Source organism: Papilio machaon, chromosome 7, assembly GCF_912999745.1.
Source record: "Papilio machaon chromosome 7, ilPapMach1.1, whole genome shotgun sequence".
Classification (NCBI taxonomy): Eukaryota; Metazoa; Arthropoda; class Insecta; order Lepidoptera; family Papilionidae; genus Papilio; species Papilio machaon.
In genome coordinates this window covers 2,679,283-2,793,556 of record NC_059992.1, presented here as the reverse complement: position 1 = coordinate 2,793,556, position 114,274 = coordinate 2,679,283, and the positions used below count along the sequence as shown (strand labels likewise).

Genomic DNA, 114,274 nt, shown 5'->3' with positions numbered 1-114,274 from the left:
GAGTCACGGGTAACAGTTAGTAATTTTATAAAGGTTCGTGAAAATAACATTGCTCTTCAATCATTTCTTGGTTCAGAATTTAATCTGTGACGTCAATCAACCTAGAGGTTAAATGTTAGATGTTGCAAAAATCTGACCTAGTATTGGTCTCCGCAAAAATTAGTTTCGTAACAATATGTCTAAATTGTCACTAGCAGAGTCACTGTCATTTAATCTCTGAAAATTATGAAATAAAATTTAAATGAAATTTTTTGACATTTAATAAATAAATAAAAAATCATAACTGATTTTAATTTATACTTCAAGTTTAAGCGTTTTATAAACAACAACATATAAACAATATACATTTTCACTAATATCGTATCATCAGTTCTTCCATTAAGCGTACTTCATCTTCTTATAGTGCCATCTTCTCGCGAGGGTTGGCGATGATCAAGGCAATCTGTATTCTCGAAACCGCGGCTCTGAATAACGAACGGGTGCTTGTTTCGAACCATTGGCGTAGGTTTTTTTAGCCAGGACACCCTTCTTCCAACACATCGCCTTAAGCATACTTAATTTAATAATATAACTAATTAAATGTAATCAACTATCTTAAATATAATATAAAAGCTAAAATAAAAAAAAATCATAACTGATTTTAATTTATACTTCAAGTTTAAGTTTAATAATATTAATTAATAAACATCAAGGAAGTGATTTTACATTTCCATACAAAGGTTATGAAAAACAAAACCAACCTGTCATTACAGTTATCATTGACATATTAAGTTCTTTAGGACTCGTGACATCTAGTGATGCGTGTTTACACAACTCCTGTGTAATATTAACCGTTCCCTTTTGTAAAGTCAACTGCAAAACAATACAATCCCGAACACCAACCCAAAAATACATTGTAACCCGGGTACAATTCCAAACAATGGTACAATTTATGCTTTTTTCACAACGCTTGTACACTACGTGCAATAATGATAGAGCCGAAACGCGAGACTTTTAGCCGTGGAATTTTAGGAAAAAATTAGGAACACACAGTGAAAGAATTAATTTTGTTTCCCACTTAAGATCGCATATCGTATAGTTGGTAGTTAAATTGTCATCATAAGAGCTTTAATGTAGCATCTGTGTGTTTGTTGTTGTTCTTATTGCATAAGTTTTCCATCCTAATTACATGGTGGGCGTCAAATTACATTACAACGAAATGGGTATGAAATAAACGCCCTCAACTGTACCATTGGTACGTTAGTCGTTTGATAACTCATTGATCAGTTTCACGTAAGTCAATCTATCAATTGATGAATCGACTTACCTTTACTTACATTTTATTAATACGTGATATGACATCAAGCGAAAAATTTGTACCACATTTTAAGGAATTTGCGCGAACGAATAAAGGTAAAATTTGACACTGATAAAGTTAATGTGAACAAGAATGTATAAAGTTTTATTTGATTATGAAATGTGGTCGAATTTTAACATACGGGCGACCACTTGTTTCAATTAGCAAGCTAATTAGTATAACTATAGTGATACTTAGAGGTGAAAGGCCAGTGTTGTTTAGATATATCAATTAAAATTCAAAGCGAGATTAGCAATGCGATTGTCAATTTGCATGCGGAATAGACTGTCCATAGCCAGTTATTTACTCTGAACGCTAAATCATGCGCAACTATATTATTTATGACAATAAAACCTTCAAAATTATTTAATATTTTCTTGTTTATAATTATTATTCTAGTATAATAAATATTACAATCGATATAGCACAATTTTATACAATTTATCATATTAAATTACACACGTTACACATATTAAATAAGTGCACAAAATTTTGACAGCTGCAGTCTTTGATTTATATTCATATCAGGTGAGAAATTTGTCCGAATGATTGTTATAAAGTGGTCGACGACGGACAATAAATCGTGACCGTGGCGCCGAGGGCGGTAAATATCGACGAATGAAGTTGGCATATTTCAAAATCGGTTTTCACTTCAAAACCGGCATCAGTAACTCACCCACTACATCTACTGGCAACACTTTCAGTTCCCTACCTCAACAATAAGTTATCAAAGACTATGAGTTGTGTTTCTATACATTTTTAAAATTGAGGTAAATTTGTTACATTTTTGTAGCAATTTAACATTTTTCTATATTGAAGAATGAATGAAAAATTTTGTTTTCGAATGGAAAACAGGTTTCTTTGAGAAATGAAAAATTATTCTATATGAAAATGGATTTACTATTACTAATGGATTTATTGAAAATATTTTCATAGATATTTTCCAGACTAAACATAATGTTTGTACGTACACGTACTATTCGTTAAAAGACTTATAAACACATAAAACTTTTACATATGCACCTGAAAGCAAGATGGCGTCTAAAAAAGGTAGCAACACTAGTTAAGGTAAAAGCTAAAAAAATTACCATAACTATAATTAAAGTACTTGGCTCGTTGCCAATATATCGGTTAGTTTTATAGGGAAACGGGTAAATAACCCTTCATATCACAAGTAGAAATCTAAAAATGTATAATAGTGATTCTCCTCCAACTAGTTTCCGTCCTTCCAATGTTTCTTCTTTTTTCAATATTTCGCATTTAATCACAAATATAAAAGATAGAATAGCTGATTTTTGAAAGTGTAAGAGTTATTTTTATTATGTTTGTGGGAAATTTTATTATTTGGAACATCCAGTGGCGTACATTATAATGTCTGTTTGTTTAGTTTTTAATTTTCTGCATGGCCGCTCCCAAACAGGGAGTACAGTACTTTTCATGTTCATTTGCGTAAATTGTAATATTTTAATGTTATTTAAAATTTTAATGTTATTTAGTTTTGTAAGAGTTATAACAAATACATATTACACATCAAATTATTTACTTTTCTTGTCAATTTTAATATAATCGATTTTTTTAATTAAATGAAATATTTATTTATAAGCGTCGGTGGCTCAGGGGTTAGGCTCTTGACTTGCAATCTGCAGGTCCTGAGTTCGAATCCTGCCTTGTACCAATGTGTTTTTCGAGTTTCGATTTTTATGTACATACATATATCCGGCGTTCTTACGATGAAGGAAAACATCGTGATACAGCCTGCAACATATCTGAGAAGAAATTCAAAGATATGTGTGAAGTCAACCAACCCGCACTTGGCCAGCGTGGTTGACTATGGCCTTGTCTTCCCTAACTTGGGGTAGGCTCCGAGCCCTCCAGTGGGGACGTATAGTGAGCTGATGATGAATTATTTATAACATGAATGATTAATATTGAAATGTAAAATTATTTTTTTTTCTAATTTCTCTATTAACCTCAAAAAAATAATATGCTGCTTAGTTAAAGAGTCGATTCACATCTTGTCCTTAATTAGTCATTTCCGTGCCTGTGAAGTTAGATTTCTGTCACTAATAATACGAGTATTACATCACTTTCATTGAGATTATTTGATATATTTGTCACGGACTGCACTCAGAAACATTAAATTGTTACTTAAATTATTAAAAAACTTCGTTAGTGATTGCTACACTCGGAGTACGTTAGTAGGACTCCATTCTTGGTGGAAGACATGTTAAAGAAAAATTCACTATATCAATAAAAGTTGACAATAGCGTGATATTTATATCAAAGAAAGCAATTCTGTCTTTATATACGTTACAATAAGTGTAGCAAGTGTGTATGCAAGACGGAATAGCTTCACGCCCAAGAGATAGTGATTTTCCGACTCAGTAGTCGGTATCATAGTGATTCCAATTCGAATGAATGAATATTATGTTTGAAATTTCATTTTTATTTTTCAATTTCCTTTGTACAATTGATACTGGGATGAAAAATATTTGTAGAAATGAATAGTAATATGGTTTTGTTGTGATAAAATTGATGAATTTTGACTCTGGCGTATCGAATACCTTTTTTGCTCTACTGACGAAAATGTAGTGTTACTACTACTACTGTGTACTCGTATATGACTTTCCTTTTCATTGAGACCGTTATGGAAATGTGAGATTTTGTTCGATTCGTAATATTTCTGAGACTCATAAAGCCATATCCTATCGGTTTGTTGTTTTTTTTTAGACGATTTTCGGTAAGACATTTTGAAATAGGTTTTATTGACATAGTGTATAGATTCTTTTTACGAAATAAAATCAAATGTTACTGCCTTTATTTCCTCAGTAATGTCAATGGACTTTGCGAGAAAGTCGGCGTCACACTGTGGGATAATTTTACACATGAGTGGGCGCAAGTGCAGATTTCAATTTCACGTGGATATACGTAGATCAATGTGTTATAAATAAATTTTTGAAGATATTATGATACTATTATAACGAAATAAGTATATTTCACTTAAATTAATTCTTTACCACAGGAATACATCTGTTATTTTTTTTTCAATTTTATCTTTACCGTTTTTGCATAATTTATGCATCTGTGGTAATGGTTTAAAAAGAGAATTTGTAACACTGGAAATATAGGAATTTGAAAATAAAATAATAAAACCATTTAAAAATGAAATAATTTTAATAACACGAGGCTGAACATATTAGTAATATACCTGAGTGATGAAGTCGAAGTTTCCAATAAATATTCGTACTAGGCTATGTAAATCTTAGATAAATAACATTATAATAATTTATTTTATGAAATTAATTTGTATAAGAAAGTAATTATGACGAAAGCTTATTATTTTCATACTATTCAGATGACTTATTTAAAAAATCAGTTCGCGTCTTGTTCTTCTTAATTAGTTTACGTGTAATAATTTGGTTGCGGAGCAAATTTCCGTCACGGATTATATTACGGTGTTACTGCGGCCTCTTTGAATATTCAGATGACACGTCTCTAGTTAAAGCTAAGAAGAAATCTTAATAAAGGTTACAACTTCCTTGATATCGTTTTAATTAGATATTACAGAAAAAAAAATGATTTAAGCATACTTTAAAACATCTCCATATTAGGTTAGACAAGCGATAATTAATTATTTAGTTGAAATAACTGTTAAGAAGCATAATTAAAAAATGAATAAACCCGATTGACTGTACACGTTGGAATGATACCATATTATTTAAATTCGGAAAATTATTTAGCCTATAGGTTACATTGGCATGAACATGACCGGCATTAGAGTTGGCACGTCAGAAACAGGAGATTATAATGCCCAATGTGCCAACTTTTATGCGTTGCAATTAACATCCTTTAATATTCCTTTAATATTCAATTATATATTTTTTTTCTTTCAAAATATTTAAAGCTACATTGTAAGACAATTCTAATTTCATTCCTCGTCTTTGTCTTTCCTAAGTTAAATCCATTGTTATAAAATCAGCAACACTAACAGAACATTAATGAGTCTTCCATAGCTGTACCGAATTACAAAAGTTTTCGACGATAGCGGAAAGATTCTTGTATTTAACTTAACAGCCTAGATCTAGATTTAAACTTTACTTAATCTAAATGTTGAATACATAGATTGGAACAGATTTTATCGTGTTTGATTTTGTGTTTAAGAATACCTATTATAAATTGTTTTTTTTATAAGTATTTGAATTTTAATGCTTTGTTTTAATTTTAATTATTAATTATTTACATCATTGCTTTGGCTCCTTCTTAACTTAATTGTTTTAAAAAATTATATAGAGTTTTAATCAATAAAATAGATTGTTTTAGTTATCGCCTTTGCCGATTACAGTTGAAAAATTGAGTTCAGAAGAAATATGCACCGTCATCACAGAGAAACCAAAAAAAAATAATATTAAAAAATTTAAAAATAGTTCACGGTATTTACATGATATTCTGAAATCTGTATCAATGTACATATTTGTATATATGTATATATGTATATATATATATAATAAAAATATATACAATGTATATATTTACCTATATAATAGTATCTCTATTACGGGCATTGTATTCAATTTTTCAAAGCTCGCGTTCACGTGAAGAACTTCATTTATTGTCTGTCTTGAATGTAGAAATCAAAGTGAATCATGAGGGGCTTCAAAACGACAATATCATCTTTTTGAAACGTATACGAGGCTTTCCAAAGGCGACGTGGACCGAAGTATAGCACTATAAATCTATACTTGAATCTTATTGATGTTATGTCAAAGCAAAAAAGCAATCAAAACCTCATTGAATAGAATTTTAATTGACTTATTTAAGCACCAAAAAATTGTCTCCTCCGAGTAGTATTATCGGAGCTCTTGTCTTGTCCCAGAGCCGAATTTATTGCTTACAAATAGACAAAGAAAATTGAGTTTTAACGAAGACAAATTAAAGTGAAGTTGAATCAATTACTGGAGATTTATTTTCGTTGCGAGAAGTAAAAAAAAACGCGGATAAGTACGTGGGGGACCGAGATGTAAATTGAGTTCTTAACTTGAACTTTCTCACTGCGACTTCGGCGAAAGTAAAAAACAAATTCTATTTGCAATTTTTGTGTAAGAGTAATTTTCTTTGTATGTCAATGTACTTGTTACTGGATTGAATCAAACTTCTGCAAAGGTAAATTAGATGTAGGGATGATGGGAATTGCCGATTTGTTCAAGTATCTTTGAAAGTATACATTTTGGGTAAATATTATCTTATATTAGGAATTCAGTCCACAATTTCTTTAATATATATTTATTTTGATACTAAGCGATATATGAAAGCTGTCTATTATAGATGCACAAACGCGGTTCTTATGCATAAATTGAAGTAAGTACTTCTTAGTTATTTGATGTACTCGGTGCACCGTATTGCAACTCCGAGCCAAGCTACGTATCAAGAAAGTTTGTTAGAAGTTAACGCACGCCAATGCCATTGGATGACTTTCTCGTTCACTTTCAACAATGTGAGTGATATAAGTATTGTTTTGACATATAGACTATGATTTAATTGTATCTGTTTGGGTACATTTTTAGGCTTGAGTCACAAATTTCATAATATGAAACTATTATATCAAATATGCTTGAAAAGGCTATACTTGGTTACATTTATGTGTAATTTCCTATATACAAATAAAGTCGGTAGACAATGTTGATAAAATATGGTGGTCATGGAACATCAGGTATATCATTATGTTCTAATGGCTTTCTTTATAAAATATATATATCTTAATTTAATGTCATTAAGGTAGAAATTAGTGCGTTAACTAATAAGGCTTTAAACGACAGATTGCATCTGCAAACAGCTTGCGGTCGCAGCACATTGTGTGAACATTTTTTGCCATACTTAACTGGCATCCACAAGACCGCACACAATGATCGAACCTTTTTTATAACTTTAGGTAAACGTTATTTGAAATTAAACATAATTTCAAAGTTCTATCTGTTCTATTCTTATATGTAACTATGAATACTATGATACTTGAATTTTAAAAACTATAAAAGACTTTTAAACTAAATTGTAAAAGTTACTCCTAACAATACTTTTATTATTATAACTAGCTGTCGCCCGCGACTCCGTCCGCGCGCAGTTAAAAAATGGGGTGGGGGTATGAAAAATAGATGTTGGCCGATTCTCAGACCTACTGAATATGCTCATAAAATTTCATGAGAATCGATCAAGCCGTTTCGGAGGAGTACGGGAACGAAAACTGTGACACGAGAATTTTATATATTAGATTATTTAGACCTATTTATAACTTTTATAATCATCAATCTCAGATTAAAAATTAAACTGTTGAATAAATCATAGATTAGAAAGTCCGGTGGCGTCAGCGCTTAATTAAGTCAGCAATGATCGAATACCATGTGATATGAATGGTATTACACTATCCAAACTTTATAGCGGCTCGAGTATAATAAGCGTATGTCTTCGGAGGTAGGTGAGTTCCTCTATCACGTCCCTTCGATATCTTAAAGCTTTGGATGTAAGCCGATTCCATTATCCTCACGTAATTAAAATTGCTGAGCCAATTTTGATGAGTGTGGTGTCATTCGATTTTTATTTTTCTCCTAGACTTTCATAGGGTTAGTCAGTCGGGTTTATTGTTTTTTTTTTAATTTACAATTAGTTACTATCATAGTTTATACTTAGTTCAGAGAGAACCTTACTAAACTCTTACTTACTACCTTACTGTTTCAAAATTATTTTTAGTTCAATCAAGGATTTTTATTTTGTTTTATTAGTTAGTTAAATGGCGAACTTCTATAAAGTTTGAAGTGGACTGTATAGGTATATTTTTTTATTTGCCTGTGCAACGGGCGCGGCGTAGTTTGTGAAGCAGATGGTTGTGGTCTCACCTGGCGTATTGCGCGTGCGCACAGGCACGTGGCTTCATATTATTACCACGGTAACCCGATAAGGCTGCACATTTTTTTCGATATTATTTTTTTGATGAATATTGCTTGACCACTTTCTTACCTGATGTTGGTTCTGATGGGAGTTTTTACTCCAGTTTTTTTTTTTTTGGTGATCAAATGGGAGACCTAAAAGCATATTGTTCTGTTATTAAGAGATTAATAACAGAACAATATGCTTTTAGTTGAGTAATAAACATATGACAAAGAATTATATCGTCCATTATATTTTTAACGTTTGAGCTAGTAAATGTGTGAATTTGATGAATGAATAGAGTTATGATTCACTATTAGTTAGAAGTTACAAACAATATCTACTCACCGCAGAAGGTAACCTTAAGCTTAAATTTGTTTGTTCTTTGTTATGTACATTGCTTAACAAAAAATAAATGAAATAAGGCATCTTGTAATTTGCTGAGCAAAGTTAGCTCGTAAATAAAGAAGCGCGGCCTTACCGGTGTGAACCCGCAACTGATGAGTTACAGTAATCACACCTAAAACTTTCAATTTAGAGTACTTATTTACTTTAACATTTGTACATGGGTGTTATAAAATCTATGTGGTACACGACTGAATACTCTATTTATATCAATAAGTGTAGAAATATAGGGACAAGTAGTTATATTTTTTATTTATTCTAATTAAAGCTTAAAGTTAAAACATATAATAAAAATTACATTCCATCAAACTACATTAAAGTTTACACTTGTGTATATTGGACTGCTTATAAAAAATACCTTCACGATATTATTTATTAATCAAGATCAGTCTAAACGAACTGTGTTCAAATATTAACACAATATTCCAAAGCAAAGTGTAGAGTGTACACCCCGTGGTGTATAACACTCTGTGTGTAGCTACACTGTGCAAAAAGCCGCACGCTTCCACAAAATTGTATTGTGGTGGCAACTTCGATTACGTTGTATTGCTTGATACGCTTCTGCTAATGAGTTAATGTTGTTGTGCAATGGAAAATTTATATCGGCTTGACCGGAAAAATGTTTGAATAAAATGCTCTCTAGTATCTAGTGTTTTTTTTTTTTATTTTTTTTAAAGTGAGAAATGCCAGAGTAATATATTGGATTGTTTCAATACCAGCGTTTGTAATACTTATGCTTAGAAGCCTATTTTTTATTCAATTATGATAATATTGAGTCAAGACTCTAGTCACTTTTAACTCGAACAAGTTAGTCATAGGGGATGTTTCTTGTTGGACCGATGAACCTACCGACCAATAGGAACAATATGATTGTTTTTTATTTTTATGGAATACTAGCTTTTACCCGCGATTCCGTCCGCGTGGAATAAAAAATAGAAAACGGGGTAAAAATTATCCTATGTCCGTTTCCTGGTTCTAAGCTACCTTTCCATCAATTTTCAGCTAAATCAGTTTGATCTATCTTGAGTTATAAATAGTGTAACTAACACAACTTTCTTTTATATATATAGATTAATCGGAACAATGGGAAAAAATCCACATCGGGCTATTTGACCGTTGGCCGATGACCGATAGACAAACGTGAATGTTCTTTCTTATTTCGAAGCTTAAAGAACAAGACACAAATTATATAAAAAGTACTCTTTAAAAAATATTCCATGGTTTCTATACGTGTAATTTCTATTAACTTATGTAGTGAAAGAGTTTCCCGTTTTCTATTTATCTAGAAGCAACTCTACAGGGATTGCATTACACGGTGTCGTGAAAGCTTTTCCTGACGCCTAACTTCAGCAGTACGACTCTAGTTACAAAGTCTCTACTGTGGCTATAATAGTTCAAACTTTGATATCCTTCACTGCTACCAACAAACTCGCAAATACTACATATGTATGCACCTTTATCTATTGTTATTCTAAAGTGCTTCTGCACTGGATAAAATATTGTCTTTTTATGACGCTGTATATTTAAAAAGGTTAGGAAATATTATGTTCACGTTCACGTTTTACCTATTTTCATATTCTTCGTTAAATAAAACTAGGATAGAATATCGCATTAATGCCATTTATATTGTAAAATAATGTTTCCTAAAAATCAAGAGATAAACATTTTTTTACAAACAAAAATTACTAAGGCGTTATACACGAAAAAAATAGTTTTGTACACCAGCAAAGTAAACAATGCTTTTGTAATATTGACATTAGCATTAAATTGTTTTGTATTGCTGGTATAATAAAATCAATTTATCGGTCCGTTGGCTTGTAATAATATGTACGGATGAGGGCCCCGGGTACTGTACTATGTCCATTTATTTTCAGGATAACGCAACTTCATTTACACATTGTCTAAAATATTTAATGTTGTGGTTCGAAGTACTAATTTTGATAACTCATTGATATAAAACAGAATAGCCTACCTAAGCAAAAATATTGTAAAAACAACTATAAGCTAAGCAAACAAAGACCTCTGGACGATTATTCCAAGAAGAACGTACACGGACATCTACGAAACATTAAACTTTACGGCAGTTTCCCACACAGAATATAGAATGATTGGAGATGCCTCCTAAGTGACAAACACAAGAGTTAGAATCCTGTCTATAATCTTAATAAGCTATCAGTGTGATACGAGAAATATGTATCTTCCTATTTTTTTTTTTTCATCAACGGTAACTCTAATAAACTTTCAACTAATTCCGAGGTCTCATACACATAATATATCAAGGCTAACTTTTTGCTTAGCTATTCTACAAAAAATGACATAAATCGTAACAAATAACGTTAGTTTTACTCGAAATAGATTACGTAAAATTATCTGCGTCACTAAATAATTGCTTATTCAAAGCGCCGAGACTCGTTTTCTAAAGTGCTCGTAGTAATTTTTTATCATAAGGACATCGAAACAAAACGAAGGGTCCAATTTGCCGAGATTAGCTACTCCGCGAAAGGCATAGAATAAAGTTGTACACCAATTTAGTCTGCATACAACGCTCGGCATACAAATAAGCCGCCAATAAACTTCGGTCCCTTGAAAGCAAACTGTCAAACGACCCTAAACATTTCGAAAGCTTCGCCAACAATTTTAGTTGTAATGTTAACAACAATCGGAGGTCGACTGGAAAAAGGTGCTTTATTGAGTTAGATTCATTAAATGTTTGAATTTTAATGTTAAGAGTAAAAGGTTATTCTAAACACGTATTTATTTGCCAATTAGTATTTCTTATGTACTCAATTCAAGTTTTACTTCACAATTATCCTTTTTATTAATTCTATATACTATAATATCTAAATGAACGTTACTTTGCCGAGTATTTTCTAATCTAAAATATTCTTTAAGAAGTGTAACTTTTTCATTCAACAAAGAATAAATTTAACGATTCATCGAGCAAATGCAGGCCGCGCTCTCAGCATTTCTACCTTACAACTTTTGTTTGATGAATAAAAATTTAATGACGTTACTATGTTCTTTGTAAGAATACTAACGTTGTGTAACTTTAGGAATATTATAGAAGAAAAAAACGAACTTCAAAGTAAAATGTTCAACGTGCAAATAACGATGAGGTCAACAACCGATCGGCTTTGGGTATTCACAACATCCACGTATAAACATGCAAATTTAACAAAGAAAATATTCACAGCTGTCAAACATCAGCGTACAAACTTCTAGCAAACAAGCTTTGAAAAACATTTGTTAGGAATTTCGCATATTTCAAGGAAGACATTCCGTAGATGTTTTACGTAAACAGCAAATCATGTACCCAGAAATCTATATACCATGCGGTAACGTCATTTAATACTGTTAGTTATACTAAATTATTTTCTGTTAAACTCATAATCACCACCCTTTATCCCGTTGACATAGTGCGTACCACATTTTCACAGAGTTCTATCCTAATTTACTTTTTTATAAATATCCTCATTACCAGTTTCTCTTCGTATTCTCTTCTGTCTTCCTGTGTTTTTGTGCATTTATTTTAATTCTTGCCTTGTTTATATGGCCTTAATTTCTCTACATGATCTCATGATCTCGTGCTATTAATATAAACTTAAAATTTTCATGACTTGGAAGAAATTTTTAACAAATTATATGTCAAATGTACTAAAAGACACTCCAATCAATTCGAAACGAATAAACTATCCCAATTGCTTGTTAAATAGGTATACCGAGGCTACTTTAGTAGGCTATTGATAGAGGCTCGCAGCCCCTCACAGCCAGTTTTACAGCTCCGAGCTTTTCACTAACGGACGGAGGCGTTCACTTTTACGGCGGTGGAAATTAATTTGTTGTACTCGTATATCCAATGGTTGGATTACCGAGGGTTTTATGGATTTTTGGTTTACTTCCCGTTTCTTATTCTACAGTATTATTTTACTACATAATTTCTATTTGAAATAGTAAGCTATCAACGTTTAATAATAAATATTATTTTAGAAGGAAGACTATTTATTAATAGGAACTCTCCTTCAAATAAAAAATATCAGAACTTTTAAATGACAAGCATGGACTGGCGATTAATTTTAAAAACTTTTCTATGTATTTTATAAATCATAGAAATACAATTTATGAATCAACTAAATTTATAAATAATTTCCGAAATTTCTGTTTACCAGTGGTCCTGAGTAATTGTTTCAGGCTGTAGATTTGTCAGCATTGCCTGTCGCGATCTTCTGGGAACCAGATAGGACTTGACCTTAGTCGTCACTCACGTTATAGCTAACTTTAACATAACTGACTAGATGTAAGTGCGCAAAATTGTTTAGTTCAATTTCAAAACTGCGTGTTAATTATACTTGCTAAAGCTTTAAAATAAGATTAGTTTTGTAGTTTCGTAGCAAATTCGTAACTTGAATTTTAACTCCACACTTCACTCACTTATATCGATGGAGAAATAATATAATATTGCATAGCTAAAATATTTACTTTATGTAAAAATATTTATAAGAGAAAAAAAAAAACGACATTTAATTCACTAAATATGATTTAGAGCCCTATTTAAGTTGTTACTGATATCCGTCTTTGTCGGTAAATGTAGGCCAAGAAGTAGGCAATAACGCTTCCATGAAATACGTTCATGCCGTAAAAGATTAAGGCCGAAAGACTTAATATTCTTCTTCCTAGACTTATTCGTGACACTTTTATAATAGTTTTAGAAGTATAGACCGAAAAGGATATCTGAAGGTATAAGTCAAACTAAATTATGACAGCTTACTAACCTCACCTTGACAAAATCCAAAAAGGCCTACTGTAGCTGTCATATAATTTTTCTTTTGTGTAATTTTCTGTGCCTAAGTAGGTTTTACTTATTTTCTGACAGCTCCGAGCTGTGCGTTTATATATCAGTCACTAGCTTTTACCCGCGACTCCGTCCGCGCGGAATAAAAAATAGAAAACGGGGTAAAAATTATCCTATGTCCTTTTCCTGGTTCTAAGCTACCTGCACACCAATTTTCAGTCAAATCGATTCAGCCGTTCTTGAGTTATAAATAGTGTAACTAACACGACTTTCTTTTATATATATATAGATATAGTCGGTCATTCAGTGAGTTAGTTTGTCTATTGTTCAGTTTTTTCATTTATAGTACAAGACTAAACGATTTACAAATTCAATGATCACATCTGTATTACCTCAGATCATTTGCCCTCTTCCCTTATAAAAAAAGTTAATTACTGTTAACAATGTTCCATTACGTAGATGGTGATTGTGAACTGGTATCTGAATGAGAGCGGTCTATTGCTTCCAGTTTAATATGCTCTGCTCTCCTAACAGCGCTACATTTTCACAAACGATAGCAACAGCTTTTAAAATTAGCGTTCTCTTTTCAGCCAGTCCGATTGGAGACATTAAAAACAATTGAAAGTATTTAAAAACAGTTTATATTATGGACTAAATTAATTCTGTTATGTTTCACGTTCCGTGCAAAACTTTATTTCAAACAACAAACGTTTGAACTAATTTCTGTAGTCAAAAGTGAATAAATAAACTAAAACATTACAGTTAAATGAAAATGTTAAGTAAACATTTTATTTATACATTTGGTTACCACTAGATCTATAAAGTTAGCAAGAAAGTTTTTATTATTACTGAATTTTCTTTTAAAAATAACTCTCAAGAAATTACGCCAACACTTCAAAATACAATGCATTGCTTCGTTCAAAGGTAGCTATACAAAGAAGCTCATGCACTTCCATTAAATTCTTAGGGCCATCGGTCAATCAGTCTAGGGGTAGAGCATAATTGCCGTAGGCTTTAGAGGCAGTAACAACAAACGCCGTCATTGCCGTAATATCATAGTATAAAGGGATGACGAGACGGGGCGTAAAGCCGCGTAAAGGAGGGAGCGACAACGTAGTTCAACAGTTCATTCTCGCGTCATACGTCCCGCGAACGAACGTGCCGCGCGGCCGTCTCTCACACCGTACGTAAACTTTCCCGATATACGAAAGAAAGTGTTCTGTGTTATGCATTCAGACGGAACGAATGTGGTGTAAAGTGACAAAGTGATCAAAAAGATTAACGTAACAATTCGTCTTAGTGTTATTTACATCGATGGGAGAGCTTTGTTAATAACGGATGAGTTTAAGCCGAAGATAATGGGTATGATATATTAATGTTTTGGTATTTTTTGGTGTTGTTGTGATATTTATTGGTTTTCTAATACGATTATAATTTCCGTAACTCAAATTTATTGCCGCGGTAACGATTTGGACTAAAAAAGAAAGTTATTATAAATGTTTTCATATAAATAAAAAAAGAAGAACTGTTTTCCTGAAATAGCAACTGTTAATTAATTTCTGATAATAATTTCCACCATTTTATTTGTAATTTGAAAGTAACAGAAAGTTTTCTTAATATATAAAATATATTTTCAATGAACTAAATTTCTTTGAAATAAGCATAAAATTAAATTTAAATTTAAATTTTAAGGGAAGACAAAAATTATCTCGTAAGTGGAAGAAATTGAAAGATTGTAACATGAAAAGACGGTGCTAATTATTTGCGCTTCTTCAAATTAAAGCTTTTCCTTTACTACGAGTATATTCCCTCCATTATTTGGCCGTAATTATTTTTATTAGAACGTTAGTAATTAAAAAACATACTAACGTATTAAAAGTCCAGAAAAATCTACATGTTTTAACGGACGGCGTTTTATAATGTAATTTTTTTCTATTTAGTTCACAGTAACATTGCACTTGAATAAATGTTTTATATAAATCAGTACGTATTATCTAGTGCTGGCTGGAAAATAAAAAAGAAAAAAAAACTATGTTTATAGTTTTTAATTTAAACACCAGATGCGACACAAAAAATCCAAGCCTTCCGGACGAATTATTTATGTTATGAACACCAATCGGACGGCATTCTTAAATATGTAGAATGTTTTATTAGTCGTATGGTGTAATTAACCTACTACTGTTATTATAAACTTACCATAGGAGAAAAAAACTTACATAATTTTATGATCATATGACCCGGACTACAAAATAGTTGGACAAGTTTACAAAATTTGTTTAATACGAGTATAATGTTTATAGGTTTACTGGGTTATCGTATCCTAATAGAACTAAAATAATATAATCTGATCAAATAAAATGATTGAGGTCTTCCTAATACCAAATTATATGAAAATAACATATTTGGATGCCGTTCATTTTTTTGAAAAAAAAAAAAAAAATTAGACAAGAGTAAGTTATTGTAGACAGTTTAGAAAAAAAACATAAATTAGAGTAGGAAAAGGGGAAAGGAAGGGGGAGAAGCTTATACTGTGGAAGGCATTAGGGAAGGCTTATGTCCAGCATTGAGCACACAAAGCCTTGATCATCAAATTAGTGGTACTATTTTGTTAATTTAAATTCATCCACTAATTTAGTTTTCAATTGTTGAAATATTTATTCAAAAAGCAAATTAAGACGATAGTGGGTCGATTTGTGTTAATCTTTTAGTGATCGAACAACTTTAGATTTCCATTACCAATTGAATTATTAATGTTAATTGACTGATATTGTACTGATGTACAATGTGGTCAATTATTAAAATAATGAATTGTTAAATGCTAACTTCTTAAAAGGAAATAAAAATGTTATTTTATCTTATATTAGTTGTTATTTGTTATGAAGATCCTTAATGCAAGTAAGAGTAAAATATAATTTTTTTAGCTTCACTGGATATTAATGTGAAATATAACATTTACAAAATTTTGAATATAGAAATACAATATCGAATTATAATCTTTCCCTCTATCTTTTATTAAGAGGATCATCGAAACATTTAACTACTGGTTATTATTGTAAAATAAAGTTTTCATTTCTTCACAGCAATAGACATTTCTTTAAAGTGTTTTTTTCCAATTTCTTTCCAAGATTGCATTCAATTGTTTATCTTTAGGTACATAATATTCTATTGTTATTACAATTATAACAATAGCTGAGGATACATGAAGCTAGTAGTTACTATGAAACAAATGACTAACCAGCCGACGACAGACTGACGGTAATTAGTGTGTAATATATAATACTTATTACAAATACTATATTTGTTTTATATATCTGAAACATATAATAATTATACATATTATAATTAAATATATAAAATACTAACAGTCGCCCGGGACTCCGTTCGCGAATTTATAAATAACATTTAATCAATAGCCTATGTGTACTTTCAGACCATGTTCTACATCTATGCCAAATTTCAACGAGATCCGTTGAGCCGTTCTGGAGATACCTTCAAACAAACTTCCATCCATCCATCCGTCCACCTAAACATTCGCATTAAAATATTAGTATGATGTTTTTACTATACAATGAAGTTCTTTTGCTGCGACTCTATGGTCTAATGCATTATACCCAAAACTATTATTTACTAGGGCTTGCATTAGTACATCATATGTGTTAAGTGATCTGAAGTTTTTGCGTAAATTATCTGAACTGTACGATATTGTTTCTTGTGAGTTTCTACTGCCTCAAGAGATTTACTAAAACATCCTGTCGTACCTCTACATAAGTTAAAAAAGAAAACAAAGATAAAGATAGGCGAGTATTAATTTTGTATATATAAATATTAAACCTTTAGAATGGCGAAATAACCAATGTGCATATTTGTTATAAACAAGTTTTAATTAACGAAGTCTTAAACTTAGTTAAAAGTGATGGGAAATATCGATAGTTTTACCCGCTTGTTGTACATCCAATATTCTGACCTATCAATTATTTGGTTATAAACGACGTAAAATAATATCCTGTTATTAATATTTAGTTACCTTATTGAATAAAAAAAAAATTAAAAAGGAAGCAATTAAATTAATAATGGGTTATGTTACTTTTGAATAAAATAGCAGTACTTAATCGATACAAGAATTTTGGAATCAACAAAGTAATCATATCGAAGAATTTCGTGTTTTAAGAAAAAACTGTCCGTATTAATGAATAAACAAAAGAAACTATATAATTGTTGAATGTTATATAATGTTTCTGAACGATGATCTGTCAGACTGACAAAGAAAAAAGTTTCTTCTGAATTTTAATGGCAGCTCGAAAAAGCGTGTTTGATATAAAAGAACCTGCAAACCCTGCGAACTATACAAATATCAAGGGAAACCCTTGATTTTTTCCCGACGATAATAATAGACGATATTTTAATTTTAAAGACGTACTGCTTGTGGTTGTGCCAAGGTGACACCTACTGCTTGGATGGTGCCGTGGTGGCTTGAGAAACAGCGATAATGGTACCACAGAGAAATCATGCCTGCGGCACTTGAATGGCGTCTCCCGCTTTGATGACACAGAGAGCACTTAATGTCACTGAAGTACTTAAAAGGGCTGCAGCTGCAGGAACGTCACAGCCATGGAGCTGCATGATAGGCACCACTAGGTAGGCCAGCGTCAGAAGAGGCATCTGTCTACGGGGCCGTACTTCTTTTAAGGCAACATAATCGTACTACTTTGAAATCGTGCCGTCGTATATGATAAGTGCTGGCAACTTGATAGTAACGTCAATTAGCAGAATGAATATAATTAATTTAATTTGTAGTTTAAACGCATACGTAGCGCTTTAACAATTTTAAAACGTGCTCTTTTAATTACGTAAGATGATTTTAATCCTGTTATTTCATAGTTTACGGTCCGTTTACTTTTTAGTGCTTTTGTTAAATATGGAATATGTTATAATTTACTTTTGCTAGCGTCAAACGAAACTCGAAGACTGCCAGTGTACTGGCAAAGTTTCTTTGTAGCGCTCGCTTTTCTAGAATATTCGAAATGTATGAACTTGTGTTCGGTTTATGTATTCAAGCTACCGTTAAATTGATGTTTCTTAAGCAAAGAACAACTTTACCAAGGAGTTACTCTATGCATATGCAAAGTAAATCCATTTCAATATTTGTCTGAATCTTTAATAATGTCTCTGCCTTCTATTTGCAATTGGAGAGAACCATATTTTTGAGGTAAAACATTGACATTTTATTCATCAATTTATGATGGGTTCCAGAGACCAAAATCGCCGTTTCAAACAAGGTAACTTTGTTTTGTCAAAGATTATTAGAGGGATAACAATACGTTCTATATAGAAATTTTGGTTTCAACCAACTGTGATAGAGTTATCTACATACTTAGTTTAATATTGATCATTATTTTTATAGTAATAAGTATGTAAAATGCAAACCATTGCAGTATAGTAGACAGACTTTCGAGAACTTACATTATTGGAACGAAGTTCCTTATCGCGCGTTGTGAAAGAGGGCTAGACGGAAAAAATTCTTACGAAAAGTTGTCACGACACTTTTTGCTAAAGTAAGTATGTTAACGACGAATGAGCGCTACTTCACCATGGCAACGACGTGACAATATATAACGAAAACTCCTAGAAATAAAATGTACTTCTTGTGAAGACTTAAGTTTTTTATTCATAGAATAAACATTGGTTCCTTCACTAATTAATTGAAAGGAACTTCATTCCATCCGGGTGTCCCAACACACCTCTCAAGTTTTTTTTTTATCTCCTACCTTACTTTCCGTGGGTTTCTGAGACCAATACCTCTGTATAAAAATATCGTGATTCCTGTTATCTTGGACAAAATAGAGATAATAATATAATTAACAAGAAGATTTTGATTTGAGAAACCCACGTTTTTTTGTTTATAAAAGTAATTGCATTTTAATCGCACGTAACTTATTTTTTCGTTTTTTATGACTTAGTTGGGTAATAAATTCAAGGAAAAGAGTGATTGTAATCTTCAATTGAGCAGACATATTATTTATACGAAGTATAAGGGTTCATACAAGTTGAGCCCTCCTTCTTGCGCACCCTATTTTATTGCATGCTGTAATAACATATACATTCTTACCAATACTACACACATTTTAGTTCAGACTTATTGTCTTGACTTGTATTGTAGGACTTATATTGTATTGCATTTCTGATTTACTATATTGTATTGTATAAAGTCTTTGTTAGTCGTCGTGTTATTTATATTCATATAGCTTCTAAAATTAGTTTAATTTTATATAGAAATATGTTACATTAATGAACACAATTCTAGTACATTTAAAACTATAATTATCATACACCTAACTACAATTTAAGCGCTTTAAAATCTTGTTATCTCAGTGTTTTTAAGGAGATCGAAAGGGATGGCAATATTGGTACACGTTATGAGAAATCCACAGGTTAGAGTTCCCATTCATGTAACTAAAATTCGTTTCACAAACACGTTTGTTGGTCACAGGTGTGTCTACTTTAGTCGGTAAATCAAATGTCGGCCACGGAACTTTACCGTTTCCTACTTAAGTTCTTATTAAGTAATAAGTACACATCTTATGCATGTAGCTGCTAACTTTAGGCACTAGTTAGGAGCAACTGGTGCTGTCTAAGTTTATTTTTGTTGTTAAGTTTGCTTTAATGACATTAATGTAATACATACATTCAAATGTATTTAATAATAATAATTGAGTTGTTACGAAGCAAATAATTTTATGTTATGTTTATTAATCTATAAATTTTTTAATCTGTCAGTTTGTTCGGTTACTAAATAATAAGTTCTAGATCGTCTAAGGAGAAATGCAACTGCCAAATTATAATGTTTCCCCTTAACGAATGGTACTTAAGTGAGGAAGTCATCAATTTAACCCGTATATTTTTTAACGAAATAACGACGAAATCATTAGTTACGTTTTATTTTGAATTATACATGAGCTTTGATCAAATTACTTTTTAGTACTGTAGCTTAGATTGCTTTCTTATGTCATTTACCACCACCGACCAGCCAGCAAAGGGGTGCCATTAACTAAAGTTCACGGTTACTTTTACCTTTTAATCCATTATTAACGTGTTCATTGTATAGTTGAGTATAACTCAGATGTGTTTTATATGTCCGGTCGTTTTTTATGTTTTTGGTGCGGAAGTTATGACTTAAGCTGTCGCCCGCGACTCCGTCCACTCGGAATTAAAATAAAGCTCAATAAGCAGCCTATGTGTTCTTCCAGAATATGTTCTGCATCTGTGCAAAATTTCATCAAGATCCGTTGACCCGTTTCGGAGATACCTTCAAACAAACATCCATCCATCCATCCATCCTGTAAGATTGATTATTATATCAAGGTATATCAGGATATTCTTACGTCTTTAAAGTTCTAGATTTAGACATTAAATTAGATAGCTATTGTTGATGCAATGGTGGCAGTATAAAAAATATCACGCTTTAAAGGTCTAAAGTGGGTAATAAAAAGTATGGTTATTTTTCTTTTTTGAAAATTTATTGAAACCTTATTAAACACACTTTTCAATATAAATAACTAGCTTTTACCCGCGACTCCGTTCACGCAGAATAAAAAATAGATAACGGGGTAAAAATTATCCTATGTCCTTTTCCTGGTTCTAAGCTACTTGCCCACCAATTTTCAGTCAAATCGATTCAGCCGTTCTTGAGTTATAAATGGTGTAACTAACACAACTTTCTTTTATATATATAGATGTATTGTTTATTATTCTTTTTTATTATTTGCGTTAAAACTGTTATTACCATAAAGTTTTAAAATGATTAAATCCTTATTTGCATTCATACCGGTTTTTTTCATTCGTTTAAGCCAAAGACAATCGTGTTCAATAGCCCGTTAAAAACTTTATGTTGGTGCACTCCGTTGACTTTGAAAATAAAAATTCATTTAGAAAAGATACTAAAGTAAAAACAATAGCAGTTTATTTTGACGCCTTGTATACTCTAACCACTTTGTCGTTTACCAAGCTTTTTTCCTTTTAAGTTATAAAAGGCTTCACGGTCAAACCTTTGAATATCAAATTGAGGATTATATTTCGATTCTCAATTAGTTGCTGAAAATGGATTTTTAGTAGTATTAATTGCTGACTATCTGATTTCTCTTTCGAATAAAAGCTAACCTAAGGTTTTTATTTTTAATTTCTTGACGATATTTCAAAATTATGTATTATGACAAATGAGGATCGGTATGTAAAAAAAAAAATGTAAAAATCCGGCCAGTATATGGAAGATTTTATGATCTAATTATTTGCTTCAAATAATTTAAACATTGTAATTCGTGTTAAAATGATATGCGTTAATAGAAACATCGTTGAAGCGTAGGATTTATTGAGCCGGAGTTTACCAATAACCATAGTGCGTAAGCGGGTCGTGCGTTTCTCAAGCGGTCAATTGATTAAACGAACCAATTAAGCAATCAGCTCTCAATGGCGGCGGTCGATTGTCGCAAATGAGAGTTGCTTCGGCGCACGTATGTTCGTTAGCGCCGCTAAACCGTTGTAATGCCCACTGGGACGTTTTCATTAGCTTTTGTGCTTTTGATGACGTCACACGAATTAGCAGATCACGCCATGCTGCTATGCTCTTTCTTGTGATTGATATATGAAAGTTTACGCACGATATTTCGCTGTGATGTTGGTATCAGTTGGGATTGAAATCAATTACTAAATCTTACTTAATATTATAAATGCCAAAGTTTAGATGCAGGGATATTTGTTACAAGGCATCGCCAGAACGGCTGCATGGATCTCGATGAAATTTGATCTATACCAACCAGACTGTGACCTATACATTTATACGTAGAACACAGTCTGGAATAACACATAGGCTACTAATTTTTTTTTTAATAATTAGTCATTTAAGTAGGATTTATTTCAACACAATGAAAAAAAAAGCTTTTACGAAATATCCTATCGCAAAAACTATTTTTTTATTTCATGAAGAAATCATGAAAGCTATGCACAAAAAAATCGGGATAGCAATAAATTCTAGAACAGATCGAAGCTTTGTTTCCTTTTATTGCTTTTCCTTTAACTTGCACGAAACGATATCTAGTTTTATTTTTGATGTGCAAAACGAAATATTGGAAAGTCAGTATTGCCAGCGTCTATCTCTTCCAATGAACAATCTCCCGCTTCAACTTATTTAATTTTTTATTAATACATCGGTCAAAAGTGTAGCGTTTTTAAAGCAGTTTTTTTTAATTCAATTAATGTAAGAGATAAAAATACAGACAGCCTTGGAAAATTGTTTAAAATATTAAAGTTTTTATTTACATAAATTACGATTTTTTACGTGTGTAGTAATTTATTTTTACATCCATATTTTAGTGAAGTCTAGCATTTTATTAACAAGGGTTCAAATCTAACAAGTAGTGTATGAACCATTAGGTTCTAAGCTCTAAAATGATCAAAAATACCGTCGAAGTCCGTGAGTATCGTCTAAATATATATCACATAAAATAATTCATTATTTTATACCTAACATAGTAATAACATACTGTAATGCAAAATAACTTGCTTTTATATCTGATATGCTGTAATGTTTGCGTTTCAAATGGTTTTCTTTGCTGGCATCGTAGGGAGGGAACCGTCAATCAACACCTCCCTCGCCTATTTATACGACCAACTTTAAAATTGAATGTCAAGTCATATTAGAATCAAACGACAAATTTATAAGCCAAAACTGTTTCCTTGACGGCGGCTAAAAATATGACAGCGTCGTTGATAAACGGATTTCTATTACCACCTAATTGACCCACTTCTTGGTGTTGGCGCTATTTCGAGCGTAAACTGCAGGTTTTGTTTATCGAACGGTCGAATTATCTGCACACTGGGATCTTTATTGAGGAAGACATAAGCTTAAATATTAAAAAGGGCATTAAATCAAATTTTATTAGCCCTACGGAATTACCTACGGTTAAATTTCAACGCCATCTTGTTGTGATATTTTATATTTGTCTACAATAGAATTGGAATATACTGTTATCGTTTTAATTTTTATATTATTAAACTTAATGTAGGTACAATTTTGAACTTCACAGTTTTTTCTTTACTTTCTCAGCTGTGACTTCCAACTCCATACAAAGCCTATATTGGTTTTCAATCAAAACCCTAAACTACAGACAAAATTCAGTATCCGCTAAATCTTGGAAATTCCAACATATTTGTGGTAAACACTTTGTTGCACATACCTAAGTACATTACATTAGCTAACCTTATTTTACGACATCGCTTCAATTAATTACACAATTTTCACAAAAACGTCAAATATCAATATGGCCGCTAGTTCAATTATTATAAAATTTCAATCGAGACGAAGAATGTCTTATTATCTTACAGTCTAAATGAATAAAAATTTTAATATCGAATTCTTTAAGTATAATTAGAAACAATTTTCATTAAATTTGTAATAAAAATCTTAATAGAAAATGACATTAAGCATTCGTAAATCTGACTCTATTCTGTTGTGATACGAGTACATCGTTACTTATTATATTTATTGAATCACAGGCTGTCATTAAATTATTATAGCGTTACGAGTGTTAAAGCAACAAGTTTTAAAACGGTAGTTTGTTTACAGACTGTACTATTAGAGAGGAATTACGGCCATGGTATATGCAACATAAACATTGTTACAACATTTATTTCTTTATGTTTAAGAGTTAAAGAAAAGACTATATTTTACGCGGTAAATTACTAGGACAGATAATAACGTTTTGGTGGTCTAGTTGTGGGTTTCTGAGACCTAAATCCCCGTTTACAAAATAATATGGATGATTATATGTTATATACAGATATTTTGGTCTGAGAAACCAACGGTAAGTATATTAAATGAGTAGCTGTAAGCAGCTGTAGCTGATGTAATGTCACAAGAGTATGAATGCTTAAAGTTGTTTAGGAAGTTAGCGTGGTTCTATAGCGCATAGGTAATATTTAAATTTTATTACCTAAGGAAATCGACATTCAATCACAAAAAGGACAAGATCGGAATCTAAATATAAGCATTATTATTATGAAGTCGATCGCAAAACTGCACCCGAATGGCTGCCACGTCCGGTACGATCAAAGTGATCGAAACAGGCGACACGAGCGTAGCTTTATTGCCCGCTGTTTGGCACACGACGGCCATATCGTGGTAGAGATTGACTCAGTAAGTTAGGAGTGGAGACTCCATTAACAATGTCACATACCGGACACTATTCGACAGGGAGTTATTAAATACGATCCAATATTCAGAATTGTTCACGTGTACGTCTGATTGGCACAAACTTAGTTAGACTCAGGACTGATAATAATTGTCTTGTAGCCTATGATGGCTATGTTTGTTCATTTTGTGACATTAACAAACAAAATTGCTATTTTTTGTTAAAAATAAAGTACGTTTAATTTAGACTATCAATAAATTAATTTAGTTAAGCAAAAAAGTATTTCTATTAGTGCCTGAATTATAAAGCACTTATAAAATTACATCTTATTTAAAATTCGGATGTTAAAATCGAATTTAGGCAAATTTCAAAATGTAGTAACTGTAAAAGCATATTTATTTAGCAACCTCTAAATGTACGTAATTTCAAACAATTGCATAATCATTTTAAGCAAATTAATTATGTATCAAACAGTAGTGTGACCGTAATTCGAACAAAGAAACAAAGTTAACAATTCGTAATTTAGAGAGTTTCTACTGCTAGGTAACTCAATGTTGTAAATAAATTATTATTACACACTAAAAGTTACGTTCAAGTTCTCAACCCCGCCGCGGCAATGAACAATAGTTATTATTCCAGTAGATCTTGTACGCGCGGACGGGATTACCACGCGGACATGTGAATTTAGTCTAACAGTACAAATACATAAACCACATGTTACTGATGACTATAAGGCACGTAGTACACAAGCCAATGTAAATCTTTGAAACCCGGCGATTTTAGTCGCTAAGCGACTTTCAGTTAAGGAAGGGATTAGTCCGGTGTGAGAGGCGCTGCTAACGCGGTTCATAATATGTCAAACCTACATGGGCATAGAAAATGGCGTAAAAGAATAAATATGTTGAATGAATGAATAATTGCTGTACGAAAATGATTTTGTCAGACTTTTTGACGCTGATAGGGAGGCGGTAGTGAGCTATCATAATTTAGTTTGACTTACTAACCGGGTCAGGTACCCTTGTCTATAGACAATGTTATTTTATAGAGCTTCGTTCAAAGGCACGCGTCGCTGACATTTTGTTTTTTCGTCGCCAAAGTCAGTTACTCGAAACCTGTTAACAAAATTGTTGCGAAAAAGACGCCGTGATTTGAAAATTTTTTGCAAATCTATACAGTTGACATGTCACTTTGCCTCAACTGACCGTATAGACTACTCTCGTCGACGATTCGTTATGTACGAAGCGCGGGCAACGCGATATTGTGGCGCACGTATAGAATATTAGTTTCTTACGTACTTATGTACGAAGGGGCTAAGAGTTACCCACGACTGGTCTATGTTAATATGTCGTCGCGCCGTAAAAATAATAAACCAAATGATAATTACTACAACAAATAATCTTCCACGCTTTGAACCCATTCAATTAGCTCATTTCATGAACACCCCGCGTCATATGCAATTAAAATTTAAATGAAAGATTAATTTTACATACACAGTTCGGTCCGACAATAAATAATTATTGTAGGATTTAATTATTGAATATTAAAAACAATTTTGTTAAATTTGTGTCAATAATTGATTGATTAAATTGTAAAAGATTTGATATTATTTATCCTATTAATATTATAAATTCGAATGTTTCAATGTCTGGATGGATGGATATTTATTAGAATATATCTCCAGTACGGTTTCATGGATCTCGTTGAAATTTGGCATAGATGTAGAACATAGTCTGGAATAACACATAGGCTATTAATTAGGTTTTCTTTTAATTACGCGCGCACGGAGTCTTGTGCGACAGCTAGTTTTTGTAGAGTTTTGGCAGTAGAAATCAATTATAATTCGATACTTGAGTGAATTTCGTGTTCTATTTGTAATTAACTTATTGATATGAATGAATAACGATCATTAAAGCTTGTTCGCACGGCGCAACATAAATCCGACGCAGTGGCCGTCACAATAGTGATATATTAGGACAAATGTTATTACAGTGTTATGTTATTTTTGGCCATTCCCCCGAGCTATATGAATTCAAAGCAAACAACCGCCCGCCCGTCCTGACAGTCAGGATACATCGGAAACAGAGTAACACCTTTAATAAATATAAATTAATTCATTTTACTGTTTGACAACGATTTTTTTAGCCGACTTCAAAAAGAAGGAGGTTATCAATTCGACTGTATTTTTTTTTTATTTTTTTTTTTTTATGTGTGTTACCGCGAAACTCGGCCCCTGGTGGTCCGATTTTGATAAAAATTATTTTAATCGAAAGGAAGTGCTTGCAGGTGGGTCCCATTTTTTTGTTTTTTTTTTTAAATAACTAGAAGACTAGTAGATTTTGAATATAGCTTCAAAATTTGTTGCGGAAATTAGGGACATTTTTGCTTTCAGCGCTTACGTAGGCTAAACTATGGGACCTACATAAAAATGATGTATGGCGAATTGTAGCTCTTTAAATGTGCTAAATAAAAGTCCGCGATAGCATATATCTATCTTTTATAGTTTTCTCACAATAACCATTTTTTTCTTTAGAAACATTAATTAAATTCATGCCCTATTTCCGACGCTATTATTCAAGTTCAGTATTAACCCTTATGTAAATAAATATGTTCATTATAAAGAGAATTAAATGTAGATTTTATTTGCAATTGAAACTATATCATTCTGTCTAATAGTTTAGGAGATATCGTAAGAATAAAATTACGCGGAAACGAAAAATGCTACATCGCGTTACAATGAATAGCACAAATTTGCTTTCTGGGCTTACGTAGGTCAAACTATATGACCTACAATAAAATGATGTATCGAGTAATTATAGATCCTTAAATTTGCTAAATAAAAGTCTCAGGTGGCATATATCTATCATCTATGGATGTCTCACAAAAACCATGTTATTATGAACAAACTTCGATTAAATTGCACACGAAAAACAGCGTCGTAAGCTTACGGCGCTATTATATTATATTCGATATGAATCCTTATCCAAAACAAATATGTTTGATGGCTAGAGTATTAAATGCAGATTACATTAGCCTTTAAACTATGTAATTCTGATCAATAGTTTGGAAGATATTAAATTATTAAAAACTACGCGCATTCGAAAAATGCTACTGCGGCGCGCGGCTGGACAAAATTAAAGGCACGCTACGATGTATTAGTTCGTTAATTTTCAATTTGTATACCGATTTTGATAATTATTTCATTGTTTAAAGGATAAGTGGTTATCTGGTGTATTCTAAATTAGTTTTTGAATTGAAGTACACACATATTAAATAGGAAAGTCCTTTTCTTCATTTGTCTTATTTATGTCCTTATACGTATTAAGGAAATTTGTAATTAAACTTCAAATTCACTAAAAATTGAGAAATAAAACAAACATTTTAAGAAAAAAAAATAGCCGACTTCAAAACAAAAAAAACTATCTCAAACAAAATGCGCTCAAAAGTAACTTAAAAAAAACAATTTCAAACAAAATGCACTCAAAAGTAACGTAAAAAAACAATTTCAAACAAAATTCACTCAAAAGTAACATAAAAAAACAATTTCAAACAAAATGCATTCAAAAGTACCATAAAAAACAATCTCAAACAAAATACACTAAAAAGAAACAAAATAATGTCATGAAAACTTCTTTCTTTCTTTCTTCTCTCTTTCAAAAACCCTCTAAACTCTAAAGAAAGTTCTCTTCTTTCTTGTAACATGTCTATATTGTATAATTATTGTTATTTTGGAGTCGGTTTCGGCCTAAGTAGGGACATAAACGTAAGTATGTCTAATACATCTCAAATATAAAATGTCACCTATTTACTTCGGCCGACACCGACTGCGAAATAACAATAATTATACAATATAGACATGTTACAAGAAAGAAGAGAACTTTCTTTAGAGTTTAGAGGGTTTTTGAAAGAGAGAAGAAAGAAAGAAAGAAGTTTTCATGACATTATTTTGTTTCTTTTTAGTGTATTTTGTTTGAGATTGTTTTTTATGGTACTTTTGAATGCATTTTGTTTGAAATTGTTTTTTTATGTTACTTTTGAGTGAATTTTATTCGACATCATCGCTTTTAAACCATATATCAACGTGAAGAAATTCTTTCGATTCGTAGACACTGAAAATAGTAATAAATTTAAAATAGAAATTTATTACAAACTGTGGAAGTAAAACTACGCGATGATTTCATACACGCATGTTAGAAAAAATAATGAAGAGAAAAATTAGAAAGAACTATTGAATGATCTAAAAAAAAAAAACTCAATTGAAAAACTGACATTTATAACTCACAAGAGCAAATGCTCATACATAATTATGATGAAAAGGCAAGTAAAATGAATTAATTTAGTGTGGTTAATTCAAATATGTCATAGGTTAACCGTATTTATAGAATTGTAAGCGCGTTGTGGGTGGCAAAGTAACACGGTCTATCCCTCAACCATTATAGTAACCCTTCACAGATAACCGCCTCTTTTGAACTCTAGCCTTAACAACTTCTAAGAACAACCAAACAGATGTTTTTGTAAGTATAGTTCTCGTTCACTGAACCATTATGTTTTCATACATAAAACCGTTTACTTTTCAATAACATTCACTTGTTTCGAAGCCCTCAGTTTTCAATAAGTTTATCTTTCCAAACTAATTGAATATCCAACCTAAGGCTGTGAATTAATTTTTCGCTTTTATTTGCAACAATAACATTGTACCTGGGAATGGATTCGAGTTTTCATTTAATTTACATACAAGTTTTATATCTAATGGTTTTAATTAAACCTTATTAGACCAGTTGTTTTTTTAAAAAATTGTTGCTTTTACCTTTTTAAAAGACACATGTTACAGCACGGTTAAAATTATTTTATCAAATCATGAATTAAAAATATAATTTAAATCACAGACATTTTTAATATTAAAATATGAATTTTGTCGTTAAAGTTGTTAGCTAAACATAAACGTAATGTTTTCTTTAAGGTATTTATGTAAAGAGGTGTGGTACACATGACCTAAAAACAAAATTGGTACTTGCAGTAGATTAAAATATTTTCTCTTGGGAATGTCAACTGTGTGTATGTAAATGTCTGTTAGTGAATGAGTGGGTGTTTTATATGTTTATGTTAATTTGCATTTTTAACGAGAACTATCTACTAAAAGTCACGTTTATAATAAACATGTCACATAATTATTTTATTTACGTTTCTTGTTGGAACGAAATGTTTTTTTTCTTATTATAAGGTGGCAAACGAGCACACGGTCACCTGAATACGCTGAAATGTGAAGCGACCGCTGCCCATAGACATCCGCAATTGCAGATGCGTTGTCTGTCTTTAATCGATGCAGGAAGAGAATATTTCCTCTTCCAATGCGTCCCCTTCTCCATTAAATCCACTACCTGCTACTAAGTTTTTTTTAAATTAATTCCGCGTGGACGGAGTCGCGGGCGACAGCTAGTTGTACATAATTTAGGTTAACCTAATATGTGACTGACTTTAAGTTTTTTTTGTACCTAATCAAAATAAATGTCATGAATGTGAAATATTCACCATTAAAAAGGAATACTAAAGTTGGAACATGAGTAAATATAATTCGATCCAATAACTTAACAACTTTAAGTAAATGAAAACTGTTTTATCCAGCGTAATAATAAATATCTTTCTAGATATTTATTTACGTTTTTGCTATTAAAATAAATAAAAAAAGCTATTTATCATCGAGTAGAAATTTATTCAGCTTTCTTCAACATTTACTTTAGCTGATGTCTTCGGTTTTGCATCAACGGTCGTCTTACGTAAAAATAAAATACCTAAGATACAAGCTCAGGTTTACGTATGATATTTTAGTCGTTTTCGTTTATGATAAATATTTTCAACGAAGATCTTTATTTGCTACCTATTTCGGTGAAAAAGAATTTGAAGTTTACAATGCAAATAGGTTGAAAACTTGTCACAGCATCATGCGTGCTAAATTATAACTCTTGTAGTGACAGTTTGTTGATTAATTCCCAAGTGGGAAGTGAATTTAATTCTTTGTACAGATGCCAAAATATCGAAACACAATAAACGTTGTCGACAGGTAATTTAAGTTTAAACAAAACTGAATTATAATACATTAATTGCACGGCCGTACAGCTGGACGCAGTTCACGGCCATTCAATTTTATATTAAGCTTCTTAATTCGAATATTGTCCGCGCTGTAGCTGAATTCATTAACATTATATTTGATTGTCATCGTCAATGTTTCAATTAAAACAGATTGCTGAATAATAATGAGTACCTTATATCAACGGAATTGATATTCATTACGCTTGTTTTTGTTCCAGTTTAAGCTGAGGAAATATTTGTATGGAAAAATACTGGTTACTAAATAAATTGTTATGCCACTAGCTTTTGCCCGAATTCATCCGCAGGAAATTAAAAAAAACTTAGTATGCAGCCTATGTGCCTATATAGTTCTTTTTTCACCTGAATTTCCCGAAATAGCGAGGCGGCCGTTGCCCATGGACATCCGCAAATGCAGATGCGTTGCCTACCTTTAATCAACGGAAAAGGGGACGCGCAGAAAGAGGATATTTCCCCTCCCTATACGTCCCCTCTTCCGCTAAATACACTTCCCCTTTCCATCCTAGGAAAGGATAAGAAAAGATTGTAGAGGGGAAGAGGACTAAAATTAGGGCCCCGGCACCACTCTCATCAGACGAAACGCGGAATTGCTCCCACTTCACGCCTGTCTTCTGTGTGGTCGTGGTATTTCACCGGGCGAGCCGACCAATTTGTGCAACATATGTTGTTGTTGTTGGCATCTACCACTGTTAAACTCTTCCTACTATGTTATGTTGTTCTTACTACTCTTCTAGACTATGTTCTACATGTGTGCCAAATCTAATTAAGATACGTAAACAAATATCCATCCATACATCTAAATATTCGCCATTCACAATATTAGTAATATTAATTATTATGTTACTATCCATTTTCGTAATATCCTTTTACGAGCGATTTTTGTTTGCGACAAGAATTGAACAAATTGAGGATATAAATTCTACTTATAACGTTGAAAATGTTTTGGGCAATTGTCGTAATAGGCATAATGACAATATCCGGCTTAGCACGTACCGAAGCAGGGTGTAAACTACCCCTCATTATACTGCGTAACGATGTTTGTTGCGTCACTGGCCGGTTTTCACTGTTGAGATGTTTAAAACATATAGTCTATTGTTTTGTTTTTCAATATTATTCAAAATTTCGAACATTATGCGCTGTATTCACTAGAATAGAACTATTTAAAATATAGTCGAAAATCATTAAATGATTCTATGGTAAACATTGTATAATGCTGAATAAAACTTCAAAGAAATGAGTAACACGAGAGGCATAAAATAACTAATACTCTAATATCAATATCTCGTTTCAAGATCGTCTTACGATATCTATTGCATTATTAATATATTAGAACAGCGAACTAAGAAAACAGCATGACGCACAAATATGGCTCACAAAGCGATGCACATGAGTAAACATGTACATAGAAACGAATAGAACTGTCAAATTATAATATACTAGCAGTTTCCCGCGTCTTCGTCCGTGCGGAATTAAATCTAGTAAGCCTATCTACGGGGTAGTGTAGGTTTTCAACGGTGAAAGAATTTTTCAATTCAGTTCAACAGTTACAAGCAGTTGCAAGGTCCTATATTCAATGCAAACAAACAATCAAATCTTTCCTCTTTGTAATATTAGTATAGAATATAATTAAAGTATTGGTGTGTACTAAAAGTTTGATTATATGGATTGTTAATTTTTTTAATATACGTTCTTTGTAACTGCTGAGAAATTTTTCTTGCAGATTGGTACATTATTAAAATGATTCTTTTGTGTTTTTCTGTAGTCAATACGTTTTGAAAGATTTTATAAAGTGAGATGTCATGCCATAAGTATTCTGTCTTACTTGAAATATCAGAAAAAGGCAATCTTATTGGTTTTTAAGTAATGTTCTGAGTGAAATAAAAATTACTATGTCTTTAACTATCGAAATAGGTCTGTTATTTTATGATTAGTATAGTAAAGTAAACGAAAAGAGAAGCATCAAGTTTTACGATCCAAATATGAATATAAATTTATGTATAAACATAACTCTCGGCCAGTGGCTTTAACTTTCTTAAGCAAGCAGAGTTCAAGACTGTGTGTTGGAACTACTTCGTAAGTTCATTGCTTATTTTGAATACAAATCAAAGCATAATATTCACTTTTTATTCAACAAATATTATATGGTAATTTAAAAAATATATGACAAAAATTACTACATTAAAACAACACATATTTCATATTGTTCTAACCGTGTCCTTGATAATTTCTTATTGTTACAACGTATAAATTAATAAATAAAATAATTATAAAATCCACTGCGTAAAAATTGTCTAATTCCTGTTTTGTTTTTTAAATAGAACGATAGTAATGACAATATAATTTTATAGAAGTACTTCGACAGTTGAAAGTCCCAATTACAAACATATGTAAAAATTGCTTTCTAATTACGTAACATTACTATAGCATCTTCTAATCAAGCCAAGCAATGTGTCTATAATATTTAATAGCAGATATGAGTTCGTAGTATATCGAAGTCAGACGGAAGTCCACGTCACGGATACAATGTTTATTCTAACAAACCGCAACGTAGTAGAGAGCACGTGCCATAGAGCTACGAATCTTAGAGGCTCCAAAGATAAAGCTGTGTCATAAGTCTTTGATATATTTAATACACTAAATACATTTCATTTTCTTCAATTAATATGTACATATTTGCATAGACAAAAAAATCGACGGCAAGAAGCTTGATGATTTTTTTTTTAATTTTCAACATAGTTCCTTTAATATACCTTCTTTATGTAAGTATTGGAATGTTTTGTTATAAAGTTTTTTTTTAATTGCTCTCAAAGTTGAATCTATGGCTCGTGCGTCTAGTTTTCTACCTCTTGGTCGCTCGCCGCTGTTTATATAACTTATTTTTGTCAGCACCCGTATGGGTTCGGTCATTTTTTTAGTCGACCACCCGAAGCTCATCGGAGGCTTGTCGTGCCATTGTCACGCCACGAGAGCACTTTAACGTATTTATTTATAGTCATGGCCAATTTAAATTGTCCGCCCTTTCGAATCTTTAACATCTTTTTGTTTCTTTAAACTTCAAAGTACCTGGTGGGAAGAATGAATATTTTTACGATTTTTTATACAATTCTTACGTCATTATAAATAATTAATGATTTTATCCAAACAATGATAAAAGTCTTCAATAACAATATAAATTAAAAAATAAAATATTATACAGCAAGGAATTATCTTCATGACTTATCCTATGCGATACTTTCTTTAGAACATTATAGTTCCGAATTTGGAATATTAATTGGTAACATTAATCTTACTAATATTATAAACTAGCTTTTTCCCGCGACTCCGGCCGCGCGGAATAAAAAAAAAAATAGAAAACGGGGTAAAAATTATCCTATGTCCGTTTCCTGGTTCTAAGCTACCTGCCCACCAATTTTCAGTCAGATCGATTCAGCCGTTCTTGAGTTATAAATAGTGTAACTAACACACACATTTTATATACTTAGATAATAGATTCGAACGTTTAGATGGATGAATGGATGGATGTTTGTTTGAAGGTATCTCAGAAACGGCTTAATGGGCCTTGATGAAATTTGGCACAAATGTATAGTATAGTCTGGAAGAACACATAGACTACTTATTAAGTTTTTTTTTAATTCCGGACGGAGTCGCATCGACAGCTAGTTAGTAATAATGATGCATAATTATTTATTGCACACTAAAATAGTGTAAAAGGAAATACTAAATAACGCCTTTGTCGCATAAAACTCGTGTATTTGAAGTTTAATAAATTTCTAAAAAGTATGTAGAGTTTCTAAATTTAGAAAACAAATTTTAATGTAAGAAATTTATCACTGTCTGAAATAACAAAGAGATAAAAAGAAATTTTCAACCTCATTCATTTCATAAAATTGTACACGTCGAGTTAATCATGGTACAAAATATTGCTACTTCACAACCATTTATAATGCTTGTATAAAATTTATAAATATTTTATAATAACATGAAGTAAGGTGCCATTTTAATTCTTTTGTTACGACAGATTTGATACTTTAATTAAATTATTTTCACTCTTGCAAAACATATAACTAGCTGTAGAAAGCGACTTCGTACACGTAGAATTAAAAACACTTAACAATAGCCTATGTTTTTTTCCAGACTTTGTTCTAAATGTGTGCCAAATTACATCAAGATCCGTTAAGCCGTTCCGGAGATGCCTTATAACAAACATCCACCCACACTACTTTAGCATTTATAATATTAGTATGATTATGAATGATATGAAAGAACCCGTGTAGTTTGACAATAGCCGTAAATACTCTTAAAAAGAGTAAAAACTTCTTTGCAGATATATTTTTCCGACAGTTACATTGATTATACTCATTAAAACACGTCCTGTATAACAATAATAAAACAAAGATTTATGACTAGTATATATGGACTGCTTCAAGCAGTTTACGTTAGACGAGTAGCATTAGTAGTTGCCAAATATATTACGAGCATTACATAGATCGGTAATCTCTAAAACCAAAATCTCCGTTTAAAACATATTGTCATCTCTGTTTTGTCAAAGATAATGACAGGGATGACGATATGTTTTTGCATAGAGATTTTAGTCTCAGAAATCTAAGATTAAACTAGTGAGGTTACGTCTTGCTTCAATCATGCAGTCAATTTATCTTGTATAAAAAAACACAATCGCTCGCATGAGTGACCGTGGCTTAACCGGAACTGGTTTATTAAATACATAGATAGCTATTTTTCTAATTCGATTATCGTCAATATATAGCTTATAAATACAGTGTGGTCCTATGGTATAAAAATTCAAGTAATTTTAGTGTAGTTATTTGATATTATTACAGAATTTTAGGCAAATTATAACAAAAACTATAATAAAATTTCTTTGATATATTAAATGCTTCAGTATTTTTTTGTGTGAAACAAGAAACTCTTCCGGTTTTATCATAGCTTAATTACGAGGTAAAAATTTGATCCGTAATTAGGGACGTTGTATAACAGAGCTTTTATAGAGCTTTTAAAAATTTACAGCTTTCCGCATTCTAATTGCGAGGAAGCTTTTAGTAGCAATTGATCGGCAATTACACTTTTTGAATTTATTTTTTGTTACGTTAATTCATTTAACTAGTGTTAATCTCGGCTTCGCATGAGTGGACTTTAATTTTTAAACATTTAAAAAAATATTAAATATAGCCTATTTTATTCAGGGAAAATAGATCATTCTAAAAATGAAATAATTTAGGCACTTGGCTCATTATTTTTTGAGTTTATTTGCCACAAAAATATACAAACTTTTTCGTGTTTGATTGTCACTAATCGTAATCATTTTCTTTCATTACTTGTTAAATATAAACAATCTACAATCAATAAATCAAGCATTGAGAGAATTCAAAATATTAAATATTCAAAAATTTATCATTATTAGAGATTTTACGGTTAAAGCGGGTTGCGGTTGAGCACACTTTATGCCTAACTAAAAGGGCTGTATCACGAAATAACATTCATTTTGCCACAACGTTATCCATCGGTCAACAGAGCGGGCCCGGAGCCGGGTGAATTAGGTAAACAGCTGTCCTTCCGCGACCCGTACACGCAGAAATGACCTCTATCAGTTATCTAATACGTACACGATAGTAACATTATGTAATGTTTGTGGCAGATGGAACACGCCTGTCAGACTTATAGCAGACGTGTTTATAAAAAAGCTTAGGGGCTGGTCCTGATATCTTTCGTATGACTCACTTATAGAGTATGTACATAATATATATATGCATAATAATATATTAATTTAGTATTTAATAGCTATCGCCCGCGACTACGTCCGCGCGGAATTAAAAAAACTTAATTAGTACCATATGTGTTCTTTCAGACTGTGTTTTACATCCATGCCAAATTTCATCTACATTCGTTTAGCCGTTCTGGATATACCTTCTAACAAACATTCATCCATCCGTCCAAACATTCGCATTTATAATATTAGTAAAATTGAACGCAGTGATTAATTTCCGTTAGTGTATGAAGTGTCCTTTATGACATCATATTAAGTGTGTATATAGGTATTAATAAGCTCTTATTATCTTATACAAATTTGTTCTTTCTTTAATAACGTAAAATTTTACGACAGCAATTTTAATTGTAAACATGACTGTTCTGTCTCTCTCGTTAAAAACGCATCAATTTAACTCAATTTTATAAACTCACCAATAGATAGCGCTGTAGGTACAATGAGAGAATACGGATTTAAAAAAAGAATATACTTGAGGTATTTTATTATTATTTTTTAGTCCTGAAAAGGAGCGGATACTTCAAGTAACAAATGAACGGAATGATCATTAAATCATTCGCCTAACGACACCCGTCCCTATTAGGCTGTCGAAACACGTAACAAGGCCATTTATTATTTGTTCAGGAAAGTTTAATTGATTTAAGTATAACTGTGAAAGCGGATTTTATTTGTTTCTTGTTCCCAGTAACAAGGTTTCCGAAACTAAAGTAAAAAATAAAGAGTTCAAGTTTTTGTTTTATAAAAATAATTTATATGTTTTGTATTTATTTTAAACTAGCTATGTACTAGCGAAGTACCCTATGTGTTCTTCCAGACTATGTTCTACATCTGTGCAACATTTTATCAAGATCCGCTGAGCCATTCGGGAGATAGCTTCAAACAAACATCCATCCATCCATCCATCCATGCATTCATCTATCTAAAGTATGATGATAGGGCCAAAAATAATGTAGACAATTTTTACGTCACACCTTAAAAGGATGATGAAAGTCTTTTAATCTTTCTTTGAAAAATTTAACTTCCCTTTCCCATTTTTCTTATTAGAATGTGAAGAGCAAAGGACTTTTCTCTTAAACTTTTGCTTCCTACTTGTCTTCTACAATGTCGTGATATATCATTGGATCATACACTGAACACAATGTCATCATCATCAACCTGCCCTTATCTCTATGGAGGGTCGGCACAGTATGTACTACTCCTTCATACATCTCTATCAGCCGTCATATCTGAATTTACCCCCTTCTTACGCATATCCTCTTTCACACAATCCATCCATACTTTCTTTGGTCTTCCTCTACCTTTATAGCCATCCACATTCAATCTCATTACTTTTTTGTTTATATGAACACAATGTAGTACTACTAAATAATACGAGCAAGCAGTCACCGGACTTTGTCGAAACGACCGCTGCCCATAGACATCTATAAGTACAGACGCGTTGCCTATGTGTAATCCACTTTCCCTTCCCATCCTCACCTTATGAGAAAAGGATGCGAAGGTAAAGACCACAAATTAGGGCTCTAAATTAATAAAGGTACAATTGACTATACTAAACAGTCTGCCTATTATTATAGTAATAACTCTTCTTTAAAGATCTATTTTAGATACTTCGTAAGAAAGAAAAGTGTTTAATATTTTAGAAAAAATATTTGTAGTGTAAAAAATACAAGATTCGCGCACGTTTAGATATAAAAAAAATCTCGGCAATCATTTAATAAATATATATATCTATATATATAAAAGAAAGTTGTGTTAGTTACACCATTTATAACTCAAGAACGGCTGAATCGATTTGACTGAAAATTGGTGGGCAGGTAGCTTAGAACCAGGAATAGGACATAGGATAATTTTTACCCCGTTTTGTATTTTTTATTCCGCGCGGACGGAGTCGCGGGTAAAAGCTAGTATATATATAAAAGAAAGTCGTGTTAGTTACACTATTTATAACTCAAGAACGGCTGAATCGATTTGACTGAAAATTGGTGGGCAGGTAGCTTAGAACCAGGAAACGGACATAGGATAATTTTACCCCGTTTTCTATTTTTTATTCCGCGCGGACGGAGTCGCGGGTAAAAGCTAGTTTGTTATAAAGGAGACATTTAATTTGAAAACATGCCTAAATAAACAATTTCCTCAATAACCCTACGAATAGCATGTAAACATAATTTTAAAGTGGATAGAGAGAACTTTATTATTAACAAAACCCTTTAGATTAGATCTAAACGTCCATAGAATTCATTAGTTATCTAATATTCAAAGTTTAATAATTCAGCGAGTGGTACTGTATTGGATTTTGTGTTATCAAAGACAGCTATTTCGAGAGAGCCTTTTAATTCGTAATCAGTTCTCATTATTATTTCAATATAATGTGTCCCAACTTGTAAATATAAAATAAAACTCTTTAATCTCCTCCATCAGGGGGCTACGGAAACTTCTTTGTATCTGTGAGACATATGCAGAGGTGCACGGCCTAAGGTACAATGTAAAGAAGAGTGAGTTTATGGTCATTAGAGGTAAACATAAGGAACCTCAACATACACCACTTGTTTATCTGAATAGTGCGTCGCATTTCAAATACTTGGGTCATATAATTACTGGTACTCTTAAAGATGGTGCAGATATTTAGAGGGAACGAAGAGCGCTGTCTATCCGTGCAAATATGCTGGTACATAGGTTTTCTAAGTTCTCACTTGAAGGAAAACTAACTTTAAAGCTTACTGCCAAAATTTTTACATGAGCGCCCTATGGACCAAATTTTACGCAGAGGGCATACAATGCTCTTCGAATACAGTATAATAATGCATTTAGGTTTCTTTTGTGGCTGCCTCGTTTTTGTAGCACCTTGGGAATGTTTGCCGATGCGAGGATAGATTATTTTAATGCGCAAAAAGTCTACATAACTACTACGCTGAATTCAAGGCAGCTCCAACAGGATCCTGAGGATGATTGCAGAAAGACTGCAGTGTTGGGCAGGTTCATGAGCCTGCATGTTTTTTGATTTGTTTTTATATTTTCATTTTTAATATTGTGATTAATTTACTCCGGCTCTTTAATAATTTTAATAATATATAATTTTAAGTACTGACATAGATATAAGACATGTTACTAAGCAGATACGGATGTAAACCTGAAATAAAGGATTTTTTTTATTTTGTTTATTTATTTATTTAATATTAAAAGAAATACTTTCTAGAACAAGTTCGAGACATGAAATGATTAACAACATGCCCTTTCTCGTTCGTTATCTGATAAACACGGAACTCGAATTGGGATCGTTATCTACAAATTAATTGGGATAAAAATTGTGAAAGTAGACACGATACTGATTGAATAATCATTTTTAATTTAATTAAATTAAGAATAAGACATTTAAAGATAATACATGTTATGAAATAAATTGTTAAACTTTCTTGAGACATTATTATAAAGTAACTAGCTGTCGCCCGCGACTCCGTCCGCTCGCAGTTAAAAAAAAAACTTAATAGGGGTATGAAAAATAGATGTTGGCCGATTATGATTCTCATAGATACCGGATAAGCACAAAAAATTCATCAACATCAACATCAAAATCGGTCAAGTCGTTTCGGAGGAGTATGGCAACGAAAACTGTGACACGAGAATTTTATATATTAGATTAATACTGTAAATGCATGGCTACCATTCATTTTAATTTTTCCGTTGTCGGCACTGAGTAGTTCATGATCAGTTGGGGTCTTCAGGGCGAGAGTTCATTATGCTTTCTTCGCGGGCGCATCTCGCCTCTCACTATTGTATTGTATTGTAATATAAAAAAGATTTAAGACACAGTTAATAGCTGTGACTCACGGATTCACTCGCTGCTTCAATGAAATTGAACATTGATATTGAATCACGTATAACATTTCGTACGACCGCACTGAGCGTTGTTTAATGGTTACTCAAACTGGTCCTTCTTGTAGAATATTGTAAGAACTACCATTTTTATCGTTCATTTTCTTTTGACAATTTCGCTTGAGATAGCACTTTTTGCGTTTCAATATTTACTGAAATTGTCGAATAAGTTTCATTTGGCTAATGGCTCGCAGCAGCTATACGATGTCTCTGGCTAGAGCGCCGCTCTCTGCACGTTTAAATGTCAATTAAAATAAAAGCGGTTACATTTTGGTATGCTATTTCAGTAAAGTAAAACATTGTAACAATATTGCGGTATGAATGCTTACTACGGAATTACAAATCAAGACTTTATCATACAGACTGGAACTTATTTAATATTTGCACATCTCATTCAACAAACAAAAATATGGTAAGATTCAATAAGTAGGTGCACGTATTCGCGCCATATTGTTATGTATATAACTTATATAAAAATGCAGTAAATCAAAATATTATTCAAATAGGATACATAATCTAATTCTTGAGTGAATAACTTATTGCTCTTTTACTTTCTTCTTCCATATAAATAACACTTTCATTTCTTTAACTTTTGCCATTGAGACATATTTTAATATTTGTCGCCATTTGTCTTTAGAAAATGATGATAAACGACGAAAAGAGATTTTTTACTTTTTATTAATATTGAGCACAAAGTTAAAGCTTTTGCTAGATTAATTTTACCCTTTACTGGTATCCAATTCATTGATGGATGCAGTCGCCTTTCGACCCTCGGCCGCGCGTCATCCGTCACGGTCGGTTGTCGGCCGCCGGTCGCCGGACCGACATAAAAATTCCCCCCCGACGTAGCACTTGATTAATGTTTGTAAAAAGCCCAATTAAGGGCCGCCCCCGAAACGTTTTATTTAAAGTTTGCCCGTATGCCAGTCGACAGATGTTAACATGAACCCATTGATTTCTCTTTGTAAACTAGAACATTTCTTATCAATAGATTTATGCCTTTATGTTACACAAATTGTATCATGGTGTAATTGAAGCCCTGTTACAATTTACGGTGTGGGAAATACAATGTTATATAATAGTTTCAATTCTTAAACGATTAAAATTTTTGTCTGCCTGTTCTGCAAAACCGTGTTTGTTTCGAGCAATCTCCGATACTGCTGGATCAATTTTGACGGGACTTTTACTGAAAGGTTGCTTATGTGAGCTGGTGTAACTTAGACTGTTCTTTTATTCTGCGCTGCCAGTCGTAGGCGAGCAACTACTTTACTAATATATTTAAAATAAAAATAAAATAAAAAGCTTTATTGATTCCTTACAAATTATGCATATATACTACTTGTAACAATAATTATTACTTATTTAGTCTACAAGTACAAAGTATGTAATAAACTACTAAACATTATTTATAATCAGTTGTAAGGACCGCCAATAGCGGTAAAAGCCTCCTCCATGTTTTGCCATCCTATTCTGTCTCTAGCTAGTCTACTCCATGTTTTTCCTACTAAGTTTGTTATGTCATCGTCCCACCTCTTTCTTGGCCTACCTCTTCTTCGTTTTTTTATAATACTACTACTAATATATTTAGCGTTTATTAATATATTTATTTTAATGTCACTAATGGCAGTTGAACCCGCTATGTATAGTTATTTTCAATAATCTTGATGGTCCAAGGTCATCGCTACACCTAAAATTGTGTTCTGCGCACCGACTCGCGAAAATTTATTCAAATCAAGATATTTGGCAACTACTGCACCAAATTGTAAAGCCTTTGGCCAACATTTGACGAGTATAGGTTATTTTTATAATGTTGTCCTAATTGGATGTTACATACAGCTAAGTGTTGAGCAAAACACAGCTTTGTGTTAGCTTTTTTCAAAAAGAACTGTTAGATACTTATTTTTGGGATAATAGTTATTAAAATGCCTTTGTTTGTTGCAGAGTTGGGCATGAGATGAATCTGACTGCTGGTGACATACCGACTGGGACACGTTGTCAGACGCCACATGATGACGTCACAACACGGTGCCCTCGCGTTCCTCTTCACTGTTATGCTTCTTTGTAAAGGTAAGTAAATCATGAAAACTTAGAAAAGATTTATTTATTTCTTTAAGAAGAATTTTTTTTTTGATTTTTGAAATTGTCTGTCTTATTTTTTTTCATATGTGTTAGGTTGGTCATTGCACTATATGAAAAATACAAAATACGCTTTTATGATAAGATGTTAGTATAAATTTCCAATACAAAATCCGTAATACATGGGATTCTTACTATGGTTAGGATTTTTTAGACCGTAAAGGTGATTACATTAAATTATTTAAAGACTAAATTCGCATTGACCTATGGCAGTATTCTCTTACGATTTTACTTAGAAGAAACTAGGTATGTAAGTCAGAATAAGTTAAGCGTTAAGTCTGGGCTAAATTTCTAATAAGTGTTAAATAATCACACTTTCTTACTCTACAAATATCTAACTAGAAAACTATTGAAGATCAATTATTACAATGGATGTTAATAAGCGAAGAAATTGGGTAAAATAATTACCAGATACCGACTATGAGTTAGTGTAATTGCTAGTTCATTACCACCGTTGAAGCATCATCGAAGTAAAATGCCACAATACACCGTGGCCATTACGCAGCGGGAGACGCCGGAAACAGACATATCTAACGGTAATATGTAAAAACTTGATAATAGAGTTCGTAATTTATTGGTAATATTACTAATATTATAAATGCGAATGTTTGTATGTTTTTATGTATTGAAGGATGTTTGTTAGAAGGTATCTCCAGAACGTCGCATGGATCTCACTGAAATATGGCATAGAAGTAGGACATAGTCTGAATTAACATATAGGCTACTAATTGAGTTTTTTTTAATTCCGCGTGGACGGAGTCGGGAGTGTCAGTTAGTATACGATAAATATTGATTAAATAAATGAATTTCTAAAAAGAAGTAATTTGTAACTGCCAGTGTCAAAAATAAGCGTAGAAAATGAATTAAAATGAATTTTTATATTTCTTTAGTTTTTAATAGAATCCACTAAACTATTAGCGATGTTTATAAGATCCTTGTTAATAGAAGAGTTTCCAAATCTAAATACGGTAGAAGTAATCTGAGCATCAATATAGTGACGTCACGGATGAAGTTCGCTCTCAATCCAATCTGCGTAATACAGCTACGTGACCCCACACCACCGATGACGTCGCGATGCGCCGGCCGCATCCTATAATTCCATTTTAACGTATGCTAACGTCTAGCTAGACTTTAATAAGGATATTACTACGTTTTCAACGTATTTTGCATCTCTTTATTTCAATCTCGTTACTTAGATAGCTTCACTGTACTTTTTTAAATATTAGTTTCGTATGGACGATTATCATCATCATCATCAGCTCACTATACGTCCTCACCAATCTCGAATCCTACTCTAATTTAGGGGTGACTAGGCTATAGTAAACCACGCTGGTCAAGTGCCGGTTGGTTGACTTCACACATATCTTGAATTTCTTCTCATATATGTGTAGATTGCGTCACGATATTTTCCTTCACCGTAAGAACGCAGGATAAATGTACGTATGTAAATCGAAGTAGAAAAACACATTGATACATGGTGGGGAACCTAGGATTTGCAGATTGCAAGTCAGGCGCTTAAACCCCTGAGCCACCGACGCTTGGACTATTATAAATGGAAACGATAATCATATAAAACTTATTTATATTTTAATCATAGGTAAAAAAGAATAAATAAAATACGATGATTAAGTTTAATTAATTATACAAAAAATGAATAATGTAAACTTACAATAAAACGATACATCTTTGTCCGAAGTAAGAAAAATGCGACAATGATTTGGGAAATATGGAGTGGGAAGGAAGTCCCACTCCATATTTCCCAAGCTTAGAATTTATACGTCAACAATTTTATTTGTTTTGTTTACTTCTCCCACAGATGAAATATCTAGCTACTTTGCTTTTTATTTAAATTATCCTCTTAGTCGTAGGAAGAAGGAATTAAAATCACATTAGGAAATCCAGTTGCCGCCGAACTTTTTCCAGTGTCTGCATAACGGTGTATCTGAATAAATGGGCCAAAGTTTGTTTATAAATTTCTTTTTTCCTTTTCCATATTCATGCTATACATTTGTCTATTAGTCACTCCGTGAAAATTATCCAAACACGACATTGTTCTACTTTCAAACTAAATTTTTAATAAACTCAAAGTAATAAATTGTTTTTGGTCGATTTTATTTTTGCAAGTACGACGACAGACACATTTATTGCGATGTTATTAATATACTGTTTTCAAATATAAATTAGAATAGAACCATTACTATTAAATATACTTTAAATTAAAATAGAATAATTTCAATAAGCTAATAATTACAACGATAGTAATTTTAACTAGGCCAAAACTAGCACTAACTTTATTTAGTATTCTGTACAGTGAACAAACAGCACTCGAGATATAGTTATTTATGATGCTAATTGTCTCACTACAGTCTTTACTGGTCTAGGGAGTTATTTTTTGCTGTAGTAATCGGTTCGAAGTTGACCGCTTTGGTCTATCCTGTAAAGCATCAAAGAAAATTCAAATTTCTTCATGTTTAATTCAAAGTCTTTCATATCTATTTGCAAGTAAACTGGCGTAGTGATTGTGTCATAACAGAGCCTAGCCACGCCAACTGCTCGTTTGTTTAACGAAACGAATTTGCAACGGGCTGGCACATCCCGCGCTGCATGTGTTAACGTCAAATCGTGATTGCTGCCCGTTTGTAATGTTCCTATGTGAATCCTAAAAAAAAAACACGACAAATTGCAAATGTGTGCAGGAGACTATATTCAAGTTCTTTTTACTAATTTCTTATGAGGTAAGGAAGGAAAGGAAACATGAAAGTACAAGAAGGGTAAATATCCTCTTTCAGTTTGTCCCCTCCACTATCCATTATATATTTTATATATATATTTATATATACATTGTATTTTTTATATTTTATTATATGGGTAGTAGTCACTTTGCTATATTAGCGAAATCATATACCCGAAATAATATAAACGATCAAATTCGTTTACAAAAAAATTGTTTTGTTTCGAAAATTTTCAAAGATTTTTCATTGGCATTTGCACTGACATCAGTGCTCGCGAGCCCGTGAGCCCGCCACTTTTTATTACCTAGGCAAATTACAAACGGGCGGCATTCAAGATTTGCTAGTGACGGATGCACCGCATTGTCCTCGTCGCATTCGCTTATTGTTAATCTGAACGTTCGCTTTGAGGAAATGCATTTTATGTCAACGGATTCATAGATATTATTTTTATTTGCAACAGCAAAGAAGCTAGATTTTTTTTTAACAACGATATGAATGGTAGAAAACGTTTTGAAAAAAACTTTTATAAAAAAATCACCCTATTAATTACGTTAGTAGGTTGTATTTCCTTGTTCACAAATAAGCGAATACAGTCGTGTCCAATTTTATTAAGAGAAAATATAAAAGGAAGTTTGTATTTAAACATAAAAATATAATTTCTACTTAACCTTGAAGGTAAAAAGAGAATTTTTATTAATTATCTATTTTTATTAAATATCACTTATAACCTTTATCAAAAAGCAATATTTTAGACGATGTTACAGATATTATAAATATATTTAGTGCAGTATATGAGCGGGGCAAGGAAAGGATATTGCGATACATGGCGCATTGCTTATGCATAGAGTGCAGGAGCTAGCGAGTTGTGACATCATCAGTATTCAATCCCGCCTCCGCGTGGTTTAACCTCGACCAGTTTTCGATCAGAATTGTCTACAAACAATGAATGGAAAACTACTACGTAATTTTTTTGATATTGCTTATTTATTTTGAAGAATAAAGTTATTTTTTACCTATTTTTTACTAATTCAAATATAATATTCTGTGAATTAAAAAATGTTATTGTATGATATGAATCTGTCTTTAAACATAATATAAATTGTTACGTCTGTTAGTTTGGACATAGTCAACCATACAAGACATATCATGTTGCAAGTAATATGAACAGATAACATCATGTATACATATCTAGGCTTACCATAATTACGAAGAGCCAAACCAGGACGCAGAAGAGAAAGAGGCTCATTTTCATTTCGCTTTTCGCTTAATTTGTGTTTTTCATAATTTGAAATGCAATCAAAATTATTATGAATTGAAAACATATTAATAAATGTGAATATATTTTTTGTGTGAACGATTGGTTGGGGTGTCGGTGTTGTTCAAGTTTGACCGGGTCGCCGGGACTGGGATCTCAAACCGGAACTATCCCGGTCAAACCGGGACGTATGGTAAGCCTATTTATATCTCTTGTCACTTAGTTTATAAACTAAGCATTGCCACCGGAAATGAAGATGACCTTAGTGAGAAAGAGATAGTGAATTTAACTCTGTCTAGTGTTCTAAAGATTACGAAACGCTTGTGTTAGTGTTCTTAGTGTCGATTAGACATAGTTACAATACTCCGTTAGTAAAAACAAATGAAAATTAATGAATGAGTTTTTATTCATTGGTATTTATTAACCCTTTTTTGTGATTTTTCAAAATGGAGACTGTGAATATTTTACTGAAGCAAATTATTTAAATTTCATTGCCCTTAAGCGATTTAGGCATTTGTAAACCGTAATGTTTCACAATTTAACCGAATTATTTTTTTAGCCTTGTAATAAAATCGAGATACGAACTTTCAAGCCATAAAGTTTCGAAGCTATATTTTCGCTAAGAAGTAGTTTTTTTTTTAACTATATTAAAATAAGTAGTCCATTCTACGATATACAAGGCGATTCAAATAAGAATGAGTCTTGATGACTCCGATTGGTCAAAAATCACTAGAATTGTGCAAAAAAGATTACATTTTTATTTTCATAAATATTATTTTTTAAGTCTTTTGTATCAAGATTTGAAATAAATATTATTATAAAATTGTTTTACCGACACTACCAAACTATTAAGATTCGATACCTTTAACGTATGGCACGATGTCATGCACATTCTAGTTCAAAACAGATTGTACTATATCCACCTACAACTAAAATTGTGTTAAAACTACAAGAGGTTGTCGTATAAAATTTGCAGTCACGCCTAGTCTTTTATCCCTTAAAAAGGGATAATAGGTTTGGTTGTAACCCGACTCAGTATATTCTTTGAACACGCGAATCCCTCGTTTGCAGTATAACAACATCCATTTATACTGCACTGCAATGAAACAATACACGATCTTACTGAATTGTAAGTTTTTGTATCAATTTATCTCGAGAGGTAAAATATTTTTGCTAGTATAGATTAATGAAAAAATAAACAAATAAAAAGCAAGCGCCGATACGAAGAATAAATAGATATGAATTATAAAATTGTAATTCTGAGAACGTTTTACAACATTATTTACTAACTAGCGGTCGCCCGCGACTTTGTCAAAATTAAATTAGCCTATAACATGCCCGCGTGCATCAGCTACCCTCCCATTCAAGTTTAATCGAAATCGGTTCAGCCGTTCCGGAGATTACCCGGAGCACACGCGGCCTCGCGGACAAAAACATACAGACAAAAATTTAAAAAATTGGTTTAGAAATTCAAATTACATGCAGACACTCCAATTATATTAATAGACTAGCTGTCGCTTGCGACTCCGATATGATCTTCCATGTGATCTCCCAGGCAAAGCTCTACATCTGTGTCAAATTTCTTCATGATCCGTTGATCTGTTCCGGAGATACCTTCAAACAAACATCCATTCATCAACCCATCCATCCATCTAAACATTCTCATTTATAATATTAGTAAGATATACTACTCACAGGACCAAAATAAGATAATGGCTATTAGATTATTTTCAACATAATTTGACAATATCTTAAAATATTAGTAAAAAATATGGTTTACTGGACTGGATTTTAATTCATATTCCAATAATCTCCTTAACTTATTTCACGTTAGTCAGATGTTTCATAATTCAATAGGTGTTTTAAAGTCATTTGACGCATCAAATGATTAAATATGCAATGATGTATTGCAAGCCTAGTATATCGTTTAATTATTCACAGACCGTCAATGTGGTTTGATGAAATTGCACCTAATTACCTATGAAATAATCAACTCTGCATAATCATATTCTGTTATCAAATAATGTATATTATAATCTGTTTCAATTTCTGTTATAAATTATGTATACAAATAGTTATTGAAAGTTAAACAAACTTTGCAAAGGATAAACAAGTTTTTAAACGTATCTGAAAGTTTTTATCACAACGCATATTTAAACAAATCAAGGTAACAAAAAATATATGAGTTTTATTTTTTATGACTAATTTTCTTATTTAAATCAATATAAGTCCATTGTCATTGTATAATAATGATATGAAGCTATTACAAAAATTTATAATATCTTTATTAGTAGAATACACTTTCTAGATCTAATATATAAAATTCTCGTGTCGCGGTGTTTGTGGTTAAACTCCTCCGAAACGGCTTGACCGATTCTCATGAAATTTTGTGAGCATATTGAGTAGGTCTGAGAATCGGCCAACATCTATTTTTCATACCCCCCCGCCCCATTTAGGTTTTTTAAATGCGCGCGGACGGAGTCGCGGGCGACAGCTAGTAATATATAAAATAATGTTAAATTTTAAATTTACTTCAAGAGTTTGCTTCATCTTTTATATAATTCTACAATATTTAAACGTAGCTATTAAAATAGCGAGCGCGATTGACGATGTTAAAAACGAGAAACTAAAGATCTTTTTTTAAATATATACCAGAGAGAATTTACTAAAATTTGTTTGATAAATAGCTTAATTTTAATATTTTCACTTAATTTTAATCTTTAGTTTAGATTTAAAGTTTTTAAAATTATTGCCGAACTTTTTATCAACTACATACATTAAGTTACATACTATAATAAAAATCCAAAAATGATTTAACATACGGTCCAAACATTCTAAAAAAATTCTAAAATGAAATGAAATGTAAATGAAAAATTTAGAAATGAAAATATACTTAATGATTAGAATTTTAACCGAATCGGGCGTAGCCTCCGCAAAGTCAAAGTGAAAATGTTTGCTCGTTACTCGGAGACAATTCACTGAAATGAAAATCTGCATACAGACAAAAAATAATTAATTCACATGACTGAATATTATTTAACATTTTCACCGCAGTGAGACAGAAAGATCGAATCACCGACAGGCGTTTTCGTCGCATTAAACACAATTTTGTGAAAAAGGTTAAAGATAATTTTATGAGAGATTTCATCTCAAAATTGTTTTTATAATTTACTTTCTTATACAATATCGTACATTAAACTTTTGATTTATTTTAAGTGCATAAAAATATGTTTTTATACTAAAATAGCTTTTACCCGCGACTCCGTCCGCTCGGAATAAAAAATAATGCACACAAGATAAAAAAAAAAGTTCCTATGTCCGTCTCCTAGTTCTACGCTATCTCCCCATCAATTTTCAGCTAAATCAGTTCGACCGATCTTGAGTTATAAATAGTGTAACTAACACGACTTTCTTTTATATATATAGATATAGAAATAAGGTAGCAATCGAGAAAGTGACCGCCTGATTTCGATACAATTGCGAAGACACCGCTGCAATAAGCTAGAAGGTTGCATATCCGTTACCTATCTCAAATGGAAAGAGGAGGGGAGTACAGAAAAGGGACATTTCCCCTTCCGGTAGCTCTCATTCTCTACCATATCATAGATATATAGACAGAATAACATTGATAAATTTTGTAGCAATTTAAACCCATAGGAAAAATGCTTTATGCTATCGACAAAGTCACAGAAAAAGGATCTTAATACTTATGTATGTATGTAATCTATGAAAGACAGTTAACCTTTCACAATACATGCTCATTTACTCCATTTCCGATACATTCTTTTTGTCTGTTCATTTCCTCTCTCTATTTAAGTAATAGGCCATTATAGATTATCTTTGTATCAAGAAGGGTGTATGTTTCGTTTCGTCCAGTCGAATTCCTTTACCCTAAATGTTTTTGTTTTTAGATAAAGTTTACGCAATAGTTTGTTTTAATAATATTTGTGAATAAAAGTTTAGTAGATTAATCAAGAATGTTATATTTATACAAGCTGTGGCCCGAGACTCCGTCCGCGCGCAGTTAAAAAAAAATATGAAAAATAGATGTTGGCCTATTCTCAGACCTACTGAATATGCTCACAAAATTTCATGAGAATCGGTCAAGCCGTTTCGGAGGAGTACGGTGACGAAAACTGTGACACGAGAATTTTATATATTAGATTAAAATATATTTTCTAAGCTTTAATTAAAGACATGTATCCTCTCACGGTGGAACTCAATAATGGATCTTAAACTACTTTTGTCTATCTAAGATATTTTTATTTAAAACATTTTAATATTTACTTGAAACAAATGGATTTAATCGGTATTTATCCGATCGAAAAATGTAATTTATCGTTAAGAGGGCGTTCGATCCATTTTTTGATCACTATATAATATAACTATATATAGAATAAATTAAAATAATCTTCAGATATATTATTGGGTTTGGATGTAAAAGTTCTTGTTCCACTTAGATAAGTTATTGTCATATATTTTGTTCTTATTTCAGTACATTTAACAAGGCTCCTTTATCCAGTGTTAATGAGCTGGAAAAATGACAGGGGATCGGTTTATTGTCGATGTCAGAACTTTAAATATTTTTTTGATTTAGGCGGTTAAAGTTAAATACATGTTAAGTGATGTCAGACTACTATTATTATCGTTGGTTATAAAAGTAATTTCTACGTATATTTCTAATACGGACTGTATTATGTATCAAAAAGTAACTCTTCTCAGTTGGATTTGAACCCCAATCATATAAAAAATTCTTTCGGAGACCAAATCTCAGTTTAAAACTTATTTTTACTTCTGTTTTACTAAAGATAATGACAATGATATGGATATAAATTTTGGTCTAAGAAACCAACGATGAGTCAGCTTTCCTTGTGTTTTGGATTTTGTTTTTTTTATCACTTTTGACAGATAATAATGCGCTTCTTTTTTCACAGATTTTTTTTCGCGAAAAGATTACATTAAAATCAAAATCATCCCATTGAATATTAGAATAAATGTGAGAACAAATATTAAAATGGGACGTTTTGGAACTTCTTCGAAGTTTTCTAACGGACGTTACGAGCCTGCTGGGAACAGATGCCGTATGAAAAATAAAGTTTATGTACTAAGTTTATAAGTAATGTACTCGTTACAAGCTTTCTTTATTGCGTGTTACGAGCTAATATAATAATATAATGAACAATATTCCTACGTTATTTAATTAAAAGAACATTGTCACGGTGAATCTTAACACTTATATAATAACAATATTACCATCCTTATCATAGTCTTTGAAAAAAAGAGGTAACAATAATGTTCGCATGTGACTTCCTGTATAGTCCACAGGCTATATTATTTTTGTAGCATTCTTGTATCTTTTATTCTGGACTGTTTTAATATATTTTGTAATAAAATCGCTCATGATTACATGTAATAAGGGTGAAAATATAGTTTTACTTTGAAATATGTTGTATGTTATGGATATATATTTTATATACTAGTCAAATACATATACTTCTCTATCGTGTATTGTATTCAACGTGTATGAATTTATTATTATTGTATTGTTTTGTGCGATACAATATTGTATTGTATTGTGTGGAGTTTCATTGTATTTTATATATGGAACTTGTTTATCTTTCAACACTACAAATTAATAAAATAAAAACTTAGTTACGTGAAAAATTACTGTAATAAGATTTAAATTTGCCTCATACTATTATAATTAAAATAATTCCACTAAAAGTTGGCGTTGATTTAGTGGTCAAATTAAACAAAGGAAAGAAAGATAAATAAAGATGGACGGTCCGGTTCATACGTGTATTGTTCAACTACGCCTTATGTTATTTTAGGATTATTTTAATTAATTATTATTAAAGTTTGCTAGGAATGTAGCTCAAAGCTTATTATGCAAAGAGGGTATTTCTCAGATACAGGGTTAAACATAGTGTTCAAACATCGTTAATTATTGCACAAAGTTACAGGCTTAGAAAGCCTTAGTTTAGACCGCATATTACTTGCGTCGGGATTAATTTTCAATGCTAAACCAGGCAAGCATGTTTCAGTGGTAATTATACAAGTAATTAGAATGCTTCAGATTCTTAAACTAAACAACATGCTTTGTATTTACTAACTGCCCAAGTGGTCTCTAGAAGTCAATTGAACATTTCTATAAGAAAAAACAAAGGACTTTCAACTGTAGAAACATTTAACAGTGGTGTGAAGCATCAACAACATCTGTTGCGCGAATGGGCCGGCTCGACCGGTGAAATACCACGACCACACAGAAGACAGGCGTCTAGTGAAAGCAATTCCACGCTTCATATTATGAGGTTGCGTAACGAAGGCTTTATTTTGGTGACCGTTATCTTCTCACTGTCTTTTTATAAAAAAAGGATGGCAAGTGGAAATGGATTTGATGTAGGAAGGGACACATAGGAAGGGGAAACATTCTATTTTTGTAGCCCATTCTCCATTGATTAAAGGTAGGCAATCCATCTGTTATTGCGGATGTCTACGGGCAATAGTCGCTTCGCTATTTCACCGGATTCAGTTGCCCCGAACTAGTGAGTTCGTTTGTCACTTCATGATTTAAAAAAAATATTTTTGCATTATGGTTTTGCATGTCCAGCCCACAATAATAGGTCAATCAATAACTAACAAAAAACACAATTATCATAAAATGAATGTTCATACTGTGTCATAATACTTTATGTCATTTTTATTACCTTTTATTATGCCCACGATGAATTCATTTAATTAACAAACGTAGCGTCGCGTCGCGTCGCATGGAACGCGTGGCGATGCAAAAATAAAAGTCCCGATTATTTCTATGGAGTAAAGTAAAATATATTAAATGAGCTTTAACATTTTTAAATATTAATAAAAGTAATTTTATAAACTACACAAATTTTCGGAACTGTCTACTTATTAAAAAAAATTAGGTAAAACATTATTTCTTGGTACCAATACGGCTCTTGGAGATGGAAGAATAGTATATAATATCCGGATGTATGTACTCGTAGTATATATATAAACCTTCCGTAGAACTATATTACTACTTATCATTTGGAGTGTTTGTGGTCAAGCGTAAAAAAATATGATTATTTACTGATAAAGAAATTGACTGGTATAGGTAATTTTTTTAACCTTATATCCTTTGATAAAAACGTCCAAGAATTTATTCTGTCCAGCTATTGCAAGAATCTTTTAATTTTAATTGGAAAATATTAATAAGCCTATATTAATACTTCTTGTGGGAAAGTGGAAGGCACTAGGGCACGAGGTAGATCGCCCTTGAGGTGGATAGACCAGGTCAGAGCCGCAGTAGATGTCCCCTTACATGTGTGTGCGAAAAAGCAGTAGTCCGGGAAGAGTGAAGGCGTCTAGTCAAACGGGTCACGGCACCTACTTGATGACCACGACCAGTCTGTAAAGACTGAAGCGACTGAGAAGAAGAATACTTCTTGTACTACCAACTTGTGGTTACATTCAGTGATAGTTTAAATATACTAATAATTGATTTATCGATCCATTTCTAAACATAATAATATCATTTTTTCATGATAGAGTATTTCGAGTAAATTGAGAAAAATTTGCTTATTTCAAATACCGTAAACTATATGTTTACTATTTGAAGAACCAAATATAATACATAACATAAAATTATAAATATGAATTAAGTATTGTACAGAGTATTTTATTTTACCACATAGGACTATGTTTGCACTTAAATAAGCGATACGGATTCCCTTGAGATATTCACCAATACTGTAAATTATACAATTCCATTGTGTACTTTTGAATGCTATATTTTTATTGCTCTTTACTGGAAATTACCAATTTCAACGAAATAATATTGAACAAAAATTTTGCATATTTTTATGCAAATTACCTAATAAGCTAGAGATTTTGCTTTCTATATTCAAGAATTAAATTTACTTCATCAAATGTTTATTGACATCCAGTAATTTTATAAGAATTTTGCAACATTTTTCTATAAAAGAAATTCCTACAGTATGAAATGTATTATTCAATTATTATTTGACATACGATTTCGAAGCAGAAATTCCTTTCTTACAACGTATCTAGTACATGACAATAACACTAAGTCATACGTTAACCAACAAATATCTAGGGCAGTTACCATAAAGATAACAAAATATTTTAGATATGTTCCGCATCGGGACGGTATCTCCGTACTTTACACATTTGCTATTTATACACGACGCTGATACAGTGATAGAGCAGTTGATTGTTCAGTACTGGTATTGTTTTGACATTTAATGTCAAAACAATATAGTTGGAGACACGAAGAGGGATTTCAGAAATTACACGTGAGCATCAGCATAACATATGTAAGGAATCTGACATCCTGCTTGTAGGACCATAGGGTCCCTAAAGATGATTAAGGACAGACACTGGCTCACCACTACCACACTGGAGCGCAGGCGCACGTCCGCTTCGTACCGCGTTCGTCACTCAACTACCCAGAGACAGCTGTGCCTTCCAGTGTGGTACATGAGACAGTGAATTGTATCTATTCCATAGACACAAACACTACATCCCTTCCTTGTTAACAAGTTTTATTTTATTATTATTTTCAACTCAATAAACATCTTATATATATTTTTTTTACTGTAATTATAAATTAATAATTTCCAACCAGATTGTTTCATTCATTAATGTTTGATGTATCTTCATTTAAATTTCCATTACATTTCCATTCCCCTTCCACTCTTTTTAGATGTGTAACGTTCATTCTTAGTATTTGTCCAGTTTCTTCATTCCTTACCGTGACATGTAGTTTTTCCGACTACATGAGGCGTAGAGATAAATGTACTTGCAAGTTTGTTTGTCCTATCTAATTCTTTAACATAAATTTCGAGTCCTCTGGGGCAACCTCAATTCCAATTGAATGGAATTCTCTGTAGTCAGCAATAGAAGTGTTCCAATTTAATGGTAACCGAAGTGTTTCCAATTTAATGGTAACCGAAGTGTTTCCAATTTAATGGTAACCGAAGTGTTTCCAATTTAATGGTAACCGAAGTGTTTCCAATTTAATGGTAACCGAAGTGTTTCCAATTTAATGGTAACCGAAGTGTTTCCAATTTAATGGTAACCGAAGTGTTTCCAATTTAATGGTAACCGAAGTGTTTCCAATTTAATGGTAACCGAAGTGTTTCCAATTTAATGGTAACCGAAGTGTTTCCAATTTAATGGTAACCGAAGTGTTTCCAATTTAATGGTAACCGAAGTGTTTCCAATTTAATGGTAACCGAAATGTTTCCAATTTAATGGTAACCTAACTGTTTCCAATTTAATGGTAACCTAACTGTTTCCAATTTAATGGTAATCTAAGTGTTTCCAATTTAATGGTAACCTAAGTGTTTCCAATTTAATGGTAACCTAACTGTTTCCAATTTAATGGTAACCTAACTGTTTCCAATTAAATGGTAATCTAAGTGTTTCCAATTTAATGGTAATCTAAGTGTTTCCAATTTAATGGTTACCTAACTGTTTCCAATTTAATGGTAATCTAAGTGTTTCCAATTAAATGGTAATCTAAGTGTTTCCAATTTAATGGTTACCTAACTGTTTCCAATTTAATGGTAACCTAACTGTTTCCAATTAAATGGTAATCTAAGTGTTTCCAATTAAATGGTAATCTAAGTGTTTCCAATTTAATGGTAACCTAAGTGTTTCCAATTTAATGGTAACCTAACTGTTTCCAATTTAATGTATTCACATCTATTGAAAATCATTACCACCAAATTAATTTTTTGATTACCGAACTCCAACTAATTAACTTTATAACAAACAAAATTACTTAATGTCACTCAAATGTTTAAATTTAGGACTTGTACTCTCATAATGAACATAACAAATAAAAACATTAAGTCTAACATTAAACTCGAAAAAAGAGATAACAAACATAACTGACGTAACAACACAATTAAATCTATTACTCCGCGAACTATCTATGGAATAAAACTATTTCGTTCGAAGGCGTTCAAATGTTTAACAACTGTCAGACGAGATAAAGAATTGTAACAATATTAATGCTTTCAAAAATAAACTTAAATCATATATCATCGCTGAACTGTAATAATCTCTCAATATTTTCTACATATATAACTTTGTCATTTCTGTCAAGTTAGATTCTCTTCTATAGTTGTGTTAAGGTTTATTTTGCTTTATATTGATCCTGTATTCTGTATCTATATTACGTATTAACCCGCAAGCCTGTATGATATACATATTTATTTTTCGGGTATATCAATAATTGTTCAGCATAGTTTAATAACATTTAAAAACTTCACAAAACATTTGTTTATAGCAAACGCTTTAAACTTACACCTTCCTTACAACGCACAGAAAATAAAATAAATGCAATTACTCATAACTATATTTTTTTTAAAATAAAATTACGAGCACGGATTTACAGAAGTTGTTTACGCACGGCGGTACGGTTCCGAACATATCTATTCCTTTTTTTTTTTTTTTTTTCATTGTAAGTGAAGCATTGTTTTTTTTTTTTTGACAAATAAAGATCTTTAAACCTAAACCTAATGGTAGTCATAAAAATTAATTAAATTAAAAGAAATTTACATAATCTGATTAAATGATGTACTCATCGAACAACGCCATCAGAAGTCATGTCGTCATAACAAGAACAATGTTTACATTTCCGTGCATGTGACTGTACAACCAACTTAATGGATATCTACAATAATTAACAACTGATATAGGAGAACGGTAGGTCTTGTTGCTAACAAACATTTTACGTATAATTTAGATATATTTTGTAGTACAGAAAATATAAAACAAAACAACAAAAGTGTGAGTCATTGTCACTATCAGTGGCTGCAATGAACTCCCCCTCGAAGATATACTATGATCGCCATGAATAGTACGAAGAAAAGTATATAGATTAACCTTAAATTAAGTTTAAATCTATTTTTTTTTTTCATTATTTTGCATAATATGCATTATTATGCATAAATTTCATATAAACCAAACGGCCATGCCAATAAAGTATTTACTATTTAATCACGATAATTATGTGTTAGTCAAATGCACACTTAGCTAATCCATTTCCTTTTCTTTTTTTTTTTTTTATTGCAGTTGTTGCTTTACTAAGTATCAATGTTATCATAAGTCATAAGATCATTGGTTTAAGTATGTATCAATTCACTAATCACTCAGCGTTCCGGCCGACGCCATGATGTATTATCAAGCCGGCGTATCAACAACACTCAAGCTTAATGTCAAAATTAAGTATTGAATTAAATAATTGAAAAATGTTGTATGTCGAAACTAACCCGAATAATAATAATAATATCATGTAGCATCGAATCTTATCCCTATTCTTTCGTTTAAAGAAAAGTTCTGAAGGGGTCTTTCCTGTTACTGAGTGAGGAGTAGAGTTATACATCATAAAATACTAATATAATGTTTCTCTTATATTCGTGTCTCTTTTTTCGCTTACACTTATTCTAAGGTACTTTAAGATATCCCTATTTTGAAGCTCGACTTCCCCATTCATTTGCGGCCAATATGGAACAGTACTAAAAGTTTAATGTTGCAATCTTCACAAAAAGTTTTAAACTCTTCATTTACAAACTGCTGGCTCATTTACAATCTGCAGTGATTGAATGTGGATAACCCAGTCGACTAAAGAGTTCCTTCAGGATGTTAATAATTTGTGAACCTGTTATGGTCCTGGTCACAGGTGGGCACAGTTAAGCAAAAGTTAACTTCGTTAATCTTTAATTCGTTAAATAAAAATGTAACTTCGTTAATCGTTAAAGCCTTTAATTAATAAATATTTAACGCAATTTAAAGTTGACAGTTAAAGTTAATTATTGTTTATATTATAAGGGACAATCAGGCAAATGGCCATATGAATAATCTCCGAATCGCATGGACCGATTTTGTCAAGACTATCAATAGAACCTAGGCTATATTTTTTCCGCGCTTACGAAATCACGGACGAACGCTAAACCTATCTATAGTTTAGTTATATTTTAAATTCAAATAAAACTTAGACGATTGGGCCGATGTACTACTGCCTGTACAATACACATGACAGCGTGCACTAGTTACACACACTTGTATACTACACTGACAATGATGGACAAATGACCTTTTCAGTCATTTTTTTTATCGACATTCCGACGTCACGGAATTAGAGTTAACTAAATTTAGACAACACAAATTTTCTATTAAACTGTGAGACCTGGTAATATTCAAAAGAAAATAATCAAAACTTTTGTGCAGTATTTACATGTATCTGTTACTATTTGCACCCGGATATTCATTTGCTCATGCTCCCACAATTGAACATTTAATTTTACGTATAATTTGGTAATATATATATATTTTTTTGCTAAGGACCCACGAACAGACTTTAGTATTAACTACTTTTTTATTTATTAACATAGGTTTATCAATAAAACTTCTTAACATCAGAGGGAACTTATTGTAACATTGATAAATAAACTATATAACCAATCCAGTGATACATCTCAACGCATCAAACTATACAACTGAGATGCCATCGATAACTTCTAGCATCTAATGATATATCGTCGGATCTAATGTTATATGTTAAATAAGTTAAATTGCTCTCAGTGTACAGAGTGTACGTCACATGACCACGACATAACGAAAACAACCGATTGCGGGTGATGTCTTCTATCTTTCTTATCACCTATAAAATCGTTATAGTCAATTAGTAAGAATATGTTTTGACTTATTTTCAACAACATTCGATAAATTTTAAAACAATCTTTCGATATACGCAAAAATCATAATTACACTAACACAATTATTCTATCTCTTTCTTCATTTTTTCTCGTTTTAGCATATACTTTTTTTTTTTGTTGTAAACAAACAAATTATCTTCGCTATTGTAATAATGTACCTCTCTTTTTAGCAGTCGTTCAGCTGCTTCCTACTGAAAATGTTCGATTTAAATCTAAAATCTAAAATACCTTCAATTTAATGAAAGTTCTTTTGTTTTTTCTAATGCTTCTTATTTAAAAGAAGTCGGAGACACATTAAATTCAATCTAATGAATTTCATTTTGTACAATGTAATAAAATAGTTTAGAATATCTCTAATTTAATAGAAATCCAAATTATAAATGTATACTTTTCAATACTCCGAAGGTACCTTATTAGGTTTACCTATTTATGCATTCATATATCCAATTTAATGTATATCCAAAATAGACGAAGATATATATATCTCCAATTTAATGGAAATCCAGAGCACTACATATCTGTATTATCTATATATATATAAAAGAAAGTCGTATCAGTCACACCACTCACAACCCAAGAACGGCCGAATCGATCCGACCGAAAATCGGTGGGCAGGCAGCCCAGAACCAGGAAACGGATATAGGATAATTTTCACCCCGCTCTCCATCCTTTTTATTCCGCGCGGACAAAGTCGCGGGTAAAAGCTAGTTTTAGTTAAAATGATAGCCGATTTTCAAAATACGGCCTGTACCTGTCATTTTACGTGAAATACTTAGTTGCAGTTAATAGATAATAGACCCATATTTCGTATGACACTGTCTTAGATCCTAGAACGGTTCGTTGAAGAAGATTCACAAATACCTTTGCCAGAAATATAATTATTTCTGAACAAAATAAATATGTCAGTTGATACTTATTGTATGTAGCATTTGATGTGTCTCGTTACAGAGAATATTTGATGACCTAATAGTGAGTAGATTAATATAACAGATTTAAAACATCTTTACAAATAAATCAGGCCACCCGTTGACCCCGCCTTTTATTGACGTTCCTTACACTTATGAAGATTGATATTGTAAGTACTCGAAGGTATAATAATTTACAATAATTTCAATCGCTTTTTTTTTACAATTAATTTTTTACAGTTAGCTGTAATAATTTGTAAATATTATTGACAATTAATATTTTTGTGAACTAAACTTTAATAGACAAATATTCCTACTCATCATAATAAATAGATACGGCGGAAGTGATATCGCATGCTTGCAATATATCATCATTACTATTTTACACGTATACAACTTATAAAATCGGATAATACTGTAAACTAATGTTCCCCATATCATATTGTCATCTTTCTTCTATTATGAAATCTATAATAATTGTACTCTACTTTTAGGCATAAAATTAAATATCTTGATTGCAATGTTTTAATTTACACACAAGTATTTTATTACTTAGGGCGCAAAATACGGACATAGTTACCAATTTTCTATTTTGTTTTTTTTTTTTTTTTTTTTTTCACCTCGTCGCCATTTGTAGGACCATAGGGTCCCTAAAGATGATTAAGGACAGACACTGGCTCACCACTACCACACTGGAGCGCAGGCGCACGTCCGCTTCGTACCGCGTTCGTCACTCAACTACCCAGAGACAGCTGTGCCTTCCAGTGTGGTACATGAGACAGTGAATTGTATCTATTCCATAGACACAAACACTACACTGCTGATTATATCTGTCACATATCCTTTATACAGTACTACTAGTACTGCTTTGTCTCGACATGTGCTTTCAAGCAATAGAAGAACTGCACTGTTTACTTATTCTGCGTCAATGTTCTGCCCTCGTGTGAAATTTTATGTGAGCATTACTTATGCATAGAGTGGAGATTGAAGCGGGCACAGTTGCTACGTCATCGGTACTCAATACCATCTCCGTGTGTTAACACGAACCCCTCTCTGTCACGATTGTTTACAGACAATGCATCACAAAAACACCTCATCATTTTTAAAGCGACTATTGACAGATTATACAAAACAAGTTAAGATTTATTGAGGTTGTTGAAAATAATATTTAAATAAGTTGAAAGGTTGAATGAAAAAAATGACAAGATAATTTGATTGCAAATGTGAGCGGGGTTTGTTGAGGATTTCTTAATGTGCTTTATTTGAGAATTAATTGCTTATTTATTAAATTACTTAAGCATCTTTAAAAACCTATAGAACTTGAAAAGCTCAATGAAAAGGTAATATAATGTTCTGCTGTCCTTGATTGGCCTAATGACATGATGGCTTTATTTTTTCTTGAAAATAATTTAATAAGAAGCGAACAGCAAAAATGTCTTAAAAGTAATCAGTGCTTTGTTGGTCGTCCCCAGTCGATGTGGGGCTTTTATAACTTGCAAGGCGGGCAGCCGCAAGGTATAATCTGTTTACAGACGCGCACACTGTACAATACTATCCAAACTTTACGATGGTTCGTTATGTAGCACGAGTCTCTGTCTTCTTATTCTTTAGCTTTATACCACTTTGTTTAATTTTTCGAGTTATTTTCGACTTTCATCTTTGTCTATTCATTGCAATTTGCTATTTTACATGTCAACATTTTTGACATCACAATTTATTTACTATTATACACAATTTACTAATTAATGTAATTTTATACAGTGAATTCAGATATGAGGGCTGATAGAGATGTATGGAAAAATAGTACATCGTGCTGACCCTCCGTAGGCATAAGCGCAAGGCTATAATAATGTTTTACAACGACTACCCAACGTAGATACTGCTAAGTACGAGACGCCGTAATGATTGAATCTTATTATACCAGTAGGTACAGACGAGCATGTCTTGTGTTAATTTCGAGCAAGACACGCCCGATTCTCCTTAGAATGTTTTTTTGAGATAATTAATTAAAACACATTTGTTACACGCTTTTTTATAGTACATAGAAATTATAAATTATCAATAGAACATGTACTGTTGAAAAAAGAAATGTTTTATGTATTTTTTTGCAGCTGGCAGCAAAAAAATAAAACAAAGGATTACTCCACAATAATTTTCCTTTTTTCATAACGCCGTGACCCGCCCTTGCCTTCGTTTAAATTGAATAAACGACTTTGAACAAACGCGGCGATTGATCCATAAATAATTTTAATACCCCGTTAGCCCGCCTGATTGCCAATTGTACGTTTCAATACCTGTATAAGTTTTTGCCCCTTCAAATCCTCTAGCGCTTCAATTTTCTAAAGGACGTAATCAATATTCGATCCTTGAGAAATATTCGAAAATTATTTTAAATACCTTATATGAAACGAAACACTAAAATTATCCTATTTATCCTTATTGGATCATGTTTCTCAAATGCTTTTTAGATTTTAGATCGGTTAAATTTAAAAATGTTGATTAAAAATATCGCGGATAAGAAGAATGGTTCAAGATAGAATATTGATTGCAATAGTAAAGGACATCGTCTTTTCTTGAATTTTGTTAAATTCGGAGAAAGGATGGAATCAGTTATAAACGATTTAGTTTGAATAACGATCAAACTTTGAGAAATTGCTTTTTAAAATGACTTTACAATAGTCTAATCTACGCTGGCTAGATTCCAAGATTTGTTTATTTCATTCGTATTTTAAATGTAAAATTCTTATACTCAACAGACTAAAAATAATTGAATAACACTGTTAAAAGTTATAAAAGTACTTAATATCAAGAGTTACACTTATATTCTCCGTAATAATTCGATTCTTTAGACGACTGTGTCGCAAACAAGGGAACCGCTAATATTATTACGTTGTTAGGTGCGTACGCTAATCTCAATTATGCGTTGTGCCGGTTTCAATTCACACTGGTCCATATTTTATTTCTAAGAAAAAAATAAATGTCTTCAACCGTTGAAAACTATGAAAACATTTTTCTTTCGGTCTCTTTTAACAAAAAAATAGTGGTTTTTGTATAAGTCCTTCGAAGGAATTCGTCTTTACAAGAAATGTAAACTGAAAGAAAATAAGACTAACCAATCTATGCATATTAATATAATTGGAGTGTTTGTAAGTATTATTATAAAAATAAAACGAAAAAGATTTTTTTAAAATTTTTGTGTATCTATGTCTGACCGCAAGGCCGTGTTTGTTTTGGGTAATCTCCGGAACGGCTGGACTAATTTTGACGGGACTTTGACGGGAAGGTGACTGATGCACGTCGGCATATTATCGTATAGGCTTCTCATTTTTAAATTCTGTGCTGACAAAGTCGAGGGTTATCGCTAGTTAACCAATAAAGATGATATTAAAGTAATAGTCATACTGAAATTAATTAAAAACAAGTAAAGTTATTTTTGAAACAAACGTTACTAAATGAAACTCGGAAAATTTCCTTAGATCTTTCAATTACAAAGAAATATTATTGAAGACACTTCAAAAATTTCCCTGTATTATTTTAGGTATAATGAAAAACTTGTGAGATTGAATGGCTATAATGGAAGAGGAAGACCAAAGAAAGTATGGATGGATTGTGTGAAAAAGGATATGCGTAAGAAGGGGGTAAATTCAGATATGACGCCTTATACAGATGTATGGAGAAGTAGTACATACTGTGCCGACCCTCAATAAGGATAAGGGCAGGTTGATGATGAATGAGATATTTTGTTTCATCGTATGATAACATAGTTCTTTTATTTTTTTTGGGGTAGGCTCCGAGCCCCTCGGTGGGGACGTATAGTGAGCTGATGATGATGATGATGATAGTTCTTTTACTTATAGGGTTCTAAATATAATAATAATAATAAAGATGTATTGCGTTTATTACATTATTTATTTATTTATTTATTAAACTCCACTTATAATATGTACAATGTAATCTTATTTTACTTTGGGTTCTTAAACTGGTAGGTTTGTAAGAACCCTGCACATTCTCTATAGTTGGGTAGTTTACAATATTTTTGTTTACATAGTACGAATACGTCTTACATTAATTAAAGAAAACTGAGATGTTAGGTTTTCTGTGATTCTTTTTGTGGTATTTCTGTATTAGTTATGAAGGTTCTAAATGTATAACGAATTGCGTATAGTTAAGTAAGTAAGCAAGCTTACTATTTATTATAAAAATATCTTGGAGCTATTTATTTATTAGGCGCTTTTTAATTTATCTTTACTACTAGAGTGCCATGACATAATGACTCTTTGACTACTATTTCGGTGAGAGGTAAGAACTTACAGAGAAGTTTGGCAAGAAATATTGTCCAAAAATATTTCCTTTGCAGCGTTATCGTTGGTAATATAAAAAAAAAACTAAATAATGTTAAGAATATGTAGGAAATTTAAATATTGCATATTAAACTATTTTTATTAAATAAATGTTTGCTTCTTAGATTAAATATTAATACAAATTTAGTGTAATCTCAGATCTAATGAAGCCTAATTATTATTTATTACAGCATAATTAATAAATATGTACAAGAAGATGGATCTTTGTTATACAATTTGAGGTATTTATTAAACACTCGCTCGTTTTCTTTGAGAAATACGTAGACTAATTAAAATAATTTGGGGTTTTCCATTCAGTAAGAATTAATGACAAGCTTTTTGAACAAATAAATGAGAATGTGAAATGTATTAATATAAATAATGTTTCGTTGAATTAGCTCTATTCAAAATATGAATTAGTGGTACCGAGAATTTCCACTGCTGTTATACTTGTACAAAAACATATGTCGTCTTTGTTTTATCAAAGAGAAGGTAAGGGATGAATGCCTGTCTTAAAATTTATAACGCAATAGTAACAATGAATGCGTCCTAATTTACACAACAAATCACGTTATAAGAACCCACACACACACATATAAACAGAAATGCTAAACAAATCTTATTTGTTTCTTTTATTTCTGTTAAATCTTTTACCTTTACTTTAAAAAAATTAAAAAGGAAAGCAAGACAAGTGACAAAAGGCAAACTACTTTGCACGGTAACTACTTATTCAGAAGAGTGGCTTGAGAGGAGAGTCTGACTTGTAGAGCGCAAGATTTATGCCATTCATAAACGACTCTGGAATGTTTTTTTCTTAGTTAAAAGCGAGATTTATTCAAACAATTTTATTGCAGGAAAATAAATTTTCATTTTAACTTCGAACATTCATATACTAAATATATGTAGCCTATTTGTGTAGCCTACTGTTTTGACTTAGTTGATTTTCTATTGTTTCTCTTTAGCGAATTAAATAAAATCTAGATATTTAATAGTCAATAGAAATATGCAGTTATTAAACAAAAACTAAAAATTTCAATACAAATCAGAACACTACTTTTTCATTCAAGAGTAGAGTGAATAGGCATTAACAAAGCTAACGCGTACATCTTTAGACCACATCATCACTTCATCGAGTGGGATCGTGGTCAGGCGCTAGATTTTTTAATATAAAAAAATATTAAGTTGAAAAAGATATAAGCACTTTTTAATGTACGAAGTCTGCACTAAATTTGTACGAAAATTTTCACTCTATCATTCATGTTAGTTCGAAAGAAAAAAAAGAAACCACTTAGTTTCAAGTAAAATCTCCTTCCTAAATACAGGAAACTTTATGATCTAATAATTTTCCGACTTATTCTCGCACAGGAGCCCATATTTCCACTATTCGTATAACGTTATAAATTGGGAAGTCAAGATCTGCGCCATCAATAACCAGTCAACTAAAAACGCTAGCAACTCTTTTATTTAGCAACGTTGTCGTTCTGTGTCAAAGTTTTTCTCCTTTTATCCACCTCTTATAAAACGTAAATTTTCGGAGTTTTTTCTAACTTTTTTTTAGAATGTCGTATCGTACGTTCATGTTCACGGTCTGAAGAGGATTGTCATGTAGCTGGAAGTTGAATTTTACATATTTTCGAATCGATGTTTGTGAAAATGTTTGTTGTATTATTTCCAAAATATTTGCTACTACTGAGATATTCTTAAGTGAGCTAATATATAACTAAATTGTTTGTCATCACACTTACAATCCTGTACTTAGATAACATCTCTTAACCATCTTATCTGAATTTACTTCCTTCTTACGTATGTCATCTTCCACACAATCTATCCATATTTTATTCTGTACATAAAATTATTTTAACATTACTTAATTTTCGTTTCACAACGAATAAGTAAAATATTTAATTTTACACTTAAGCTCCAGTTCCTTTGATAAAATTTAAGCATAAAATAAACTGAGATTTTGTATAGCAACAGAGGTATTGCGTTTACTTCTTGAAATATTGTAATCCTTTACAGACTTCATTAGCGAAAGGGACTTTAAAATAGTTCAATTGATTTTACAAGCACTACAACTTACCAGTTAGCTAGTTAATTATTTACTTCTATAAGGGCACGTACATAATATAACAGTGTATATTTTCCTTCCGAAATCTTAAGATCATATTATCACTGGATGAACCGCAGTAAGAAAAATCACAATGCAATATCATGGGGGATGTAAAGAAACAAAAATAATTTAATCATACCGTCCTCGGTGTCTCACCTGGTGTTTTCATAACAGGCACGACCTTTGCCGTAATCTTGTTTACTAAGGCCCCGGCAAGATACGCCGCTTTCGGGCCTGGGACGTAACTTTCTCATTTAGGTGCTGCAAGCTCTGCCTTTATTGAATATTTTTCCTGCATTTGTAACATATATCTTGAAGTAATATACAAGTAGATATATAAAATATAGGTTACCTGTTATGTAAATCGTGTTGGTTTAGTCTACCAAAAAATACATAAGTAGAACTTTTTTATCTGCTATCACTTGCTCGTTTCTTTGTTACGTTAATAACGGCAACATCTTGAAGATCATAGTTAAAACTCAAAAACATAAAATATTTCCATTTAGAGTTATACTTTGTTAAATTTATAATTATATTCTGAAGGTCATATCGATCTACAATCAAATTTATAATAAGTACAAATGAGTAGAATAGAAAAATAAAAAAGACAATATTGTTAGGACTGTTGAGGGTAGTCTCACAAAAGGTTTTATAAGGAAGTATGCGCTGCTGCTCGAGGCATTCTCTTTCCATCCGTCATTGCGGAACGTCTGACATTTTTGTTTATTTACGTTCGGTTTGAGTTTATACTACAGCGAAGATTATTATGAAGTAGAGTTAAATTCATTATTTTGCTGTTAGTTTAATTCTTTTAAAATACTTTTGCATCAAATATCTTATAATATTATAAATTCACAAAATACAATTTAAATTTAAAAGAAATAACAGATGTAAAGAGAATTATTAAGATTTCATTGTACTAATTTATATTCACTCAAAATGTAAGGTAATTAATTTTATCAGTTGATAAAGGCGTCGGAGGATTGTGCTTCTGCCAGATGAGGTATTTTAGGTCTTTCTAGAAATTTATGATTCGATCTTAAAATGTTCTACTTAATAAATAAATTTATTCATGCATTTGTTTTTGAGAAGCTATTTACTATTCCTAGCTTTGCTTTGTACCGACATTTTTTTTGTTTTATTCGTTTATTTATAAGTAAACTTTAATTATCATTCGTAATTATAAGTCTGTCTAGTCGAACGTCGCATGTAAAAGATTATATCAACATGAATGTATGTGCACACATAATTTAACCCTTAATTATATATTGTCGGGGAAAATAATAAGCTTTATGTATAACTTTATTTACTATTAACTTTTGCCCGCGACTCTGTCCGCGCGGAATTGAAAAAAAACATAATAAGTAGTCTACAAGTTCTTCCAGACTATGTTCTATATCTGTGCCAAATTTCATCAAGATCCATTCAGTCGTTCTAGGGATACCTTCAAACAAATATCCATCCATCTATCCATCCATCTAAACTTTCGCATTTATAATATTAGTAAAATTAGCTTTTGCCCGCGACTTTGTGCGCGTGAAATTAAAAAAAAAAACTTTGGAAGTATCACATTTTTTTTTCGCAGATTTTGTTCTATATCTTTCCGTTAAGCCCTTTAAAAGTTATAAAAGTTATAGTTTAAAAGTTATTTAACTTAAAAATTAAAAAAAAATGTTAATCATAAGTTGGTAGTTACTGTAATTTTGTATTTACATAGAAATATCTTACTTAGTTAAGTATCGAAGTGGAACTTTTAGTTTTCAAACTCTTGCAAATTTTAAATTAAACATAAGAATGAAGCTAAATTTTAAGAGTGAAGAATTAAATCCTATTTTAAATTTTCAACAATATGTAGACACTCTGATATTTGCCTGTTACTGTACTCGAATGTTATCCTGCGGTCGAAAATACCTAAATCTTACAAATATTATATATGCGAAAGTTTAGATGGACGGATGTTTCTTTGAATGATTTTTTGTTTGGTTTGTTTGGATGGATCTCCAAAACGGCTCAACGGATCTTGATGAAAATAGGTGTAGAACATAGTCTGGAAGAACACATAGGCTACTTTTAAAGGTTTTTTTCAAGCGCACGGAGTCGGGCGACAACTAGTAATTCATAAATATCAACTTAATATATCTGATCCTCATAATACCGAAAAACAATACGTACCTGATTACTAATATCCTACAATGAATGCTATTTAAATTGAAATAGTGCTCTACGTGACACGTCGGTGTCCAACACGGTTCAAACAAAATTACGTTGTCATTGTTATACTCGGTTATTCTGAAACAATATTCAAAGTCATAGAATGTACCCAAACTGGGTTATGTTCATAATATACTAGCTTTTACCCGCGACTCCGTCCGCGCGGCATAAAAATATATAGAAAACGGGGTAAAAATTATCCTATGTCCTTTTCCTGGTTCTAAGCTACCTGCTCACCAATTTTCAGTCAAATCGATTCAGCCGTTCTTGAGTTATAAATGGTGTAACTAACACAACTTTCTTTTATATATATAGATGACTAAATACGACTTTTAATTTTAAACCTTAACATTAGTCTATTTACTTATTTCTTTACTTTACTATATTAATCAAAAAATAGTTGAAGATATAAAAACAAACTCACAACACTTTACTTACTCACAGTTACTTGAAAACTTTGTAATTTTAAACACTTTAAATTGGCTTGGGCTATCTCAATATTATGAATCATAGTTTGTTGTTAATCTAATTCTATCTTTTTGTTTTTTTTCTTTATTTTTTATTCTTAATATTATTTTTTATAAAGGTGCCATCTGAAAACCGGCGCAGGGGTAGTTTAGTCTGTCCCTGTTTTGCTTAGCTGGCTGCCTTTTGCCACACTTTGTGCCTTGTATGTGTATGTTTTTTTCTTTTTTGATTTTATATTTGTGTTAAATTTTTCTTTCTTTCTTTTCTAAATATAAAATTTAAGATAACTAGATATTCTGATGCTTGGTTTCTTTAAAAAGGTGCTTGTAAAAATAATTTAGACGTAATTCGTGACCTAACCAACAATACAATTTTGTTTTTTTATGTTGCAGGTAAAACGTGAAAAAATTCCTGGTAAAGTATAAAAATTTCTAAATCCAGTTATAAAGTTTTGTTTCGTAAAGATACTAATTAACCTAATGTTTTTTCTAGAACGGCTTATCGTTGGTTTCTGAGACCTAAATCCCTGTTGAAAACATTTCGTTATCTTTGTTTTCTTAAAGATAATGAGAGTTATTTCCAATAAGTTTATTTTTAAATTAGTAATAATAAAAAATTGAGACGCGCGTAGCTTTAGCGAGCAGAACTACAGTTTTAGACTATTACGAATCCCGACTGAGGGAGCCAGATAACGTAATTCTCAAGGCAACTTGGAATTAAGGCGTTAATTAATTCAAATTTTGGGATTATTATGTTTGTTAATATATAATAACTTTGTAGGCAACCAGTTAAATTCTCTAAAAAAAATTTTGTTTTTTGGGACATATTATTAAATTAGACAGAAACAGAACAAAATAGAATGATTTGAAACAATTAATCTAATTGATTAATTCTTTCTTTCTTTATTCCTTTCTTTTTTCTTTAAATATATAAATAAGAAACGCGACTGAAATATAAAACATATTTTCTATTTCATTTTATTCAAGTTAGCTATATTACACGAAACAAATATTAAATGTAATTAAACTTTATTATCTCCGCATATTTTCCTCAAATATTCTCATGTAAAACAAAAATAGGACGAACGAATTAGCGGAATCTAATTAAGTAATAAAACTTAATTTAAAGTTTGCGTAGAATCACAAAGTTATGCAAGAATGGCCGTCAAATTAATTTGTCTATACCGGAGTGGGGAGGAGCGGCGTCTACTCTTCGACAGAGCTCGTTCGCGGAATGAATGATTGTGAACAAGCGCGGTGATTGATCCATAAATACTCTGAAATACTTCGTTAACTCTCCTGATTGCCAATTGTCTCCCCGCTGATATTAAAACGAAATTGTAAGAATTTTCGACGAGGAAATATTTTATACGTTCAAATTGAATTACCAAAAAATTTATTGGTATTAATATACATCATACAGTTCAATATATATCTTCATGTCCTTGTAACTTCAGAAGGTTGATACTACTCTTCCATACATATCAGTTGTTATATCTGAATTGACTCACCTATTTTACACAATCCATAACATATTTAATTCGGTATTCAAAGTGTTGGAACAACATCCCGCCGCCGATTAAGAGCGCACGCACCAAAATTACATTTAAAAGCAAATTGAGATCGTTTTTGATGAAAATTCAAAAAGAGTTGTGAATGCGTAATCAGACCTACAGACCCCTCATTTGTTTTTCAGCAATGATCGGAAGATTCCCCAATTATTATTTTTTCCCCTTTCCAAATTATACTTTATTTTACTCTCAACCTAACCTAAATTCGTAATTATATGTACATCTTTTTTTTTGGATCACCTTATTTCACTTATACATGTATGAAAACTAACAATTATTTACTGCTGTAACTGACGCACTGATGCTAAGGCTTTTGCAGAATATCAGCGCTTATTTCTGAAAAGGCCTTATCCATTCAGCATTGCAAATCTAGTAGGAATTTTAATTTTTTATACCTGTTAATATGTACATGCCTGTTGCTTTTTTATATATAGCTTTTGTGTTTTTCCCTCCCTTCAGCATGTTTTGTTATTTTGTTATTTTTTTTTTTTTACATTATTAGTGTTTACTTCCCAATTATTGTTTGCTTTCTGAATGGATTAAATGAGTTTATTATTATTATTATTATTATTATTCCTCTACCTCTGTAATTAATTACTGTAACTTTTACGTACATAGATTAGAGTACATAAGGCGGCGCCATGATGCGTCAGTGACCTCATAATGGCGTCAATTGTCAAGTGCAACCGCCGTGCTTCCACAGGCGACATGCAATAAGTATAGGTATAATAAGTTACACACTTTATGTCGGCTTGCGATTAGCTCCAAGCGCTTATCTACAAAGGTGTTAGGTAGTTTAATTGAGGAAGGAATAAACGATGCCCGCGTTTGAAGATACAGCAATAGTAAGTAATTAATCACATACTACATACCATTGTATAAGATGTTATCTTACTAATATTATAAACTAGCTTTTACCTGCGACTCCGTCCGCGCGGAATAAAAAAATAGAAAACGGGGTAAAAATTATCCTATGTCCGTTTCCTGGTTCTAAGCTACCTGCCCACCAATTTTCAGTCAAATCGATTCAGCCGTTCTTGAGTTATAAATAGTGTAACTAACACGACTTTCTTTTATATATATAGATGTTTGGATGTTTTGTTTTAAGTTATCTCCGGAACGGATCAACATATCTTGATAAAATTTGGCATAGATATAGATCATAGTCTGGAAGAACACATAGCTACTAACAAGGTTTTTTTTTAATTCCGCGCGGACATAGTCGCGGGCAACTGATAGTTTATTAATAAAATTCATTGTGTTTAAGACATATAGTTAGAGCATAATCTTAATGCTTACAATAATAAAAGCTGCATTTAAAGTCATGGTAATTTATTTTGCGCAAAGTTATATTTTTGAGTAAGTTCATATCAATTTGTGTCAATTTATTGAGCGTGTCTGATTAACTCTGCAGTCGTTTTACAGTCTGCTAACTCGACATATCATCAAACAAGAAAATAACTTAAAGTTAACTTAGCTTTGTACGAAGTACACATAAAATTCTAAGTACGGAGAAGGTTAGAAACATTTCTAATCTAATCCGTGTAAAGAAGAAACGACTTCTTTGGGTTGACATTATTTTGATGACTCCTTTAGACTTAGTTCAGCTTTAAGCTGTTCAGCTTTAGCTTAGCTGCAATTTTAAATAATTTGAAATAGCAGTTGCCCGTGAATTCGTCCGCGAGGAATAAATAGAATAAAATCTAGTAATAAATATAGCCTGTCAGCTGAGATAGTTTAGCTTCTTTACAGTGAAATAATTTTTCAAATCGGTTCATTAGTCTCGGATCCTATTCATTGCAAGCAAACCAACAATCAAATCTTTATAAAATGATATTATAAAAGTCTTATACTAAGCCAATAGTCTGTAAATGCTTTAATATTAACTAATAATATAATCAGTTTTATATTCTAAGAGATCGTAGCGTAAGCGCTTTGCTCTCGAAACAAAATGTTCAAGTATTGCCAACCGCAACAAAGTTGTTACTAAAACGGCAAGTTCCCGGGTAAACGAGTGGACCGCACATATTGCTGTCATTTACCAATATTACATTTTAAGGAGCTTTAGACGCCGCAACATTAAAATTGTTCTTGTCTTATAAATGTGTAATTATTAAAATTTAATATTTCAAACAAGGTCAGTTATGAAAGTCTATTTGAATACTATTCTTTTAGGTACTAAAAGTTAAGTCGAATATGTACAAAAATGTACAGTACATAGAAAAAAATAATTGACTCTCTGTTATATTTTATTGTTGAACGAAGATCTATCACGGTTTCTAAAATTGCAAAATTGAAAAGCAAAATTGGAAAAAAAGCTCGCTTTTTATTCACACTTTATTTTTTTAAATATAACATCCCTAGCTAAAGATTTCATTAACTGCATAAATCTAAGCCAAATTGCTGGAGCATAAATAACTTCTGTGTTTTACGCTCAAATATTAAAGCTATTCCCAAATTAACAGCATGTTAGGTTGTTAGGTGTATTAAATAATTTTGTGTGATTGTATACCGTAAATAATGTTGGCATTACTAATATAAAACGTTAAAGATTAAATCTCATGTAAATCGAAAAAATTTAATTTAGAAGATCTTTTCTTAATTTCTCCTGGCCCCAAGTTTTTTTTTTCAACATCTGTTTTTCATGGATTCCAATGTAAACGTTTTTTTACTCTTTCTGGGCTAAAAAAGTGAGTTGTTATTATTAAAAACAACATCCTAAAACATCAAATGAAATACAAATAGATATAAAATGAACTAAGGATGTCCTGATAAATGACAAAGTTCTTATTTTATTCACCCAATAAATATCTCTCAATTCAAGGCAGGATCAATAAGTCCTGGACTACATGAATACTGCATAACCTATTTTTTAAAATATCTTTAGTAGTTGACCTATTTTTTGCTGTACACTTTTCTACCGATTGCTTTCTAGGAAAAAGGAAACAAACTGAAATAATAACCACTTATACCTGAGAACCAATTCCCGGATAAATTGAGTCGTGAGTCTCAATTTTTACTCTGTCAAACGTAAAGCGGACATCGCTCGGAGACTATAAACTTGGCACTAGTCCACGAGGCTTTTAAAAAACCTAGTGAACAAATAAAATGGCGGTCGTCTGTTTTGTCAAATTCGCAATACGTGCCCGCCCTCCCGGCCCGCGAGCCGTGTGCTGATTTTATAGCGCCATAAAATCTCGTGAAAGCCCTTAAATCACAACGGTGCGTCGTATTTCATCGTTTCGGTTGTCAATGTTTATTTTATATCATATTTTAGAGATCCCTTCTTTTATAAATCACGTCGGGATTGATATACATTAAGGTCACGTAGATTTGGCAGCGGCGCTTAGTCAGCCGCTCTCTCGCGTGCCGCGCTCGCCGCCTGTGTTGACAAGTGGTCGTGCCAGATCGCGCCATATATTGTTCTGATAAGATTTATTTGTATAAATCATAAATAAATACTTAGATAAATTCATATAGTTAGAACTCCTTACTTTGAAGGAAAATACTATTATAACAGAAAAGATGTTTGACTAAGATTGATTTATACGAAACGTTTAATATTTGTACTCGGGATTTTCAGTTGAATTGTTGATTTTTTGCTTTAATATAACATAGAAAATCTAGATTAAAAAGGTTAAAGGTCTACATATCTACATATATTCAGCAATTGTAAGAAATTGTGAACAGTTAACGTTAACTCTTAACATTCGGTTCTACGAGTATTGTAGTTGTAATATATTTTGCGTGGATCTGCTGCAATCTGTTCTGATTGCTCGATTTATTTAGAGCCGCTGGGGAGAGATTACTATAGAAGATGTTTACGTATTGATACCTATATTGTTAGATCACATAATGATTAAGATGACTTGAGTTTTATCTTGTTTTACTTGACTTTAACTTATGTGCAATGTAAATTAAACTAGTATCTAGTTTTGGTGTAAAGCCTGTCAAAAAAACTAGTTAGTAAGCGTAATATTTATAAAATACACAAACGAGCAAAGCTACCGGTATTGTTAAAATCAAAGTGACCGTTGCAAATGCTTGCATTTAATAGACAAATGAAACGATGACGAATAAAAACAGTGCTGTCAGATATACTTTTGCCCCAGGTTATCATTGTATTAGAATTATTCAGGGGTTTCTATAAGCATATCAACGGAGAATAACCACTTAAAGCTTACTAATCTATGCTTACTGGCTTTTAAAATCACTATGTGACTTATTTTTCACCATCTTAGTGACTTTCTTTTGGTATGATAAAAGCTTAAGTCAGCAAACATAGCTGTGTTCGGGGCTGACAACGTAAAACGCGACACATCTCGCGTGCAAGTTGAATTATTATTTGTCGAGAGCTGAGCAAACATTCGCACGGGGATGCACGCTCCCTCAAATGACAGTGGGAATATTCCTTGAAGTGGAATAAAACGTTTTAAATGGTGTTAAGATTTTTGTGTGTGTTTTGAAACATGAAAATGATATAAAAAACGATATAAAACTAAAAAAAACTCTACGTGTGTAGTAATAGATCATTTTCAATATTATTGCATCTTTAGGGCCGTTGTACACGGACAGGTTTGTGCAATCGACTACTTTAAGCTGTGGCGGCCCTTAATCTACACTTTATTTAGTTCCTGTTATGATAGACAATTAAATAATATATATGTATCGATTTAATGTCAACAATTAACACCTCAACGAAGTGTTAACATAAGTAGTCGACGGCGACGCAACGGTGGCAATCACCGAAATCAACAAATTTAATTGAAGTCTCGTTCGTCGTCGTAGCGTACCAGAAGTAATCCACTTAGGATTAGTCGTAAACAAGAGGGGTCATTGTAGTGACACGAGCGATCTGTTAACGTCTTACTGCAAAGAAACCATATGCCTCTTGAAATTTGAGACCGTCCCGAGTTACGTCATCAGCTCGAACAAATAACTAATATGATAAATTGAAATTATATTTTTAAAACTGTACTAAGGAAAACACTACTTTTAAGAACAAAGGTGACGAAAGAAAGGAGGTGTTTCTACTTTTCAATGATGTTTATTTTACGATTTAATCTACGAAAATTCTAAGCTACTACAACACTATTATCTTATTAAACTATAAGCAATATATATGGCTGGATTTAGAAATTAAAGCGCTTAAATTACGGCCGTCGACGAGTCGTTTAAGGCACATGTCCAGCATTGTATTTATCTTGAATCAGGCCTTACCAATGTGTAACTGATAAAGGGCCTGTTGGTATTGTTCGGAGGGGCACTAGGCCTTAATCCGTCCGCGGGCGCGACTCGTTAGGTTGATTGTGCCGCGTCGGCCAGCAGATGGCCGCAGTAATCCGAACCGTTGCACATTGCCCCTACCCTCCTCTCCCTTGCTTCCCCCTACCCCATACTGCCCTCCGGGTCCTCCGTGAATATAGCCTCTTTGTGTTTGTTGCATCTGCAGGTAAATTGTGCGCCAAAATTGGGCCGTACGTTAGCCGAGTACGTGCTCCTTTCATACGAATACGACTGTTATGAATTATTCTTGAAAATGTATTGTTAACGCTGCTCTCTAGTTCTGTAGTTTGTTTATTGTATTGTATTATGTGATATTAAAAATTAAAAGTTTAACGCATATTAAGTGTGATTCAATAATGCACTCAATGTTGTTAATTGGTCACTTAATGTCTTAGTGTAGGTTTAATGTAAACTATTCAATGTCACTATTTTTAGGTTTAACTTTCGGCGAATATTAGAGTAATTTTTAGTCTAAACATTTTTTTATTGTATTGCAATAAGTGTGTAAATAATAAAATAGCTTTTTGCATGCAATAAATTGTATGAAACGTATTGGCAATCAAAGGTAAACGTTGTACTGTGTACTGCCTGCTCGAATGGTATTTTCTGGCAATTTGTTTATGTTAGATGAATTGACTCACTCACTACCCGGGGAATTTGTTTACGTGAACATATAAAAAAATATTTATATTTAAATAAAATAAATTTAAAAAATGATTAAATGAAATGCGCAAATTTTATTTAAAATTAATTTAAACGAGTTAACACTAATTAGTAATTCTCCTCATCAGAAATGGTTAGGAGAGCTGAACTCATAGAGACGAGGAAAATCTAAAAATTATTACTATAAGACGTTGCTTCGAAACTGATTTCAAGATTCTGATTGCTTAAAAGTTTGATTTTTTCACAGCTCCAAGGGTCAGTAGACCTGTGTATTTGATGTAAAAACCTGTTTGATACACGCGTTACTGAAAAAAAAGTCTTGACAGATAAACAGACAGACAAGAGGACAACAAAGGGTTCCTCTTTTTCTTTCGAAGTACGGAACCCTAAAATTTGTAGTTAACAATATAAAAATGATAATATTGTTTTAAGTATGTAAATGTTTTTATTATACACAGACAAAATAACAAAAACATGAAATATACTGATAAGAATTCACTAATATTTCTTGCAAAACATTTTCTAACGAGAATCTCTTGATCAATTTTAATTTTTGATTCGGCGCTCAACTGTACCGGCGCAAAAGAGCTTATCCCTCTCATGTTCCGATCTCATTAAGCTCAGTAACACGGATAAGGAATAATTTCCAGCGTTTCTTCATCAGAATTACAGTAAAATTTGGCAATTTTCAGTGAAATTTTAAAAAATGTAGTAAAAAAATATTTCTGAATTACTTCCATTACTTACGCTAGTGATTTTAAAATCCTTTAAGTTTGTCTCTGTTTGCTAACAAGGTTTTTGGCTTACGAAAGTCATTTTCACCTGTGGAAAGATCTATCAGTGTTTTATCAGGGCTATTTTATCGTATGGATACTTCCTCTAGCAGACCTGATTGATCCTAACAACAAACTCACACACAGTAATCCAAGGAAATTGGAAACTGCAATAAACTTAATAAGGTGTATCTAACTCGATATGATTCAGACGGAACCGCAGCGGCAAGTATAAACAAGGCCTAATCTCGTTGCACGGTCCGTTACGTTTGCTGAACAAACAGCTATTCTGTTTGTGTAGACAATAGCTAAGTACAATAATTGCACATGAAGTGCCCGAGAGAGCCGTGGCTTGTTGGCACAGCGCGCCCGCTAAGCCCTTCCTATGTGACTAATGTTTGCGTATGTTAATGAGATGTTAATGGGTGCACGCTTCGACCATGGTCTAACTAGATCGTCGTTCGCCGATCGGTCATTCGAGACCACCTTTCGGCCAGTGTTTGATTTTGCTTTCTGAACAAACTACCTCGTTTTGTTTAAAAATGGAATGTTGCGTTTTGTGGAAAAGGCAGCTGCAAAGTACTACGTGCTATGTATTTACAAGATGCTAACTAAATGTTCCTTTTTAGCACGTGCCTTACACTACACTTCAAATACCATAATTGGAAGCAAGATTTACTTACCATGTTATTTCTTTGTACCATTAGAGTTTTATAAATTAGGAATTGTTTTAACTGCAAGAAATAATGAATAAAAAAGCTCCTCTGTTTAATACAAATACTAAAGAAAATCATTAATTTTCATTTTAATCTCGTCCAATATCCACATTTTGCTTGTATAAAAATATCCTGTTATAAAATAACAATCAACGATATCGCTTCGAGATAGGCAAATAAAACAAGAGGAGAAACGGTAACAAGCGTCCGTACAGAACTTCGCTTACGACTAACAAAAACAAAAGCGTATTTTGCAATCTAAACTCAAACACAAAAGAGTTTAAACTGTTAGCTTTAAGTAAATTTCCAATTTAAGACATACAAAATCCACCCGAAAACCCTTCGAGGCATTGTTAAGAACAATAAACTCGAATAATTAATGACAAAGAAAGTTATGAAGTTATCTTTTTTGTCTTATATAGCATCTTAGTATAAATCAATATCTGATATTCTTTTAAAGGCTTACTCTTTGGTTTATTTCTTCAAATAATTTCATAACAAACCATAAAGTGTAATAAATCGTAAGCCAATGTTAAAATATCACAGGTTTCTGGTCCTTCGAGACAGATTTACAAGATAAATAATTTTCCAATCTTAATTAAAATAGTCCGAGTTTGGCTTATTCTTTGCAAATTTATCACTAGACCCCAAGTAATAGGCAACGAGGACGCGTTGTTCCGATAAAGTTTATTTTATGACTTAAGTGAGAACGTTAATATTCATTACAAGGGTGAAATGAACTAACTTCATTATATAGAGGATCAAACGGTGAAAGTGAGAGCGTAGCTTCATCCTTTTTATTTATGTCTGTCCTAATATCTCGAACTTATTCTGATACTAAGAAAGGTAATAAACGAAAATTAAATAAGAAAATGAAGAAAAAAATTCAGTAAAATAACTAAAACATATTTCATGTTAGAGTAATATTCCATATCATTTCATATTCTTACGTATTCTTGTGAAAATAATTACATGCCGTCAAAAGTATTTTATCGTGTAGAACGAAATGAAGTCGAAGCGAAGTTTTTAGGCGCTTTTCATTTCACATTTAAAAATATTGCGGTCGTTTCACAAGTTTATTTATGTTTGAATATCGATCAGGCAAGTTTCGCGAAGTTCTCGGTTATCTTTGTTATACAGAACTCCTGTAGGTCTGTTCTAAGTCAGAGGGCGAAGTTATGTCGTATTGTTTTATTTGTATTGCCGCCCGACACTTTGCTCCAACAAGTCTTAAGTAAAGGTTATATAAAAAATTGAATTACAATTTTTCCACCTTCCATCTATCCGTGACGTCACCAACTCTTACTATGGATTAAATTACTGTATTTTCACTAGGTATTTTCACAAATATTTGTTTTTTTTTGTGACTGAGTAGTCACTGTTTGCCTTGAGCAGGCATTTACAGTTTCACCGGGCTTGAGGTAGCCGGGCGCAGATGGCGCTTAGCCTAAACCTCGTTTAAGAGTAACAAGGCTCGAGGGCTCCCTCAAGAGCCTCGGCTCGGACTGTTACTATAATATTTGTCAAAAACGTTTTTAATAAATACCCAAACGAGCACTTACTCCATGACAGTTAGCCCCAGGTAGTAAACGTCTCAAGATTATGTCCATTTCCTTTGTCAGGAAATAATAGTACATTGAGTTCACTTGAAAAGTAAACTCTATAAGCCATAGCAAATTGCATAATGCTTGAGCTATTGTGATATTGTATGCTAAACGTGGAGCAATATGCACCATTATATTCCTTATTCAGATACGATCAGAATAAAACATCTGAGAGAAGACAAATATGTTACAAATATTTATTTTTCTGCTGTAATGTATCGCATATCAATGAATGTATTTTAAACATCACTATCTTGCTTTCGAACAAATAATAATATCGTTTATGAATTACATAATCATATCTTAGTGTTTCAATATTTTAAATAATATTAACAATTTATTTAAAATTAAATTAGAGTAGCAAGCGCGTGGCTACAATAGCACTGATTCTTGTTTTTTTTTTTAAATGCCAACACACGCCTGACTCTATTAAGACACTGATGGTCATTCAAAAATAGTTAAGATAAGATAAAAGCAGGAGGATTACAAAAATGTCAAAAAATAGTAAACATATTAATTTTCCGGAAAATGTCACTAGAAATAATCATGACTTGTTGCCATTAAAAATCCATTTATGGACGGTACATTAACCGGTTAAATAAGTCGTGGTTCATATCTAAATATCAAAGGTAAATTTTTTCCACTGCCTCACGTCACAAATGAGTAAAGTTACCGGACTGGACACGACAGTGTTAAATATGTATAGAGATTGTATCAATACCCATATTACCACATTTTTACCACGCTTTACTATAATATTTAGATCTATTAAGGCAACTTAATTGAGCGCAAATAGACTGAGGTTTTAAAAAATCTTTTTTTTTACTTTGAAGAATATGTGAGATTAGACTAGAGACATTATTAGATAGATAAACCATATATGTTATGGTTCTAGACTCTATCGCAATAGAAAAGTATATTTTTATAGCATATTATTCCAAATAATATTTGATACAAAATAAACGATGTTGAAGTGATTTAGTTCCTGTACATATTAAGTATGGCGTAGGTTCTTTAAATAGACGAGGTCGATACCGTCTCTGATGTACTTTATTAGTAATTGCTCTACGTATTCGTTTTTACACACAAGGTTCATTTATTTTTTAATCAATTAACTTATATTCAGTTACGGTAAATACGAAAAGACTGTTTATTTTAGATTTACGGCTTATGACGTCTTTTTAATATTCATGATAAAAGGTGATGAGTTTTTATGTCTGGAACACCCTATAAAAACATATTGTGGTATTTTAGGGGTGTCCTATATTTTAGTCCGCCAATAGCGAATCTCGCTATCTCTAAGAGTGTAATAGCTAAAGTATTGGACAACATTGTACATAATCAGAAAACAACTAGCGCTTCTGTTATCTTCTTTATTGTTTGACAAAAAAAGTTATGCTTTATATCATTATGTTTAGGTGTGGCCAATTTTAAAATAACACAATATCATGAAGCGAGGAGCCTTTGTTGTTTCTAGATCTGCAATTCTTCATGCGGCATATCTAAACGAGCATCATAACGACATTCGTGTAATCTTACAACGTACTCGCTAACTTGACACAGTTATAAAATTAAATAAACTCTTACTTCTAGTGAATAGGATTCACATTCCTTTGAATAGGTAAATTTTAGAAGGGGACAAGAAACGCCTTATGAATAATGAACTTTATAAATGGTTTCTGATTTTTCATGTACTTTCGTTTCAACAAAGTATTTTAAATGTCAATGTTAAATTATTAATTTGTCATTTAATTCTGACATTGTCACCATCAGTGACAATCAACTCTTATTAACTCCTATAAACTTTTCCTAAGAACTGAGAAGACTGGTACTGGAAAAAATAACTGGTGTTACTAAATGATCATTTTCTGGTGGATGTTTTAAGAACGGCTTCTGAAATCTGATCAGAATGCGGTGTTATTGAAACAAACGTTTCAAAAAACTTTAAATGAGGAGCCCGATAGCCAATTCAATTGGCAGTCCGCCACTTCAAAAGTGAACATAAAAAAAATATTATCAAGTACAAAAATAATAATTTAATTAAAATAAAATACGATTGAATTTGTAGTAATAATAAAATGACTCAAACTTTATGTATATCTTAAAAGAATTTGCGCTATTAGGTACCTGCATCTCCTTCATCCTTGTAATTAATTTAATGAAAGCCTTTACATTTGATTCATCTCAAACTTAAAGCTTCTAGAATTAAAGGCTAAGTTTATTTTAGGTGCACAGCAGGAGCGGTATCAAGAAATAGCCTCTCTTATGTTATCACAAATAAAAATATCTCTGACATGGATTTCAACGTCGCTTCTAAAATCAATACAAACTAATATTTAATCTATTAATACGGCCACTGTTCTGACTATATTTACGTACTAGATTGTATCCGAGACTTCGTTCGTACGAAATTAAAAATACAACTTAGTAAGTAGCTTATGTGTTCTTCCAGGTTATGTTCAACATCTGTGCCAAATTTTTATCGAGATCTGTTAAGCTGTTTTGGAGATACGTTGTAATAAACATCCAAAATTTTATGATATATGAAGTATGAAATATTACCGATCTTTTTATTCTAATTTTAAACGTTCATATTTAACTAGCTTTTGCCCGCGACTCCGTCCGCGTGGAATAAAAAATAGAAAACGGGATAAAAATTATCCTATGTCCGTTTCCTGGTTCTAAGCTACCTGCCCACCAATTTTCAATCAGATCGATTCAGCCGTTCTTGAAATATAAATAGTGTAACTAACACGACTTTCTTTATATATATATATATATATATATATATATAGATGAATGTACAGTAAAATTGAGAACCTCATACCTTTTTGAAGTCGGTCAAAATGATATGCAAATAGGATATGTCAAGATGGTGCTACTACATAATTAAAACATTTCGTCCTAAACTAAATTGCTATTTCTAATTGACTCACACTCAAATTACACAATTATACAAATCATAATCTCTCTCTCTCTCTCTCTCTCTAAAATTTAAAATTTTATCTACTGAAACTAATCTTGACCAATTATTTATTCTTAAATTAATACAATTTTTTTTTAATAATATTCAGGGCATAAAAAGACTCGGATGTAGTGTATTTGAGAAGGAGTTATTTTTTAATGTTTGAGATTAGTAGGGCAATCAAAAAAAAGCTTGTACTCTAGTGGTATTAAGGAGCGCTCATGTGGTATAATTAAGTGTAATACTTAGCGCGCGTCGGTAGAGGGCGCCACTTAATTATTCGCAAGTTGATGCGAGATCACGGTCTGCGCTGTTCACCTACAACATCAGTATACAAATCCTACCACTCACAGCAAATACGCAAACAATTATAAGGTGTTCTAATGTAATGGATTATGTTTTCAACTAACACTTTCCATTTCACAGTGTCTCATTTCTTAGGTGCAATATATTGCAAGTATTTAGGAAATTCGTCTTTGTTATAAATTTCTTCACATTAATATGACAAGAAAGATAGAATTAATTGTAATGAAAACGGATCAAAGATATTAGTATACTTCTCTAATCACAGTCTTGAACTTGGGTTTACTTACAACGGCTTTTCACGTTGCATCATTCAACGGGCAAACGTGGACTGACCCTCTTAATCTGTCGACTGTGAATTCGCAAAAAGTCACTTCAAAATTGGTGCGCGGTGCAATCCTAGCTTCATCGTATACCATGTAAATCCGCCTTTAGAATGTCCAAGACGTAATGCCTACAGGAAGCTACACTATCAATTATCGTAGCTCCGTAGCATCTGAACCAGTTGACACGTGCATACAAACGGACGTCACTAATGATGGCTACGCGGCTACGGACGCACAAAGCGGTGAACTTAATGAACTTGTCTTCTCATGTTTGTGTTGCTACAGTTTAGCTTAATTAATTCAGTAGATTAGAACATAGTTGTATTTGTTGCTAGCGTTAAATAATAAGCTAGTGCTTTTCTTTAAAATTAGTGCATAGTACTTATATATACTATACTATAAAACAGTATATATTTTCTACATTTATTTATGTCTAGCAGTCCCAGTTTAAAAAAAAAACTAATATGTGTGTTAATAAAGCCTATGATACTCGGATAATGTACAATTTTAATGGCAAAAGAATTTTTTTTATCGTTACAAAATACAAAATACAAATCTTTCCTCTGTATATAACCTATTAATGTTAAAAATGTAATGCTAGCGACTATAAAAATTAATTTTATTTGCATGTTTAAGCCCTTAAACTGCGGTTCTTAAAAAGTGCCATCATGAATTTACGTTAAATCTTCTTGCTATTAACGTATAAACTCACAAATGTCAAGGGTATAACATAAAAATAAAATTTACGTTACTCTATTTTGTACTTAATGTCCTGTTAGGATTACGACTTAATTTTGACCTTAGAAATAAAGGATATTAAGCGCCTTACTTTAAATTATTCTTGAAAATTAAAATAATGCCTTGAAAAGGTATACGTGTTTATTGACAATTAAGTTGGTCAATTTTCGCCGAAAAAAGCAATAGTGGAACTAATAATAAAAATAAATCTGTAATAAGAAGGCTTTTTTATCCAACAAATTATTCGTCACTTTAATACAGTATAATTCCCCCTCTTTCATTTGTCGTAAGCACGTTCCACCAGAAAATGCAACAAAAATCAGAGCTTCATTCAATATTGCATCAAAAGTGAATTTTCCAAAACAAAGACGACTAAAATCATCAATAACCATTAACTTCACCTTTCCGTCACTCAAATCGAGCTTAAAATTCGTCACCCATCGATCGATATAAAAAAAAAAACTGTACACTAATTGCATTTACTTTGTAACTTTCAACGCCATCGGGAGACGATAGTAACCCGATACAAGAATCCACACAGCTGCTTCCCGGCTTCGCTCCTGGATTAAGGAATTACTTCCTTCAAATTACTCACGAGCTCGGTTCTTTACACGCATTAAATGTCTGCGCTTAATTAAACTTATGACGTATTTACTTTGTTATAAATATAGGGTTGCAATAAAATTACTTTGTAGACGTAAGCGTGCAAATTATTTAACTCTAACAAATTTAATGTAATAGGACATTAAATTCAAATTTAAATTAATACCAACTCTATTTTTTGACCGTGATTTCAATATTGTTACAAGCTAGATTATAGATTAATTATGTTAACGTATAAATAACAAGTAAAATTAATCTAATTATCAAATATATTTTTGGATACTTTTTGGATTTTATGATAAGATAGTACATTTTAATACACCAACCTTTATACTTATTGGAAAAGATAGTCTTGCAGTAGTAATTGGATGCAAATCATTAAAAAATATATTTTAGTATACATAAATCGTTAAAAAGCTATTTGTGGTTATTGACGGAGGGTAAAATGCTCTCTGTGAACACGAGATATTAGATTTAGGTTGTCGATGCCGTGTTAAGGGTCTGAGAGGAAACTACTTTGGGACGAATGTTAAAGTAACTACAATGTACGAAAGCAAAGTGGATTAAATAACGTATATAATGCTATATTGCTGTTTATTGTCACTATAATTTGGCAATACATTTACTTGATTAATTTATACATGTACATTTATAAGATTATATTTTATTTACTCATTTAATACACATATAAGCGTGAATATTGATATTAATTTTGTGAATTTTTAAAGACATATCGTTCAGTAAGATTTTAACCAGTGTTATTGTGTACTATATTAAATTAAACTCTTATCCTATTGAATGTAAAAGCATAAAATAATTTGATGAGTATGTTAAGCAGAACACATGAAAGTAGCGTATACTCTTTGAAACTTGAATCCTTCCTTTTGAAGTCTTTTCGAGTGGTGTAACCGTAGTTTCGCGCCCATCCACCTTCCATATTTAACTTTTATAAGGCAATTTAAATCTGTTATCACAGGAAATGTAATGTCATTTAAATTTATTAATTAAATCTAAATTAAATTAAAAATGTAGATCGGAAATACAGGGCTTCATCTAGAGAACTTAAAAGTTGTTTTGCACATAGTTTACTAATAGAGTAATACAGTCTCAAGCTTATTTTTTATTATTAATTTTAGTATATTTATTAATTATTTGTTGGATTACAAATTTAATCACTATAACTCAGCTTGTTATGTACAACTCAATACAGGCATTGTCCGAGCAATCAGCATCCAGAGATCAATCAGAATTCAATCATGGCCGCTAACAGACAACGTCGGTATAACGTATGTCTGTATCAAAGCCAGGCACACTGACCGTTCCCACTATGTAAACATGTGAACAAAACGTATTTTTGTCTCTACTTTTTTTTAAAGAATAATAAGGATAACAATTTTCTTGTTATGTTGTTTTTCGGTAGTGTTAGGTCAATTAGTTTTTTTTAAAAGAAAAAAATGTTTTCTACATCAACTTTGATCAGACACTATAATTTTGGAAAAATATGTGCATTATGGTTGAATTAATAAGAAATAAATGTCTATATCAAAATCTCTGTATAAAACATATCGCCATTTTGCAATTATATATGACTTTTGGGATAAAAACATGTTTTAAATTGATATTTTAGTCTGAGAAACCCACAGTAAATGATAACTTTCTAAAAGTAAAGAATAAACGGTAACGTTATGAAAAACAGAGATTTAAAATAATAATTTCCTAAAATAAGTATAAAATAAGTAGCGATAAAACAGAAGTCATAATTGATATTATTAAAAAGCTTGTTATGATATAAATTATAAAAATATCACATTCAAGTATGTGCTTCAAACTAAAATGTTTTGAACATAACATTAATAGTGATTTAGAATGTACTAGATAAACAGTATAATAGCTTGATTATTTCGTGCCCTATTTATGTCCGGCTCACATGTACTAGCACAAAAGCGTCCGGACCAATTTCACTGCTATATTTGTTCTATACATATTTGTGGTAAGTGGGCTTAGCACGAATATTTGTGACAATTGCCTTCGTATCTTCATTGACAAAATTTGTTTTAAAATGGTATCTCAATTGACGATAACGATACTTAGGCGATTATCACAAATATTCGTGCTAGGCCCACTATGTTCCGTGAATTGGACACTTTTGCATAACTTGCATACATTGAATATCAATAAAATTTAATAACGATTTTATTACAATTGTCCGGAAAGATTAAATGATGGATATAATACTGCTAAAGTTAAACGTAAAATGTATTGCATTTTGATACTCTTATCTTAATATTATAAATGAGAGTTTTTAGATGTATGGATGATTGTTATTAAATGTCTCCAGAACGGCTACATGAATCTTGCTGAAATCTTACTTCTTACTAATCTTACTAATATTATAAATGCGAATGTTTAGATGGATGGATGGATGGATGGATGGATGTTTGTTTGAAGGTATCTCCTGAACGGCTCAACGGATCTTAATGAAATTTGGCATAGATGTAGAACGAGATTGGCTTTTTATTACTTTTTTTAATTCCGCGTGGACGAAGTCGCGTACGACAGCTAGTTGTACATATATGTGGAACATATTCTATAAGAACACGTGGCTTATATGTGTTCTTTTTACTAAGTTTATTTTTTAATTCCGTGCGGACGGTGTCGCGGGCGACGGCTAGTTATACATAATTGTGTTTATATAATTTCTTGGTAGGACTGAACAATCCATTAATAAGAGTTGGGTCATCTTAAATATTATTTTGAAATTAGAATATTCTTGGAGATTTTCTTCGCGTTTTGAAACGTGTTTGAGTGGTGATGCCGAATCGTCTCACCCGAAACAATGACCTCGTTACAATACTGTAACTATGAGATAATTATATGTTTCAAAACAATTGTTTCGGCAGTGTATTTTTACGTTACGTACGACACTGTTGTTCGTTTTGAAATTTTTATCAGATTCAACGTACTTATACGTTCGAAACCGTACGCTGTCGCCGTACGTTACGAAGTTAGACAATTGTATAGCAGTCCCTTATGTTTCGTCGAAGCTATTTCAACAGAAAGTTCCAACTTTTACGATAATACCAGCCATTGCCATTCGAGCGAGTTAAAACTTTATCAATGCGTCGGAAAGGATAAGCTTTTCGCTCATATCTCCGATATAATTTCTAACATGAATGTCTATTGCCATCTCGATGTACGACAGAAACGCGTAAATAGGTTAATACAGCCGCGTCAAACCAGCAACAACCTAAGTTTATTCCGTTACGACAAGTTTTATCGAAGCGTACTATTAAATTGATATCAGTGTAACACGCTTACGAAATGTTTATTTCCTTAACTTTACTTCAGTAATTTCGTGAAAACTTTGTTTTAGGTTTAGGGGGTACATTTAACAAACTTTCGATTCGTATAAGTCTTCCCGTTTAATGGAGTTTGATTATGTTATTTCAAAATGATTTAAGTAAAATTTTGTTACAAGTAAATAATAAAATATGTTCTATTGCTTCCGCAGACAAGTCGTTGAGGTAACGATCCTCGATTTCTTTTTATATATTTTCGCGTCATCTTATTTCCACATAGTCTTACTGACAAAATATTAGAATTGTAACAAAAAATGCTAGTAGTATTAAATATTCTTTTTATCTTGGTTTCTGTTGAGTTGTATATATCATTACTATAATACTAAAAATCATACCAATATTATAAATGAGAATGTTTAGATGGATGGATGGATGTTTGTTTGAAGGTATCTTCAAAACGGCTCAACGGATCTTGATGGAATTTGGCAATGTAAAACATAGTGTGGAAGAACACATACGCTACTAATAAAGGTATTTTTTTGAATTCCGCGCAGACGGATTCGCGAAGTATGAGTATATTATATAAAGTACGAGTATATTATAAATGTAGATCGTATTATTAAAGTAAGATGCAAATAATGTTTGTTTTGTAAAAGCCTGTTAGACTCTTGTATCGTTAATAATGTGAACGCGGTAAAGACTCCTCGAGTTGATCTGCATTAAAGCGCACAAGGCAATTGTTACTATTTATTTAACATTTCCTCTGAAATGGCTTTAGTTTGTTGAGTAACTTTGGAGACAACTGCTAACGAAATGAATCAACACTAGATTAAATGTTACTTCCTTTAGACAAAGGCAAAGATAAAGACTGATGTTACATATAGCGCGATCAGAAATATAAAAACGCTGTGATAAAAAAGTCTATTGAAATGTTAGGACCAGGATTTTTATTTGATCTTAAATAGGCAATGTAAAATCATTTTCTCTTAAAATCTATACATATGTTAACGTGAAAAAAACCTTTGTTTTCCCTACATCTATATAAATAATTAATATTGAAGTGTCTGTGTGTATTATAAAAAATATTTCGCGAATACGATGTATGTTTGCATTGCAGACAACGAAAATCCAATTTTTTAAATTTTTATCTGTAAGTCTGTGTAACTAAGGATACTTTTTAAAATTATTCTATGCTGACGAGTTGTGGGCAAGTATCTTTATATAATTCTTATCATAAATTTGATAATATAAACAAAAAATTGACATCCCTAATCACATAAAAATGTAACTTGGAACGATATTTTATTACACACTTTCGTAAGCTTACAGAAATGTCTTTTCAGGAATGCCGCGAGTTACTACCGAACTTCAATTTACCTAACATTACACCGGCCCCACGAAACCGAGACAAATGTACGCACTCGACTTTCATTGCTAGCTTGGGGGGTTTAGACCCCCTCATCTCCCTTAGCCCCTCACGCTCTGAATTTCACATTTTATGAAAAAATATGATTGCGACCCGAATAACATTATTGGGCCCGGAGATAAACTCACCGCGTAAAAGGAAATACACGAATATGTCGCAAATAATATTAATGGAGTTTACGAAGGCGGCAATTGTTTGCTCCATGATTAAATTTCTTTTATTAATGAATAGCACTTTTTGCTTCGGTTTTCTTAGGCCCTTCGTACACAAGGCACAACGTAAATCATTGAAACCAACATTATATCGCATTGCGTGCACTTCGTACACACAACGTTGAATAGTCGTCGTTATTTCGTTCAGAATATGCATAGTGACTACATGACAACTGTACCTATAATAGGTTTGCCCCGCCATCTTGAAAATCGCAGTGTCTTTTCTTACGAAGATCTTGACAAACATGTTACGAGCGACTGACTTTGGCGATGACAGATAGAAATAACTATGCGCGTTGTGTAAAAACCTTTATGACTTTGCGTTAGCCGTTTAGCTACTTAACGTTTAGGCTGGGTTTCAAAGGTTTACTTTACCTTTTGTACGGAGTGCCTTAGTCTATTTACAAAGTAGAATTTCTTTTTGGTAGTCACAAACTTGATATTTGTCTGTGGTTTAAAAATTTTATTCTGTCTTGATCGTTCGCATTCAATGATCAAGATAGAATGAATTAAGCAATCCCAATATTCATTAATAAAGCATTAGGTTCCAGTAGGTTTTGCTACGTATTGGTATATTAATTATTGATAAGGTCTTTAACATTTAGACATTAGATTACTTCTGTTAGATACATCAAAACACTACTAAATTATTGGGCCATAAAGCTTTGAAAACTAATCTATAGATAAATTTCAAAAATATATTCAAGAAACAGTCAGCATCAAAGGCAAAAAGTGACCAAAACTAATAGATTTAAGATCAACTTATTACGGTACATGATTTTATTTTAATTACATGTAAAACGTTTAACTGTTATGTTGACCGTCGTTCCCGAGCACTCGTGTTGTGAGCCGCTGTGTTTACGCATTCACTCGTCGACTACGATTTCACAACGTCGCCCCAACTGTCGCCTTCATGTTACAAATCAGAAAGCGTTTGTTTACAAAGTTAAGTAATTACTCGACAAACGTGAACTGCCGTTGTGGAGTGGACGCGACATAACATGCATGGAAAAAGCGTAAGCAAACATCGTGGTGTGCATTAGTTAAGTTGCGATGACCATGCCATTTTAGAAGAGGTGAATTTTAAAGATTACTAGCTGTCGCCCGCGACTCCGTCCGCGCGCAGTTAAAAAAAATGAAAATAGATGTTGGCCGATTCTCAGACCTACTGAATATGCTCTCAAAATTTCATGAGAATCGGTCAAGCCGTTTCGGAGGAGTATGGCAACGAAAACTGTGACACGAGAATTTTATATATTAGATAGACCTAACGATAAACCGTAAAAAAATTAAACAATATTTCAATTAAATTTTATTTAAATTTAATCATAATTATTACATGCGTAGATTTCCGAAACGCAATCTTGACACATAAACAACAAAGTACCGGAAGCAATTTTGGCAGCACATATTCTTTTATAACCGCGAACGTACATAATATTAGGTCCTTACATATGAAATTGGCGTTTTGTATGGGAGGAACAAAAAGTCGAATATTTTTTAATATAATATATTTAATTAATCAAAGTATGAACCATTATTTGCTATGCACTTTTGCCATCTTATAGGTAGTTCATTGATCCCTTTACTAAAAAAAACAGTCGGACGGGAATCAATAAAATCTTTGAAGGCGATTTGGACTGCCCCATCGGAGTTGAATTTTTTCCCTTGCAAGAGGTTATCAAAATTTCGAAAAAAATGGTAATCTGTTGGAGCAAGATCCGGGGAGTACGGAGGATGTCTTAGACTTTCCAATTGAAGCTCTTCTAATTTAGTAGCCGTCTGTTGCGCAGTGTGTGGTCTAGCGTTGTCGTGAAGCAGCAGTGGCGTGGAGCGATTGTCCAGCCTAGGTTGTTTAGCCGCTAGCTTTTCCATCATGGTTTGCAATTGCTGACAATAGACATCAGCCGTAATAGTCTGGCCAGATTTGAGAAAACTGTAATGAACAATACCGGCACTAGTCCACCAAACGCTTACAAGTAACTTTTTTGGGGTTAATTTTCGCTTGGGGCAGGATTTGGCTGGCTGGCCAGGATCCAACCATTGCGCTGAGCGCTTCCGATTATCGTAAAGAACCCATTTTTCATCACAGGTAATGATTCGGTTTAAAATACCTTCATTATTGTGCCGGTTTAGTAATGTAACGCAACAGTCGACGCGCGTTTGCCGGTTTGCTTCAGTCAATTCGTGAGGTACCCACCTTTCAAGCTTTTTAATCTTCCCAATTTGCTTCAAGTGAATTAAAACAGTTTAATCACTAACATCGCAGTCTGCAGCTAACTCGGACGTGGTTTGCGATGGATCCGCTTCCACAATAGCCTTCAACTCTTCATTATCAACTTGAGTCTCAGGCCGTCCACGGGGCTTGTTCTGCAGATCGAAATTTCCAGAACGAAAACGTTGGAACCAAAAACGAACTGTGTTTTCTTTTGCAACACGTCCGCCATACACATCATTCACCCTTCGAGTCGTTTCCGCAGCACTAGTGCCACGGCGGAACTCGTACTCGTAAATAATGTGATATTTTAAGTTTTCCATTTTGTAAAATGAGTGACGCAAACAGAAAAAAACGGAAGAAAAAAACAAATGAATGACGGTCATCGAACCACAAATACATGAGTCTATAGCTGTACAAATTTTAATTTGGAATTCCTTACCAAAGAGGAGAAATTCGTGATTAAAGTGGCCAGTACGAAAAACGCCAATTTCATATGTAAGGACCTAATATCAATCACCAGCAGTCAAAGGGTTAAACACGTGTTTAACAAAACAGTTTCCAACTATATTTTTGTAGTAATACATTATGTCTTTATAAAAACTCAAAACAATAAAATATTATGAAAGACAGTTTTATAGGTATTCACTCAATAAAACATCGTTGATGAATTGGTAATTTTTACGATTTATACTAGGGATCCCCAAACTATTTTGGACAAGTGACGCCTTTTCCAAAACAAACTGTTAGACCCCTATGACCAAATTATCTACTTTTAAGATCAATTATCAATTTATTATTATTATTAGTTTTCATTCTGACTTAGGCCAATAGAAGAAGATAGAGTGAGAATTAGCAATGCTTTAATCACCCTCCACTTTGGGAATCCCTGGTTTGAACGATATTCAAGAAACTATGCCACAAATTTTACATTCATATATTTCATTGATTATTAACGCCGCTTTGTACTAAATGTAAAAAAATATGTTTATTTAATGAAAAATGGATGTTCCTAAAACTGGATAAAACTTAAATAAAATAGTTAGGAATGCTCATATTATAAACATTGTGCTCGGCTTGTGGTCAACAACGGCGTAAATAAAATACAGTGTCTTTTTGAGAAACTTGTCAACTATTGTACTCACAAAAGCTTTTCCCAAATTAAACTCGCTACGTGTATTTTCCTTGTGAGCAGCCTTTGAATTATTATTTCTCAAGCGTTTTCGTTGCCTTATTTTTGTGATATTAATATTTTTAATTAAAATTTCTTTGTTAAGACTATGGAACACTGGTAAGCTTCGACTTTTAAATAACAAATTCTTTGTTTAGTATCTTCATGCGAGCTTTTTTCAAAATAATCTTATCCGTGTCTGTGTAACATTGTCAACAGTATCATATTAAAATAAGGTTGAACTTAAACTTTCTACTAAGTCGAACTAAACCTACTTTACAGAAATATTAGCTTTTGCCTCGACCGCGCGGAATTAAAAAAATCTAATAAGTAGCCTATATGTTCTTCCGGATTACGTTCTACAACTTTGTCAAATAACATGAAGATCCGTTGAGCTGTTCCAAAGATACCTTCTATCCAACATCTATTCATTCAACCATCTAAACTTTCGCATTTATATTATAAGTAAGCTTTAAATATTTTAGTAAGCTTTTATATTTGAATACATAACTGAATATTACAGCCAGAACATAAGTCTCATTTTACTTGGGATACAGGCTTTTATATCCTTTGAATATTTTTTGAATAAGATATTTCAACATACTCGTACATTCGTAATAAAGGTCCAATCACAGTGGAACGTTTTGCTCGTTTGTTATCAAAATGGCTGTTATCCTTTTCTCTTTCTAGATAAATAACCTCGTTTAAGGCCAGGTATTTTGCCTTTTATCGCCTAGTTTAAAGTATTTCTAACTAAAACCGTTACTTATCCTTAACGATACCCGAGGGTCGACACGGGTTCAAACAATCCTTAATCGGAATAGTATTCTGCAACTTATGATACTCCAAATACGATTCGAGAAACATTAATATGTGTTTGTTTGGTTATTATAAATTATTTTTTATAAATATAAATTATTTATAAAAAAAGTTCAAATTTTTACGAATTTTGCTAAACAGTTACTTTGGCCTTGCAATATAATTACATTAAAAAGAAACTGGCATTAAAAGAAATAAGAAAACACCATAACTTAAAACCTTAAAATTATTTTAGGCTAGGTCTCTACATTGGCCGATTTGTAGATTTCGAAAATCGAAATTTTCAAATTCTTCGCGGTTGTTGTTCATTAAGATGAACAATATTTTATAAGCTCATTTAATAATATAAAGACAGAATCTTTAGAACTCTGAACTAATTCTGAGATCCTTTCAATTCGCAGTAATTTATAAGTTGCAGTAGTTCCAATTAGTTTCTTGGAAGAGATTTTAAAGCCGCGTATGATCGTTTACGAGCAATTATGTAGACTAACCTACAGATATGTACTTCATTTATTACAATAAAAGCCACTTTAAGATATTACTGATTGAATGCAGTCAAATTCAGGAACGTTTAATAATTTTTAATCTTTAAAGAATTTTTGACGATTTTTAGATATAAGTCTTTAAAAAAACCTACTTATTAGCGTAAAATTATTGTTTATTATTTTTAAATCGAATGCGTAATGCATTGGGCTATCCTGGGAATCAACGTAAAGTTTAACCAACAAAACGAACAGGGGTCGATAATAATAAAGAGAAATTCAAAACCTTAATGACCCGTGTGTTTTAAGTAGCTGTTTCTATAGAGCATTAAAAATATTACCTTATCGCCCCGCGCCCTCCCAAGGGGGCATTAAACATTTCGCAGCGCACTCTAGTGGGGTAATTAAGAAAGTAAAGCATTGGCATACAGAACATGAACTGAAAAGGCTACGACGTTTACAAAACATTCAAAGGCAAATATCGTCCATCGATCAAAAAACCTTTAAGTTTTTATTGAGTTTTTTTTTTTGTAGTTTAATTAAGTGTGTCGTTCAGTTGTAACGTCCTTTGTTTGGTAATTAAAAGCAACATTTAACAACTGATTGCTTTTAAAAGTAAAATATTGTGATTAATACTAGCCACTTACTAAAGCAAACGGTCCAATTCATCCAAAGATTTTTAGTAGAAAAAAGGGGTTAAGAAGGCTGGTTGGCTCATGTTCGCTTTGATCACAAGATATTTAAATAATTTGAGATGAACAAAAATTTAATATAATTAGAAAAATTGTCGACGAAACTTTTCCTTTGCCTTATTTTTATATCTCAAAAGATTCTCTATTTACATGAATTATATATTTCCAAGCCAAGAAAGTGCTGAGAATAGTTCATATAAAATAATACTAGGAATCCACGAGGAGGTCACTAAGTTTCTTGAAAGAAACTATAAGAAAACTGTAACTCTTTAGGAGCTTGTTATAAAATTGTCCCGGTAACGTAACTGGAAAAAAATCGTTTATGAAAAACTATCTCACATTTTCTTTATAAATTAAAAAATTGATAGCAGGATTATCATTTTTATAGACGAATTAACCGTATTTTTAAGGATACGTAATTAAACAGATGTATTGTTAGTGTAACAAAATGTTTTCTTACGGTGTTAAAAAATTAAAAGCTCACGACCATATAGATTATGTACTAAAACAATCGCAATACTTCCGTGAAATTCGTCTGCGAGTTTATTAACAAATGTGTCGACAGTAGAATCCTACTCTTAATAAACAAAATAATTATTCGACTGGATAATCTATTTCAAATACTATCAGAGCTAAATACACACATGATTTTAAATATTTACATTCAATTATGAACATTCGCTGACTAACTAGATTGATTAACAAATGGATAAAGCTGATTAGTTACGTCATTAATGTTAATTAAAAATATATTCTATCCCATGGAAGCAAATATTTAAACATTAATTATGTATGAGTTTATTAGGATTGAACAATTATAATATATTTCAACGTTGTTTTTGTAATAATTTACTAATTGTTTGTTGATTATTTCCTGGATTAAATTGATTTGTTGAATTAATTAATCTAAATATATTTCAAAATTGCAAACTAATTTCTATATCAGCTACAATACTAAATATATTTTTTAAATATTTTAAATTAGTTTGTGACATATTTTATTTTAGTAAATAACAAATTAAATGAAGAAATTTTTACTTTTTAATTTTTTAGTGTAACCGTGAAGTGGGCACACATCATAGAGGGTAGCCGTCAGTTCGTTAACTGTTAGCGTCCCTTAACTAACGCTTTGTAGTGCTTTGTATCGCGTGATCATTAGCAATCACGTCACGCTACACAATTAGATTGTTCCAGAAAGGTGGAAATAAAAATTAAGACCGTTGCAAAGGACTAATTTACTCCAACTTAAAAATAAAATCAATTCAATTTATTTTAAGTTGTTTCGTGTATTATATTTTTAATACATTATTAGAATTATAGTTTTAAAATTTTTTTAGAATTTCGGATCATATTAATTCATAATAAAATTTTAATAAAAGCAATTATACGTAAGATTTTAGTTTTTCAAATCGTCAAAATACCACGTGTTTCTAAGAACGTTTTTTATGAAGTACCAGTTTTATTCAAGGGCCTTTCAATATTTAATGGACGACCTTGTATACTAAATTAACACACATCTTTTGATCACGATTTATTTAACACGAATAAAATATTTTTAAAATCTATCTAAGTAAATTAAATTACAGTTGGAGTTGTATAAACATTGCTTATTGTTTTTGTCTTGGCAGTTTTTGGCCTTTAACGAATAGAAACTGTGTTTTTGGCCTGTGAAAATTCAAAATCTACTAATCTTCTAGTTATTAAAAAAAAAACAAAAAAATGGGACCCATCTGCAAGCACTTCCTTTCGATTAAAATATTTTTTATCAAAATCGGACCACCAGGGGCGGAGTTTCGCGGTAACACACATAAAAAAAAAACAGTCGAATTGATAACCTCCTTCTTTTTCAAGTCGGCTAAAAAGAGGGCGCTAGTAGAAGTAACCGCTACTACGGCTGAACCGATTTTGACAAGTGAAGTGTCATTCATTTCGTATTCTTCCTCCGAGTGTCTTATAGTCGGTTGGTCTTTTAATATTTTTTTTTATTACACGTATACATTTTTAAAACAATGAATTTATGTTTACAACCGTGTGGTGATGCCGCATCGACCGCTTTTTAATTATGACCAAGCACCCCTAAGCTTTTGCTTTCGATAAATTGAAATTGAACGATTAATTTTCGATTTTGGCGTCGCGTCTCCCCTCGTACGCAAATAGCTTTCATGTTTTAATATTTATACCATTTGTGCGGTGGAAGTAAGAAGTCGGTGGGGATTTTTACGAAGGCGATATAAAATTTGAGCTGTCATTGAAAAAAAAATTTCACAATATATTTTTGTACAATTGTTTCGGCAGTTTTATACTGCGGTTATTACTAAGATTCTATCACCAAAAGAGACTTGAAGTATATTACAATATGTTTATCTACATAATATTACATAGTTGAACTATGTAAAAACATGCACAGCTAATTATATTATACTGAGTTCACGTTCATTTTTCAGTCGCTGAGAAATTGAGCAAAATATACGTGTATGTAATCACCGACCTAATATCGACTTTTAACTCCTTCGTACACAAGGCAACGTACATCTTCGAAACTTATATTGTATCTTTGCGTTGCGAGTATCGCATTGCACACGCTTCGTACACACAATATTGAATCGTCAATGCAAGTCACCTATTCGGTCATATGCCGACTACATGTCAACTGTATAGATTTGCCCCGCAAACCTGAGAATTTCGGTTGCAATCCACTGGCTTTAGTGACGAAAGAACAAAATGGCAACGACGTGTGCCTGTGTACTATCTCTGAAATTGTTTTTCGAAAGTCATTTAGCATCTAAAATACCGGGTGTCGAAAATGTACGTTGCCTTGTGTACGAAGGGCCTTAGTCAACTTCAAAACTTTAGCCGATAAATTAGGCATCCGAGCTCGATACGAACTTGTACATAATATCATAATTATGTTTTACAAGACTGAATTTTCGTAACAAAAATTATCAGTCAGAGACGTTATAGTACAAAAAAAAGATATTTCTCTTCACCATACCTCCCCTTAACTGCACTTCACTTCACCTTCCCATCTTTCCCACCTTTACATCTAGAAAAAAGTAGAGGGATTAGTATTTAAACACATCTATTTTAACACTTGTTTTTGCATATTCTGGAAGGTTTACAAGAAGCCATGTTTTCTAAAAAAATATGTATATTACTAGTAAATACTGAAAGCCTAGTCAAAAAATCCTCATTCTCGGTGGCTGGGTTGTTATCGAGCAGTTCGTTAACACCTAACGCGGCGGCGCGCGCTTTGTGCAGCATTCCCAATTACCTAGACCCCGACAATTAAATACATTCCCACATAGAACAAGCTAGCTAAATTGAAAGCATCAAAAGCTACAAAGGCAAAATCCTAATACAACAAAAATACTTCAAAATTTGAACTCATCTTTTTTCACTTCTTATAGTTAAAAATATCTTTCTAGTAAAAATAAAATCACAAAATGCTAATTCATGAAATTAACTCTAATGCTAAATATGTCTTTATTAAATCTTATTCATACTCATATCCGACTCTAAGTTAGGGGGTGACTAGGCCATAGTCAACGTCTCACGTCATCACGATATTTTCCTTCACTGTAAGAACGTTAGATAAATGTACATATGTAAATCGGAAATCGAAAAACACATCTGTACATGGAGGGATTCGAACCCAAGACGTGCAGATTACAAGTCAAGTGGTTAACCTCTGAGCCACTGATGCTCGGAAACTATCTGAATAGGAACTAAAAAACCTGAACAAGTAGCCTATGCCCCATTTTGACTAGATTAGTATGTAATATATACCTCTCTCTCAAATTTCATCCAGATACGTATCTGTATAATCCATCAAAATTTCAATACGATTAAGTGGAAATTAAAACTTCTAAGTATAATTTGGCTAATGCTTTAGTATTAAAAGTTCTTTATACTTGTAACATTAGTACACAATAACTTTAACATAAAACACCTGGTACCCACTTTGTTTTACGTATAGAGAGACTATCTCATACGTTTTATCCAATATTTTTCTTTTCCAATACGTTACATGAACAATTAGAATGAAAGCGAGCCTGGCATCCGAATACATTAATCTAGGTTACGTATACGCTCTTATTTTTCTCTTTATTAAAACACTTACAGTTGCCCGCAACTTAGCCCGCGCGGATTTAAAAAATCTAGTAATAAATATAGCCTATGTCACGTGTGTACGCTTATTCAATGCAAACAAAGAATCAAATCATTCTCATTTAAAATATTAATATAAATAGACAAATATTTTTTAGTTACTAAATCTATTACTATTGTACTAATGTAAATTCCAGTAGAAAAACAGCTTAACTATACCTACGTTGTTTTTAGTTAGATACATCTATTTTAAGTTATCAATACCACTATATCTCAATATGTATCACAAATGTCTTAGATATATAAATATAGGAGTCTAAATTAATGTAACAATGTCTTGAGACAAACGTCTGATTTCGTTTTGTGGGACGAAAAGATTATTGTAAGATTTTTTGTAATAATAAATAAATAGTAAAAAATAAATGCATAAAATACAGATTTATTGACGATAAAATTCTGATAAAAACTTATTCTATCATCTATAATTGTCTTCAATTAAAATGTAATTAACATCTCTACCATGAAATATAACTGACATTTTAAAAATAACAAATTGATAAAATGAACCATAGTTGAATTACATGTGAGTGTACGCTAAACGATTCTTAAACGAAACTCTAAACATATCGGTTTGAGGTATGTAGATGATCTGAAGTGGATCCAGAGAGGCCACAGAGTAGTTCCAATAGGGTTCTACCTCGGATGGGGTGCTCAGACCCCCAGGAGTGATTCACTTAGTTTTATTTCCGACAGTACTAGAGCACCCCACTATCCCCTTCGACTTAAAAAACTGCGGTTTGTTTTTACAAGTTTTTACACTATAATATCAAGGTGAAGATTTTTTATTTTGTATGTAACTCATTAATTCAAAAACTACTGGACTGATTTAAAAACTTCTTCCAGTATTGGAATGTTAAATTATCGCTTAATGATATGAGAGGGCTACAATTTAATTATTTTAAGTTCAATAATTATAATATATATAAAATGTTAAAAAAATAAATGTCTTCCGTGCAAAGTCGTGACTGACTTGTATTTTTATAAAAAAATAAGAGAGCTTTTAACAGTTTTAGTGTTTTACCTCTTGTAGTTTGTTAATACAGTATACTTATTATTGTAACCTTTAATACTATAAACATAGTAGTTTATAGTTTAATATTTTTTGAGTTTGTATGCTTTTTAATCAAAGCAAATGAAAGCTTACTAATTATTCGCTTCCGTATGTATTCGTTGTGTTATTGAATTGCAGATGTCATCGGGCGTACACCTGATTTCGGACAGTGATAGGTGCTGAATGCCTTAATATCTGGACCGTGCAATTAGTACTGCATTTAACGTACCCACTCGATCTTGATATCATTTACTGACAAGTGACAAGCGTAATTAATTTGCAAGTTTGGAATTTATTTGCAACAAATTTTTCAACAGTTTAAATTGAGAGAAAATTATTAAATTTAGTGCGCTATTTTCAAATTGTATCCCAATCAAAATGATGTAAATCAAATTTAATTTTATAGCTAGAATAAATCAAAATCAAATTAACATGCACAAAATTATTAATCCCTTAAATTTAACAAAACGTTGATCTCAATTAATAATTATCGAATAATGGTATCGGTAAAGACCGCATGCTTTTGTTCAACATATTTAATTAAATTGCTTTATTGTGCAGTCCAGTGGCCGTCCCCCGCGACCGCCACAAATTCTCCCCTCCCCCAGAACCGCTATAGAACCTCCCCCACAATTGTTTGTGTGGCATATGGCGACCGGCTCAAGTTACAGTACTTCAAATTCACAACTCTTTTTACAAGCTTTTTTAAAATTACGTCACCAACACAATCATTGTCAAAAACAATACACGTTCGAAAATAACTTACGTTATTGCAGCGTTTGACGTGAATAGAGGCTTTATTTTATGTTTTGTTTGAAAAATGTAGTGATGATTTTAGCACGTTTTTGCTCATATTTAGCAAGCTCACAATATATTTGTGTAGAAAAGTATTCAAAATTAAAGCTACTGGCTCAATAATTTTAAAATTCGATATTGTCAAAACCGCTATCAAGTTGATATAGGTAAACTCGTAGTCAATTGCAGGATATATTTACATTAACTTAATTCGTCTGGTCGTGTACTTGTGGTCTTTATTCATCAATTTACTCGAGCGCCACCCCGCGGGTTTCAGTCGTAAAGTAATATTTTGCTGAGCTGGGCGCGGGGGGTGGGGCCAATAGTGCCTCTTTTACGGGCCGCGGGCGGCCGTCACATGGGAAATTATTTGACATCGCGTTTAATGGATTTTTGCCTTCATAATATTTTACCTACATACGAGCAAATGTGTATTCAAAGTGCATACACTTTTCCGAGACTTATCAAAGCCCGAATTTTATGGTTGTCCAATTTTATATACAAAAAAAGTTAGAGATTCGATTTTGCGTTTCAAATAGCCTCCTTTAATTTGAGTTCATGTAAAATTAGTAATACTGTTTGGTTGAAGTTTTACAATTTGTTATAAGTTACACAGATTACTAATAAAAGTTAAATAAATATTGTTATAGGTTACATAGTGACCGGTCTAGAGCTACTGGAACTGCGGGTTCCGGCGCACGTACCATTAGGCACGCGCGCGTCGCTCTCCTGCCGCTGGAAGCTGGGGCCCACTGACGTCCTTTACTCTGTCAAGTGGTACAAGGACGGAAAGGAGTTCTTCCGACATGTCCCCCGCGATGTCGAACCCCGCAGAAAGTTTCTGCTACCCGGAGTTGATGTTGAGGTAAGCTTATAAAGCAATAATAGTTTTTGATATCACTTGAGTTTTTCATTTCACTGTCACAAAAATATATCATCATTTATTTTATATTTTGTACTAAAATTATTAACTTAATAAAAGTGTTATATGAGACATCGTAAAGGAATAAATATGACTTCTTACCATATTTGCTTATCGTCGTATATTTCAGAAGGAAAACATCCAATAAATAAAAATAAAATAATTTTTAAGTGTAAAGTTACAATCAATGAAAAAAATAGTAAATAACTATAACTATATTTGATATAAAATAGTTGAATGTCATGTTAACTTCACTTTTTTTAGTATTCAAAGAAGTAAAGTTACATAACCTTACTTTTATTCGTCATAAATATTAGTTAAAGCCAGGAGTCGGACGAGACATGCTTTATGGAGGCGCTTATTTTCCGTAATGGATGTCGCGATTGTAATCTATAGCACGTAATGAAGTTGACTCACCGAAATTGCGTGCGTGTTGTGGCGGGTGAGTGACACCTGAATATATCTACACGTAGCGCCCGACTCTAACCGCCGCCGCCGATAACGTGCCGTTCTATGAAAAAGATTTTTTAAAGCAAAGGAATGCGAAACTTACAGCCAATTTTTTCTGTTTGAATTTGGAACATATATTTTTTTATTTCAAATTGTTGCAAAGACAAAAGTTTTACTTAACTGTTTGTGTTCCTTCTTTAATTTTGCTGACTTTTTTGCCACATTTCTATCCCTTCAATTCCAAATTTAAAGAAATAAGCGAAGGAATTAAATCAATTACTTTCCTTACTGGCGAAATCTAAATTAATCTAAATTCGTAAGAAGTCTGAATCACATTATCTCACTTAACAAAAAACAATGCATCCACTGTACCCTTGAATAAAAAGCTCCCTCTTTTGTATAAACATGAACGTAGACACGCAATACATCAATCGAACATTGATATAAAAACATTTGTAATTAAATTATATAGATGAGGTACATATCTTCTTGTATCGTTATATAAACCACTATAGAAGTGGAGCGGATATTGCGCGCTGAAGAGCTACGTGCGCACACAAGCTCTCGCTTCAAACTATTCCAGCTTCCTTCAATTGCTTAAACATAAACACGTAAAGTCATACATACATCGGCCAACTTTATTACTATTACGGCTATTGTTTTTTAAAGTGGAAAACTATTCGAGCGCTGGCCAGCAACATTTTAAAAAGTTGCTGGCCGGTAACACCGACTTTTTTTTTATAAAAGTTGACTCATTGAGAAATTGTGAAATACATTAAAATCCTAACCAATCTAGATCAACATTTTTAAAATAAAATATCAGAAAAAATTAACTATTAGATGCTTGTGTCCGGGAGTAAAGGCAGTCAGCACATTTTTTTTTATTCCATTGCCAATTTCGTTATATTCCTAACGCCATATTATTTAAAAACAATTGATGGCGCTTCCGATGTATCAAGGTATATCAGTTATGTTGTTGACAGCAATCGAGTCCGAACGGGTCCAACATAACGCTGTTCCCGGCCGTGTTGGAGACGGGCGGGAGGTACAGGTGCGAGGTGTCAGGCGAGCGGCCACTTTTCCCGACTGTTTCCGACCACGCGGACATGATCATCGTAGGTAAATATCAAATAACATTAAATTAAATATTTTTGCAAGGAAAGAAAATTTAAACCACACGTGTCTTGCGGCGCAGCAATACAAAGATCACGAGGATCCAAGACATATAACGAGCAATTCCGTAGTTCCGTAGTATGTTGCGTTGTACCACTACTATTTACTATGGGGCCCCTCATCACTAAAGATTATGTACTCGTAGTAAAAACACATGAAGCTAGTACAAAGTACGACTTCTAGACCATAAAATGTTATGTGTTTTTCGACATAATTTAGTCATGGTATATAGGAAATTATTTTGAAAAGTTCAAATTTTACAGCTAATTTTATATTTCACTCCTGACTTAAAAAAATGATAATATTTCAGTTTTATTCTTATATAGTATATTACATCATAAGATTTGGTTCATAAACTATATTATACACTACCTTGTAATTATTTTGAAGCAAGTCTTATAATTACTCTATTCAAGCGTCAGCACTAAACCCCTTTCACTTTAATGTCTACTTTAGATGTGAATATTATGTTTTATTGTCGCTCTTATAAAGCTATACCGCTATACCTTTATTACTTTGTCCTCTAACGTGTCACATTTAATTATTTAAGATTAAATCTTTGCAGAATAATACACAGATATTAATATTGTGCCATGACATTTATTTGCCTAGTATGTTACTTTAAACTATGTTATTAAAAGACTTTTATAAATCAACATAATTTATATACCAAAAATAATAAACACATGTTACGTTTACATCCTCCATATAGGTATTTCTTTGTCACTGGAGCACTGGGAAGACAGGGTAATGTTTGACTCACTAAAACCTCCTCAGTGCAATCTGCTTTAGAAAAGAGTTCCAGAATTTCCAAAGAGCCGGAATCTTCAGCACTTTACTACTCAGGACAGGACTCTCTCTGTTGCTCCACAGTATTACTGCAACATAGAGCCACATTATGTCACCGTCTTCCCCGTACCGATTTTGAAATGCCAAATCGGTCTAGAATTTGTTATTACGTTTGTCACTCCATTTCTGCAATTAAGCCATCTCTTATTGAGTCTTCAACGCACACAACAATATTTATATTATAAAAAATAAGAAGAATTATTATTACAATATGAAGAAGTGTGTGTATTCTGAAACATGTCTTTCTTTCCCAGCATTACCAGAACACGGGCCAACGATCTCCGGGTCTAGACTACGGTACCAGATAGGAGACCGGGTGCAAGTAAACTGCACATCAGGCCGGTCCAGACCGGCGACCAGGCTCGCGTGGTATATAAACGGCGAACCAGCGCCCCCCGCCACTGTTCTAACACCCGTCACGTATAAAGACGATGACGGTCTGGAAACAACGAGTCTAGCGCTTGACTTTAAAGTTAAGCCGAAACATTTTAGAAAAGGAGACCTTAAACTTAAAGTAAGTACTGTTTATACATTTAATAAAATTACTATCACGTCAACTTTAATTCCACTTTCATACGAGAATTGTGTTAAATTTAATACGGATTATGTACGAGGATAGAAAATTTTAAATTTATTGAAAGCTAAAAGCTTAGGTTTGAAACGAAAAAAACCAAAGTTGAATGTCAAGGCATTTTAAAGTGTAGTTTGAGCCCTTCGGTAGAATTACAAAAATCAATTTTTCTAGGAATGGCAGAAATGCTTAATGTAACAAAATATCTTCTTTTAGAGGTTCATTGTTTTCGCGTCGTAAAATTTCATGGGAGACTTCCTAGCTAGTCCATAAAACCTCTATAAACAACCTTGACGTCTAAAACGTCACGTCATTGCACTCTTTTAAATACATTTTTTTTTTTCTCGGCAAAAATATAGTGCGCGTAAGTAGTTTCTAGGTCATAAATGTTTATTTTTCAAGTAACAAAATACTAGAGATGGCGAAAACTCTAACAATCTTACTTCATTACCTAGATTACAACTAACCAAAGTTTTTATTGTTTTTATTTTAAGTTATATTCATAAAGCCTACAAATCCATTAGAATTTTATTAAGTTATAAAACTTTATAGTCTCGTATAACTTTAGTGATTTTTGTTTCATAATTCAGGAGTATCACTGAATTTAATTTTTGTTTGCTGTATTTGATGTCCCTGATCTGTCGAATGTCATTTTATGTTTTAAATATGAATGTTTGACCTGAGCTTTTGAATTAATAACGTATTCAGTTATTGAATTTTATTGATTATTGGATTTACGCATTGCACCATATAAAGATACAATTATTTTAATTTTTTTAAATGTTTTTTTTTTAAATGTGACACATTTACAAAGTTGAAGATGTAGTACATCTTTTTTAGCAAAAGAAATAAGTTGCCCGTTCTTATCGTTGTTTATGTCACACAACTATAAAATTCAAATATGCCTTAAATATTTTCTATACAGAAAGAAGAGAACTTATGTCACTTACATAAGTTCTCTTTTAAGACATAATCTATAATCTCTACTACACTTCAATTTAAACGAATTCTGAATATGCTTTCTAAATATGACAGAATGTATCTATTGTTTCAGTGTCTCGCCACAATAGCAACAGTCTACTGGCGGAGTAATGAGGAAAGTGTACAAGGTGAGAGGTTAAAAGGTTATGCTAGATCGCGAGACTTCAACGAGGGGGCTTCGCGTGCTGACAGGGTGCAAGCCGCGTCCAGCAGCCATTGCAACACTCATCTATTAACAACTCTACATCTATTAGTATACTGCATAATACAGATTGTTTTCAAGACTATATTGATATAATTGGAATTTTTAGTTTTTTTTTTCTCGAATGTTTCTTATCCACCAGTGTCTCTTAGAGATCAACAGAGTGTTGTAAATAGTTTCACTAATAAAATCATTTATAGACTATAAAGTTTAAACAATTAAAATGAAGTATAAAATTTTTTTTTTTATATATTTGTCAATCCAGTTACTTAAAACATTTTTATTCAACCTATCAAAAATTATGTCATTTCATTTTAAAGAAATTTATAAAGTATTTAAAAAGAAGTCAAAAAAAACAAAACAAGGGGTATTTTAAGTCTGGTATATGAAAACGACATATCATATTTAAAAAAAAAAGTAAAAAAAGGTCATTGGAACTTTGGTCTGGGTATTCAGTGTTAATTAGTACCCAAGTACGTATTTGTTACCATTAAGAATATAACTGTATATTCCGATAAAAGAAAAATTCTTAAAAAAAACTATTAGAAAAAGCATTTTCAATGGCGCACCAAAACAAATTGCTTTATTGTGCAGTCCAGTCCAAAAGCGTTTAATTAAACCTGAATTTTATTTAACAATCAAATTCATATCGTATTTTTGCCAATTGTTTTAAATTTACAGCTGTTTTTTATAATTAATTCATTGAAATGTATCCGAAATTAAACATGATGTATCTAAGTTTACTATTTAATAATTATTGTACAATTTTGTAGCTTAGTTTTTGTTTAAGGTCCCTTATTCTTATAAACATTTAAATAAATAATTTACCGAAAATATTTTTTTAACCTAGTCACAAAAACAAAGCTACTTACTTACTCGTTATTATTATGTAAGCATATTCTACAAAGTTACGATAGATAATTAATTAAGCTATTGTAAAGTTATAAAGTAAGTTATATCTATACTTAATAATTCTAATCCTTTACAAAATTGTACAGGGATAGATATTTTAACGAAAACAAGATCAAATTACACATAAATATCACATTAAAAGTAAGCTTTCATATCTGTACATATGAAACTCGACTTAAAAATTAAATCAATTTTCTTCATTTTAATAGAAAAGTTTATAAACAACAATTCATAGTCAATCACATAATTCGTATTTTACACAAAAAAAATTATATTTGTTATGTTTAGATAACTAAAGATGTAATAAAAAAAAATTACCATGATTAGATGTGAAATATTTTAATTAAAAAAAGACTATTTTAAATTGAGATAAAATATGCATTTATTTATAACATTCCGTAGTATGTTTGGCTACTATAATAAAAAAAAAACATTTATAGTACGTTTTCTTTTAGTCTAATTTTTTTAGTTTAAATAAACCAAAAAAATTATGCAACTATATAAGTACATTTTAATTAATTCGTTTATTAAAATGAACATTGAGTTTATATGAATCGTATAAAGTTAATTTATAACAACATTTATTTAATGTATTATATTTTAAAGTTAATACTAACTATTAATTTATTTATAATTTACACATTTCACGTCGATTTGCTTTTTTTGTACATGTTTTTTTTATTAAAAAACAAAACAAAATTAACTAAGTTTACAATTACATAATTTACATGTATAACATTTTATCATATCGGATTCAAAATAAAAAAAAATCTAACGTACAATTTTTTATAACGATGAAATTTGTCAATATTCTAAACAGTTATGAGTTTGAGAATGTATTTTATAGTACGCAGTTGAAATTGTTGCTTATTGTTACAAAATATTTATAGTGCGTAAGTCATGAATGTAAATAATGAATTTGTGTAGCTCAAAATAACTACCACATCAATAAATATGTGATCTACATACGTTGTTTTCATTTCTAGTGTTCCATTAACATTCTCGGATAATTGCTTAGGCTACATTTGCCTAGAAACTAATTGTAAGTATGCACTATTCATCATTTTTATTACACGTGGATTACTAACTAGAACGTTAGTATAAAACAATGGGATTTTCACTTATTACTACAACGAAGCTAATAAAACAAAGCTAGAAAGAGTGATGAGTTCGACTAACCGTTATTTTTAAAGATTAAAATAAGCCTAAAACTGTATAAAACATCGTCATCCCTCTTTATCTCTCACAAAACAGAAATTTTATTAAAGGATTCTGGACTCAGATATCAACGACAAGCAAAATACGCCATCGTATTTTACGCCTTACTTTATTAGGAAGACATAGCAAGAGAAAGTGTATTGATATTATAATAAGGAACCATATTCATCAAACGAAACGCTTTTAACAAAAATTTACTTCGCAATTGTCTTGTTGTTCCGGTAAGCTGTGACTCTACCACTGTTAAACACTTCAGCACACTTCTACATTTCATGGCAGTCAAGAGTAACAGTGTAACACATGTGTAATAACTTGATTTTTATTTGTCTTTTTTAATAAATCTGAAAAGGATGTTAATATTGTTGTAATACGTGTGTTAAAAGTGTAGAGACTCATTGTTATTGTATACACATAATTATTATTAAAAGTATCAAAGTATTTTATAGTCCACATAAATTCCGAGTGGCTAGATGCATTTAACATTCTGCGGTGAAACAGCTGTCCGCTACACGTACGGCCCTAATCAGTATTGTAAATTTATTTATTAGCACTATACAGAATAAGGTAAAACAAGTTCTTTCTGTTTTATTAAACTAGCGCTTGACCGAAATTCCTCTTCATGTTATGTAGTACAACTTTTCTGTTTGTTAGTCGAAAGATGAAAATCACGAACTCGTACTATAAAAGTGATATTTTTTTTAAGAAAATTTAAGGGCAGAGATCGTAAACACAATTTTTTTCATTACACACGTTCACACGTTAGTGATTATTATTTGGATGTTATGTTTTCTCTAAAAAATTGTAAAGGTAAGTCTATCTTAGAGGAGCCGATCCTGAGCTGAGCGATGCCGAGCCGCTCTGCTCGCGTTCTCAAGTGTGAAGTACAACGAGCTTACAACAATCACCTTTTAACATACATAGTTTACCGCAGTATGCGCGCTGCAAATCGCTTTGTGTTCATCAAAAAACCTACAATAGGCAAATCACAATCGTGCACGAGCCAAACGCTAGAAGCGCGCTTGTTCGAGACTCGTAAGTTGATCCACACTACACATATTTTGGCTCGGCTTATTTAGTGAAGACCAACCTAAACAGTTTGTTGTCGACTGGTCACATGAATTGCTTCTCGTTTAATATCATGTTTCGGAATAGACTACTTCGTATTTCGGTACCTTACACCGAATCTTTTTATGGTTACAAAAGAGTCGCTTTGTGCAGATTTCTCTGCACATGTAAACGATTTCTATAGTTACCACTCAACAACTGTGTGTGTGGAAGTTAAGGAACTAAACTAAAAAAGCTATACGACCTTTTTCTAGTGTGAAAAGTTTTTTGAAATTAAAAACGTTTTCTTCAAGTTAATTATTCGAGAAGTCGCGTGAGTATTTAAATTTGCATACAAAGCTCACTTATCTTTTTAAAGTATTTTTACTAAGAATGCTTAAATTAACGGAAAGCTTTAAGAATTCGACTCATAAATTATGTTCCTTTATTAACACATTTAATTCTTTACATCATAATTATACGTAACAATTTCACTAATTGTTGCCCGCTCTTTATTATAACTACTTTGAATATAAAATAATAAATTCTTGTAAAATTTTCTTTGTAACTTATGTTCGACTGCGGGGATAATTTGTGGTTACGTTTTTGTTCGTTTCATTATAACTGTATCCTACAGTGGGTTTCAAATGACGTGAACTTGTGTTAATACATATTATCATTCCTCAAATTCTATTTGAAAAAACAAGGACAACAGCATGTGTCAATACAATTACAACGGCTGTAGAGATTCATGATACCATTGTCCGATATTTTTTTAAAGCAAGTCATTCGTTTCCTATTCTTTCATATAATGGAATGTTTCTTAGCGTTTCAATTAATATACTACAAACTAGTCAACAGTTTTCTTATTCTAGTAATATTATTGTATTCATGGCAGAAAATTTTATCAAAGGTTTATCGCGCGAACTTTTGCATTTATTCGCGCGAGGATTTTTTTAATAAATGAACTGCACAATCTTAATTAATACCTTAACAAAACAACTTGCAAACTTTCAAAGGATCTTTCAATGAACTGAAAGCCAGTCTCTTTTATAATTATAAAGAGTGTGTTTTGTTACTTTATTATTTGTTAAATCATAGCTGTAAACTTAATTGTTTATTTGAAAAACTTTTAAAATAATTACATTGCATTGTTAACTTAAGTAGTACAATTACAACTTTGTAAATACAATTAATTTTAAATTGGAATAAATTTTAAATCGAAATTTCTAGCTTGTATTTGTTTTTGATACTCTTTCTTATTCCTGGACCGTCATACTTATTCAATTTTATCTATTAACAACCATTCTATACTTCCTAAACGTTAGAAACTGCGTGTTTCCTTGTTTAATACTATTATTTTATAATCTACTAGAGAACTGAACAAGAAAACGACTATGCGACGAGTGAAGTACAACATATGAATAATTCAGACACTTCTCATAAATAGCTTCGACGTAAAAACGACTCGCTGAAATTTGTATTTACGTGTCTCAGGCCATTAGCTGCTCCCATGCAGTTTACATTATGCATCACTAATGTTAGTTTCACACGAGGACAGAAGGGAAAAGAAAGCACTAATATAGTGCCGAATCAGAACGAAGAGTCGTTAAAATGCACGTAACACGTACGATATAATTTTTTCACTACATAACCGTGGGTTTCTAAGATTAAAATCTCCATTTTAAAGATATTGTTATCTCTGTCAAAGATAATGACAAGGATGACTATATGTTTTATAGAGATTTTTTGTCTCAGAAACCCTCGGTAAGTGATATTGCTAATCGACTGTTTTGTCTGGGGTGATAGTACTTTTATAGTAAGTGAGCATCGTGCAATAGTTTTAGCGATAAACTGCACTGTCAACTGTACTACTGTCAAAATATTCTGCCCTTGTGTAAGACTAGCAAAAACTCTGCCTGTTTTAAAGCTTTCATTGTAAATCAAAAGCTCTTTTGAATTCAATTGTACTATTTTTATTGGATTTTAACAAACTCTCGATTGACTAACGTCATGTTAACGCTACCCGAAATGATTTATGGATTTAATATACTGTAGATGCAATTTATATTGATAACATTGGATAGTTTAGATTAATCAAGAAGTCTTATAAATGTTTTTATCCTAAAACACTTGTCGAAAGTTCAACACCGCTTTCGAACGTTGGTCACAGTAAAATCAGTACCTCGTTTTACTTAAATTTTGCCGAAATTCCTCCGCATACATCGTTTTTTATATTATAGAATTATTTATATTTTGTTTTACGGTAATAAAATTGTTTTTTACGACCCATGAATCCTTTTAATCTGTAGACATTTATAGCTTCATAGTATTGATATAATATAACTATATTATAGTGGACATTTTAATGTACTCTGCAAAAAAATGATGTAAATATAACCCGTTCACAATTACATTCTGACGTCATCAAAATAATTTACCCAATTATTATTCGCTCGTCGAATATCTGAGATGTAAGGCGTAAGATAATTTCTACCAAATAGTGTAGAAAGTTCTTGCTTATTAATTGTTAGTCTTCTCTGTTTTGATAGGCCTGTATTCTATAGCAGGATAAATAGAAGAATATATGGTAAGATACTAAACTTAACTTAATTAATTTACTGTATAAAAATAAGAATGAATAAATCGAAGTAACTAAGAGTTAATACATGAAATATTACTTAAAAACTTCACCGTTCGTTTATTACCAACAAATCGTGCACTTACAAACGTTGAGTTCAAAGAAAACTTTATGTAATTTTCATTGCATAGTTCAAGGGGTGTTCCAGTCAAAGGAAGTCGGCCATTTCACTTGCAAATTTTCCTTATGTACTAATGTTGCTCGGCCACCGGCAATACACTTGCCGCGCTCAACTTTCGTTTCCGACTCCTTTTTGATTAAAGTGCATTTTCAATTTCTGTACACTAAAATAGCCATCATCTTACAAGCGGTAGAACTTCGTTTATATCTTCATGTACGTCTTCATGTATATCTTCACATACGCCTGGGTTTTCGCCTATACGCCTATACCTATACCTTTGCTTCGTTCTTGATAAATTGAACCACGCTTATCGCCAATTGCTTATTCCAATTTGGCTATTCCAAAGGTATAAAACGAATATCTTGGTTCCATATATCTACCTATTAAAAAAGGTTTTTTTTTAATTTTTTAATTCAAAGGTGGCAAATGAGCAAGCGGCCACCTGAATTCGCCTAAATAGTGAAGTGAACAAAGTGCTCATAGACATCTGCAATTGCAGATACGTTGCCTATCTTTAATAGATGGAGGACGCATAGTAAGAGAATATTTCCCGTTCTTATTACGTTCCTCTTCGGCAAAAACCACTTCGCCTTCCCATCCTTTCTTTATAATAAAAGTGTGGGGAAAGAAAGAAAAATAAAGTTAGGCCTCCAGAAAAATTGGTATTCTATCAAAACCGGGTAATCCATTATTAATAATTAAAAATAATTAATTATCCAATGTATAAAAACAGAAAATAAAACATACTGGTATAACAAGAAAAAAATATTATTCTCTCCGTACAGCAAACGTACTCCCATAGGAAGCGTAACAACAATTTATTACTAAACTTGCCTTATTTGGATACTTGTTAATGGGTTATATGTATCTTTATTAGCACATTACGAAGACATTTTAATCATCCCTTTATGTGAATAACTTTAACACATTTTTTTAAAATATTAGAAGATAATATACTGTTCGTAAGAAACAAGATTCTTACCACGATTAAGCTGTTTGAGCTCCCGATATTCTTCCGATTTCTTACGAACAGTATATTAGTAAAAACCACGAGAGTTTGAAATCCTATATTAGAACATATTTGTAAATTTGCTCAGATTTCTTGTACCATTCCAACCAAGCTAAGACTTGTGCTAAGATATGGTTTATGGCACTAAAGGCAGGATTCGAACCCTCAGCCACGTGATCGCAAAACCTTAACCATAAGACTATTGGCAATTCAACAATCTTTGTAAACTTGGTTTTATTTCACCCTATTGTTTAATATCTTTCAGCGACCCCTGTTATGACGCTATTGAAATTTTAAATTACAATATTAAGAGGCGATTTGTCATCTGCCTCGTAAAATAGAAAGTACACGTTTATGTCACAAAAAATGTATTAAGCATCGCTTCCTTACTTCGAGCTCTGTAATTTTTTCTTGAATGAATTATTTAATATTTTATGAATATACTAATAGAGGCAGTTATTCATAAATATTTTACATTCATTGACCTATTTTTACACTTTAAATGTGATAACCGAGGTGATTTGTTAAAGGTGAAATTGAAATTGTGAAATTGAAAAATAAAAATGAAATTTGAAACAGACAGAATACAGGCTGGAATATGACATGCCTATACGAAATTACTATTACTATTATTATTCAGGTAAAAGAACGCTATCCGTATGATAGGTTATATTTTTTTAAACTCACTATCGACAGAAAAAAAAAATATGGTAATTTTGAAGATATTTTTTGGAGAAGAGGTTAACATTACGATTATCAGTGCAAATTAAAAAAGGTTATTACTACTGTTATTAAGTTACTAGAAATTACTAATCTGCACTGTATATCCAAATTAGTAGTTTTATTTAAAATAGATATGTTTTCATTGTCTTTACAAATACATTTCGCTCTTCATTTTATGCAGAAGGAAGCTATTTCACTTGCAAATTTTCCTCACAACCTAATGTTACTCTAATGGCTTCCTACGATGTACTTTCTACTATAGCAACCTAGAGCTCTCTATTTCCCTAGTATTGTTTTATA

General features: G+C 31.9%; 1 protein-coding gene across 1 annotated transcript; it reads left to right on the top strand.

Annotated features, from left to right (window-relative positions):
- The first annotated feature begins 14,593 nt into the window (after positions 1–14,593).
- Positions 14,594–106,502, top strand: LOC106714087. The gene is made up of 6 exons (XM_045678578.1): positions 14,594–14,807; positions 42,318–42,443; positions 101,809–102,023; positions 103,514–103,649; positions 104,807–105,066; positions 106,178–106,502. The coding sequence occupies exons 2-6, from the start codon at positions 42,383–42,385 to the stop codon at positions 106,400–106,402; spliced, it is 897 nt and encodes a 298-aa protein (XP_045534534.1). The 5' UTR covers positions 14,594–14,807; positions 42,318–42,382; the 3' UTR covers positions 106,403–106,502.
- The last annotated feature ends 7,772 nt before the right edge of the window (positions 106,503–114,274 follow it).

Excerpts from the sequence above, each read along its gene's own strand:
- LOC106714087 (XM_045678578.1), top strand. The coding sequence starts at position 42,383 with ATGATGACGTCACAACACGGTGCCCTCGCGTTCCTCTTCACTGTTATG. Across the intron at positions 42,444-101,808 it reads TGTTATGCTTCTTTGTAAAG|GTTACATAGTGACCGGTCTA; the intron begins GTAAGTAAATCA and ends ATATTGTTATAG. Across the intron at positions 103,650-104,806 it reads CGCGGACATGATCATCGTAG|CATTACCAGAACACGGGCCA; the intron begins GTAAATATCAAA and ends TTTCTTTCCCAG.